Source organism: Lotus japonicus, chromosome 4, assembly GCF_012489685.1.
Source record: "Lotus japonicus ecotype B-129 chromosome 4, LjGifu_v1.2".
NCBI lineage: Eukaryota > Viridiplantae > Streptophyta > Magnoliopsida > Fabales > Fabaceae > Lotus > Lotus japonicus.
Window position 1 is genome coordinate 77758637 of NC_080044.1, and position 129884 is coordinate 77888520.

A 129884-nucleotide genomic window follows, 5' to 3' on the forward strand; every position below is an offset into this window, starting at 1 on the left:
CCAAAGACACTTATCTTCAACTAAATGCGCATTGGAACGCCATTCGGACGAGGACAAATCTCCATTAGAGGAGAGAATAGAATCAACGGAGCCGGCGGGACCGGAATCCTCGTGAGTGGAAGGCGAGGACTGTATTTCGATAACGGTGGGGGCAGAAACTTCCCCCTCCGTAGAAGGAGAAGTGAGTTCTAAAGAGGAAATGCTAAAATTTTGCGTCGACATACTGGGTAATTTCATAAAAATAAAAAAGAAGATGAACAGGTCCAAACACAAAAAAGGAAGAAGACAAACAGCGTCAAGAAAAGAGAAAGGGGAAGGACTCACCGGAGGAAGAAGTGGAGGATTGAGTAAAGAGAACGTCGGCGATGGGGGAGCACCGCGCAATGACGACGGCCGGAGTGAGCAAGGTTCACCGGAGAACAAAGAAGAGAGTGAAAGCTGCGATGAAAAAGTTTTCAGAGCAAAGGTTTTCAGAAAAGTGAAAAGTGAAAGGTGAAAGGTGAAAAGGGTATTTATAGAAGAAAAAGGAAGAGAGAGAATGAGTGGGAAAGATTGTGAAGGGTCGTGGGATCGTGGGATCGTGGGATTTGAAATTTGAAAAGGTATGAAACGAAAAGACATAACTCCTCGAGACGCACAACTGCATTTATGGCAAATGATAACAAAATCCCGGAAAAGAAGGATACGTGCGTCAGTTGAAAAGAAGTGATTGACGGGTGTGATAACGGCGATGTATCAACAAATATAAAAATGGCGACATATAAAGGAACATGAAAATGGCGAGAATTCATAAGCAAGAATGCGACGACAGGCCCATGACTACAAAGAATGGCGATATACTGTAAAGACGTTTCGACTCAACTTACTTAAGCCTCATGTCTTGGGGGCATGTGGACTGGGCGAAAGAACGGCGACACAATTATCAGAAGAACGAAGTAATGATAAAGGCAGGCGACGAAGCAACGTATAAAGACATTTCGACTCAACTTACTTAAGCCTCATGTCTTGGGGGCATGTGGACTGGACGGGATATAAGTATCCCTTATTCCCGCCCAAGTCGAGCATTTAGATGAACGAAAGCAGCCATGGCGGGGTTTGTGGAACAACGTCGAAGCCCGCCCTTCTTTTGGATGGGTCCACGCGCCAGCTGGAAGATTCCTTTAGTTTTGTCTTATATGTTAGGGCTGAGCATGGGTCGGATTCGGGCGGGCTCGGGTGAAACGTATCGGGTTTGGGCGGGCTTGAATCTAACTTATTCAAAACCAATTCCGCCCGTGGTAGATTCCGGGTGTGTCGGGTCCGGGTAATCCGGGTTGACGGGTGGCTCGGGTGGGTTGAGGCGGGTTCAGCCACCACTAAACGGAGAAGATCAACCAGAAAAATAAAACAGAGGAGAATATGTGAATTTGAAGAATGATTGAACAGAGACATTCAAATAATTACATACACGGAGATCAACTAAAATCAGAGAAGATTCCATGAAGAAAAATACTTAGAAGATCATCAACTGAAATAAAATACAAAGATAGAGCCAAATTTCATCATTGCAAGTCTTAGATGTGCAATTTTGGTCCAGATCCACAACGACACTATGTATCTACCATCGTGCATGTCCAGATTGAGTCAACATCTTAAAGATCTAAGCGACAGAACCACCACTTTCAGACTCACCACCCCTCCACAGCTTCAGGTTCATCGTGTGCGACTGTGCGTGCCCAGCTTCACCCAACAGAGAATAACAGCTTCAGGTCCATTGTCAGTTACACACGGTGCTCCTCCACTTGAATCGCCCCTGCGATGGTGGTGTCATCGTGCTATCAGTGCTTCTTTTTTGTTGTCACTTCGTAAGCTCTTTGTTCAGATGATGCGGTGATAAGGTAGTGTTTAGTTTCTTGTGAGGAAATAGAGAAACAGATTGAGATGAAATGGTCCAAGAGAAGTAGAGCAAGATGATATACCTGGAGAAGAAGGAGATTGCAGTTACGGTGGAGATGGAGAGCTTGAGGAAGATGCGCAGCCGCACTTCCCAAGCTAGAGCTGAGTGACTGAGTGTGGTGTTTTCAAATTTGTGTTACTTCAGTTACGGTGGAGATGGAGAGCTGAATGACTAATGTGAGCTTATATATCTAGGGTTTAAGGTGCTTCAGTTCACAGTTCACACACAGATTTGGGCCATGGGCCGTGGCTGCTAAAAAAATATCTGATTCTAATAATGAGCACGGGTCGGGTTGGGTTTCGACGGGTTTTAAAAATTCAACCCGAACCCGACCGTTCCTACCCAACTGGAACCTTGACAGCTTGACCCGGTATAATGTATCCGACCCGACCCGCCCGTTCATGCTGTTTTGGGCTCGGTTTAGTCGGGTTTGGGTCGGGTCAAATAAACCTGCTCAGCCCTATTATATGTATAGAGGCTTGGGCCCCGGTTGTCAGGCCCAAGTACAGTGAAAGTCCACATTATGATCATTCCCTCTATAAAAGGAGAGGTCAACCCCTTGTAAAAAGTACCTTTTGAACATTTAATGAGAATATTCCTTTTGTGATATTTTTAGTATTCTGCTAGGGTTTACTTTCTGTCAGTCTCCGACGTCAGATCTCCCTAGTACAGAACAGATGGGTTTAATCACCTTTTAAACAATACATGTAACTAATTTTGATCTTTCTCTTTCTCTTGCTTCCCTCCATTTCACCTCATTCAATCTTCTTCCCCTAATCCAGACAAAGCCTAAAGTCTAGCTTCGATCTGATGTGATGTTAGTGTTATATTAGTACACATATATGCTTATATATATATATATATAGGGCCCGTTTGGTGGACAGGATAGGATAGGACAGGATAATAATCATATCCTGTTGTTATCTGTTGTTTGTTGTGCCAGCAGGATAGGATAACACTATCATGTCTCATATCCTATCCTGTCAATCATGTGTAAAAGTTATCCTGAGGGGGAGCTAGGATAGAACAGGATAGGATACCAGTTATATATTTTCTTTCAGTATCCTAACTCCAAATTAATTTATTTTAATATTATATTATTTATAATTTATAATAATATTAATTAATAAATATAAAAATATTAATTTAACTAAAATAAATAATAAATAAAATTATTATTCATAAATAGTAAAATAGACTACTCACTTACAAATATTGATTTATTAATAATAATAGACTAATTTAATATTTTCATTCATATTATTTAAAAATTATTTATCTACTTATATAATAATTTAAAAATAAAGTATTTTTGAAATAATAATATTTTTAATTTAGTTAATTTTTATTGTTTATCATGTGTCACAACTAAGTGGAAACCATTGATTACAAATATTGATTTTTAATAGTAATAGATTAATTTTCTATTTTCATCTCCTATTATTTAAAACTACTTATCTACTTATATAATAATTTATAATTTAAATATAAAGTGCTTTTGAAATAATAATATTCTTAATTTAGTTAACTTTTTTTGTTAATTATCACGTGTCACAACTAAGTGAAAACCAATTGGTTAACTGCATAATTTTATTTAAAATATAGGCTATCTTCAAAACAATAAAATAAGCTAATTAAAAATTTAAATTAATTTTATTTATTTTAAAATATAGACTTATTCATGAAAATGTAAAGAAATTAAATTTAATAGAATGATCAATTTTAAATGTATTTTTTATTCAAATATAAAATCTGATACATTTTTCCTTATCATATCCTGTCGTTATCATGTGCACCTCAAACACAGGATATGATAAGAGTTTATCCTGCTCTTATCCTATCCTGTTGCTATCATGTTCACATATCATATCCTATCATATTCTATTCTAACCACCAAACGGGCCCATAATGTGAAGAAGGACGTTGCATGGATTGTATCCCAATGACAATGTTTAATTCCAATTTATTACTCGGCAAGAGTACTACTAGAGTAGTGGGGTATGTATAAGGAAGCAAATTAAAGCTGCAGAGAAAAAAGTGCAGAAGGGGGGCCGCGGTATGTACGCATGGCGAGACCACCATCTATCTGTGCATGTTCGAAGGGTCAACGCATAATGTATATCCACCAAAGCTAATTAGGAGCTTCCAAGATCCAACATGCAATTGCAATGTAAACATCAGTTCTACTTCTATCCAACCAGGTCTGAAAACTCTCTGTCCCTGTTGCCCTTTTTCATCATCATCGATAAATGCACCCAGCGACAGGCATTACCTCTAAAAATTAAGGAAAATGATGTTTTCACTACCCATTTTCGTCTTCAGTCCAGATAGAGATGAAAACGGACATCACCTTAGAATCCACCTCAAAGCAAACTGGTAACTGGAAGATAAAAACAATCTAGGTTTTCAATAGGTAAAGGTTGGAACAAAAGGTGAAAGTGAAAAAAGTGAATTTGGTGTCAACCATGAATGGGGAGTACTATAGTGAAATTGGTAAAAAGCTCACCGTACTAAGCAATCTAAGGCAATAGTCACTGTCGTTTCAAATCAGGAACAGAGTGATCGAGGAGTAAAGTCAAAATTAAATTTCATTGATTGAGATTTGAGAGTGAGACCATCTCTTCATCTTTTGCTTTCACCCACACCTCCTCCTCCTTTGTCATTGTGACTTTCTAATTAACGGTCCTTTTTAAAAGGAATCTTACCCTGCATTGACATGTACCATCCTGATTTTACTGCTTTTTTTAAGGTCTATCAACTATAGTCTATAGGACTGTGTCTCATCTCATCTCATGCATTGAAATATGTACAACGATATTAAATGACACATGCAACTCCACTGTTTCCATTATTATTTTTTCAAAAAAATAAGAAATAATCACTATGTTTTTTGAATAATCACTATGTTTAAAGGTACAATTTTAATGCATGAATGATTAGTATATAGTTTTTTTCTTTTTTTCTTTGAAACTTATAGTATAGAGTTAATCATGTGATAAAGAAGAATGAGTTAATGCTGTTATGAACAAATGATCAAAAACTTAAATTATTAGATAAATGAAACATGAATTATTATATTTTTAATATGGTAAATTACGTGGTATCCATAAAATATTTTCGGTATGGTACCCACATTGAGTAATTTAATAGATGATTATTATATTTTTTTAGGTAAATTTTACATTTTCGCACTTCATTTTACTATTTAATTAATTTCATCTCATGAAATTTGTTTTTTAATGAAAAATTGTTTAGTTGTAGAGATGAACGATGATGATTGAGATGCGTGCAAAATGACCATGATTGACGGATGAACAAAGCCTAAAAAAACACAACCTACAAATCTCATGTTTTTAAGAATGAAACGTTGCATCATAACGATAAAATAACATCAAAATTATAATTTGTACATGCTTCTTTATTATTGAATTATCTCATTTTAGGTATCATACCTTGATTTGGGTTAAGGTACCATAGCAAACACCTTTTAATATACATAATTCAGTGATAATACGTGAACCGGCCATCAATGGTGTTAAAATATCTATTTCTTGGCTGTTTTAAACGGTTACAAAATGAAAAATTTAAAAATAAAATAATAATAAAGCACATTTGATGACAATTTAAAACCGCCACAAATATAAGTGTCTCTGTATTTTTCATTATGCAATGGTTCATCGATCATTTTTGTATGTAATTAGTTACACATTAGATCATATGTAATGTAAGGCTAATTATGTTTTTTTTAACTAAATTAAAAGTTTGTTTTTGATATGGTCATTGGATGTACATGTAAAAAAAATTATAGGCTTAATTCCACTTTGAGCCCCTGATCTTTCAAAAATGAGCGATCGGAGCCCCCCGTGTTTAAACGTAGCGGTCAGGCACCCCAACGTTTAAAAAACGAGCGTTCCAAGCCCTTCTGTTAAGTGCCGTTAGTTTGACCAAACTGAGCAAAATACATATTTATTAATCACAACATTTAATTTATGATAATTTTAATTAAGTTAATTAAAACCTAATTCCCCATAATTTCTCATCTCTCTTCTTCATCTTCTACCTCCCAATTTTAGAAATCAAAACCTCTTCCTCCATATCTTCATCCGTGCATCTCCATCATCTTTGTCTCTGTAATTTTGCTTCTGAACAAATTGAAAATTGAGAAGCCAGAATCTAATTTTCCTCCTCCCCTTCGTCCCTAAGATGGAATTTTCCCACCAACCCACCGACAACCACCACAGAAGAACCCAGGTTTTGCATCCCTTTGGCCCTGATCTCCTCCCTCTCCTCTCTCCCCCACTTCATCTCCACGCCCCCCTATCACCACTGTCCACCATTTTGTCTCAGTCACCTAAACCCAGAACAACCTGCAACCCACCTTCTCTTTCAACTCAGATCTGATGGTGGTGTTTGTTATTCACTCCATCTTGGAAGACATTGACTTGGTTGCATGTGGGTTTTTCCTACAGGGATGTAAATATCCAATACCCAAATTATTCAAATTGGGGGAGAGGGATTGTTGAAATCCAACACATCACACATGCTTCAAATTTCACGGAGGAAATCAAACTTGCGCTTCAAACCTGGTTCAGTGATGTGGGTATATTGTGATGGGTTCGATTTGAATTGGGATTTAGGGATTTTGCTCGATGAAGAAGAGGGGTTAGGTTGTTGGTTCGTGTTTTTTTTCTCAATGTTTTTCAGATTGAGATTGGTGATTTTGGGGGATTAAAGGGTAGAGAATTAATTGTTTCTGGAAATTGATGGGTTTTTCCTTACAGATTTCTGGCAAGTGTTGGAGAGAAATGGAGGAAAGAAGAAGCCGAAGAGCAGTGGTGGCGACCATGAAGAAGAAGATGATGTTGTGTGGTTTTAGGGTTTTCAGAGAAAAATGGAGAAGAAAGTGAGAAATGGAGAGATGTCGAGATTGAAAGAGAATGGGGGGGGGTTGGGTAAAAAATAATAATATTAAAATGAAAAAAAAAATCCACGTCACTAGTTCCGTTGGTCAAACTAACGACACTTAACAGAAGGACTTGGAACGCACGTTTTTGGAACGTTGGGGTGTCTGACCGCTACGTTTAAACACGAGGGCCCCGATCGCTCATTTTTTAAAGATCAAGGGCCCAAAGTGGAATTAAACCAAAATTATACTAATAATGTACATACATCAAATTATTTCTTTTACTATTAAGTTCTTACCACCTCTTTTTTTGTGTGTTTGAAGTTCATATCACCTTTTGGCTTTTGTAGATAACAACAAATTCAGACACAATTAGCAGAGTTATGTCTCTTAAACACGCTGACAAAAATTCTAACTTGCCAAAATTTAAAAAAATTTGTTGACATAACATAACCCTCAAAATACACTTTAGTGACCTAGCTCCTATGACTTCAAATGGATTAATCACTCTCTATTGACTTGTGGATATCATTGTGCACACACCTAAAATAATAAATACACTTACGTTATTTAGACCGTTAGATAGTTTTATAAAAAAAAGACCTTTAGATAGTTAAACACCTCAGAAATGTCCTCATTTTTTGTTCTCTCTTTTTTATGGCATCATGTCACATTCATTATCTTCTCTTCTTTCCTCTCTTAAATGTGTACACTATACAAACAATTCATTGCGAAAAAAAAAAAAAGGAGGATATAATCTTTTGTAGATGAGTTTCTTGTCCATGGCACATTAATCACAACACATTAATTATCGAACGTCTCTCTCATTCTTGGTCCTTTTAAGTCAATTTCTCGAGTGAGCATATTTCAGAAGGACATTGGGTCCTGTTGAGAGCATTTGGGGTCCCTTCATTCATTCCTCAGACACAATAACAGGGAGGAATAGAATTTTGTGTTGTTGGAGGAGCAAGCATGGATCAGCATCAGGTTCGTCCACACAGATGTAGTAGCAGAGACACTAGCCCAGACCGTGCCAAAATTTGCAGGAAGGTCATCAAGCCCGCCAGAAAAGTTCAAGTTGTTTACTATCTATCCCGCAATGGCCTCTTGGAGCACCCCCATTTCATGGAACTCACCCTTTTGCCTAACCAACCTCTCCGTCTAAAAGATGTGTTCGATCGACTCATGGTGCTTAGAGGAAGTGGCATGCCTCTGCAATATTCATGGTCCAGCAAAAGGTACATTAATTTCACAAATACATGATCTTGTTTTGTTCTGTTTCCTCTGTAATCACTATGTTTCTTCTACATTCACACTTGGTGTTTATTCAATTAGAATGTCACAAATTAAGATCACAATGCCAATTTCAGGAACTATAAGAGTGGTTATGTGTGGTTCGATTTGGCACTCAAGGATGTCATATACCCCTCAGAAGGAGGAGAATATGTTCTCAAAGGATCTGAACTAGTTGAAGGATGCTCTGGTAATTAGCCTCTTCTTTTCTCTTGAAAATCATCAATATAACAATAATAATAATAATAATTGTACAAAGAGCAAACTCAGTACTATACAGCTCTTGCTATATGCGCTAGGTCTAAGGAAGTGTCAGAGATATGATATAATCAGTCTTACCTTACATTTTTGTAAGAGATTGAAGTGACCACAATGTCACATAGCAACAACCCTTATCAATTATCATTACTAATTCCTAAAGTTAAAAACACAGTCAAATTCTAAGTGATTGATCTTTTTTGTTTATATGTGGATTAATGCAGAGAGATTTCAACAACTTAATGTGAGTAACAAAAATGGCATTCATGAACCGCCAGAAACAAACTACGGTTACAATGCAAAGAGCAAGGTGCTGAGCAACAGGCAACAACAGAAGGAAGCTGAAGAATACGAAGAGTACGAAGAGCAGGAAGAAGAGAAAGAGTTCACGAGCTCCACTACCACACCGCACTCTCGTTGCTCCAGAGGTGTATCAACCGAAGAACTTGGCGAAGATGAAGACCGCCACGAAGCTCTTCAAAACAACACGAAAACAGAGAAGGTGGTTGTTACTAATAACGTTTCGTCACGTGGTAATGTAACTAATGTTCCTCCTCCGATGAAGAACCATTCTGCTGCTGCGGCGAGTCTGGCGGAGAAGCTGAACCGGAGGGTGGTGGTACCGGTACAGAGCAAGCAGCGGTTCGGTGGCGAGTTAGGGACTGAGTCGGCGACGTCAGCGGCGCCGAGTCGATACTCTGCTCTGCTGCAGTTGATAGCGTGTGGAAGCTCGGGCCCGGAGTTCAAGGCGAGGACGCAGCAGGAACCGCGGGTGAGCAGTGTGGGGACCACTGCAAGCAAGCAGAGACAGAGCGTTGACAGGAGGGATCAGAAGGCGTTTATGATGAGCTGTGAGGAGGAGGAGGAGGAAGAGGCGGTGGCGATGATGATGAACCGCGTGTCGGAGAATCCGAGGTTGATGTTGGGGAATTTGCAGAATGCAGAGGAGAAGGAGTACTTCAGTGGGAGCTTGGTGGAGATGGAGTCCATGAAAGCCAACCATCCAGTGCTCAAGAGATCCAACTCCTATAATGAAGAAAGGTTAGAAGGTTCTTTACTGAATGTTTCGACACACGGTGGAAAATCACAGTAAACATAATCAATTTACTTACGCTTTTGTGATTGTCTACCGTAATTTTGACTTTTGTTTGTGTGTTTTTCCATGTATACACAAACATGAATTTAGTCTCTATCTGAATTTTTTGGATGTATATGTGGAAATCTTTTACAGGTTATTCAGAAGTTTGAATTAATTTTGAGGAAAATTGATGTGATTATAGGATTTTGAATTAATTTTGATAAAAGAGCTTATTAATGTATAGGAGGAGCAAGCTGGGGGTGGAGGAAGTGAAGCTGAAGAAGGAAATGGAAGAAGAGAACAGGGAAAGGAAAGGAGGAGTGAAAGAGAAATGCATCCCTATCAAGAAATCTTCCAAAGAGAGCAGCAGGAGATGGTGATGTGGATACATCTGATTCTGAGCATATGAATCTAAGTTAAGACTAGTTTATTTATTGTGGAATTTAATTTGTAATTAATACACTAGTAATTAAGGGTTGTTGTTGCCTAATGCTATGGTTAGTTAGTTTGCTTTTTCATTAGTGTAGCTGCTGTTACAAATTAAATTGAAGTGCATTTGTTTGTTGTGGCTCTAGATCATTAGCCTCACTTGGGAGTCGACAGTTGTAGAAAGAATAGACAGAGAGTCCAAGTAAAACATATTAATCACTTCAATAATTTCAACAAAACAGTTGATCTATACCTGTAAGAATCTAATAATGAAGACCAAGAATATGTATTGTCTATACCTTATTTCATTCTAGGTGACCAATAATTTTGTTTATAAAAGTCAAAAAGTGAGTGTAATTCACAGTTGAACACACTGCTATACAATTAAATGGTATACCAGTCCTGACATAATAGCTGGAGTAGATGTGAAATTGAATACTTTGATAACAATTCATTTTGATTTCCATTTACAAATACTGGTGTTGCCACCATCTTTCATTTACAATAAGTATGCACAAGAATTTGAATAAATGAATGAATTAGTTGTATATACAAATGAATTTGAAGCATGGACATTTGAAGTCTTTAAACATCTGCAGATCGTCCTGAAATAACACCCTGGCATCTTGGTCATGCATATATGATATATCTTCCTTTCACTCTGCCAACTCAACAAAATGTGAGACATTTCTCTTCCCAAAGCCAAGGACTTTCTCAACGTAGAGCATTTTTTTAAATCCTTCTACCATAAGTCAGAATCAATTTTGGATAGAAGCTTTTGCATCCTGTTTTCTGAGAGCAGCTTCCATCTTATCAATTTCTTCATCACCTCAGCAGTGAATGAGAATGCTTCAATAATTGTTGTAGTGGTGGTTGCCCTTGTGCTTTACACAACAGGCCCTTCACTCTTTCTGTCACCTGTGTTTAAAGAAGTTTCATTACCAATGTTAGCAGCTGATTGATCTACACCACTTAATAATAATATATATGTTTGGAAATCCTTTTTATTGATTTTAAAGCCAAAATTAATACCGGAAATAAGCTTATGTGAGTTAATTCAAACAAATTAAGATGAATATGCTAATTAACATGCTTATACTTGAAAAACAAACATTAAATTAACCTTTGTCAAACTTCCCCTAGTATAGGGGACTGTTCTTTGAAATGCTAATGAAGTTGGGGGAGATTTTCTGCTAGTCTCTTCTTTGCAGGGTGATTTCCCATTGGTTCTGCTCCTTGTCATAACACTGGAAGAGCCGTGCCACTTGCTATGCAATGTGTTTGGTAGACTAGATTCCTGATTTACACAAAAGCCACAATAAGCGTGTGAGAATCATGCATGTCGTTGGAATCTTTGCACTCAAATTTAAGCAATCAGAATAAAATATGAAGGTAAATTGCACACCAGAAACAACACTGTTGCACAGTTCTTCAGGACCTCCAAGTTCATGCGAACATCATCTAGGCTTCTGCTTCAAAATCATTCAAATTTTGAAGCAATTAATAAACTGAAAGCACATTATCATGTCACCATCATAAACACTAGACTTAAATGTGTTTGGTTCTCCCTTAGGAAACCTTAGAGTAAAATCAATTTGGGTTACAATTAATATTAATGTATGAGAGTCATTTTAGAGTAGTTCAATGCCAAAATCATGTTTGCTTGAGGCTAGAGAGAGTAGCTTATGTGTAACAAAATCAATAATGAAATTCATGTTTGGAAAATTGAATACACAGTAGAAAATCACTGTGAGCCAAAATCATGGAGAACAAAAGCAATTACCCTTAGATATTGTTGTTGTCCACCATGATTTTGACTTTACCGTGGTTTTCCACCATGTATCCAAACATGAATTTTATTCAAAATCAATTGTGACAACGATGATCCAAAGGCGCCCTTAGTGCATGTTTGAAAATCTTTCTACAAATGATTCTAAAGCTAAAATCAATTACGAGAAGCTTTTGCCTTCAGTGAGCTTCTAGATATCAGAATCAATTATGAGGGAAGAGAAGCCGATCCAAATATGCTATTAGTAATGCTTAGCATACCTGTGCTTTTGTTGCCCCAGGCCAAAATAAGAAGCCAATGTTGCCATCTGTGCATAAGTACAATACTGGTTAAACTCAAAGAACTTGAAATCGTGAGGAACTAATTAGATTTTGCTGCTGTACAATACTGGTTAAACTCAAAGGACTTGAAATTGTGATGAACTAATCAGTTTTTGCTGCATTTGTTAACAATTAACATACCTTCATATTACCAGCTCTTCTTCCAAATTTCTCAGTTAAGACCCCCAAAGAATCAATCATTCCAACAGGCACTGGTGGGGGCCTATTGATAGCATCAAATGCTTCTCTGATCCTGACACAATCAAATCTTTGAATGTTATGCCCTGCCCACACCCTCCCATTCAAGATGCTGAAAATCCTGTCTGCAACATCCTCAAAAGATGGTGCATTTTTCACAGCTTCACGTGTTATCCCCTCCAATCTGCTAGATTTCACTGACACCACAGTAAGATCCTTTGGCCTTATCAATGTGGTGAAGCTCTCAATCTCGCTGAGTTTGTGAGGATCAACAACCATTGCACCAAATTCCAGGACACAGAACCTTTGTCCAACTTTTCTTGGCACTGTGGTTTCCAAATCAAAGAACACAATCTCAGGTGCTTGTTGTTGCTCATTGCATGAATTAGAGAACTCCATCATCACTATACTTCTTCAATTTCTTTTTGGTTTGTTTTGTTTCCTTTGTATTCAACATGGTTTCATGAGTTAACTATTTATAGATGATGTTTGGAAAGGTACGTGATCCTTTGGAACAGAAAAGCACATGTAGAAAGAAACCCAATGCTTTTGTGTCAAGGTTAATTACAAAGGTTGGCATGAAGGGGAAGAGCTACTTAGCATATTTTGACATGGATAATTAAGATTCCCTTCCTTCTTTTTTTCTTTCCTTCATTTCCACGCTCTCTCATTTTCCCTCTGTTTGTATTGCCTGTGAAACAGGAAACTTGCAATGAAACGTTAACCTTAGCAATTGGAAAACTGGTTGTCGTTGGACATGTCAAGCGGTCTCCTAGTTCAGAATTATTCCGTGCCGAAATAAGTATATGAAATGCTGGCATATGCTACAACATGTTATGTCAATTAATCCACGTCAATGTTGCCAATGGATAAAGTTCCAACTATATGGTGATTTGGATATGTACTTTTATGCCTATCTATTGCCACGTCTAAAATCTGTATACACTTGTTCATAAATAAAACATGTAATTATCAATGTTCAGAAAACCGGACCGGTCATCAAACCGGTCAAGTCACTGGTTTGAGGTTTAAAGGTTCAACCGGGGTTCAACCAAGGTTCAACCGGTAATAATTAAATAATAATTTTTTAATAATTGTGTGTATTATACTAAAAAAAATGAATATTTTGTCACTATATATAATTTCTTACGTACTCTAAAAAATTCAAATCAAGAACCACATGATGTAGCGTCAGACTAGACTAGGATAGCTAATGTCCTTGGAAATGTAAGCTAGGTACTACCTTGGTAGTTGGTATGTGTTTTGGTGAAAACCCATCACACCATCTTCTTCTTCTTTTAATTTTTTATCTACCAGCAGCGGCAGCCAATTATATTATCAGTCCCACAACCACAAAACTCCATTGAAGGCTAAGAACTAGAAAATGTTTTGATCAAACCAACTTGTTTCTTAAATGGGTCACTCCTATTTACCACTAAGGCTCCTCAAACACCACAACGTTCTTCCTCTTAGCTCTCAGTGCTTCTTTTCTTTAGTTTTACTCTCTGCAACTTCCTTATTGCGTCTGGCCGGCGGTCTTGCACCTCTACGTCAGCGACCAACGAAAGTGACACCGCGCCGTGCTGCTCACGCCTCACGCTTGCTCTCTTCCACTGTTCGAACCGCCTGCAGCCGCCGTAGAGACCACCACCGTCGTCGGAAACTGTCGTCGCAGGGAGGGAGCTTGCGTCGCTTAAGGAGAACTGGAGATTGGAGAAGGGTTTCACGTTGCGGTGTTTCTGCCTTTCTATTTTCTATTTCTTGTTTTTTTTTCAAAACTCATAATCTAAACGACGGCGTTTTGGCTTGGTTTAACTAAACCGGCCAAGCCGCGGTTTTTACCGGTTCGGCCGGTTTTCCCGGTTTGATTACGGTTCTCTCTACAGCCGGTTTTAGAGGTGTTTCGGACCGGTACTGTGCCCGGTTCCCGGTCGAACCGGTCCGACCGGCCGGTCCGGTTTTCAGAACACTGGTAATTATATTTCACAATCTTAACCTATCCTTATCAAGTTCCAGCAAATTTTTTACTCGAAATGAATTTTAACGTTCATGTGCACCGCAAACAAGCATCCAAGAAGTTGCATAAATTCCAATACTTTTCTTTCCTTTCAATTTTAGATGCAAAGGTGAAATAAAAATGCGTAAATGATGACTTATCTAAAATGTCATTTATTTTCACATGGTTGCATTTGTAAAAATATACTTTTATATAGAAACAGGTAAATTACTAACTCATTTTTACTTAAAAATATTTGCCATTTTGTAAACACACATTTTTACCTTCCTCTTTCTTTCCTTTTACTTTCTTTTCACCCACTCTTCATTTACAGCCAAACAAACCATCACTTTGCAGTTCAGACCTGAACTATTTTATTTTTAGAATTCAGACCTGATGTTGGTGTTAGGCCTGTCCATCGGTCGGGTTTGGTCGGTTTCGGGCCCAAAAAGCCCAAACCGAACGAGCCCAAGCACAAGCAAAATGGGCCCGTTTCCGACCATATACAAGTTCGGTTATGTTCGGGTGCGAGTTTGGCGAGTTACGGGTGGATCAGGTGGGTTCAAACGGGTGTTGGACCATTGACAAAAAAAGAAGTTGGACCAGAACCATTTTTAGGGTATGAATTCAAAGAAAAACTCGCAAGAAAAACAAAGAAGAGTAGATCTAGATCATACATCATACATAATACATAATACATACCCTTAATCCAGAAAATTATAACAAAACAAGAAAAATCAAAAAAATAAGGAGACAAAGGACTCAGGAAGCTCTCTTGCATGATGATTCAGGGCAGATCTGTGGCGGTGGACCATGGGTTCTTCATCCTCTTTGTCCTCCTTCAGGGTTTGTCGCCTCTGGGTTTTATCCTTGCGATTGACCGGTGGACACCCCAAGTTTTCCATTGCTTTCCTCATGCAAAAGAGATTGTTCACTTCATCCTTGCGATTTCACATCAAAATCGATGGCAATGAAGATGAACAAACTCTTTCGGATCAGAGAAGCATGGAGGTTTGAGACGTGTGAAGGAAAAAGCCATGCACTGTGGTGGTGGAGTGGCTAGGGTTTGAGAAGGGTGGTGGCAGGAGGATGAGGAGAACTGTGGAGTGTGGTGGTGGAGTGGCTAGGCCGCTAGGGTTTGAGATGTGTGAGGGCGCAGAGGATAAGGAGAAGGGTGGTGGCGGCTAGGGTTTGGAGAGAAGAAGAAGAAGGGGAGAAGGGTGGTGGTGGCGGGTTTGAGAGGTAGGGTTTGAGAGAAGAAGAAGAAGAGGAGAAGGGTGGTGGCGGCGGCGGGTTTGAGAGGTAAGGTTTTAGAGAAGAAGAAGAAGAAGAAGAAGAAGAAGAAGAAGAAGAAGAAGAAGAAGAAGAGGAGAAGGGTGGTGGCGGCGGCGGGTTTGAGAGTGAGAGGTAGGGTTTGAGAATTGAGAGAAGAAGAAGAAGAGGAAGAAGTGAAGAGAAAGAGAGAGGAGCCGGATTATTAGGTTTAGTTTAGGTTGGGTTTGGGCCTTATTGGGCCGGGTGAAATTTTTTTTTTATATTGGGTTCGGTCGGACCAGGCTCCAAACCGTAACCGACCGAACCAACCCAAATGGAGCCGGTTTTTCTCCCTTACTCAACCCGCCACCCGACCCGACCGAACCGAGAAGGCCTTTTTTGGTAGCGGGCCGGTCGGTTTCGGTCGGGCCCAAAAAAGTTGGACAGCCCTAGTTGGTGTGGGACAATTCCCTTGCACCAACCAATGCAACAAACAATAAAAAGATACAACTTTTTCACTAGAATTTCAAATAAATTATTAATGAGACAGTTGGCAACCCACTTTATTAATGGAAAAAGCCCACACAGCCTAAATAGATAACACATTGACAACCCAAAAATAAAATACAACCATTACAACAACCATTAACATTAAACAAGTGCAGCTGAGCTTAGAGGGATAAGAGCTTTCTTAATCCTCTCTACAGCAGCCTGTAGGGTAGTAAGGGATGCTGCATAAGAGATGCGAACACAAGTATCATCTCCGAAAGCACTTCCGGGCACCAGTGCTACCTGTAAGCCAAAACAGAAATACCGAAATACTCAATTATGAGACATCGAAAGTTCAACAAGTGAGCGGATTTTAATCATAATCCATAAGAGTTCGTTCACTTTTTGTCTTGAAATACGTAATAGCGTCTGTTTGCATTGGCCAAAGGATGTCTAACCATAATCATTTTTTCAGTCGTTGTTGCACTTTAAAAAGAGAAAATCATTTTTGCGAATAACAGTTGTTCTTTAATTCTTTCTTGACTTCGAACTTTTCCTGCTCATAAACTATCCCTAGAATCTTGAGTATACCTGGCCTTTATCCAGCAGATATCGACAGAGGGATTCAGAATCCTCAATTTTGCCAAATCCTTCAGCTTCTCTTCCATAGCAGAAGCTGAAATCAATGAATAGATAGAATGCTCCCTGCAAAGGGAAAGAAAGTATAAATTTATGAGTGGAAAAGCAGATGGGAAGAGGAAGAGACAAAACAAAAAGAGAATAACTATTAGGGAATAAGCAAATAAAATAAATGAATTTGCACCTGGGGTTCTGATATTTTAACACCTTCGATCTCTCCAAAACTTTTAACCAAGAAATCCCTTCGCTCCCTAAATGCTTTCACCATGGTAGAAACAGCCTCGCCGCCAGCATAGCCTAGTCCTAATGCAGCAACAGCAGCTTTCTGCGAAATGCTACTGGCTCCTGAAGTGAACTAAAATCAATAAAATGCATCAGTCAGAACATCCTGTGTAATATCAAATAGCATCAGTACACTAACTCATTTCAAATGAATGCTAAAAAGTTTCTTAAAGCTAAAGGTAATGAAGATAGGAACGATATGGAATAAGACTGGCGTGAGTGGCAAATTAAAACTGCAGCATACCTGACTTTGTATCTTTCCACATGCTGCAACAAAATGTTTTGGACCAGCGATGTATCCAAGCCGCCAACCAGTCATTGCAAAGGACTACAGTGAAATAGTTTAAAGCATCAGGAATCCAATTCAAAGGTCACAATGTCATCATTTATAACCATACTATGAAATACAGCACAGGCATTGAGTAGAAAAGAGGAACGAGGAATCAACAACACAAACACCAAAAACAAGTCAAATAAGTTATAGGAACAAGGTTTTTTTTCTGGGGTAGGGAGGATTAGTAGATACAACTCTCACAGAAAGAGAACATGACATAAAGACTAACCTTAGAAAATCCATTCACAGTTAGTGTTCTGTCCCACATTCCTGGTAGAGATGCAAAGCTAGTATGTGTTGCTGGTGCATAGATGATGTTTTCATAAATTTCATCAGAGATAACCTGCATAAATTTTTTTAAGGTTTTAAAAGCAAGGAACTGTAATCTAAGTTGCATTTGTGAACTCGTTCCGAATGTATGACTGTACCAGAAGCCTTGGGTACTTTGCTACAATCTGGGCTATCTCTTCAAGTAATTTCTTGGGGTAGACGGATCCTGTTGGGTTTGATGGTGAACAAAAAATAAGCAGTCTTGATTTCTCAGTAATTATGGATTCAAGGCGTTTGGGATCCAATAGGAAATTATCAGATATTGAGGTTGGAAGAATCACAGGTGTTGCATCAGCCATCCTTGCCATTTCTGGGTAACTAACCCAGAAAGGAGCTGGAATTATGACCTGAAATATTCACACCATAGTGAGCAAAAGGAAAAATATGCAATAATTTGTCCAAATACAAATCAAGACACATTTTTATGCATGGGAATATGTGGACAGCATGGAGTGGCTTTTTTATTTGCATAATTTTTACCCTAGTAAGCACAAGGCTCACTAGACCCATAATATCTGATAAAGTGATAAAACAGACTAACAGAGGAATAAAAGATGCAGCAAAGGCTTGAGAAAATAAAAGGCCAGAGTTGTTGAATCTTTTGAACAAACAAGGCATGTCAATAAGTTCAGGCATATTTCAGAATGATAATGCCAAAATCTACAAACATATACAAGATGGCATCCAAAGGTGAGCACAATCATCACGAGAACTTTCTAACACATCAAGGATAATGGCAAAACATAAAGAGTTTGAATAATTCAAATGACTTTGTTCCAATTAAAGTATCCCTGCACAGTTCATACCCAACCCAAATGACTTCGCATGCGGCTACGATTGGACAATCATTGGCGTCAATGGTAAAAGACATTAGCACTCACTTTGAGGCAAAAAGTGAACGGAACACTACAGATTGGGATGAAAGTTCTTTCACATTAACTCAACTGGTATTCAAACACACATTAAGTAGTATTTTCTAAAGCTTATGAGTATAAACTAAGCCCGTTTAGTCTAATGCTTATGCTTATGAGTATAAACTAGCCCACTTTACTCACCTCATCTCCTGGAGAGCAAACTGCAAGCACTGCCTGAGCAATACTCTGCTTGGCTCCATTACTAACCACAACCTGATCAGGAGTATAAGTAATCCCATTCTCCTCTGCAACAACAATTCATCTAACATATAGTCAAAACCCCATCTCTCACAATCAACAAAGAAAAGCATATACTATAATCATCATCACACTAACCCTTCAGCTTATGACAAATTGCTTGACGTAGCTCTAACGTTCCGGCATTCGGGGTGTACCTCGTGTACCCTTCACGAATTGCATTGATCCCAGCCTATCCAAAAAAGCCATTACAAAATCAACACAAAAAAAGGGGCATAAAAAACAGATTTCTACAAATGAAAAGTAGAATGCGAAGAGCGTTGACCTCAGCTACGACAGCAGGTGTGTCAAAATCAGGCTCTCCAGCCGCCAATCGAATCACGGGAACGCCAGCTTCGACGAGAGCGGTGGCTTGGTCGCTGATGGCGACGGTCTTGGACGGCTTCACAGCGTTGACTCGTGGGCTCAATGAAATGTCAATGCCCCTTTCATCAAAATCGGATTTCGCAGCCTTCACCACCGTTATTGCCCCTGAATGATTCCCCGCGTTAAACTCCATTGCTCTGCAATGAAAACCCAGAAATATTATTGATGAAAGAAGAGAGTGAGGGAGTGAAATTGGAAGAAGGACTCACTTGAGAGGAAGCGTGGTAAGGTTTGAGCAGAAGGAGAGGGATCTGGAGACGTTGCGATTTACGGCGAGACATTGGTGGTCGCCGCCGATAGGGATTCGGCATGTGGTGGCGTTGTACAGCGTGTTGGCCATGTGCGAATTGGCGAGAGAGAGAGAGAGAGTAGGTTGTGTTGTGATGAAGAAAATGGAACGCAGTGAAGTGAGACGAGAAGAAGAGGTAGATGAAGGTTGGTAGAAGGGGTTGGTGAGGGAGAGTTGGTGAATGAAGCTATGCTATTGCAGCTTCAACTTCAATTCAACTTTCTGGTAAAACATAGTCAGCTCAGCTTTGCACACATTTTTGTAGATTAAAATGGAAGGTTGGTTGTTTGCACGTTTGGTTTTGTAGTTTGCAAAAATAGCTCCTTGTATAAATGAGGGGATTAATCTTGCAAAAATAGCTCCTTGTATAAATGAGGGGATTAATCTCTTACTTTAAAAGAAAACTGACTAATCTAGGTTGTTCATTCCACCACGTATCCTTGAAACTTCGAACTCGGTGCTGCCTTGATATGATCTCTCGAGCTTTTATGTGACTGTTGAGAATTGGGTATGTGGACCTTTTCGTTTGCAACTGCTTGATTATGGGTAAGTGCTTCTAGGATGTGACGTGTTTAGACTACACATCATCTCGAGTCAGGTCCTTCCTTGGCTGCTTGCGGTAACTCTTCATAACATATACAATTTTAACTTTTCTTCTAATGACCATTCTTGCACTACCAGTTAAGATTCTTCAAACTTCGAATGATATACTGTCCAAGTGTATGCTCGAACTAGTTTGTATTCTCGGCGTAGTCTTTCCCGAATTGCATAGTTCAAATTCCATTATTTGCCTTCCTTAAGGATTGACTTCAAAATAACTCATTATGCTCGAACTAGTTTGGTGCTTCTGAAGTCATCAGATGTTACCTATTCAGAAAGTACTCGATCAGAATGCACTTAACCCACCAGTTAAACTTCTGTGGTAGACAACAATACACTTGTCACTTCTTTTGTGACATAGTTCCTTGTGTCGCGTGGTGTACCTGCTATAATGATGATAACTACTCTCCTCCACTGTGCTATTTTCTGACTAAGTATTTTACTAATCGTTGATCTTGCTTTGAGCGTTACGCTTTTTAAATCTCAACCGTTATCATTTAACCCACTATACGCACGATCTCACACACGATCTAATCCACACACTTACTCAAACGTTTTTCAAACTCTTTGTGTGCATTGCATTTCATTCACTCTTCTCCCTCCAATATTTCCTTTCTCTCTGAACCCTAAACCTCACATTCCTGAGAATCATGGGCAAATCAAGGCGGCCAATGCGGTCACCTGCGTCAAGAAGATTGAAGAACTGGTTGTGTGCAACGAGTCAAGAGTGGACTTCGACAACCTGGCTAAACACGGGTTTGACATCAGGGATCAAGTCGATTTGCAAGGTTGGTCTGGCTATTTCAATAGGCTCTGTGGTCCTATCTATTACAAATTAGTTGTGGAATTCTGGAAGAATGTTGTATGCAACGACTACTACGTCGTTTCTCATGTATTGGATAGAAAGATTATTATCTCTGAGGAATCCATTGCAAAGTTGCTGGGAATGGAGTTCCAACAGGGCAAAAGAATCAAGAATGTGGATGCTAATGTTCCTGGCATGAGGAACTTAGTCAATCGGGCTATTTATGATAAAAACACCCCAAGAACCAAAGTCCCAAAACAAGCATAAAAACAAGAGAAAAAAGATGATGCACCGACGGTGTAAAGTTTTTTTACACCGTCAACCAATCAGATTTTAAGAACGTGTCACGTCAATTAATGAAATTAAATAAAAAGAGAAATTTTCTCACATCCTGAAAATTTGATTGGTTGACGGTGTAAAAAAAACTTTACACCATGGGTGCATAGAAATTAAACTCTAAAAACAAACAACTAATAAGTTTTTTCTTCATAAAATAACAATTTAAAATGAATGAATGAAGTTGCAACTAGTCATATTATTTTGGGCTAATTACGTTTTTTGCCCCTATATAATTCACTTCAAGTATTGCCCCACTTTTACCATCACATGAGAATGAGCTTCAATAATCTTGCCATTTGTCTGTCCAAGATAATGTGACATGTTGAGATAATTAGTGGCGTGCCAATTGAGACTAAAACCATTCTTTTCTAATTTTAGAGACACAACATGTTTAATTTATTAAATTAAATTTTATTCTTCACCTAAAAATCACCAGTTACTCAATATCGTATTGGGTGCGGGAAGAGTTTAGAGTTTAGACTTTAGAATGAGACAATTATTGACAAGTATTCAAGCAAATCTAAAGAAAATTTTGAATAATTTTTACTTAGTGAATAGAAGTTTCTTTATAAGCACTGATTATGTAGCCAATATAGATAAGTATGAAAGGGCTGAAACCTGAAAGCCCTGTCGTTTGAGGTTCAACAAAAGAGGGCTGAGAAAAAGTCCATAATAAATTTGTGCATGTAATTAGTCTTCTTAATTGGTCACGGAAAAATAAGAAGAAATAATATTTTAAATCTTTTTAAATCTAATAGAAAGAAGTTGGTAATGTATTGGATAGATTAAAAAAATGTATTTTAATAAATTTTTCTTTTTCTTTGACAGAAAGAAAATAAATAACCTTCACCATGGCCTTTCTATTTTCTTTTCCATTATATTCCAAAAAGTTTTTTCCCAAATGAATCCCAAGTTATTTGCTTTTCATTTTCTTGGGTATTTTTTGGTGCATTTCCGGTGAATTTCGCGATGATGAATTATTCAGAACGGTAGCTAAGCCAAGCAAGTTTTCTTTATGACAATGATTGTCTGAAGTATTCCTTCCAACATTGGGTTCATTTAAAGCTTGTTTTAGGAGAACCTGATCAAGTCAATTTTTGTAAAATATTTTGAATATTTTAAATCAAGTTAAAAGTCAAACGAAAACAATGCAACCTGTTTTCGGTATTAACCAAATCCCTACCACCGGTAGCTGTAAAACTAATTTCCGCCTCATTATCGGTGCACTAAGTGGCAGGATGCTCGCCAATAAAAAAATGCATTTTAATACGATTTTTTTAAATATTTTAAACAACAGATGAAATATAAGAGTCTGAAATGCGTAGCAAAGTCAACAAAATGAGTTGTCTTCTAAGGCTGATCCAGATTAATAGGAACTGGTTTGACATTGACATTGGTCGTGAACATGAAAACAATATAACAAATCATAGATATAAGGAATTATCAATTTATTAAACAACAGATGAAATAGAAGAGTCCGAAATGCTAAACATAGTGGTCAAAAAGTCTTGAATTGAAACCCTTGTTTACGAAATCTCAAATACTGCAAAACATACAAGGGGATGGTTTAATAGTGGCTAATAAACAATAGTTGAGTTAATCTACAATGAACGCGATTATGCGCGTTAGTTTATAATGAACATGCTTAGTAGTGACTGAATTTTAAGTAAACTAAAGAAAATAAGGATGAAATTTAAACCAAGTAATAGAAGGCTTATATGTATGTCCCCTCGATAGTGCTGTGATAGTAATTAGCTAAGAAGTTAAATGTTTATTCATTGGAATCCAAGATGTTTGAGCTGGAGATATCACAGTACTCAATCAGGTTCAGGTGTTGGAATGAAAAAACAGCTGTGCTGGTAGAGGAGCATATGTGTGAAGGACATTTGTTAATTAAAGGAATGAACTTGAACACCATGAACTTGTTCTTAATTAAAACAGTCGGTCTTGAATGAAGGATTACATATACAATATGTCAAGTTTTTAACAATGTATGATGTCAATTTGTTGCAAGATTTTATAGAACACAATACTTCACACAGTAAACAAATGTAAATAAGAAACGTACATAATTATTCTGACAGCTATGTGGGAACAGTTAAGACTCAGATCTTCAGTGACCAGGGTCTAATTTTATTGGTACAATACATGCATGCGGTGACGGATTAAAACGGGAGAATGAATAAAGACAGTGCACTCCTTTTCTTTTTAACTGGATTGTTTGAGCAGTTTTGGGTGCTACTGCACTTTGGACAGAACCAATCCTCCTCAGTAACTTCTGGCAATGGAGGATCACAGCAATCAATATGAGTACCAATTCCACAGCTAAGGGAGCCACTTTCATCACCACAGATCAGCATTACATCTCCTCTGTCCCTGGATCCACATACTCTGGCAAGGTAAATCACCAACACTGAAAATCATAAATGGAAATTAAACACACAACTAATGAAAAACTCCGTCCACGCCAACTCACCAGGAATATAAAAGAAAGAACCAAGATACTAAAAAACAATTGAGTCCAATAAAAAGTATGAGTTTAATCAGGTGCTCCAAGAGAGTCTTTGGTACACAGTGCATGACATATTTTAACAAAGATTAAACAAAAAATAATCCAAATTGCATCTGGATACATAACCGATCTTTTCAGGTATGAAAGTTCAACCATGTGAGGTGCCATAAAATGAGTGAAAATCTAAAATTTAGTAAAATATACTGTGCAAAAACCATGAATGGAACAACATAAGAAAAAGTAGACCAGTTTTAAACACTGCAAAATTACTACTTTATATGGCCAAATCAATTATTTGAGAAGGAATTCCAGAAAATGAAAAACAGAGTGCTTAGTGGAGAAATCAGTTGAAACAAGGTAAGAGGAAATATCATACAGAGGGCTTAGTGGTCTTATACGTCCTCACTTGATCACAGCTTCAATATTTAAAAAGCCTCACTAACATTATTTAAAGCCAACAAATTAGTACTAAAGCATCTAAAAACTATTCACATATTCAACAACATTTCTATATCAATGAATTAAGACATGATTTAAGCATAAAGTAATAAATAAAATTTAATGAATACACTTACTTTTAGAGAGGTGAAACCAAACTTTCAATATAATTCTCGGCATAACAAAAGCAGACTTCATTATCAATTTTCGTTCCTTCTAATTTAGCATGTCTGAGGGTATAGAGAAATCCTTGTTCATAAAGTCCTTGGTCACTAGAAACCGACAATAACAGAAGATCACCATTATCAGATATGCACATTGCAACACAGGGCAGCTTAACAAATTTTTCAGAGCGATTAATGCTAAACAACTTAGTCCAAGATTGGTGCACTCCCAAATCCTTCAATTGCCAAACCACAATATAAGGTGTATTGTTATTTTCAGTAATACATATACAGCCTCTCAAAACCCCAAGTATTGGTATTAAAGGTCCGGCTACGTCTCTACGTGAAGAATAAAAAGGCAATGACAATTGTGTATACTTGTGTGTTCCCAAATCGAACGAAACAATTTTGTAGGGATCATCATCCATTCCAATATCATTATCTAGAACTGTTAACCAATTAATAGTGTTACTCACAGAATATGAAGGTGGATGAAAATTCATATTGATATGAGGGAAGACTTGAATTGTCCTCCAAGCATTATCACCCATGTTGTAAACACTCACCATTGCCTCGTGGGGGTTAAAACTCACCACCTTGTAAGTGTCCGTTGAAGAATCATAACCAAACCCAAAATAACAAGGGACATGGATAGGTGGGGAATCATCTGAAAGTAACCTCGTAGCTGGGTTCCAGAAATAGACCCTGTGGGAGCAATGCCTTTTATGTATCTGGATACGGCTCAAACAAATCAACCCGTGGCACGCTCCAATCAACAGGTACCCGGAGAGATCAGCAGATTCGTTTCCAATAATGAAGTCCGAGTTGAGACTGAGATATATGATATAAAATTACGGTTTGTGATAAAGCGGACATGGGAAAAATCTGCATTGATTCTAGAAGATGAACGATGAAGGTGCAGTTTAACGAATTGAGAATATGACAAGATTTCAACCACCAGTTCTTCAGGGAGCAACGGGCTGAGTTGGAGTTCAAATTTTGGTGGTGGTCGTCGTACTCCCAGGAGATAGTAAATTATCCTTCTTAGTGATTCAAACAAACTCGAATACTTCACAATTTCTACCCCCATCGTCTGTCAATCGGAGTCGGCAGCACGAGATCTGAAATCTGAATGAAGGAGAAGGCAAGATGATATATTATATGAATATGAATGAAGGAGAAGCACTTTTTTTTTAAGTTGCATCGAACCCTAATAGGCTAATATTTAATTTAGGCCCAACCCCTTTCATAAAATAAAAGACCACCCAGCTTACTTATTTTGTGTATTAAAATAAAACCATTCTATTCTAATTTTAGAGACACAACATGTTTAATTTATAAAATTAGATTTTATTCTTCACCTAAAAATCACCAGTTACTCAATATTATCGTATTGGGTGCGGGGAGAGTTTAGAGTTTAGACTTTAGAATGAGACAATTATCGACAATGATGTTTGGGAAAATTTCAAGTATTCAAGCAAATCTAAAGAAAATTTTGAATAACTTTTACTTAGTGAATAGAAGTTTCTGTAGAAGCACTGATTATGTAGCCAATATATAGATAAGTATGAAAGGGCTGAAAGCCCTGTCGTTTGAGGTTCAACAAAAGATGGCTGAGAAAAAGTCCATAATAAATTTGTGCATGTAATTAGATTTCTTAATTGGTCACGGAAAATAAGAAGAAATCATTTAGATATATTATATTAAGTTCTAAATCAATTTTATCTTTTTTAATCTAATAGAAAGAAGTTGGTAATGTATTGGATAGATTAAAAAAATGTATTTTAATAAATTTTTCTTTTTCTTTGACAGAAACAAAATAAATAACCTTCACCATTGCCTTTCTATTTTCTTTTCCATTATATTCCAAAAAGTTTTTTCCCAAATAAATATATCCCAAGTTATTTGCTTTTCGTTTTCTTGGGTATTTTTTGGTGTATTTCCGGTGGATTTCGCGATGGTGAATTATTCAGAACGGTAGCTAAGTCAAGCAAGTTCTCTTTTATGACAATGATTATCTGAAGTATTCCTTCAAACATTGGGTTCATTTAAAGCTTGTTTTAGGAATCTGATCAAGTCAATTTTTGTCAAATATTTTGAATATTTAAAATCAAGTTAAAAGTCAAACGGAAGACACTGCAACTTGTTTTTGGTATTAACCGAATCCCTACAACTGATAGCTATAAGATTAATTTCCGCATCATTATCGGTACACTAAGTGGTAGGATGCTCTCCAATTAAAAACTCTTAAATTATACAATTTTTTTTATCCTAATATATCATCAGAGCCGATAATCATGACATTAAACCGTTAAAGCTTGAATATTACATTAAGTAAGTAGAACTCTTTCAACAAATCTTTTTTATCCCCACAACTCAAAGATTGAGCTCTTAAATGTTTAAGAAGATGAGTTATTTGTGTTAATCATATAAGGAAAGATAGTGCTAATATGTGGAAAACGGCAACGCGTTAATTCGAGAAAAGGACAATCTTTATCAGGATCTCCTGTCCTTGAGAGTTGAGAGCAAAACGTACTATAGTTTTAACAATAAGACAGTGTGTCTATGTGTAACTTGCACATTTTGTTTTTAAGAATTCAACTTGATGATTAATGAAGTTAATTTTACAAGTTGCGTTAGTGGAACATTGAAGTAACCGACACTTTTATATTTTTAATTTCACAATGTGGAATAAATTAAGGGTTAATTGTGCCTTTTTTCCGAATAATGATAGAAGTCTCGTTTTAGTTAATTGCTAAAGTAAAATTCTGATTTCTTCCCATGTAAACAAAAAAAATTCTGAAAACATCGTCACATTTAGTAAAATACTCCACATTTATGGAGTGGGGTAGGAAAAGAAAAACACCAACCATCTAGATCATCATATATTTTTTTCCAAGGCCGTTGGTAATTTACCAACAAGCTTAATATCTACGATTTTTTAGATGTCGGTTTTTTTTTCTTTTCGATAAAACTATATTACAAACTGTTGCGATAATAGCGGTTTTCTTATAGTGAGTGTATGATAGTAGCTTTGAAATCAAAATGAAGGCTAATGTCTCTTTAGTCTTTACACTAATGAATGTAAACCAATATCCAATCATAATCCGAATTTGTTATCAAAGATTAAAGATTGCATTCTCAAGGGATTTGCAAGGGCCAAGGGATCCAACTAAAACATGTTTAGTGAAAGGTAATACTTTAACTCATTTTAAGGTACGTAAACTTTTTAAGAATTTTTTGAGTAACTATTTATTCACACTTTATTTTTCTTTCCATCTTATTTTCACTCATTTTTTTCTATTTTTTCTACATTTCGTTATTTCATGCACATCACATAATATATTACTCATTTATCTTTCTAATTATCACGTGTAAACAGAAAAGAAGGGTTAACAAAGCATTGACATTTTCTCCATCTATTTGTAATTCTCAACCTCATTAACGACTAATTCTTTAACTCTTACTATTAACCATGTCAAGATTGAGATGTTAAGCCCGATCCATTTAATAGATCAGTTCATGAAAGTTTCCTTCTTATGTTTACCTGCTCCATACCTTGACATTGACATGTTCAAAGCCAATCTATATATAAATCAATAAGGAAGTAAGGAAGCTCACACGCAAATAATATCCTTTGGTCAACACGCTGAGAAAGAAAAAAATAAAAATCTCAATCATATCCCAGAATTTTCTTCCATCAGTATAGTTTGACCGCAATATGATAATAATTCATCAGTGCTCAACATTATTTAAAGACAATCCAATGCCATAAATGTACACACATGAATCATCAAATTTAATGCATCGTTTTCCGTAGACTATCACTTCTTCATTACTTACCATTTATCTCTCTTGTGGCGGTCTAGAAAATATTACACATCCTTGATTATTGGTTCAATTCAACATGCTGCTTGATCTTCAACTAAGCTTAAGGGCCACACCAAAATTGTTGGTTCTGTGTTTCTTCTTCGTCTTGGCGAATTTCTTCTTAGCTGAGGCTAAAGTTAGACATTACAAATGGGAGGTGAAGTATGAGTATAAGTCCCCTGATTGCTTTAAGAAGGTGGTTATCACCATCAATGGAAGGACCCCAGGACCCACCATCCAGGCACAGGAGGGTGACACTATCATTGTTGAAGTTAACAACAGTTTACTCACAGAAAACCTTGCCATCCATTGGCATGGGATCAGACAGGTTAGAATTAGCTTCATTTTCCCCATAATCAGTTACGAGCCCCAGAAGCTATTCAGGAAGCTTTCCAAAATTAATTTTGAGTTTAGAATCAATTGTAAATAGTTTCGGAATATGCTATTAAATTGGTTCTTTTATGGTTGATTTAAACTTTTTTTTGTGTGCTAATGGATTAATCATGTGTGATTTGTACATGGCAGATTGGAACTCCTTGGTTTGATGGAACAGAAGGTGTGACTCAATGTCCCATACTGCCTGGAGACACCTTTGTTTATCAGTTTGTTGTTGACAGGGTATGTCATAAAAGTTGAACTTTAACTATATTAAATTCCTTGTTTTTTATATGGTGTATGTTTGTAAACTTGTTGAAAAACTGCAACAAATACAAAATTATGGTAGGTAGAAGAGAAACTAAGAATTTATATATGTTCAGTATGATTTTAGTATCACCTTAGTTTTTAAAATATATTTCAAGCATGCACTTGATTTTTCAATTCTAAATTCTAAAAGATGAAAGAAAACATCTATTCATGCATGTTTTCTCACTCTGAGTGTCTATCGGCGGTATCTGCCCTATGCTGATGTGCAGGAATCATTACTCATATATTGATCACAACAATGATAACATCAAAACTGTTTTATTTGATATCTAATTTACTTGCATCTTTTATGTTATTACAGCCTGGTACATATCTATACCATTCTCACTATGGAATGCAAAGGGAAGCAGGGCTATATGGTTTAATCCGAGTGGCATCTCGTGACCCTGAACCCTTCACTTATGACCTTGATCGAAGTATTATCCTGAATGATTGGTATCACCATAGCACTTATGAACAAGCTGCTGGATTGTCTTCAATTCCTTTTCAATGGGTGAATGAACCTGAGGTAAATTGGGCAACTGATCAGTACTCAGGACTATTTCAATTCAAGTTCTACCATATTTTTTGCTTTTCAATTTCTTCAACTATCTAACTGTTGGTTTTTTTTTTTTGGCATATTTGGTTCCCACAGTCACTTTTGATTCATGGAAAAGGAAGATTCAATTGCTCTGCATCTATAAGCTCAAACCCTGGCTCATGTAACACGTCAAGCCCTCAATGCTCTCCCTTTGTGCAAACTGTGATCCCAGGAAAAACATACAGACTCAGAATTGGTAGCTTGACAGCTTTATCAGCACTCAGTTTCCAAATAGAGGTAAATCATTCTCATCTCAAGTGTCATAATTCTTGAATCAGCATTGCCATAATTAATTTTATCTATAAAAATGGTAAAAATGGTTTGAAAATGGTAAAAATGGTTTGAAAATGAAGTGGTTTATGTTTAGATATATTTATGAAAAAAGTGATTTTTGTAGCATAATTTTGTGAATTCCAATTGTAAAATCTTGAATCATCAAAAAATGACTTTACTCTGTGATAATTGATCTTGTGATTACCTGATAAGGAATACACTAAGTCTATGTTTTGAAAACAAAATCATTTTTTAAGTAATCAATTCTACTTGGTAAAAATAAATTCTAACCGGTAAAATTGATCTCATGGGTCACGAATCAATTCTACTTGCCACTTGCTTCTACTTCAAATATAATTAATTATAAGATTTTACAATTGAATTTTGTAACATTACAATACAAAAATCACTTTTTAATTCACATTTAACATACACAATTTTAGCAAATCAATACTTATTAGAATTAATTCTGCTTACGCTAATCCAAACACACAAATTCTTTTTGGTTGCTTAATCTTGCTTCTATTTGTGATGATGCAGGGCCATAACATGACAGTTGTAGAAGCAGATGGCCACTATGTTGATACTTTTGTGGTTCAGAACCTCTTCATATACTCTGGTGAGACATATTCAGTTCTTGTGAAAGCTGATCAAGACCCATCAAGGAATTATTGGATCACCTCAAATGTTGTTAGCAGAAACAGAACCACACCACCAGGTTTAGCCATTTTCAACTACTACCCCAACCACCCGAGGCGTTTGCCACCAACTTCTCCACCCCCACCACCTGCTTGGGATAATGCCGAGCCGAGAATAGCTCAAAGCCTTGCAATCAAATCTCATAAAAGTTACATAAACAAACCCCCTGCAACCTCAGACAGAGTTATAGTACTCCTCAACACACAAAACACCATAAACGGTTATCGCCGTTGGTCTGTGAATAATGTCTCATTCTCACTCCCTCACACTCCTTATCTTGTTGCACTCAAACAGAACATAACCGATGCATTTGACCAAACACCTCCTCCAGAAAACTATGATTTTGTTCATTATGACATTTTCAATGTGTCAAAGAACACAAATGCCACTTCCAGCAATGGCATTTACAGGCTGAAATTCAACACAACAGTGGATGTTGTGCTTCAAAATGCCAATACTATGAATAAAAACAACAGTGAGACACATCCATGGCACCTTCATGGGCATGATTTTTGGGTGCTTGGGTATGGGAAAGGCAAGTTTGACATGAACAAGGATCCAAAAAGTTATAACTTGATGAACCCCATTATGAAGAACACTGTGCCAGTGCATCCTTTTGGTTGGACTGCTCTGAGGTTTAAGGCAAATAATCCTGGTGTGTGGGCTTTCCATTGCCATATAGAGTCTCATTTCTATATGGGAATGGGAGTGGTTTTTGAAGAAGGGATTGAGAGGGTTGGAAAGCTTCCCTTGTCCATCATGGGTTGTGGTAAAACCAAAGGTTTACATTGAACATACTACTAATGAAGAAAAAATAAAAATAATAACAATATATGCATTAGTCTTCCATATAGTTTAACTCAATTATTTTTTGTTCTAAATTCTATCATCTGTCCAAATATACAAACTGTGCCTTCAGGCTTCATCTTTGTAGGTTGCAAAATGCAAATTGTAATTGTAATCGTTACTTGAACACATTGTGTTATAGCAGTTGAGGAATTATTGTATTTGTTTTAAAATACTAACATGGACCTTTTTAATCACGTAACATATCTCTGTAAATATAACAAATGAAATTAACTTTTTTAAGAGGAAAAATAAACAACAAAACTACGGAGTTAACAGATCTCTAGCCAAAAAAAAAAAATTAAATTTGGAGGAGAGGCTAATTCCAGCAAAACGCACTGAGGCAATCTGCATAAGCAATGGCATCATGACGCACATGATGAATGCGAACCTCTTAATCACATGAGATAAGAAGATGCAGATCGATCAAAGCACTACCATGAACATGAAAGTCGAACTGGGTTCCTCTTCATCGGATTCACAAACTCCAAACAATCCGACCCACAAATAACACATATATAATACTTCGCCCACTGTAAACACCTAAATGTTGCCTTTTTTATTTAGTAGTTATTTAGTTAAAAAAATAAAAGTCTTAAAATGAAAAAAATGGTAAAAATCTAAAAAATGCAAAATAGCTTATCTCAATAAATTTAGAATTTAGTTTTTTATTTGTCAATGGCTGTTCTTTGAATAGATAATGGGCCATGAATACCAATAAACCATACAATCTGTTGCCAGCTATGGTCAGGTCTGATTGTGTACGCACTCACAGGACCACCAACTTTTATGTTTCTTAGCTAGATTACCAGTAGGGCACTAGAGATAATATTTCGTTTAAGGGCATTGCCAAAAAACTAGTAATTATACTCCAAGCTTTGCCAAAAAGCTACAAGCTAAAAGGCCCAAGAAAAAGCCCACACAAACCCTTATTCTCCTCTTTAAAAAGAAACAGAAAGTGTCACTATGCAACAAGAGAAGAGATGTCTGGATAACGGGGAGGTCAATTTGATTATAGAAATGTCAGTTGTGAATATAATTAAAAAAATTAGTGTGTAGGATTAAAATTTATAAAAGTTTAGGACAAAATTTATGTCCAGTTATTTATATCCACCATCACGGTTTTTGAGTTGGGATTTTTGCACGGTTAGGGAGGAAGGTGGGAGGAAGAGAGGGTGATGGTGGTGGGGAGAGGTATGAAGGTGTGAAAAACGACTAGAAGGGGGGGTTGAATAGAGTTTTGAATATAAAAGCTTTCCCCTTAAGATTTAAAGTAAATCTTTTGGGTTTCCCTGAGATAGAAGGTGCAGCGGATAAAGATAGAGAGAAGAGAAAAGCACACAAGTATTTTATCCTGGTTCACTTGATAAATCCCTCAAGCTAATCCAGTCCACCCGTTAAGGTGATTTCTTCCTTCTTAGAATGAAGGCAATCCACTAATCAGGTATATGTTACAACCGCACTTGAAACCTACAAGTGACTAACAATACACTGGCTTAGCTCGCACTAAGATTCACTCTCTTAGTCTACTCTAGGATCCGATCAACCTTGATCTCCTAAAGGAATCACCACTAAGATTCACTCTCTTAGTCTTCTTAAGGATACTGACCTACCCGGTCCCTTAAGGAAAATCAAACAACTGTTTGAGGTTGGTGTTTACAAAGATTTGCTTCTAAATAAGCTGGGTGTAAACTAAATAAGAACAGATGAAGAAAGTAGAGGCTTGAATCTTTTCTTGTATTGCAGCTCTTGATTTCTCTCTCTTAGCTTTCTTCTTTTCTTCAGCCTTTTATAGTCCAAGGTGCAAATGATATTTCTGTTGAGAGAATATGACCGTTGGAGGGCATTTCTGGAACTTCCAGAACCTGCTGTGGCTGAACCTTGGTAGGTAGGCTTTTCAGAATAGTACACTGCTCTTGTACTTCTTGATAGAGACATTTGCCTTTAACCAATGACTTCTGATTAGAGGAATGCTTCGTGTTGGAACTTGTGAAGCTTGGTGATCAGAGTCAGAGGGAAGCTTGGATCCTCTGACCTTCGTAACTTCTGCTTCTAGACCTTCAGAGCTTCTGGACCTTCAGAGCTTCTGGTCTTCAGATCTTCTGATCCTCAGATCTTCTGATCCTCAGATCTTCTGGTCTTCAGATCTTCTGATCTTCTGGTCTTCAGATCTTCAGAACTTCTGATCTTCAGATCTTCTGGTCTTCAGATCTTCTGATCTTCAGAACTTCTGATCTTCTGATCCTCAGATCTTCTGGTCTTCAGATCTTCTGATCTTTAGAACTTCTGATCTTCAGATCTTCTGGTCTTCAGATCTTCTGATGAATATATCTTTTGGTATCAGAATCAGAACCTGTTTGTCAAAATACTCAAGACAAACGTTAGAGTATCATAATTGTTCATCCACAAATAAATACTTGTTATCATCAAAACATAGAGTTGTACCACATGACCAAATCTTGATCTTACAAGGTAGAGGAAGATGGGGATAGAAAGATATTTTTTCAACCACATGGACTAAATTGAAGATTTAATTTCGGTCAAATCTCTTTCCTACGTGGAATTTCCAAGTGAAAAAAAATCGTGACATGTCAGCGTGTCCGTTAACGTCTGTTAAGATTTTTAACGTCATGGACTAATTTGAATGCATTTTGCCACATCCAGAGACTGTGGGATGCATTTTAGAAATTTAGGGAGCAACTTGAAGGCAGGTAACACATTCAGGGACCAACTTAGCTATTTACCAGATTATGTTCACTTGATATTAAATGGCCCACCTTAATCCCTGAATTAACTTTGGGGTTAAACATAATTGTGAAAGGAAACACTAAGACTATGTTTGGCATGTCATTTCAGCTAGCTTATAGCTTATTTGACTAGCTTAAAACTTATTTGACTAGCTTAAAAGCTCTATAAAAGTGTTTAGTGAATGAACTTATTTCAGTAGCTTAAAGCTATTAGCTATCTGAGGTAGCTTATAGCTTATTTAATTTATTGTCATTTTTATCCTTATTATTTTATTAAAATTCCACCATAAAAGTATTAATGTTTAAATAAAATAAGTAAAAATTAATATTAATTGTCCTTCAGAAAACCTATTTTTAAGATTATAAATAAATTGAGTCAAATTAAAATATTTAAAGTTATAATAATTTTAATATTAATATCCTATAGGTATTAATGTGAAAATAAAGTAATGTTAAATATAAAAATAATTATACAAGTATGTCATTTTACAATTTCAGCTTGTTCAACAGCTAGTTTTACCAAACACTTTTGTTATAATTATGTAGCTTTTCAGCTTTCAACTAGCTTATCAACTTTAAGCTAGCTAGCTTTTCAGCTATCAACCTATCAGCTAGCTTTTCAGCTATCAGCTAGCTTATAAGCTAAACGTGTCAAACATAGCCTAACTCAAAATTTGATTGTTATAATGAATAATTAACTAGCGTTTTTTTACCCGCGTGTTGCACGGGGAATATGTCTATTGTATTTGATACGTCAATTAATTTACTAGTGTTTTTTATCTTGGGTCTTTTATTTTATTTTGAGAGTATTAATTAATTTTTATGTTATTTTTATTGAATTTTCGGATTTTTATTTAATTCGGGATTTTATGAATTTTACTGTGATTTGCTAGATTTTGATAGTTTTAATCTATCTTTAATTAGTACATTTTTAAATTTTAGATTTGATTAGGATTTAAGTTGTTTATTTCTTATTTTTTTCTCTTTTATTTTATTTTAGATTTATTTTTAGAGTATTAATTAAATTTTATGGTATTTTTATTGAATTTTCGGATTTTTATTTAATTTAAAATTTTATGAGTTTTTATTGTGATTTGGTAGATTTTGATAGTTTTTATTAATTATTTTTAGAGTATTAATTAAATTTTATGTTATTTTTATTGATTTTTCGGATTTTTATGTAATTAAGGATTTTATGAATTTTTATTGTTATTTGATAGTTTTTATTAATTAATTTTTATGGTATTTTTATTGAATTTTTAGTTTTTTATTTAATCTAGGTAAATCTTAGATAATTAGAGCAAATCTTTTAAAATTTTAAAATTTTATGAAAAAAAAATCTCAGATTTTAAATTATCTTTAGAAAATCGGTTTCAAGATTTGTTTATGAAAATAAATTTTAGGTGAAGAAAAAGTTTATTTTTAGAATATTAATTAAATTTTATTAAATTTTTGGATTTTTATTTAATTCGGAATTTTATGAGTTTTTATTGTGATTTGGTAGATTTTGATAGTTTTTATTAATTAATTTTTATGGTATTTTTTTGTTTTTTACTTTATCTAGGTAAATCTTAGATAATTAGGGTAAATCTTTAAAAAAATTACATTTTATGAAAAAGTTTCTCAGATTTAAATCAAAATAGGTCAAGATTGATTTGATTTTGAAATAAAATATGTCAAGATTTTATTTAGTAATTAAGTGTGACACGTGTCAACATAAGAGAAGCTCAAATGAGAATTAATATGGAAGTGAAACCTCATCAAATTTGCCTGATGAAAGTTCTTCTTTTATAATTAATTGATATTGATGATTATAACAAGTATAGGAGTTGTGGGTATTATTTGGATTTGAAGATGTAGCTTCTTCAAGAAAGCTATAGCTAATTGAAATTGAGGGGCATAGCTTTTCTCACCATCCGTTTTTCTTCATGCACCATCAATGATATTTTCATCATTGCCTACTAACATCTTAATGAACAACAATAAAGTCTTTCAAAAAAAAAGAACAACAATAAAGTGATAATAATATGAGTTTAATGGATATGCACTGACTGTGTAAAATAGTTTTACACAGTCATCCAATTAAAGCATGCCACATAGGAGAGATAATTACATTTGACTTTAATTTTAATTAAGAGAATAAGATATTTTCTGATTTGGCGGAATTCAATTGGATGTCTGTGTAAAACTATTTTACACTGTCAGTGCATATTCATTAAACTCTAATAATATTACATTTGTGTAGTTATCAATATAACAAATATTATCTCAAACTACTTATGCCTATTTTTTTTTTTTAATTTAGGTTTCTGTGTTCTTCAAATATGGATTTCCGAAACCAATTTAAAAGTAGAATAGGTGGTGTGTTTCTCAATACCTATAAAGCATGACCATCCTCTACTTTTTACACTTGACAAGTGCAAATGGTACAAATGAATGTAGTGATCAAGAACAAATTACATATAGATTTGTTCATTAGTCACAATTTGTACAATGTTTTTAAGCAGCCTAGTTGGACACTTGATGAACCAAGATGCAATAGAGAAAAAGGAGCATGAATTTGTGTGGAAGCTTAAAACCTAAACAAGATATATATTTCAAACCCTACACTAAATACCATCCAAGTAGAAAACTAGAACAATAAAAAAGTATCACCCCAACTCAAAAATCCAATATATGAGAGGCTAATTAAAACTAGCATGATTTGTTCTGTACGAGCTCTTTGTCATGTTGTTGAAACCAAAAAAAGCTATTTGTCGCTGTTGTAGATCAATTTGTTCTGAACAGTCAAATTAAAAGTTAGCATAAGTCAAGCTGTTGTAGATCAATTTTCCATGCTGACGCCAACTGCAATAAAAGCTCATGTGGTGGTACACCTTCCCAGTCCTCATAGGTTGAAACTCCATATAAATTCAGCAAGAGATCTTTCTTCACTTCCATGAGAATGCCAAAAGTATCAGGGTCATTTTCCAATATTATCTCCAACAGCTGAAACCATGAATTCAGTATTTTAAGTCTCAGATAAAAGACATAAAGCAACAGAAGAAAAAAAAAGCAAGCATGCAAGAGTGCTGATCACATCCAGAATTCCAGATTGACCACAACTTTGCTGTGCCATCATGCTAATCCAGGCAGGTATTATAATCACAGCACAATGACTTCTAAATTGGTTCATAAATTATGGCGTTGAGAAATTGCAGTGATCTTCAACAAGGCGGGGGGGGGGGATCTATGTCATTGGGACTAAAAGTAAATTGTCTAGCTTATAATATACATAAGAAACAGGTTGTATGCAAGCCCTCCAACTAACATGACTCAACAAAACATCAATGGCTTCCACAACTTGAGACCTATTAGGAACCCAGGAGTCAGAAGTGAAAGAATATATCCCCTTACAACTAACTCGTTGCTCTGTTTTCCCAAAGTGTACAATGCAATGGCAGAATCTACATATCCAGACTTAAAAAAGGAAATTTAAACAGAGGAAAAGTCATACCTGTTGAATCCAAGACAAGCAGAGGTCATACAGGCTCGGGTCCTCTAAGGATCTCCAATGGTTTTCAAGACCTCACATGAAGCCTTATTTGAAAGTCTGTCCATTACCGGGCCCGTTTCAACCATCAGTTTTAAGAGCAAAAGATCAATTCTAAGGAGCAACACTTCTGCAAAAGCGGAATCTACATCATCTGCTTGAAGGGCATGCATTGCTTTACTCCAAGAAGTCAATACGACATTCTTATCTCTGCGAACCTTGTAACCAGCCATAGCTTCTGCAGTCATTTTAGGGATTGTTACTCTTGTTTCTCTAGATGTTCCATTGTCTTCACCAGCAATTCAAATTGCTTCCAAGGTAGCTTCATCCTTAGAAGCTTGCCAGATGGGCATTGCTGTTTTCTCCTGAGATCTCCTGCTCCCCCCTAGATCACTGTTATGGACTGACTTCCATGATCTTCCATCAGCAGAACTACCAGTAAAAGCCCATCTTGAGGAAATCTGGCCATTTCTAGAAGCACCATACCCATCCCTCATTCCGAAAGCATTTCCATCAGATTGGGCGAATCTTTCACCAAATTGGATACGATCATCGCCACCTCTTCCATACTTAGCACTGGAGTAATCATTAAAACCATTGTACTTGCTAGAAGGCCAAGACATGACTTCAACAGTTCTCTCAAGTCTCCGTACGCTGTTTTCTAGAGACACCATGCTATCACGAGATTGATCCATGAAAGCCTGCAAAATTGTAAGCATTTATCACTTACGAAGAACATATATACCAGAACTAATTTTTTTGGGCCATACTGAACATACCTGCAGCATGTTCATCAGATCAACCTGTTGCCTTTCCATCCGCATTAATCTTTGTTTGGAATCATCATTTGGGATGTTTCCAATGGAAGTTCTTCCTTCTTTTGAATCTTTTGCACTTGCCTCTGATTCTTCCTCATTGTTTGAGCTTGAAGTATTGAGGCATCTACGAGGAACAACTACTTCCACTGGTAAATCATCTGAGCCCCTTTTTTCATGTTTTTGGAAAAACTCTGGGTTTAGTTCCTTATCACTCAAGACAGGAGCTTCCTTTTTTAATATTACAACTGCCTTCTCTGAGATGCCAGCCGATTTGGCTTTAGTAGTCAAATCCGTGTTTGAAGAACTAGTTGATGGTTCCTTTACTTGGGGATCAGACTTCCTCTCTTCAAAAATTTCTTTTTTCAGGTCACTTGTTTCTGACGAAACAGCTGATTCAGGATTCCCACCATCTAAAGCATAAAAACAATCATCACTAAGATAAATCAGGACAAGGGAGTACAACAGAAAAATCAAATATGCCTAAAACAAGACAAGGGGTTTGTACCATTAGGAGATCCATCTCCTTTCCCTGCAATCTTTTTCCACAATTGCAATGCCTCTGTCAAGCTACCTCTTACGGGGTCTATCTGTAAACAGGAATACATTAACTTTTAAAAAACTTCGATGATGAAAAAGCAAAGAATCAATCGCCCAATAATGAAGTTTCAGCATATGAAAACTCAACTATCCAATTTGGTGAAAGATTTGCCCAATCTGATGGAAATGCTTTCGGAATGAGGGATGGGTATGGTGCTTCTAGAAATGCCCAGATTTCCTCAAGATGGGCTTTTACTTGTAGTTCTGCTGATGGAAGATCATGGAAGTCAATCCATGACAGTGATCAAGGGGGGAGCAGGAGATCTCAGGAGAAAACAGCAATGCCCATCTGGCAAGCTTCTAAGGATGAAGCTACCTTGGAAGCAATTCGAATTGCTGGTGAAGACAATGGAACATCTAGAGAAACAAGAGTAGCCATCCCTGAAATGATTGCAGAAGCTATGGCTGGTGACAAGGTTCGCAGAGATAAGAATGTCGTATTGACTTCTTACAGTAAAGCAATGCATGGCCTTCAAGCAGATGATGTAGATTCCGCTTTTGCAGAAGTGTTGTCCGTTAGATTTGATCTTTTGCTCTTAAAACTGATGGTTAAAACTGGCCCGGTAATGGACAGACTTTCAACTAAGTCTTCATGTGAGGTCTTGAAAACCATTGTACCATCCTTACCGGTCGAAGCTGCTTGAATGTAAAGCCAAGGAACACAATGCCTCAGCTGCTGCTTTACGTGTTTCCCAATCACTACTGGTAAGGCACTCATGAATGCTAGGTAGCAAATGTTCCAAGCTTTGGGGTGCAATTACTCCAGCCTACAACAAAATTCAATTAACTCTTAAGATTTTCTTAATGTACTTTCCATAAAAAGGTAATTTGGTGATCACTAAAGGTATTATAGTCTCAGCAGTTGCCAAAAGTGCATACCAACATCATTCTCATTCAAATGGCCCATGTTGAATTGAATTTTCCAAATTTCACTGTTCTAAGATCAACAAGCCTAACCAAATTTTCCCTCTGTAATAATCCAAATGAATAAAGTGCAACAAATGAATGCTACATTTTCAACCATCAATCCAAACACAACTTTTTTTTTGTTTTTAAATTTACAGGTTCAATATTAGTCCATTTGGTAGATGTGTTAGAAGTTAGAAAAAAAACAGGAGCAAAAAACATAGTAGTATGTTTTGGTTCCTTCATCCATTATGAGGGTGGAAGTGGAACCAAGAAGAACCTAACAATACAGTACAGAACCAGAACAAAATAACAACACAAAGCAAGCAACCCTGTGACAATCCAGCAACCACAGGGAAAAGTGCAGCCTTGGCCAACAAATTGGGGGGCAGATCACATATCCTGCCACCGGCGCAACCCCGCCGTCACCGCCATTGTCATTGTCAGAAGCGCACTCTACCACCGCCATGGAAGAAGAAACTCTAACACGCTGCCACCGGCGAAAATAGGATAGTCACTATGAAGAAACCCTATTAGTTGCTTTCTATGAAAAATGTTATGTTTTTTCAATGGTACGGTGTTGCAACATGAAAGACAACATGTTTCAGTTGAAGAGAATCAAATCAACATTAATGCAGTTGAAGGAAACAAATATTTCAGCAGCTATGGAAGAGGAAAGAATATGGAAGCGTTGGGCCTGAAGCCACAACAAGGCCCAAAAGGGACTCGAAGCAACAAATCTGGCTGAAGGATTATGTGCAGCCCAACAAGTGCAGAAAAGGACGAGAATTAGATGAGGAAAGCTAGTGAATCATTAGGAAAATATTTAAATAGTCTCATATTAAGAATGAGCCAATAGTAGTAGGTCTTAGTTACAAGAAGAGACAGAGCAGTCTAGATGGTTTCTATAATACCCACAATGTATCATACATGAATGATGTGGCCAATAAATAATTTACATTTATTCATTTTTTATTTATATTTTTGTTTTTTTCTTTTTAAATATGGAGGATGTGAATGGTTCTAATTGGTCCACAGTCTTTCGTGTATCATACTCACATTAAGTATTGTGGTATCGTAGCAAGCACAGTATAAATATGTAACTTTTATTTCAGTCAATTAATGAAAAAAGAGTTTGCTCAACATTTTCTTTTCTTTCCTTAATTTCCTTTTGGTTCTCTCTGCTATGGTTTCTTCATTCCACTTCATTTGCTTTTGAAACTAATCATTTTATTCTCTTTATTTTCTTCATATGCGAATCAATTTCTTTTCAGTTTTTCAATTTTATGACTCTTTCTTTTCTTCTATGTGGTTCGTTTCATTTCTCCAATTCCTTCTATCTTCATCTCGAATTATTCCAAGCCCTCAGTCATTTCAGCGAACTCACTCCAACATAATGGGTATGAATATGATCTCTGAAATTCATTTTGCGATTTTTCTTCTGAACCTACACGTAGCCAGTATTGTCTGTAATCATTAGGAAATACTTATTGTATTTGGTTGAAGTACCCCTTATATTTTATTTCAATATTATTCTCATTGCTTATAAAAAAAAATTAGGAAATGCTCTCATTCATTCATATTTCTAAATTGACCCTTCGCACCTCATAATAGATGTTACTTCTTCTTTTACTTAAGTTCCTAATTCTTTGTAATTTTTTTTGAAACTAATTCCTTTGTAAATTAAAGCACGGGCATGCTTTTAATTTAAATGTTCAAAAATGTCTTCTTTAATATTCATAAATATGAATTCATTAATCATGATCAAATATGGTCAACTAGCATAATAATATAAATTTTCCTTAATGGTTGGCTTTACATATATTTAGAGATTTAGGCTTAAACGTATATTTGGTCTCTCATTTAATGCAAATATATAATCGGACTCTCTAAATTTTAAAAATAAGATTTGTTGTCTTCTTTGTCAAAAAAAAAAAAAACATTTGTTGTCTCCAACATTATACTCTTTTTTTTAAGACAAGTGTCTTTCTTATGAGAAAATCTTGTTCGAGCGGGAACATTCACATCATGATGGAGCTAACCCTTCTAACAGAGTGTTTTTTCATTCATAAAACTCGAACCCAATACCTTATTTAATGAAATCAACCATGTACCACTTAAACAAAATACCCGTTGGTCTCCAACATTATACTCTATTAACAATTTTGGTTGTTATACCATTTTCCATTAAAAAAAATAACTATTCTTGAGCCAAAAGTGCAATTAAAAAAATTTGAGGCTTAAAAGCACTTTTGGTCCATTTTTGCTTTATGTGCAACTGGATACACTAAACTAAAAAAATCACATCCTTATACCCTGATGGTGGGGTTGAAAATGATAATTAAATGTTTTTTTAAATTACCCATGAGCTTCGTTGCCAAAGTATTACTCTGTTGTAACAAAAAAAAAATCTTATTCTGTTTTTTATTGCATTTTGATTGTTGTAAATGAATGTGAATCATATATTCATATGATTCGTTGTAATACCACTTTGTTGGATTCGTGGGGTAATTATATCGATCCATATAACATTAATCTTGCAATCATGAAAATGCAAGTAACATTTATTTGAACACCCTATTTTCAACACTATCTTATTTACTATCTTATTTATTAATTAAAAAAGATGTTATCACTCCTATAGCTTTGGTAATGTGTTTTTAAAATTTTCAATAAAAGATAGAAATTTGATATATGTGTATAACACACCTGAAATTAGTATCAAAAACCCTTTACAACTTCTAAATTGAAGTTATCCTAGTATTCTTAACCACCACATGGAACAGCTTCATCAGCCCTCTGATCAGGGGAAGCCTTGATCAACCTTACCCAGAAGAGGGTAGGAAGGAAGGTGAACGGTGGAGAAAACTGTGGTCGGTCAAGAGAGTTGGGGTGTCAAGAACGGTCCCAGGAAGGGTCCTGCAATGTACTCCGAAGCTTAAGTTAGTGAGGGTGAGAGGTATCAACATATTGGTTAAGTGTTAAAATGAGAATTACCTTGACTTCTTGTTATGGAAGGCCTTTTATACTAGATTAGAAACATGGGGTGGCCCCCAACTTAGGGGGTGGGTCATGAGTAGGGGTGGGAATAGGCTAGGCCTAGGTAGGCTTTGCTTAAATAGGCTTAGCCTGTTTAAAAATCTTAAGGCCTGAGCCTGGCCTATGGCCTATCAAAGGCTTTTTTTCGAGCCTGGCCTGGGCCTTCCGAAAGCCTGGCTTGGCCTGGTAGCCTGTTTAAAGACCCGTTTCACAACAAGAGTTTTACGTTTGTTAATAAATTTATCTGTAAAGAAGTTATCAAACTTATAAGCTAACGGGCTAAATTATACTAAAATAATATTTTCAACAATCAGACTTATAATATTATCAGCTAATAGGTCGTGATGAAACTAAACGAGATTATGTTGGTTTCTTAGAGTTGAAGAGCCAATTTAAAATCACACGCCATATTAAGATATTTAAATACGTCATATATTTATTTTTAAAAAGACTTATAACTTTGAATCGTTATATAAGTCAATTTGCTTAAATATACTAAAATCTCAATAAGTATATAATATCAAGATATTATTATAAATTTTTAATATATAGACATCATCAAGGGTAAAATATATTTATACTTATCATATTTACAATTTACCAAAAAATACTAATCATATTTACTTAAATAGGCTAGCCTGTAAGGCTTACAAGGCTTGTTGAATGGCCTGAGCCTGGCCTTTTTAACTAAATAGGCTTTTCAAAAAGCCTAAGCCTTGGCTATTTACCAATTTGGTCTGGCCTGGCCTGGGCCTGTGGTAGGCTAGGCCATAGGCCCCTACGAACGGTCTGGCCTATTCCCACCCCTAGTCATGAGTGCTTTGGGCTTCCGGGCGGCTCTCTACCGTAGGCTTCACATGTGGCTCCTCTCAGTCCCAGAGATCCTATGGTCCAGGGTTCCTTGTAACCCACACTCTGACCTCGAGACTTGACCCCAGCCCCCAAATACGGGGTGTGGGGTCTATGATGGGGACTGAGTTGATCTCTCTGAATGCGATGGGAACACTTATCCCTTGGTCTGTCCGTCCCGTTTGCGGAGTGATCATCAGGATGAGTCGTCCTTAGTCGTTCGTCCCTATTGGCTGATCGTCCCTTGGTTAGGTTGTCCCGTGCATGTGGTAACCGTCGGGACGTTGACCGTCCCGTAGACCGTCCTTCGGCTAGTCGTCCCTTCTGCTTGGTGGCCCCTGTTGAGTTAGTGGTTATTTTGGGATGGGTAGTCTTACTGAGGGACGGGGGTCGTTCCACCCGTACGGACGGGGAGGGGCCTCTTTGCCTGGTTCCCATAACAGTAGTCTAGGGGTTGGCATAATATCCGGTCCGATCGGAACCCGAGGAAACCGGAGTCAAACATGTGCATGCGGGCGGGTTTAGGTGGGTCAACGAGTGAAAGAAAGTGGTTAAGTGTGAGTAAATTCGGGCGGGCTCGGTTGAGAAATTATCAATCCATCAAAGCCCGAACCCGTTCGTGTAAAAGGGAAAGCACATATTATTAATACACTCAAGGTAATATCATGTGTTCAAAATTCAAACTTTAGACCCTGTGACCTATATAACGTGCAGTGCCTTGTCTTGTTATCCTAATATAATAGTATTTTTTTATCAAAAAAAGTTGACTACTCACAAGTTCTATGCTAGTCTATGACTTATAGGCCTATCAATGCCATCATGTGACTTCCATGTGAATACAAGTCCACAAAGACATAGAAACTCCAATCTCTATCTCTCCATTTTGAAACAACACCGACAAAAACAGTGTTCTTCACTTCTTCTTCTTCGCATAGCAACAATGAAGCTGCGACGATGCTTCCTTCTTCATCCAAGCTCAAAATTTTCTGAACAAAGAACCACAACTTTCACACCATGGTGCTTTGGAAGTGTGGCCATCGTTCATGTTCTTTGGCTTCACCGCCACTAAACCACCGCTGAGCCTGTCGCCAACCCCTATTCTCTTCTTTTTCTTTTTCTTGAGAAAAATTTCTGGGTAAGTCCACTAACCCTCAGATCCGATAAAACCCACCCGATCACCGGTTCACCCGACCAACCCACAAACCGACAAATCCGAGGCTCCCTTCGGATGGAAGCGGACCAGAACATTTGTGCTTCAGTTTTGGTCGGATTTAGCTTTTACGGCCCGAATCCGACCATAACCGACCGTTGCTCAGTCCTACAGTAGTCCCCTAGTTCTGGTTCAATAGGATAGTGGAGCGTGAACTGAAAGGCCACCGTAGTGTTGAAGGTTTGATGGTCTATTATGTATGTGGAAAGGGACTGCTCCGGCATAATAGACCGACTGAAGGTCGTTCTGACAGGGAAAGGGCCTCCTTGCCTGGCTCCTAGAACACCCTCCCAACCAAATAAATATACCTACAACAGCAGCTTGGAAATCAAAACCAACGCAACTAAAAAGCCCGAATTTTCCATGAAACGAATTGAGAGATTGGAGAATTAAACATGTAAAATAACGAGCGTGCGATGAAACTTCAATAAAAGATAGAAATTTGATATATGTGTAATGTGTATAACAGACCTGAAATTTGGATAAGACGAACAGGGTTGTGGGTGACAGGGTATTTTGACTATTTTCCGTTATCCAGAAAATTGGTGTGAGTATGGTAGCAATCACCCTTTTTATTCTTCTCATAACAACACACATGTGCAGTGAGTAGAGCGTTTTCTATCCTCCATAACTAACTCGGCAACTCCCACCCCTCTTCACTTTCCCGCCTAAATTGATTCTTGGCTTCTTCATTTTTCATTTGTATTTCAAAGCACCATTCTCTCTCTCTCTCTCTCTCTCTCTCTCTCTCTCTCATTCACAGTTCACATGCTTGCGAAATAAGTAATCCTTCACTTTTCATTCTTCTGCATCTCGTAGTTCAATTCGTCCTTAGTTTTTTGTCGACATTTTTTTTGTTTCTTTTCAAGATTGGAAGATTTGGTTTTCTGCGAGTTGCTGTCACAGTTCACCCACATATTTCATGTATTATCCCAAAAAAATAGTGTGTATTCTTCTCATTATAACACACATGTGCAATGCCTAAAAAAACACATACACATGTGCAGTGAGTAGAACAATCAAAAGGTATCACCCTAACTCCAAAATCCAATATATGAGAGGCTAATTATAACTATCATAATTTGTTCTATACGAGCTATTTGTCATGCTATTGTAACAAAAAAAGCTATTTGTCATGCCGTTGTAGATAAATTTGTTCCGAACAATCAAATTAAAACTTAGCCTAATTTGTTATGTCTGAGCTATTTGTCATGCTGTTGTAGATCAATTTCCCATGCTGACGCCAACTGCAATAAAAGCTCATGTGGTGGTACACCTTCCCAGTCCTCAGCTGTATATGTTGAAGCTCTACGTAAATTCAGCAAGAGATCTTTCTTCACTTTCATGAGAACGCCAAAAGTATCAGGGTAATTTTCCAATACTCTCTCCAACAGCTGAAACCATGAATTCAATATTTTAAGTCTCAGATGAAAGACATAAAGCATTGCACCAATTGCTAAGCAAATTACGTTGTGATTATTCTTTAATGTGTATCATATTATACAACCAATATCCTTATGAGCCAGATTGGCCAAATACATCTTGAAGATAAAATGTAAGATTCTATTCATCACTAGTGATGTGGTTCGGATAACAGGTATTTACACTAATCTAGCATGTTCTATTTCATCATGTAGTAAAAAAAGAAGGGGAAAACTCCTCTTTGTGAACTTTTAGTAAAGTGAACAAGGGTGATCTCACATTTGAATTTTAGCGGGTAAAAATCAGGATAGTCAAAAGAAATTGGGCACTAAAAATTAGGATGGTCAAAAGAAATTGGGCATGATAACATGTATTTACACTAATCTAGCCTATTCTATTTCATCATGTAGTAAAAGAAAGAAGGTGAAAGCTCCTCTATGTGAACTTTTAGTAAAGTGAGCAAGAGTTAACTTACGTTTTCTGTGCGTTATTTTGACCACTAAGTACTAGAATGGTCAAAAGAAATTGGGCATGATAACATGTATTTACACTAATCTAGCCTATTCTATTTCATCATGTAGTGAAAGAAAGAAGGTGAAAGCTTCTCTATGTGAACTTTTAGTAAAGTGAGCAAGGGTTAACTCACGTTTTCTGTGCGGTATTTTGACCACTAAGTACTAGGATGGTCAAAAGAAATTGGGCACTAAAGGATTTATTGGACTTCTATCCTCCATAACTAACTCGGCAACTCCCATAAATTCTTGGCTTCTTCATTTTTCATTGGTAATTCAAAACACTATTCTCTCTCTCTGTATGTTTCTCTCACATTCACAGTTCACATGCTTGCGAAGTAAGTAATCCTTCAATTTTTCATTCTTCTTCATCTCGTAGTTCAATTCGTCTTCAGTTTTTGATCGACTTTTTTTGTTTCTTTTCAAGATTTGAAGATTTAGTTTTCGGCGAGTTGTTGTCACAGTTCGCCCATGTATTTCATGTATTATACTTTCATGTATTATACCCAAAAAATTAGTGTGTATTCTTCTCCAACGACAAATCAGTATGGAATAATTCCGAACTTTGACTTGTCCAACGACAACTAAGTTTTCCAATAGGTAAGGTAAGGTTTCAACTTTGATGGCAAGTTTTCTGTTGCAAAGGAAATACAAGTACACAAACAGAAAAGATAGGAAATCAGAACGAGACTAAAGAAAAGAAAGCCCTTCCTCTTCATGCCAACCAGTTTTGCATAATACCTTGACATAAAAGCAAGCATTAGTTAGATAGGAAATTAGAACGAGACAAAAGAAAAGATGGAAGAAGCATAGTGATAATAATTGAGGTCTCTTATTACCATTCCAGCCCACAGTGCCTTAGTGGTTAAAATACCCCACAAACCTAGGGTCTAGCTTCCAATGACGATGTACTACCATATACACCTTAATAAGCAGGGAAGGAAAGATGTTTTCGAAATACTGGTAGAAAGCCACAGGAGGAGTTCCAACCAATCTCTGTAAGCCACAACAAAAAAATATACATCAATCATATATTTTGGAAAATCACATCAAACAAACTATTTAAAAGCAAAATACATTTAGTTCTCCATTCATCGTGAGCGTATTTATTTCTAATCGCCCTTATCAAATCTATTGTCAATGTGAAATTATAACGAACACCCGATTGGTTTAGGTCATTATATAACAACGTGTCCAACCTTTGACCTCAGTCCCTAACATGAATACTTGAAAAGCCACCCATAATATTCATCGGTGTTGTAAAATCGAGCCTTTCACTCACATCCCTTAAGAAGTGAAGCTTTTTTTCAGTTGGCCAGAAAAAATGATGCTCTAAAATATTCCTCACACTTGCCCTTAAATTACACAAAAAGATGAGTGTTAAGAGTGTAATTACTAACTTTGTTGACTAAGAAAATATATAAGGGTAATTTGAAAAAAATATATTTATATACCTTAATGTAGGTGTTGAGAATAACAAAGTCTGAATCATATGCTTAGCTTCAGGCATACCATTAATTTGGTGTAACTCAGATTTATTATTGCTCAATATATTTTGTTCAAACTGACCAGAATGAAGTCCAAACGGATGTCCACCACGCGTTAGGCAGTAGAACAACACTAACCCCAGACTGAAGCAATCTGAACCACGTGTTTGTGGTTCAGAATTAATTAACTCAGGAATTGACTCCGGAGCTCGTCATCCGAAAGTTCCATTGCCTGCAACATATTAAATCAGCGGTTAAGAGTTAGACATGTTACGATTCTCTCATCTTTCTATCTCTCACTTTAAATTTGATCTAAGATTTCAAACCAAAACTTACTGACCTGAAATATTTGACCTGAAATCAGCGGTGAAGATCGATATGGAGGAAACTTTTTACTGATTCTCATATCTGCTAATTTTGCACACAGTGTCGGGTCCATAATCATTAATACATTTAATGGTTTTAGATCTTTGTGCAGAACGTTCATATTGTGCAAATATGACACCCTTACCACCATATCTCTGAGTACAACATATAAATATTTAGTCATTATGTACACAATATAAACTTATAAACAACAAATAAAAAGTTTATATCTACCTCATTAGCTTTCTTAATAAAGGGGCAGGGTTTCCATTCTGCTCCCAAAGTAACGTAGCCCCAAGTCTATCCAAAAAATCTTTTACCATCTACTTGGATTGGGCTCCTTTCCACTAAAATAATGAATGAAATCTTACAGGGTACACCCACATCTTTCCAGCGCTATGTAGTAGAAGTTTTTACTTTGTCCCACAGTGTACATTCAGACAATGTTTGAATGACGGTCTGATGTGAGAAGCATATTCATTTCTCCCTTAAACAGCCTAGTGCGAGACTTATCAAGTCGTTTTACCATCAAGTCGTTTTACCGTAGAGGCCTGGGAATACAATTGAATGAGATCCAACTGCGATTTTCTGTCCAACTTGTTCAAATACTTCTAGCTTAGTATAATCAGTTACGATTCCTGGTTCTGGAACCAAAACCTCATTCACCATACTCCCTTCTGGTTCTGGAACAAAAACCTCATTCACCCTATTCCCTTATCTTTTATTCAGTATGAAGATCTTAAACAAAAAAATATGCCAACTGCGAATAGAAAAATTCAAGCCAAGGATGGGAGATGTATTGCCTATCTTCTACCCCCTTACACACGTCAAGGGAGGAGAAGAATATGAGTATGACAGCCTAAAAAGAATGAAAACAGTTAGTGAAAAGCACAGTAATCACAATTTATAAAAAGAAGAGAATTTTTAGTGCATTGCATTCCAATCAAGTAGAACCTATAATATTATGTATGACTGTATGAGGATTTAAACTTGTCAACGAGTGAAAGCAATAATTTGCATGCAATCCGCGTGGGTCATCATGGCATGATAACTGAGAATTCTCGTAGTACGCCGCCATTATCTTGTGAGGAAGTTTCGGAGGAGGTTATGGAGACTTCTCAGGCGGTGAAAAACAAAAACTTTTCAAATTCAAATGATGATGTGGTGGGTGGGTCAGCACAAGGTGAGCAGTGAGTTAGTATTAAAAAGGGGACGCACGTTTTGAAGTTTGGAAAGGGGTAAAAAAGGCTTGGAGTTTTGCCTAAATTGGAGAACCAAATATGTTAGGATTTCAGAAAAAAGAAAGTATCTCATAGAAGAAGAGAGTTATAGACAGAAAGTTAGTAATTACACTCTTAACACCAACCTTTTTGTGTAATTTCAGGTCAATTGCCAAGGAGATTTTAGAGCATCCTTTGTTTTTGGAACCATAAAAGAAAACTTCACTTTTTAAGAGATGTCAGTGAAATTTTTTTTAGGAAATTTCTGAAAACCCTCCAATAGCTTTTTTTGGTTGTTTTGTTGAGCATTAAGGATTGATTGGACTTCTTCCCGAGGGTTTCTATTCGTATTTCCAAAGCAAGTTTCATTCCCTGCTAATCGAGGTGTATAAGGTAGTATCTCCGTATTGAAAGCAAGACACGTTTTCTGTGCAGTATTTTGACCACTAAGTACTAGAATGGTCAAAAGAAATCGGGCACCGTGGGCAAAGGAATGGTAATAAGAGACCTCCATTATTATCACTATGCTTCTTCAATCTCTTCTTTTGTCTGGTTCTGTTTTCCTCTGTATCTAACTTTGGTTTCATGTGTTTACTATTTATGGATGAAGTTTCATAAAAGCACATGTAGAAAGAAACCTCAATGCTTTTGTGTCAATGTTGATTATGCGATTATAAAGGTTAGCATGAAGAGGAAGAACTACTTAGCTTTTTAAGGATGTTATATCCATGTTATCTTGTTCTTCAATCAAACTCTACTACATTATTGTTTATTTCCACCTCATTGTGTAGTTGCTAACAGAGTCCGGTTTACGTTTTCTCTTTCTTTCTCATGGTTTATCATTTTGAACTTTGTGTGTGCTTCCATGGCAGACAATCGACGCGAGCGTGTCGAAACTTCTTTCCTCACAACCATCAACTTCTTTCTCTTTTATGAATTCTATGTTATGTCATCAGAAAATTCTAACGTTTTATTTCTATCAATTCAAATATGGCAAAAGACACATGAATCCTAACTTATAGGTGACAGTTAGAGAACATATAATACCACAACTTCAAGACAGACAATATTATCATAGATGAGTGGGTATACAAAATAAGATTGGACTTGAAAATACATTTACTAGAAAGAAAATTAAAGTAGCTCTTATTATTGAAAAAATTATTTCATCTTAGGTGGTTTGAGAATAAAATAATAAGACTTATATTAGCATCCGTTAATAGAGTTGACCACATGAAGGATTGTCCTCTAGCTAAAGGTAGAAACTAGAAAGAGACAAAGAAAATCTATTATATATCTATATCATTTAGAGAGATCTAGAGGTAATTAAGTTTAAGTTTAAACTCAATAGATGACAAATTTTTTTAATGTTACTTGGTCGATATAGCTGCCCTGCGTGGTGAGAAAAGGCTTGACCTCTCTAGATGACAACTAAGTGAAACTACAAACTCTATGTTGTTGGCATTGAAAGTTTAGGTTGGCGGGCGCCTGAATTGATTTGTAGAGTAGGACGTCACACACGTTGGATTCCTTCAGTTTATGATGTGTATTACTCTTCTGTCTAACGGGTATCAGACATCCATTTGGAGCATGATCAAAATATTTTGAAAAATGATGAGAAAAATATTTACAAAGATAGGGGTTCGCCTGAAGCCAAACATTTGATTTCCAATGTGTTAAACCGTGAAGCTGATTTAAGGCATACAAAGGCAAGGCCTAGGCCAATTTGTAGAATTAGTATACAGTAATAGAAAAGAAAGACATTTTCTTGAATTAGATTACTATTCAACTCATCGAAAAATGTTACATGTGCTAGCTTTTATAGATAAGGAAAACCCGTGTAAATGGAAGAAATTGGAATACCCAATGTCAGGATTTCAAAGAACGAAAGTATCTTAGAGAAGAAGAGAATTAGAGAGAGAAAGTAAAAAATGCGAGTTTTAGGGAGAGCAATATGATCTCATAGACTAATTCTGTTACACATGTGTTAACTCACAACCCCCTCATGAGTCGTAAGACTATGAAGAGTCTAGCGTTTCGTTGCGCCACTCCAACAATGGTATCATAGCCAATGGTTCGTGGGACCATGGTAACGACTCCTTGTGTCGAAAGTCTTCCTAGAAATGTGGCTAGGCGGTGGGTTCCATTGCCAGCGAACAACGGTACAGGGGTGGATATGCTTCCGCAGAGGGGGGCCATGATAATGTGGAGGTGACTTGCACTTGAGGGGGAGATTGTTGAGAATTCAAGTGCGGAGTTGGAGTCACACATTGGTTAAGTTTGGGTGAGGAGAAGACTTTTTAAGAGATGTGACCCATAAACCTAATGCCTTAAGGTTTTGGGTTAATATGTAGCGTCAAGATCTCCTTGGTGTCTCTCATCGGCCTTGACTCATGGATCCTCGTTGTGACTCTCCCCAACGTGTTTTTGTACGAGACACTAAACTCCTCTATCTACTAATTATGTTATTAACAAATCTAGACAGAATTAACAAAACAAATATTTCTATCTATAATATATTAAATCTAAAGCGTGAAATGTGGCGTTGCCATGCACGTGTCATTTACTTTAGTCATATCACATATTTAAGTTTGTTGTCTATCCAAAGAGATTAAAGATCATTCATCTTCCACTATTCTAAATATAACTTGCATTATAATTTTTTTATAGGCAAATGTTAGTTGTTAGTAAACTAGTACATTTTATGCCTCATTAGGGTTCGAACCCTAACCCTGCACCTACAATTACCCTTAACTAAACCATGTGAGCTATCCATCCCCCAACTTGCATTATAATTAACTGACAAATATACTTGAGGGTATGTATGGAAAACATTCAGTAGCTTGCTGTCAAGAGACTTATTAGGACGCATCATGATCTAGCATTGCTAGGTGGCACGAGAAATTCATGCACACCACAATGCACGACCATGCAAAAATGTCATTCTAGTTTCTAAAATATTAAATAACAATTTAAGTGAGCAACACAAATCATCATCCAATGGTGTATATCAGTCGTGCCTCAAGGTGTGCTAACATTGTTGTATTGTTTAGCATTTTCCTATTATGAAATCAAACTGACATTGCGCGCCTGAGAATATACTAATAAGCAAGGAGCAGATGCTGACATTGCACGCAATTCCTGATAATCGGTCTTCACTAGGGCAGAATAATTCAGGTCAGTTCAAAAGTTTGGTTTTACTTATTTTTGTTGAAATCTTAGATCTAATAGAAAGTGAGAGAGAGATAGAAAGACGAGAGAATTGTAAGATTAATACAAATATGCTCAATAGACACTCTATGTAACCAAAGGAAAATTGCTACACCTAGGAGCAAAAAAATATAACCAAAAGTAGATTTTTTAAAATCTACACATCCAACATAGTGTGACCCGAGTAGTCAACCACTTCAATGTGATATGACCTTTTGTGTGTAAGCTTATAGTCATTGGTTCCTTGTAAGGGCCAAGGAATTCATTTGCATCTTTCTAGTGGTGTATTACGGGATTACTTTGATCTCGACCTAACATTCCAACATCAAAATAAATATCTGGCAGAGTGCATGTCTACACATACATTAAATTTCGAATCATTGATGGACATGATATATACTCAATTTTCTTTGGCCCCAAATTATTTTTATGACATTGTATATTACTATACTTGTCCCCTTTATGAATTGGAACTATACTCATGGAACAACTTTTCATTCTAAATCTCTCTAATAATTTATTGATATAACCTTTCTTAGACAACCCTAACACTCCTTGTGATTTATTACAAATATATTTATTTCTATCACATATGATGTCTCATCCCCATATCTTTCATTCCAAAGTTAATATAGAGATCTCTTTACACCATATAACAAACTCATATCATTAGTAGCAAGTAGAGTATCATCAACATATAAAATCAAAATAATAAAACAACTTCCACTAACCTTCATAACATAATGGTATCATTGAACTTGAGATACATGTATGTTTTTTTCTTTTCTTTCCAGAAATACAAACCGGGCCTTCATTTTTGTGGGTTGTAAAATGTAGATTGCAATTGTAGTCTTTCCTTGAACACATTGTGTCATAGAAGTTGAAAAATGATCGTATTTGTTTTAATATTACATAGACCCTTTTAACCATGTAACATATCTATATATCTATATATTGTATACAAATGTAACAAATGAAATTAACTTGAATAATACTATTAATTTTTTTAATTAATTAATATGATAAATAAAATATTATAAAAAATGTATGCTGAATTTTAACCATTACTTATTATATATAGTTTAACTTGAACAACAATGTTAACTATTAACAAAATTTCAACTGTTATATTAAATTGACTTGTAACAAAAAAGAATGACTTGGACAAGTGTGTTGCATTGTTATTTAGCTCTTCATTTATTAAATAAATTGTTAGAGATTCGATTTTGAATTATTGCAAATGAAAAAGAAGTAAAAAACTCATTTTTCCTATTGTTAAATAAGCTGATAGTGTGACGAGAGACTAATTTTACTACCACTTGCTTTGGAAAGATTAAAAGATAACATTAAATTAACTTGAACGACAACAATAAATGTTATATCTAATAAATGAGAGCTTAGAGCACGTTTTCCTCCGATGCCTAGCTGCTCGAAGCTTCTGGTTTGGATCGCCATTGGTGTTGAGGATAGAACGCTTTGCCTCCATAACAGATTTCAGGGAGGAAGTGTTGCGTGATGGAGATGAAGAGTCCATTGGACTTGTGCAGACGCTATGCTATGCTCTATGGGAAGCAATGAATAACACCAGATTCAATAGTGGTTCAACGCGCACTCATGTTGCTGCCAGGATCTCGAACATGCATGCAAAGAGACCAGCCTCATTGCAACTCATCTCAGGCGGTGTGGGGAAGGCCAATCTGAGGGATGGTTAAAGTGAATATTGACGCTTCTTTTGTTAATGGCAGACCAGCTGGGTATGGAATGGTGGCACGCGACTTTGAGGGAGAGGTTATGACGGCGGCTATAACGTTCCCAATAGCTTCTCTCTCCCCTTTGTCGGCGGAGGCCGGTTGTTTCCATTGGGTGCTTCGTTTGGCTATAGAGTTGGGCTTTTGACGTGTAGAGTTTGAGACGGACTACTTGCAATTGTTTGACCGGTGGAAGACAAGCAGGGAAAGTGCATCTTTTTTAGCTACTATTGTTAGTGAGTGTCGCTCTTTAAGTTATGCTTTTGATGTTTTTTCCTTTTCTTTTGTAAGACGATCTGGCAATGCTTTAAATGATTTGTTGGCGAGGAACGCTTTCCACTTACACTAATGCAGTGTGGGTGGAGGAAGTTCAGAATATTGCTTCACATTTGGTGGCTCAAGATATTTTGGCATTTATTCCTCTTGTAGCTTGATTTTAATAAATTCTCATTTAAAAAAAATGATAAATAAAATACTATAAAATATGTATGTTAGATTTCAACTACTGACTTGGACAATAGAATTAAATGTTATATTTAATATAACAAATAAAATACTAAAAATGTACGCTTAAGCTATTAGCTGTATTAAATTGACCTGAATAATAAAGCATGTTACACTTAATATAATAAATAAAATAGGATAAAAAAGTGCATGTTACATTTCAACTATTACTTCTATTTTTCTTTTCTTTGAATCTTAAGTATTATTCACGGAGTCAATTTTGTTTGAGTTGGGTAAAACTATTATGTTTCATCAAGTGCGGATTTATTGAACTAGATAATAGGTCAACTAACTTGAAATTGTTCTAACTTAAACAAATGTCTCAAATTTAAATTTATATGAATGTCGGCTTTGTTAATTACGAGTTATGATATATACACACCTCTACACTCTTTTCCACTTTCATTTTCTATCTATTTCTCTTTTCTCTATCAATCAAATCACATATTTACTTTTTCTCTCATTTCTTCTTATCTCTCTCTTCCTCCACCTCTCTACACCTAAAAAATGAGGTGTCAAGATATAATTATTCATTAATTACTTCTAAGTTTGTTTTTGGTCAAACAGAAGAGATTATTAAGACAAGGCCCACCAAAACCATATTTAAGCTATAAATGGCCCAAATAGTCTGAAAAAGCAAAAGAGAAAAAGGCCTATGGTTAATTTTTCTACTCCCGCGATCCTTTTTCACTCTGAAAATTCATTTCCAGAATGCAGCTATTACCGAAAAGTAATTTCCAGAAATAAAATTTAGTAGCGTGGGTCAAATAAAATATGATAAAAGCAAGGCCCTTTCATGAGAGCTGTACTATTACGGGCTTTTTTGGGGTGCATTTATCTAACGCAGAAAGGCCCAAAAGGCGCGTTTCCAAGAGTGTTGCGAGGTCAGTGAATTGCATAGGAAAAATGTTTTCATTACATTTCTTTTAAATTAGCTCTTAAAATGAGGGGAAATGTTGAGTAAATAGTGATACTAAAATTTTTCAGTTTAGAACCTAACTACCTAAAGAGTGAAAAATGAAAAGTGATATAATCATTCATCTAACCAATCAGATCGTCATGATCAAATATCACTCTATAGCAAGTAGTAACTAATTGCTCTGCAAAAGAAACAACTAATAGAGGCAAAATCCATTACACCTACTAATCAATCAGGAAATTTGTGAAATCGGAATCACAAAAAATTTATTGGAGTATTGCATTTGCTGTTTACAGTGTACAACATATCATAGGAAAATTCACATTTCATTATGAATGCAGAATGCACAAACTAACAAGAACAAAGCAATTATACTAAAATATGCAAGAAAAGAACTAAACAACAAATGTGACCAAGTTTCACTTCAGCAGAGAAAGAAGTGGACCGTCTTCATCATGATCAGAATCACATTCACAGGCCATGGTGGTCTTCAATCTCCACCATTGGTTTCACCTGAGGCATGGGTGATACAGCAGCAGCAGCGACGCCGCCACAACCAGCGCAGGCCCCTTCCATCGCCTGACCAACAGAATCTGGAATATCATCAGCCATTCCTTCCGCCGCTGCTCCTCCACCGGCGCCTAAGAAAGTATCATAAGCCGCTGCCACGGGATTAATGTGCGGAAACGGCAAGTACACGCTGTGCACCACAATCTTGATGTTGCGCATGACATCCGGCACCTTCACCCTCACATAGTTAATCCTCATCGGCGCCGACGTAGCTCCTCCGCCGGAGGTTGTGATGAGCAGCGGTTGGCCTCTTTCCAATGTCGGCAGAGCAGTCCCTACATGAAGCTTCTCCAGATCTGCAATCGTCAAGTAACGGTTCGGCACGATGTGGAACCTGACATTGCTGATGTACGAGTGTGAACCGGAGAAGATGGAAAGATCGTCGACGGCGAACACCGTCATGTTGCTGAGAGTCACGAGCTCTGCGTACTTGACCTTCATCGCGAGTGCGAGGATGCTGAATCCGTTGTTACGGAGCCTGAGCATGGCGTCTTTGAGCATGAGACGCATGAATGTAGGCTGCATCGGAGGAGCGCCGTGAGTGTGGTGGAGATGATGACCGGAACGGTGATCTGGATGGTACGGGAAGGAGAGCGAGGTCATCCTCTCGACATCGCAAGAGAACGGAGACAGCGGAGAAACGAAGCCTTGAAGGCCATGAACCACGACCATGCCGTTGTTGAACAGATCCGGCTGCGTGATCTCCACGCCTCCGATGAAGACCTTCGGAGCGACGGCGGCGCTGGTGTTGTGATTGACCGATTCGGCGGTAACGGTGATGCATCGTCCCGGACTCAAGGTCTCGATCTTGGTGCCAAAAGAAAGTTTCCTCAGATAATCGATGGGGAAGAGACCTGGAACGATGTGCTCGCGGAGGAGATTAGGCACGGAGCAAGAAAAGCAAGTCCGGAGCGAGGAATCCGACGGAGCGAAGATAGTGGAAGGACCATTCCAGGCAGAGGAAGCTGCAGTTACAGTTGCAGCAGCGTCAGAGAGCGACGGCGCCGCCGTCGCAAGGTCGTGGAAACCGAGATGTGACAAGATCGGAGGAAGAAGCGCAGTGTGGGAGAAGAACGAGTGTTCTTGAAGATCGTGCGGAGGAGGCGGTGGCGTTGAATGAGCGAAAGCAGCTTCCATTCCTTCAGTGGCGGTGACCTTGGGGCAGCAGAGCACGGCGGCGAAGAAGACGGTGCAGAACAAAGCGAATCGAACTGAGAAATTTTCCATTGCGGAAACAGAGAAAATCAGATTCAAGAGTGAATGCGGTTGCGAAATGAAGCGAGTGAAGAGTTGCAGGGTATTTATGTGTGTATGTAAAGCACGCGCCAGTGAGAGAGCGAGGGAAAGAAACGGTTATGAGAACGGTGAAGGCGGTTATTGGAATCTTGGAAAGCGCGCTTGTTAGTTAGATTTGAAACTGATTCAGTTAGAGGCGTTGAGTCACGCGTTCCTCGCCGGTGAATGGAAAATAAAAGGAGGGAAAACTTTTATTTATTTATGAGATTAAAAAAAAGAAATAAGAAATTAAAGGAGAAAAGATATTTTATATTTATTTAAAAAATGAAACGTTATCCTTCGAGAGCCATACGAAGAAGAGAGAAACAGATAGGTGAAGAAGAAGAAGAAGAAGAAAATGGCACTCTCACTCTCCTCTTGTTTAACAGTTCCTAATCGTTCTTCTTCTTCTTGTGTTCGGAATTGCAAGGTGAAGAGTAAGGTGGTGTGTTGTTCGGCGCGTGGCGGGAACGATAGGAATCGAATTTGGGGGATTGGGGTTGGGGTTGTGGCGGCTTGTGTGGTGGGTTTAACGGCGTTGGAGGCGGATGCGACGAGGATAGAGTACTACGCCACCGTGGGAGAGCCGTTGTGTGAGCTTAATTACGTGAAGTCTGGCCTCGGTTACTGCGATATTGTTGAGGGTTTCGGTGATGAAGCTCCTCGCGCGGAGCTTATCAATGTCACTGAGTCTCACTCACTCAATTTCTATATGATGAACAGTTTACTTTGTTGATTACTCATTGTTTGTCTCTGAATGATTGATGTATACGTACACTGCAGGTTCACTACACTGCAAGATTTGGCGATGGGACAGTGTTTGATAGCACCTATAAACGTGGAAGACCTCTCACCATGCGCATTGGTGTTGGCAAGGTAAATAAGTTCTCCTCTCCTCACTGTTAAATTGTTTGTAAATTGAATTGTTGCATACTTTTCCTGAGAGTTTGTCAAATTCAGGTAATCAGGGGACTGGATCAGGGGATTTTTGGGGGAGATGGAGTAACTCCAATGCGAATAGGTATCGAATTTAATCGATGCGTTTAAGTTTCTTAGGTATCGAATTTAATTGATACGTTTAAGTTTCTTAGGTCACGGTGGTTAATGTTATTTGCTAATTAATCTACCATTTTGACCCAGGTGGGAAACGCAAACTGAAGATTCCTCCAATGTTAGCATATGGCCCTGAACCTGCAGGCTGCTTCTCAGGTTTCATTTGAGCTTTAATTGCAGCAATTACCTAATTTGTTCATAAACATGGAAAATTCCCTTTTAGCTTAACCTGCAACTGAGATCATTATTCATTGGCTAGTTGTGCATTTAGTATAGCATATTTGTGTGTGCTTTTACCTCCAATGAAAACTAAGGCCATTGTTTTGATTTTTATAAAATTCATGCCTGCTTGTTTTAGGATATGCTACCGCAGATAGAGTGTATGATAATTATCAGAAGATGAAGCGAGTTGTTAAATATGTTAGATTCTGACATTTTTGTTACTGATTCAATAGGTGATTGTAATATACCGGGCAATGCCACTCTTCTGTATGATATTAATTTTGTTGGAATTTATAACGGCAATGCAAAGTGAAGGAAGCCGAAATTGATCTGATGTATATATGCGTATGAACCACACTGGATCAAGTGAGTTTCCTGGTCTCCTGAGAATAAATACCTAGATTAGATTGTTGAAATGGTACCCAAGCACACAGATTGCTGTGTGCAGCTTATTTTCTATGTGCACGGCACCTAAACATGTTGCTTTTATGTCCATGTTATCAAAATAGTAGCCATCACCTTCCAATCTTGCTCATATAACAAGCTTGTATGCATTTGTAGGTGTATGCAGCACCTTCATGATTTAACATTGATCAACTGCTTTAGTGGTTTAACTAGTTGGTTTTGATTACATCTAACAAGCAACATTAAAATTAGCTGACCCTAGTGATCATAGTTAAAGCATAGGCTGCTTTATATTTCTCCTCTTGTAAAATACAGGGTTGTTTGTGAAATTTACATCACCCTGCCGAGTGATTTTATGATAAATATGTTGTTTGTTTGCTGTGTAATCGATCTTGTAGCAAGTAGTGTCAGGTAGATATAGACCCATATTTATGAACTAATATATCTTCCTAAGGTATAGAGGAAAAAAACCCTTAAAACTATAAATGACATTCTGGTATGCTTTCTTTGCTTCTCCATGTATAATTACAATTTCCAGTAGCTTAGAGCAATGAACTTGACTTTTTTACTAGTGAATGTGGATCAACTTGTTTGGCAGAATCTCCTCCCTGAGTCCAGCTATCTCAAGTTACTGTTCCTGGTTAGTACAGTTGGACATGATTGACCTGAATACCTTTTGAGAGCAAAAGGAACTATTTCTGGTGTAGTGATATAGACTAGACAAATCAGGTGTATCTCTCTGCACACGGCATGCAATGTAATTTTTGTATCTTTAGTGTAAAAGTAATTTTCAATTATGCTCTCTAATGATGAATCCAATAATTCTTAGTATGATAAATGTCATTGTCATCCCTATTGCTTTATATGCTTTACCCTTTTGAATATGATCTTGTTCTGTATATGCTCAGAATAATGAAATGCATTGGGAGAATCGTAGTTTCAAATTATTTACTAAACTAGTTAAAAATATTCAAAGATAGTTAGCCTTGATTAAGTTTTCTTTGAGTTTAATTCATCTAAAATTGGAAATATTTTCCTAAAGATATCCTCAATTGTAATTCTCTGAAAAACAAATTTTGCACACTTGAAGAACTGCAATTTTTTGAATCATCTGTAGTGGTCCTGAGTTACATGTGCCTTTACACTTTGTTAGGAAGGGACAGGGAAAACACAAAAGGGCAAAGCAGAAAAATTAAAGTTGATTCCTACTTCACGTTGTTTGAGAGAAAAGGATATGCCTTGCTTGAATATTGTTACTCCTGTTAACTCCAGCTTCTTCTGGGAAATATGCATTTGGAATTCAATTATGTTTTTAAAATTTTAGTCCCAATTCAGGCGCTCAAAAAGTTTCTTTTTAGGTAAATAGAGGGGCCAAATGCTCCAGAACTAGGGAGCAAGCAACCATCCAGGTTAGGCAAAAGGCAACGTCAAACACTATTAATGTTTATACTGTTGGAAAAGGATCAGAATTCAGAGCCTGTACCTCTGCTAGCAATTTTGAATTTATAACAGTTACTTGCTGCTTCCTTTTCGTGAAAGTATTGCTGATGATTTGCTGTTGCTTTTTTCACCCTCCTCTGATGATAAAACTTTGCTATTTTTCTCTTCCAACTCCAAGGACAAACAAAAACATATATACCAGTATGATTTTCTTAAATCTCATTTCTTTATCATCACTTTGCCATCATATTCCTTTTCTCTTCACTTTGTATCTCTCTTCTCTATTTTCTAGTGAAAGAATATGTATAGACACACACATTGTAGTTTTATTTACCATTTCAACCCTGCCTGCACTCTTCATTTGCAATTCACATGATTGGTTAATTGTTAAGCAGTGAACACCAAATCCAGGTTGATTTCTGGGAGAAAGAAAGAGAGCCATTTTTTGTTTGGTCAATAAGAAAGAGAGCCATAACAACAACAATTTCCTATCTCAAGGTCAAGGCCCACCCAGACTAATTACTGCAAAACTGCAACCAGGTACACAATGCACAGTCCCAAAAGCTGAAGCTAAAATTAGGAAAACAATGATAACAGCAACACAGGTCTCTTCTCATCCTTTTCTATGCAAAGAAAAGTCTACACAGACTACACTCTGGGAAAACCAAAAGGTTGGAAATTGACCAGAAAAAGAGACAGGAAAAACAAAATAACATAATTAACATACTACGCTGAAAATTTAAAATTTACATAAAAAAAAAACATCGTTGTCTACATGATAGAGCAGGCGTTAGGGTTCTCATCACTGAACATGTTGCTGTAAGGGTCTTCATATCTTGTCACTGTTCCAGTTGCAGCAGTGGTTTCAACTCTCCTCACATAACCAGCAGGAGCCTTCTTGTCATAAGCTGGAGCAGCGTATGGATGAGCCACCAAGTTGTAAGGCACATAAGGCCAAATCTCAGCTCTCTTCCCTGTTGACTTAGCCTTCTTTAGCACCTTGTTTGGCTCAACATAACCAGTTACTGTCACTTTTTGCTGTTTACGGTTTATCTCCACTGACTTTACCCCTGAAATCACCATTTCATTCCATCAGGTTCATGTTAAATGCCACTGATAGATAAAAGATAGATGATGAGAAGGATTTAACTTACCACTTAGTGAAGAGAGGGTTTTCTTGACCTTAAGCTCACAGCCATCACAGTCCATCCTCACTTTTAGCTCTACTGTCTGTAACTGCTTCTTCTTCTTCATCTTGTGGTGGTGGTGGTAACCACTTCCCATTAGATCAGACAAGTACTCCAGAGTACCAGAAATCCCCATTTTCTGTATATTCAGAAGTAAATTGGCCTTTAAACAAAATAATGAACAAGACTTGACAGTGAGTATATATGATATGAAAATAGGATCACAATTTCTAGCTGAACTTCTTAATGTGTAACAAAAAATACAGGAGTTAGACTTGAGTGAAAAGGGTGTTTGATGAGTGATATGCAGGGGAGCATAGCATATATATAGCAGATAGCTTGATCATGACTTGAATGTAGAGATGGATTAATGTTTAAAAAGAGGGAAGAAAGCGGTCCAAGAAAAGAAAGAAGTTGCAAGGAACTTTCTTTCTGAAAAAATGGATTCCTTCCTTACCTTCAAATAATCAATAAACAATGCTGCTCTGCTCTATGAAGAACTTCTTTTGCTTCGTTTGAGATATTTCACACAAGCCTACTTATAGAGGCGTTTAATCAGATTCAAACAGAGGAAAGGTTGTGGGCCCCCACCTACACCAGTAAACAAAGGCCTTTTTCGTACCCCTGCTTTTGCCTTAGAGTTAGAGATGTCCTTGATTGTAATTTATATAATGGGTTCTAGGATTAGGATTAAGTGTATATTATGATACACGGTGAAAAACCACGGTAAACAGAAATAATTTTTCTTAACTTTTTTGATTGTGTCCAAACATGCACTAAGGTAAGGTATGGGAACATTCTCAGCCTCTGGATTGTTTATCCGCCTTATGTTTCTGTGGGGAGTGTGTTTGTGTGATTTTTTTGTTACACTTGGCTTGGGTTAGAACTCAAAATATGACTAACTTAATGATTAGTTAATTTAATTTTAAACACTTTCTCAGTGGTTGAGAAAATAATTAGAGACATGGTATTGTTCTTAAACACTTTCACATTGGGAACTTTACCTAAGTTTTTTCCTATCCATAGTTGCAATTTAAAATCATGCTTAGATCTTTTACTACAATTCATTCCAAAACATGCCATTGCCAAAACACATTTCGTTTTCCTCGTGAATTCTCTAGCTAGCTAGCGCACACTGGATGTATAAATGGAATACAGAATACCACTCACATGCATATATAGTGCTGTTCCTGATATAAATGATTATAGGTTGGAAATCAGTAATTAATAATTAAGCAGTAAGAGTGAAAGTGATTTCAGGTTTTTGGTGGGCACCCCTACTTGCCAACAGTTCCCCATACTTAGCTTTACAAAGAAAGTATAAAAGATACACTTCTTTCCCAAGTGCATCACCATAAACAGTCCAAAATTTTTACAATAAAAGAGGTCATGATCCCCCCCCCCCCCCCCCCCAAGAAATTCTTGGCTTTACAAATTTGTTTATAGATGTAGCAAATTTGGTCAAATGACAGAAGCCACCAACGTGTTTGGTTGGAACATTTACACAGCACAGCTAGCTGTTACAAGGAGTTGGTGCATAATGATGAATTCCAAAATGAGTATTTATTTTGTTTTAATCAAAGAATCTAGGACTATGGTTGTTTGGAAGCTTCTTTGCTCCCCCACTCAAAGGCAAAATTTATATTTTTTATGGAGAAAGAATTTGTTTCCTTAACTACTTAATATTTTTCTGTTTCGTATCATCTATATGATACCCCAGCAATAAGACATCTCATAACACCGTATTTTTCTTTTTATTTATCTATTCCTATGACATTATGTTCCGGTACCCGGTAACACACGCCTTTTACCGGGTGTCGATACCCATTACTCGACCAAAGCTAGCATATTCTTTTCGGGCATCCATCCAAAAATATTGGTAAGAGACACTTTTTTCGTAATTGATACTTGGTACATACGAACCATATCGGTGACGATAACCTTGACAAGTAGTTCATGTATTCGATACACAACCATAAGAATAAAGGTCATAGAGCCATGACAGAGTCTTGAATAAATTAGACCTAGGAACCCAACTAACGCTTGATAACCATTCTCCCAATCAACATAGTTTTGCTTTGAGAATTTGCCGTTAGACATCCAACTACAAACATTGATTACCCTAAGTCACTTTTGACTTCTACAAAGATCATATCGATCTAACCCTTCCACGATCGGTTGCACATCCATGACCGATTGCATATACACGACTACTCTATATCGAGTGCATAGCTTGATGTGCCTCGGCTTACCACATCTTTTCCGAAGTCAACGCAGTTCTCTACTTGAGGTATAGGTGCGACACTCAAAGAATTCATACACTATGCAAGTTGACCCCTACCCTCAGTTAAACGACGTCTTGGTAGATCAACGCCCTCTCATCATCCTTGTTCCTCATACACATCACATTATGACATTCAAACTCGGAATTACAAACCTCATAGCCTTAAAAAAGGCAGGTTCCACAAGGAGGTATACACATCTTCATCTCTTTCCCGCTTCTCACCCAGATTCTAACTTGAGCGTGAGAGTACTTGCAAACCTCGGAGCCCTAAAAAAGGCGGGTTCCACAAGGCATAAGGTATACACATCTTCATCTCTTTCCCGCTTCTCATCCACATTCTAACTTGAGCGTGAGAGTATTTTTACAGGTTCCCATTTATGTATCATAAGTCATAACAATAGAGAAGTATTTTCCAAGCCCAAAAAAGCACCCACAACTGTTTCCTTATTATTTATTTAGTCATGTCAGCTGGACTCACAACAAGGTCCCAGAGCATAAAACTTTAAAATTGATTTCAAACATAGATAACAAATGGATATAAAGGCCATAATACATGTACGTGTCGTTTTCTCTGTTCGGGTTCGTCCTCTTACACCTATTATCATGGCCTCTCTATATATAGATTTGAATGCATGTGATAAACAATGCCCCACTCTTTTCACCAACCCCATGAGAATGGCTTTTCTACTCAATCATGCACGTCCATGCATATATATAACCATAGTGCTAGGCTCTTGTATGTGGTGGCCACTACTCTATTTTTTCATCGAACTATCTACCTAAAATAACCAGTTCTTCAAATTAAAGGTGCAGATGCACTAAAGAAATTGAAATTGTTGCCTCCACCTAAAAGATGACCAATAAGTGTGGACGCGTATCGACAAAGCCATCAATATCATCTCTTTGGAGTTTATAGTTACTTGCTTAATATTAATGCAATAATTAACATATGGTGTTTGTTAATTAATTACACTTTTGTTTTAAAACAGGGACAAAATGTTATATAGGTAAGTAGGATCATGCATCATCCTTATTATTCTTTCTCCAAATTGCTGCAATGAAGCACAATAATTTGAGAATTGAATTGAATGTTGCAAGTTTAATTTAAGTATAGCTGTGACTTGTGATAACATTTTTTTCTGTTAATTATATGGGAAAAAGGTTTAAAAATTATGTGTTATGCAAGTTTCAACTATATGACTAGCAACATGAAGTCATGAAAGCTTTCCGGATGTAAAAGAGTGAATGATCAGTTGAAAATGTGGTTATCTACACAGAATAATAAGGATATTTCATGATTAATTGTGTAAATGGTAAGTGATTTCTTCTGATTCATTAAGAAGTTTAAGCTGCATGTTTGAAAATGTTTCTAAACTTTACTCTAAAGGTAGAAATCCTGTGTAGAAGTTTTTGTAAGTAGTTTCTGAGTTCCAAAGTTGATTTTGAAGAAATGGATATTAATCCTATGTAGATGCATGTTAATCATGTTCTGTACAATTTTATCATAGAAAGCTGATTCAAATATCTCTGTTTTAATTAAAAATCTTCTACTCTTGAATGGATAACTTTTGGATCTTTGATTATACTTCCTCAACAAAAGAGAGAGCACAACAACAGCTTCCATTTCTGAATACTTTTGAGACCCAAATGAAGCAAGATAATAATTCAACAAGCCTGCATGAGCCTTTTCAATTAACATTCAGCAACACCACTTCACAGAAAGTTCTCACTTTTAGAAAAAGCAGGGGTCTAAAAAAGAAAGACTTGAAGAAATGGACCAAACGTGCATCATAATACCAAATATCAATGTAAGCTTTAGTAGTGCCTGAGAGCATCTTCATGCTTATGCTTATGTTCTTAATTTTTAGTTCTTAGCACTATTTATATTGGCCCGTACTATCATATATACTCTAAGCAACTCTCAAACAAATTTTGCATATTTCGCTCTAATCATAAATTCTTAACTTCGAGTTTTAACACTATTCATCTTGTACACTATACTACATTATTTATACTTTTTATTTTCATAAAATAATAAAATAAAACTCATAAAATAATAAAGTAATTTAGAAAAATGAAAAAAAAAATATTTTTTTATGTTAAGAACTCATAAAGAAGAACATTTCTATTACTGTGACACTTTTAATTAGAAGAGTGTTGTCCTCTTTTTATACTAGTGCTAGAGTGGTAGGCTATCAAATATAATTGCACCATTATATGCATTGTTTGTTATAGCAGAAATTGGAAAGAGAGAGGCAATGTCATTGCGTTTAGTTTGTGAAGAGTCAAGTGAGAGAGGGAAGTCAGAGGTGTGTCATGTGACTTTTTGCAATCTCTTCATTCAATGTAAAGGTAAATGGAAGCACAAAACTATTAATGTGACCCCACACTATTCATGTCCTCACCAATGAGTGCGGATAAAATTTTAGTATGCCACACTTTAAAGTAAGGTATAAAAAAATAAAAATGCATATCGTACTTTAAAGTGCGGTACACATGAGAATGATATGAATAAGTGTAAGCTCATATAATAGTTTTACCTCTTTCTCAAATTATATTCTCTCTTTCTCTCCTCTCAACAAAACTAAATGTAAATGGTTAGTGAGAATCAAATATCATGCTCTAGTTTATAAATGATAAATAACAATCACCTTTCACATAAAAAAAAAAACACTTTGATAACTTATACACACGTTATTCTTTTTAACAAATAAGCATGTATTTCATATTATCCAAAACTTCTTTCTTATTTCTGATTTTATTAAGTCGAATATTTGTACATTTGTTAGAGGGGAGGCCAAAAGCATTCAAGTAAGGGTAGAAATAGGCCAGACGGCTCGTTAGGGACCTACATCTTAGCCTACTAAAGGTCAGACCTAGGCCATGCTTATTTATTAAAAATGTTAAGTTTAGGCCTTTTAAAAAGCTTGATTAGCTAAAAAGATTAGATCAGACTTACAAAAAAACCTATTAGACATGATAGGCCGGCCTATTTTCCTTCTTTTTTTATATATTAATAAATTAATTGTAACAAAAAATATTAATAAATTTAATATTATGTCTAAAAAGTACAAAAAAATAAAAAAATAAAAGAGAAGAAATACTAAGATGAAAATCTAATTTAAAAACATTTTCTCCTGAGAAGAAATCATTTTAGTATTGTTCAGGATGAGTTTTTTAACTGAATTCTCCAATATTATATTCAAAATAGAAATTCAATGATAGGTGTGAAGGTTTATAAGTCCATTGACCTATTACCTCGCAATCTATTAGACCCAAAGTCTATTAGCCTCTTTAAGAGATTATTTTTAGGTAAGTAGACTTTCGAACAGGCTCGTAGACTAGGTTAGGCCTCCTAGAAGGCCAGGCCGAGCCTTAAAATTTGGCCTATGAAAGGCCACAGGCCAAAGCCTAACCCAGCCCAACTCATTTCCACCCCTACATTCAATATAAATAGTGAAAGCATGGTTCTCTCAAATATTAAGAAGGTATTTAAAATTATGTATGAAATAAAGACATAGGAGATAGGAAATAGTAGCATTTTAATTATAAGCCCAATTCATTTCTTTTGTAATATTTCAGATATCCTGGCCTTTTTGCCTTTCTCTTTCACCATACATACATTATATAAAATAACATTACTGCCATTAATGTGCTTTTCACTTCTATTCTTTTTAGTTTCCAATATCTTAGCGGACTTTCACTCTATCATTCTTCATTGGCTTCTGCAAAGGGCAAGATGAGCCGTTTCCATTCTACAATAGGCAAGTTTCATTGCAACTGTTTGGTGTTGTGGCAGTATCCATTATAATAGCTGCGGTGATTTTTGTGATCATGTGGTACAAAGGAAGGCTTCAAGGAATTGCACAAGAAAGTAGATTCGTTGCTGTGAAGAAGCTTATTAATGCGCATCACAAACTAGCCATTGAAGAAATGAAGACTTCAATGAAATCGGATAGACATCCGAACATCATTAGGATCTATGATATGATCATGGATGCAAACTTCCACTACATTGTGTTGGAGACTGCAATATTGGAGAACTTTATTCGGTACTTTTCACCCGCTTTACCAAGTTCTTCCAGCTATCAAGGTTCTAATGATTTTCTGAATAAAGTTCGAAGAGAATTAAGTCCAGTTCTAGAAATTACAATTGAGAGCCTCTCGTATTGAAGTTCTCAGGTACGTATAAACATTTTATGATTATGTTCCTTCCAATTTGTTTAAACTTTGCTCAAATGACTTAATGTTATATAATGTACAAATAAATAGTAGTTTTTGTTCTAACTTTACTCAAATTAATGTTATATGATGTACAAAGAAATAGTGGCAGCGTTGAGACATTTGCACGAGCTGAACATCATACACAGAGATATCAAACCAGAAAATATCTTAATAATTAATGAGCGGAACACATTGTGTATTAGATTAGCTGATATGGGCTTCAGCAGAACACTTCCGGGTGGTCGATCTTCACTGGGTCAATGAAAATTCAGGTAAGTTCTTAGATATAATAGAAAGATTGGTTGAACTATTATTTCTTGTGAATGGCATTTCTTGCAAACTGTGGTCCTGTTTTGCTCTTCCCCTTGGTTTTTCTAAAACTTGAGGAATCTAATCTGAGTTCATTAATCTTGTACTCTATGTCGCAGGCATCGGAAGTGTTGGCTGGCGGGCACCGGAAGTCATTTATGGATTACGTCAGACACTTGTTGTTGACTCGTTTAGCTTGGGTTGCCTATTTTTTTCCTGTTTAACTAGTGGGAGACACCCCTTTGGTCCATGGTCGGAACGAGAACAAAATATCTTGTCTGATAACAAAAATCTTTCTGAAGTTGAGGAATCGCCGGAAGCCTTTCATTTAATTCAAAGTTTATTACATCTTAAAGCTGAATTAAGGTAGTGTTACATTTGAATTACACTTAACCCCCGAATTTGAGTTTTTAATTTATTTTGTGTAATTTCATACTCATCCTCCAAGATGTTCCAAATCATATAGGAGCAGAACACAATGAGGGTAAGATTGACCGACATGGACATTAGTAAAACACTTTCTAATAGTCGATACTAATAGGTAATAATTATAAACTTACGTAGAAATAGAACTAAAAAATAAATCATACAATTAACTTTATTAATCATACTAACTAAATGTAAATTCTTTTAAAGAAACTCAATTCATTAATTAGAATTTGTAGAAATAAAATATTTTATTTTATTTTTTCATATTATTAATTTTAACAAATATATCAATACAAAATATAAATTTCATAAAATATTGTGAATATTTGTATATGTATAACATATACACATATATATAGCTTCATATTTTTTTGGAAACAGAATTAATATATTGAAAGAAACCATTCATGAAAGCACCCCTCTCACGAATAAGCCAAAAAAACAGGCAAAGTATGGCATCAAGTTTAAGGATTGTGTCTGGTCAAAATCATATATATAGCTAGTAAACATGTATTTTATATTTAACATGTATTCTAATGTGTTATCTAAACATGCATTTTTTGTTTCTTGAATGAAAAGACATAGACTCTATGAGATAATCTAGAAGTTTCTAGTTATGTTTTAAATTTATATTTATGAATATGATAAATATATATAAAATAATTTACATGATATAAATATATTTTTATCGAATAATTAGTAATAATTAATTTTTTTTATTAAATCGATCGTTTAAATGTTCAATATTTCATTTTTTATTTTTTAATAAAATATTGCAAATTCAATTTCCATATCATGCTCTACGAATAAATGATAAATAAGAATCACCTTTCACATAACAAACACTTTGGTGATTAGCTTATACAAGTTATATTTCTAATTAATTCCAACTGAACACCTACACCACACCATTTTAGACTTTCATCATTGATATATAATTAAGAATAAGCAATTACTTGCTCATTCTGCTTTTAGAACTTTGTTTGTGCAGGACATGGCCCATGGAGTTTCTGTCTTCTGAAGCTAATGCCTGAACGAGGGAAAGCTGCATCAATATCTTTCTGTGCTTACTTTCTTCCTTTACGAATTCTAGATTCTTATCAAGAAAGGGAACCACTTTAGGAAATGGGGAAGGAAGGTGGAGCAAAAGGTTCAACAGACCCTCTCTTTTCTCTTCCCATTCCCTTTTAATGAGCGGCCTCTTCTACAAATGGGTAGGAAAATTATACTACCTCCGGTGCTATTTATAAGCAACAACAAAAAATTCGCATAGTTTAAGAAATGTAGTTAAACTAGATAAAATGTATTAAATATGTCTTGAATCAAAATAAACTTCCAAAATTATCCTTTGTTATTAGTGTTGGAAAGTGGGAAAAATAGAGAATAATTAATGAGACACATTTAACAAGTTAGAATTAATAAGGGCATCATGGGAAAAAAATAATTAATATAGCTCAAACTTTCATTTGATTCTTATAAAAAGTACCAAAAATTTTCTTCTCTTTCATGCTTATAAATAGGAGCGGGGGTAGTATTTGTTTATAGTAACATGTAAAGAGAAAATTACTAGTGAGATTTAATATAACACGAGTTTAAATGTTTAGACTTGTGAGTTGTGACACTTGTACAACTTAATTTCAATTAATAATTTTGTAATTAAATTTTAGAATCTTAAATTTAGTTATGATCTAATTTAACATTCATTGTTATTACTTTCTAATTTGCAAAACAATATATATATATATATATATAATGAGATTAATTTTTATGCACCGACGGTGTAAAAAGTTTTACACCACCATTTAATCACAACCTTTTATTTTCTATTTTATATATTATTAAATTCAAAATTAATTGTGAGCTAACGAAATTGAGGGATGTGATTAAATGATGGTGTAACATTTATTTACACCGTCGGTGTATAGAAATTAATCTCATATATAATTATATTGTTTGTTGATGTCGAATCTCTTGAAGGGCTATTGAGATTTGGGAATATCATTTACCATGATTATTTTCAATATAGAATAAGTTGAACTGATGCAGTTGTTTACTCAATTGATTCCTTCAATTTTACCAACTCATCCTTTATCCTCCTTCTGCGTTGTGTTTGGTACACCCTCAGAGTCATTATAAATACAATTAGTTATTAGTGCAAAAAGTAATTTTATTTCAACTGATAAGAAACAAAGTTAGAACTTAGAAGCAACCCTTGACATATACCAATGGGTTCACATACCCGTTGTTTTTTTCACGTCGGTATGAGAGCGAGAAATTACTTGAGGAGACTTACTAAATGCTACTCCATCCCCATCTGTTCCTATTTATAAGTCAATTTTACCAAATTCTCTTAGATTAAAAAAAATAGTTACAAGCAATAAATTTGTAAAAGAATTTATTCACTTTCCTAGATTACCCTTATTTAATTTCTTATAAATTTCTCTCTCCAAGTTATTATTTCAAAATCTCATTGTCTCTTTCATATTAAATATGAGGATAGTTTTAGGAAAAAATAATTAATGCTCCATTAATATTGTAAATGGACTTATATTTAGGAACAAGAAAAATACTAAAAAAATGATCTTATAATAAGGAACGGAGGGAGGAAGTACATATTAATCCCTAATAAGGTAAACTATTGAGAAGTTGAGAAACAATAATGCAAAACATGATGAACTTGACTTAATGTTGTAGTATCACAATGACACTCAAATTTTCTGTAGTTGGTGCATCGGATGACAATGCTCCGGCAGATTTCTTGACTATGTTATGTGCCGATGCACCTCTTTGTTTTTTACGGATGTTGTCATCCATTTAGGAAACATCTCTCCAACAAATGTATTTTCCGAAATTTAAATTTATGTTTTCATCCTTACAAAGGTCTAGCTTGCTTACCATTAGACCAACACCTTATTTTTTCCATTAGACCATCTTCACTATTTATTATAACTTTCTTAAGGGGAAAAAAAAGACACTCAAATTTATAATTTCTTTCACATTCAAAATTAATGAAAAAATAGGAAGTTAATTAGTAAAATGATATCTTAAACCAAACTTTTGACACTCGCCCTTAATTTATTTCTTCCATTGCTGTCACCTTCAGCAACATCATCTTTATATAATAAATAGTGAAGATGGAGTACTATATTTTTTTTGGTCAATAAGATGGAGTACTATAAGTCAACATCACATATCTGACTGACGTACATGTGTAGAGAGAGTCCAAAATCTCAAGTCATCACATTGCGCAACGCATTCAAGTTGATTCAATATGGCATTGTTAAACCAGTGAGTGATCCAACGAATCATTCTGTTGTTGAAGCGCAATAATGAATAAGATTAGGTGAGAGCATAATGCAATGCTCATGGATTCACCAACAGTTACTAGGACCATTTGCCCCTGAACTACTACTATGCATTATTCACTTGTCCTATGTCATGTTTCATGCTTTTGTCAAAAACTAAAAAAGAAAGAATGCTGCTAGTGGCTACACCAACTCTCAACATGGGTTGACATACATGACTGTCAGACTCGAGTTTGAGCCTGACCCTACTGACCTATATTTCAAGTTGGTGGACATTCCTACTCAGAGAGATCCCTATCGCTCTAGCATGCTATTGGAGTTCTTACTCAGGGAGATTATGTCTCGCTCTAGCATGCTATTGGAGTGGGCATGTGCTGGTCTCCGTGAGGTTAAAGAGGAAACAATCCTCACCCGCCAGAGCTTGGCACCCTACTCGGTAAGTCTGAAGTGTCTCTCCAGACCCTGTCATTTTATTTAACTAAAAAAAACCATGGATTGGAAATGTTTTCCAATCACTAAATTGGAATTTCATACTCTTCATAACCACATCTAAGATCAGGCACTCCAATAAGAATATTTTTCACTCCAACCAAACACATTGGCAAGTTTAAGATACTTCAACGATGAACAAAGATGTTAGTCTCTTTTGAAGAAAAAAATTAATCAGAAATATCATATGTAAACACACGACAATCTTTTATCTCATTGTTATTTTACATTCAAAGTCTCAGATACAAAGTTGTACTTGTACAGTCCCAAAAGCATATATAGAACAGACTCGCTACTTTACTTTAAATTGACGACACGCAAAGAATCAAACAACTGATACAAGAAACCAAAACAAGCCTGGTCTCAGTGCCCCTAGTGTTTATCCTAGGAAATGAAGGAACAAGTTACAAAAGAATATGATGACAAAAGAATCTGTTTGGAACTATAGACCCAAAAAAAAAACAGCTATATACACATGATATCTCTTTTTTCAAAAATCCAAAATTTCCATTCCCAGCTAAACTGTATCATTTGTTTTGTTAGACCACTGAAATTCTATTTCTAGATTCCTTGGAGGGCCACTTTTACTTGCAGGCAACAGAGTGTACTCGCCAGCTACTGCTCCAAGCATTACCACACGATCAATCTGGATTGTTACTTTCCCAAATTTACTCTGTCATTCATCAAACACAATACAAGGGTTTAGTGGAAGTGTAGAAACAAAATAATTGAAGAAAAAATGAATATATTTCATTTATTGGTCTATGTCTTAGTATAGTAATGTAGGTAAGTCTTGTCCTTTTTTTATTTACCTTTCCCACTTTGCTCTTATTTTTGCAGGAAATCTGTAGCTTCTGGCCTTTTGGAGGACTCTCAAATGACCATGAAAAGCTCTCATCCCACTCCGGATTAGGCCCGGTAGAGACCACCTGATCAGCATTTCATAATGGATGTTAGCAATTTTGTGATTCAACTTTCCAGGAAAAGAGTATACAGCAAAAGTTGTGTTAACAAAAAATGAAGTTACCCCGGGAAAACAAATCAACAAAGTACAATGTTACTTGCCATCAACATATTCAAGCTATAAATGTAGGAAAATTCATAATTATAATGGCATAAGCTATTAGATCACATTTCTATATGCTATTATAAATAATGGCTACACATTTTAATAATTACATGTGTGACCCTATATGTTGAATTTTAATCCAACAATAAATTCTTGATTGTTCATCTTCTAACTAAGAGGGTCAAACTAGAGATGAGGGAGGGACAAGGACTCCACAAAGAAGACACTTTCAGATCAATAAAATTGCAAATCTACTATTAAGCCAAAGCTAAAGTGGACGGAAACAAAATCATTTCTATTGAGAGAATCTAATTGAAGTCTAAATATGCAACAGAATAAGTAAATGGTCAACAGTAATTCTTTCTTGGAAGTTATCCAAGCATGCATATCCTGATTGAACATTTTTGTATTGGCACGATCTTCATCAAGAAATAGTAAATAACATTAAGCCAACCATGAAACAGCACTCATAAGTTGAATTTGTCGATGATTGAATAAAAAGACAATCTCAATTTACTTTTACCATGTCAGTTAATCCAATAACAACAGTTCAAAGATTCGAAGATAATATAGATAAGATAAATATATATTCATTAAACAAAAATAATGACCTTAGTTAGCCTTGGTGGAGTGTTGCCGAGTGTAAGCTTGCAGTAAACACTTGGGTTTCCAACAGACTGCTTCATATTGTTACCACGCTTGATGATCACCACCAGTGTCCCTGGCAAACACTGCAATAAATGTTCTGCCTTCTCTTGAAACCGAGGTGGACCAGACTGGATTAAATACTGCAGCAACGGAATAGCATCGGCAGCTGCAATTGACTGAGCTCTTGAAACTTCAGCTGGGCATGCTGACCAAGCTTGTCTGAGCAGAAACAGCGCATCCAATGCCGCTTCCTGACAAGCCTCTGAACCTGTCTTTAAGGATGTAACCAGGTGGGGAATGCTAAGAGTTGCTGGTTCAGTTGCTCTCAGCCGTGGAAAGTTGCTAAATAGAGAATTCAAGGCTTTCAGATACTCCTCATTCACAGTTCCACTGGCCCATAAATCTTTTTCAATAGTGGCTGCAAGAACACAACTTTGTCAGACCATGTTTACGCACATCAAATCAAGAGACACATAAATATAAATTGGGGATCGAAAGAGGTGCTCCGGTTTCCGTGATGAAGCAACTTAACAGAATCATCATTGTTCATTAATCAATTCCTAGGAAAAACAGCAACTTCATACATGTAATTGAGACTTTAAAATGCCAACTGCAATGTCTAATGTAAGAGGGTGTCTACTTTTGCTACAAGAGGTTATGCAAGCACAACTAGATCAAGTTGTTTAAATGTTGAAACAATCGGTTGAAGTTCATAAACCACAAGTTATGTTTATATGTTCCTTCTCTAGATTTTTGGTACACAACAAATATAAATCAGCTCTCTATTATTATTATTATTATTATTATTATTATTATTATCTTATTATAATTCTTATTATTATTATTATTATTGTCATTGTTATTTTATTATTATAAAAATCAATTTCCTTTCATCTTTTAAAATCTAACATCATTTAAATAAAGTCATGCTTTCTCTTTAAACCTGCATATAGGGTTCCTCTCCAAGAGGGTAAAATGAGGATATGCTACTATCCAGTTTTTTTAGAATTTTGAAAAAAAAATGCAGTAGTGTAAAGGTGCTCCATTAGACAAGCAGTAAAAACTGAAAAGTGCATGATAAGCAAAGAAAAACTCACCAGTGATCGCTCTGACTGTTTCGCTAGAAGCATACTCTTGAATAGTATTATTTGAGAAGAGAAGTTTAATAAACATTGCAGCTTGAACAGATGTTTCTGGTTCACTTGAACCTATCAGATCCAATACGACCTGAACACCACCAGCCTCTGCAACTGCTCTTTTATTTGATCGACTGTACATCACAAGGTTTTGCAAAGCACATATGGCTACAACTTTCATTTCTTCTGTCGGGTTGTCTTCAAGCACATTTACTAATGCACGGCAAGCTGAAACTGCATCACCTGTTCGAGTAAGACCCTCATTCTGGAACAGATCCCCAAGAGCCAAAGTTGCCAATAACCTTGCTTGCTGTGCTTGGGTTTGTGGGTCCAAGAGGTACTGGGATAATGGTAAGATAGCTGATTTAGTAACTTTTGTTTCTCGGATCTTTACATTGTTCAGCAATACTTCTAAGAGTCTTGCCGCAGTTTCCTCGCACTGATGAGATCTTAGCAGCTCCAAGAGAGCCTCTACAGCACCACTTTCAGCCATCGCTTCTGCACTAAATCGATCATCACTTTCCAACACCAGAAGAGCATTTAATGCACCAATAACTGTGCTCTCCGAGCCAGATCGAAGCAACCTTACCAACACAGCTATAGGAACTTCCAAGTAGAATTCAGAGCTGAATTGCAAAATGCTTGACAAAACAGAGGCAGCAGACTCCCATAAAGCATGAGGAAGAGAAGGATCGGCTTGCAATATCACTTTGGAAATTTCAATTACACCGCCCTCTTTGGCAATTTCATTTGGCCATGTCAGTGCAATACTTACTAGGGCCTTTACAGCTCTCTGCTGCAATATGTGTATACCAGAACCAAGAACTCGTATAAGTGGGCCAATTACTTGCTGTGTCACAGGATCCTTCTGAAGGTGTTCTTCTAGAAGTAGATGTGAAAGAAGCTCAGCAACCAACTGTTGCACTGCTGGTATTGGAGAATCAAGTAAAGGGATAAGTGGTTCAATAACTTGGCGAGAAGTCAATGAATAGTCAGAACGACACTGTGGATGTTCTAAGATATTAACCAAAACCTGTAGTGCACTGTGCTGTCCATCAGGCCCAAAGTCATCTCTTTTCAGTAACAAAAACAAGGGTTCAACAACTTTAGCAGCCGATGGTCCCTTAGCTATGGTAGCGTTATTGGTCAATATACGCAACAGTTCTGCAAAAGCTGCAATTAGGTAATCAGGTGCATCAGTTAAGATATCAAGTATGCTTTCAATAACTCCAGCTTTCACCATTTCCATTTTACAAGCAGGTCTATCTTTTCCTAACTTGACCAAAGCTCTAGAAGTGGCCTCGTGAAGTATATAGTTACTACCAGACAGCAGGCTCACAAGAGGAACAACTGCACCATGTGCGGCAACTAATTCAGCCAGTTGCTCATCATCAACAAGCCTATCCAATGCCCGAACAACTGAATGCTGAGCAGGACTAAACTCAGTTGCAAGGAGAGAGACTAGAGGTTCAACGCAGCGTGCAGCACCCATAGTGGACCGAATCCTTGTGTTGCCAAAGAGAGCACAGCATAGTTCAGCAGCATCTCCTTTGAGGTCCATTGAACAGTTTGATGAAAGGATCCTACAAAGAACATCCACTGCATTCATCTCAACATCTGCAACAGCAAGTGCTCTTGATGGGTTTTCACTCAGTAATCCAATCAATGCAGCAATAGCAGCATGCTGCTCCCTTTCTGAACCAGTATTAAGAATCTCCACCAAGGGTTGAAAAGCTTGTCGAGCGATCTCTGCATTTCTAATGTGGTCAGCAGAAAATAAGCTTTCCAAGGCTTTAGCAGCACTATACCTTGCACTTCTTCCTCCTAAACGTAAGACAGCCACAAGTTGAGCAACAGCACCAAATGCTGACTCATGTTTCCGTATCTCAACGCTGCTAAATAGAATTCCTAAAAGATCGGTTGCAGCTTCTTCAGTTGCATCTTGAGGACTCAGGGAAAGATACTTATTAAGTGCCTCTAAGGCCCCAGACTCTACCATTATAATCTTATTTGACAGACAATCTCTACCAAGGTGAGTCAAAATCCCAAGTGCCAAAAATGGTGCACCTGGGCGATCTGGAATCGGTTTGAGCAAATCAACCAGGGCAGGTATTGCCTTCCGAGAAGTCGCACCAACTCTTATGTCATCAACTCGAAACAACCTCTCTAGAGCCACTTGATCAGGATAACGCACCAAAGAAAATTCCTCTGACAATTCCAAAAGATCCTGTATATCAGTATCAGCACAACCAAGCAAAGAAATTAGTCCACCTGCTGCCCCAGAATTTGCTACAGACAGAAGTGTTCCCCTGCTACCATTGCAGACAAGGCTAGATATTGCTTGTGCAGCGAAATATTTGTTTGCCGATTCCTCTGACTTCAATAAACTGGCAAGTGCTGGTACAGATTTCGTGGTTGGATGTGCCCGGATGACATCTCTATCTTGAAACAATATTGCCAACAACAAAGCACAGATCCACATGCTGTTATCTTCTTTGTTGTCAATCTGCATGTTCACCATAAAGAAGCAAAAAGGATTTATATACAGAAATAATTGTCATATTGTAATATGTTATCTAGTTATTAATGCACAAGGGGTGAAGGATTAAGAACAATGTTTCAGTTTACAGCAAAGGATGCCTATAAGAGCAAATAAGTGATTTACTAAGGAAAATTACTGTTTACCTCCATGAAATTTTAATCTAAATCAAATTTAAAAAACAAATAACCTTCCTTGTGTTTCTGAAACATACACTTGACCCCCCCCCCCCCCAAGTGAAGTTGCAGTAGATAACTTAAACACTGTAGTGGTTAATAATTCAGTTGAAACTTACGATGGACAGGTAACTGGCCAACTTTGTCAAAAGCACACCAGAAATGTACATAGCATCTCTCAATGCTCTGTTTTTTATGGTTTACAACAAAAGTTCTTATTGTTTTGAGCTGTTTTTCAGTATAACAGAACTCAGTGTCTCTCCAACTAGTATGTCTCAGGGGGGAAAACGCATCTTGGTAAATTCTAAGCAATTTAACTGAGAAAATGCTCACATGTAATGTTTCTTACAAGGGCATGTAACGTGAAGATTTTGAAACTTGGTAGCTGTAAGTTGTCAGATTTTAAATTTGGTGCACTATATTGATTTTGAACAAAACTTTAAGGGGGGGGGGGGGGGGTTAGAGCATAATGTTCCCTTTTAACTATTACAAGAGTCAAATGGTCTGTCAATTACTTTCTTCTCGATTGACTGAAAATAAGGCACTTGAATACCTGAGAATATTGTGAGAAACAACTTGAGATCCTGTCAGTGAGAACATCAATTGCTCCAGCCTCCATAATTGCCATTTTATTTTTCTCATCATGACAAGCAAGGATGGACAGTAACCATATAGCTAAGTCAGCACCACATATAATGGAGGTACCAGTGTTGGATTCACTACTGTTGGACTCTTCTTTTGTGTGCCGGTATATGCTGATGAATTCCTTGTCGCCGTCACCCTGATTATCCGAAGAAGTCTGTACAGAAATAAGAATATCCACTAGAGACTGAATAAGGTTAGTAGACAAGTTTGAAAAATTGAGATCCTCCACAAGTCTCTGATGATTTGATTTTGCAGCACAAGTAAGAAGTGCAACCCCCCCAATTTTGACCTTCACATTTGTGGAAGAAATTATCCTCTTAGCTATCAAAGATATACATCCAGAGGAAGAAGCAACAGTGTCTCCCAAAACAACAGGCTGATCCTTACATAATTGGGATAATATCTCAATAGTTTTATCTTGCAACATTGGTGTTGAATCAACAATACATAGAACTATTGGGATTATGCTTTTAGGGAATTCAGCTAAAACTGCACAAGCTGGCTTAATGTGTGCACTGGTCTCACCCGACCGGGACAGAATGACAAGTGCTTCAAGAGCTTCTGATGTGGCAACAGATCCATTAACAGAAGAATCTAAAAAGGAGACTAATGCAAGAACAGTGTCAGCACGATTCACACAATCAGTAACAGCATAATCAACTTTACGAGAATGTAAGAGGCGAGCAATTGCTGCTGCAGCATGGGTTTTTCCAGAAATTGTGCCTTCACGTAACACTCGAGTAGCAGGCAAGATAACTTCCTCTACAGCAGCTTTCTCTGCAATTTCACCATCCAAAATAAGATTTGCTACAGCACATGTTGCCATCTCTGCAACTTCCAGAAGTGGAGAGTTAGCCAAAGCAACTAGGGGGGATAATGCATCTCTAGCAACAGCAGCTACATCCCTGTTTTCTTTGATGGAAAGAAATATTGCAGCCAGGCAGTGTGAGGACTCCATTAGGATACTATCAGATTCAACATTAAGCAATTTCAAGGCTGACAAAAGAGTTTTAACAGCAATGCTACTTTCACGCACATCTTTTCTCGTTTCAAAAATTCCAGCAAGTGCTGATGCAGACTTTGCCTGGGTTTCTTCCTTGGTAGAGCTCAATAACATTATCATGGTATCAAATGCATCACTGGCAGCACTACCTTCACGTAGAATGTCACTGAGAGGAGCAACAGAAAGAACACTTCTCAAAGCATCGAAAATATAGACTTTAGAATCAGGAAGATCACTAGTCAATAATGCTGTAAGCTGACTAATAGTTGTAGTATCAGATTTATGAATTAGATGATTTAAGGTCTTTGCTGCAATATCCTTCCCATTAGGGCTTCCATTCTTCAATAACCACAACAAAGCAGGAACAGCATCAGCACTTTCGACACAAGCACGTATATCTTCGCTGTGATTGCACAGGTTCTTAAGGATTGTTGCTGAATCTTCCTTTGCTTTTGCAGATCCAGTCTCCAAAATTTGAACAAGTGGAGGGATACCACCAGCAGCAGTAATTGCCCATTTACTTTCATCATTTTCATAAGATAGAAGGCAAAGCAGGGCAACTGCACATTCTTGCTGCTGTTCCGAGGAGAGCCCCAAAAGAGATATCAAAAGCTGAACTCCTTCACGGCCTTGAAGTGCATGCCATAGACTGCCTTCACTTTTGCTTAGTGTCAAGAGAGCCTTTATAAGCTCATCTTGCACTTCATTGGCAGCCATTGTTATTAAACCAACAAGCAAATGTTTAGCATCAGAATTTTTCAGTTTAGTTGAGAGTACGGGATTACCATACAAAGTAGCTAGAGCTTCAATGGTCCGTTCCTGAACAAGGAAGGGTAGGCTTTGTTTAAATTGTTTGAGTAATGTCTGCTCAACTACCAAAGGATCTGATGCTCTGGTAGATTCTGCCTTGTTATCATATATCATAAGAGCAGATGCCAAAGCTCCTAGTGTGTCAGCAACTTGAGTAGGTGAGGTGCATGAATCAAGACTTTGACCGAGGCTAGATATGACATAAGACAAACCACCAGAGATGTTTGCTAAAGCACACATAGCATTCTCTTGTAAAGCTTGAGCACACTCACCCTGCATGAATTCTTTGGAAGGAGCTATGGTAGCATTGATCAAAGCAGGAATACCACTGGAATTGGCTATCTCTCGCCTTGCCTCTTTGCATTGGGCAGATAGAGATTTAAGAGCACCAGCTGCTTCAGCTCTAACAGGGTCATCGTTACCGGAGCCTAATAGTTTCAAGAGTTGTTTTGTCACCTCTGCAGTCAACACCTTCGAACAAACAGATGCATCCTCCATCATTACAGCAGCAAGTAAAAAGCACACATCAGCTAAAGTGCTCGGTTGCCCTGCTGCCAGTAACTTCACTAATATGTCGACCCCACCAGCTTGTATTGTTGCACTCCAAAATCCCTCAGTATTGCTGGACAGATTTTTCAATGCTCCAGTCAATAAACTTTCAACTACATTTCCTTTCTTGAGGCCAGTTTGCAGCTGCTCCCAGAGCACCGGTACAACTCCTTCAGTTGAAAATATTTTTGAACCAACATGATCCTTTGCACCACCTTGAGAGACAGCATAAATAGTTTTTGCAGCAGCAATTTGCCCTTCAGTAGAATTGGACTTTAGTAGACCAAGTAATGGAGGAATGCATCCTCCAAGCAAGACTTTCACCCTCAGTTCATTTTCTTTACAAAGGGAGCCCAAGACAGTTGCTGCCTGTATCTTCACATTCAACGAACCTGATCGGAGAAGGGAAACAAGTACTGGAACTGCCTGAGAGTGAGATCCAACAGCACTAAAAGCATTTTCTCGCGTATCTATAAGCTCCAATAACTGCCTTAATGAATACTCTTTCTCTTGCATAGAAGATGAGCTCTGACGCAGCTGCTCAATGCATTGGGCAACACTAGCTAATGTCCCATCTGGATCCTCCATATTGCTGCTACGTTCTCTGCAAGTGCAAATGTGCAATCAGTTAAAAATGTAAGATAACAATTACCAATATTTGGTGCACGAAGATTTAAGTCCCTAAATTGAAGCATCAATTCACATGGTTCTTAATTCAGATAGCATATATCAAATTATCAGAGACCATGACAACCTTATTTTCTCTATTATATGAGATTTATTAAAATATATATATATATATATATATATATATATATATTACTTTTGACAATAACACTACCACAAGAGGGGTCCTGCATGTATTAAGACTGTTAGCTAACTTGGTTCCAGGCAGAAGGATAAACACCAATGCACAAAATGTACCAAGCAAAAGAAACTACAGCCATTGATTTGTGGCAGCATTGCCAGCAATTGATCACCGGCTTTATTCGGTTGCAAATTACTCCAAGATAAAAAAATAAAATTGGGTATGTTTGAAGCTGTAACCAACCTCAATCCCATCTTCAGAATAGAATGGGGAGTTGGGGGCTCTGAATCTTGAGCCTTCCCGTCACCATTTCTTTCCTGCAATAAAAAGGAACAGGTAGAATGTTAAATGGTATCTCTTTATATCTCTGAGTACTTCAACTGAAATATTTGAAACAACAAAACTAAATGCAAGCATCAAACATGGGAATAATATAACAAGGATCAGCCTAGGTGCATTTGTTGCTTCTCTCTTTTTTTCTTTTTCATATTCATTAAGTCATTGAAGGATGGAAATTAAGTAATATGTTATATAAGAAAGACAAGATGAAATGGAATATCAAGTTCTAGTGGAACATACGAGAACCAATACATATCATTATTTGGTTATACTGCTAATCAAGAAAAAAATAAATCTGAGTACTAGACAAATAAACTGTTGCTTCTGTTAAACTAGATTTTTAACCATTTACGATTGCATCTTTTTGCGAAAAGCAGGAAGGAAATCAATCTGATATGAATTAAAAGTCGTACAGAAATGTAAAGTGTCAGCAAAGTGTTCTTTTGCGGTGCAAATATCTTAACGAACCCATGAAGACAAACAGTCATGAAAATTAAGTTAAATGCACAAGCAGGCACGGTCTATCAAATGATATCCATCTTTTCTCAGATAACAATCCCTGCTATTTAGAATAAATGCATCTTACCAATTTCATCATATTTATAATACTGTTACAGATATGTTTCTAGGGGGGCGTTTGCCCTCACAATTAGCAAAAATAAAAAAGATATGTTCCTAGGGAAAATTTTAAGACAAGAAACAGGTAGCAGAAGAAAGGAAAAAAAAAAAGGAAGGAAACTCTTCATATTGCAGAATCAAATCTCAGAGTTTCTTTGAACTTTCTAGAATTCTCTAAGATTAGTATAGGAGGAGAGCAAAGCAATCCAAATTTGGCAGCAAATATCCAGATGCAACCAGCTAGAAATAAGATCCATAAATTGCACTACATGCATACACTGACCAGAATGATTTTCAAGTTATTAACTTTGGCTAAATGCATGCTTGGAAATCATTCTACAATTGATTTTGAAGCCAGAATCAATTCTGCAGATAAGCTTCTGTGAATAGCTTCAGGGTTTCAAAATCAATTCCGGTGAAAGATGAACTGATCCAAAAATGCTACAACACTTCTAATCGTAATGGGTCATAGAAAAATGTGAACTTTTTAAGGAAGAAGGTACCAGATCATTGGAACCATGGCTGCTGCCATTGTTGGCAGAAGGCCTCCAAGTCAGTGTAGTCGCCAGTTTTGCTTCACTTCACTTTTCAGTCCAAGCAGATGAAGACCCTCTTCAGATCTACACTAAGATGCCAAATTCAAAGGCTCCTCCTGTAGAGAATGCAAATCACAAGCACAATCTCAAATCTAAACCAATGCTAAAACGTTTTTCTGTGTGAAATATGCTGAAACATATATACATACAAGAATCTAGTACAATCAAATCCTAATTACATGCTAATTTACAGGAATCACAATCATTCCATAAATATCCAAGATATTAGAGATTGACTGAGATTCAGGATCCATGGTGACAGATCAGCAACAAGAGACCCGTGACAGAAAGTGCAACATGAGATAGATGAATGAATGGCAATGGTGTATTGAATTGGGAAAAGGGTACCTTGAGAGAGCGAGAAGTGGATGATGCAGATGCATGTGTTTCAGTGTCTCTGAGTACTTTGGATTTGGTTTGAGGAAGAAGATGAAGGAGCAAATATAGTTGAACCTTTTTAATATTTTAATGGACTTTTGCTTTTTTGATTTTTACTTTGTTTGATTGTGTCTTACGTTTTCATTTTCATGGATGGATGTACATGAGATTACAGTACAGAGTGAAGTGTGAAAGGAAGATACTTTTGTTTTGACAGTGTCGCTCTTCACTAGAGCTGCCACCGACAACTGCCAGCTTGAAGCTATCTTCCATCAGTGAAAGACTTCCCAACTGGGAATTGAAAAAAGATAAATAAATCCAAGTAAATACTTTTTTTTTATGACTGATTCGGTTGGTGAAATTGGTAGCTTTGCGGCAAGATCATCCTTATAAGAATGAAATACCTCGTAGTTTCTAATTATGTAAAGCGCTAGTCGAACTTGATCGATGTTTTATCTGATTATAGAGATTAATTTGATCAATATTTTATATAATCAAAAATCACGAGAGTATTTTTTGAGTATAAGAACGAACTTGTTAGTGCATAATAACTTTTATGGACTAATATGATTATTTACTTTTTTTTTTCCTTCAAATCTTCTATTATTATCATTCAATATTAGAGGTGTATGGCTTCAACATGCATTAAGGATATGTTAAACCAACAAAATGTCGATCTAGTGGTAAGCTAATTAGATTCTCGTAATGATGAGGTCACATGATTAAAGCTTGAAAAAATGAGTTTTTGAGAGGCAAACTAAACATAATATAAATGTATTATTACAAAATTGGCTAGAGTCCGTGTGTACCTCTGGGTAATTAAGACTTGAGAACACGACTCGACCCTCTCCGAAGATTGTATTCTAAGGTTTTTGTTTAGTATGGTAGCTCAAAGTGAGTGATCTAGAGCATCACTTAGAACAATCATCAGAAAAACCACTTTCTTAAATAGGTCAAATACAAAAAAAGGGAAACTATTGATGTCATCCCCTTCACCCTCCCTCGGAGAAAATCAAGCAACCTTTCAAATAACTAACTCGCAAAATGTGGAGATAGATAAAAAAAAATCATTTGCCCCAAAATAGAGAAAATTCAGTAATATAATGTTCTCTCATATATGTCAAAAATGATTTATTTACCACGAGTATTTTCATTTTTCATTAAGGTAAACTTGTTCGAGTAAGTTATGATCACTATATGTGGCAAAACTTTTTCTATCAAATATTTAACACAATTATATTCACATTAACTATAACTCAATCCCTTCATTTAAGCCAGAAGGAAAATGATCCCTTGATAAAATTCGATAGCTAACTCACAAAAGATGGAGATTGAGAAAAAAAGTTCAGCCTCAAAACAAAAAACAAAAAAAGGCAATCATACAATGCTCTCTCGTTAAAAAAGATTTTTTTTAATCAAAAGTATTTACATATTAGAACCCGATATCTCAATTTAAGTTAGAAGGAAAATGATATCTCTTGATAAAATTTCAATTGTATCTTAGGATTTTCGTAAACGATAATACACTCCCTCAACACATAGTAGGACAGTGTGGTGGTAACAAATTAGTACAATAATGACATCATAAAAAAGGGTCTTATTGTTATTATGACTATTTAATTTGGACAAGCTGGGATAGCAATTAGCAACTGAGTTAGTTAGAAATATATATTATGCAATCAAATCATGCAAGAAGCAAGTAACGAGTCATGTTATTAGCAGCTGACCCTGTAAGCATTTGCTGTTAATATTCCTCTGATAATTGACGCTATACCATATCAATCTCACTAAAATAGCCATTACTTGTTTATTTTATACTCTTCAACTAAAATGCGACAGAATATGCATAGTTGGAACTCGGAACTGTATTTCATAAATAATTTTTTATTTTATTTTGCATCTCAAGAACATGGCCTATGTTTTTTTTCCAGTCCCCAAAGTAATTCACAGAAGTTGATATGTCACCAATAGTGATTGAGATTGTGGACTCGTTGCTCTTGTTGGAGCTGGAGATAATAATAAAAAATGAGATTTTATTTATTTATTTATTTTGGGAGGGAATTTGAGTGGCATAAAATGATAGAGACCAAACAACCACTGTTTTTCAGTTTTATATTAAAAAATAGAAGGGGGTGGGGGGGGAATAAAGCAATCAGCAGGGCTCTGTTCATAAGTTGGATGCTATGTTTTTTTTTTTTGAACGTGATGCTATGTTTAATCCATGTGCAATGTATTTCTAAATAAAAAATTTGATGAATTGAATTTGCAGTTTGCTTTCTTTTCTTGTTGGTTCTCAATTATTCTTTTTAATTTTTAACGTCTGACAAATAATTGAATACTATTTCAAAAAGAAACATTAACGTGTTTACACTTTTGATATGTGAAAATTATATACTACATAAGGGGTAAAGTTTTATTTAAACTAATAACTAATTTGCTTGACCTTTTATTATGTGAAAAATAATTTATAATCATTTTTAATGATTTGATTCAAAAACATAGGTTTGACCCACGTTGGCAATTGTACATACTAAATTAATTTTAATCAACATTAGCAAGTATCTCATGATCTCATGCTCATCTAAACACATGAGCATTCTGAATTTACTATATTATTATATAATGGTAGGTTAAATAAACAACTTCTATTCCGACAAAATCATTTTCTTGAAAATTCTGAATAAATCAAAGAGTTTATAAATCACTTCCAACTAAATTCAAAGTTTACCAAAACCATGTTCACTTCACCAGACATGGTTAATTTTGCACACTCAATGAATTCAACCAGTTAGACCAGAAGAAAAGAAAGTCCAACCAGCATATTTCACCTAAGCATGCCATGTTACAAGTATACATGGATAGTTGTGACTAATCTTTCGCACCATTATCAACACATTAAACGGTAGGAGATTGGCCAAAGAGTTTTTTACATTAGCAAGATGGCAAAACATTGAAGGCAAAGATGTCTGCAAGCATACAATTTATATATCTAGTGAACTATTCTATGAATTAAGAACAGTGGTAAACATTTGACTTCCAGTCGCCTGGGGTATATTATTGAAATTTCCATAGTGAGCAATGCAACATTTTTGGCATTCGTGACAAAAAAATAAAATTATACAGAGCCTGATATCGCTTCAATCCAAACTCCAAAACCATTGGAGTTACTTAGATTTCACAAATCAATAAATTTCAGCTGCTATGAAACAAAAAGGAGGCTAACTTGTTTTTCTTCTAGGATCAATAGTTCAGGCAATTCCCGTTGGCATCCATGGCGGAACCAGACAACCTCTGCAATCTTAGGTATTAAAATCGACACGGTTTCGTAATTATTCAAAATTTGATTATCATGTATGGCTAAGGGAATTAGCATAAGATTGAAGAAGAACTACAGCTTGCTCAGAAATAGCCCTGTTTCTTGCTTGCTTCACCCAAGCTGCAACAATCTCTGCAGCTTCGGTGCCTCTCACACTTTCTTCTAGGAATGCTGCTGCATCAGCAAGTTTTCCTTCAGCCAAGTAACTCTCAACTTTGTTAATGACAGATTCAATCCCATCACCTGATTGGTCAGCTTCCCTAACCTGGATACCAGCCAAAGTCAAACATGAAAATATACATAGGAGGAAGTGGAACATCTTGTATTTGAGGGCGTGCTAGATAGAAGCAAAAATGGGAGTTAGGAAGAGAAATAAAAGTACTGAGTCGAAACGGCCAATTATCACTGCACCCCAAAAATTCTACTCACACATAAAGCACAGCCTTAAATATAAATGGCACGTTGGTCAGTTATCCACATACCTTTAACCAGGATGCTACATGTGCCACCGAATGTGCCAATATACCTCTCCCTCCTGGTGGGAAGAAGATGAAGTGTCGTAGTGTACCCTTTAAGGAGTCAAACTGCATCACAATAAGCACAATTTAGAAACCATCACCACTGAAAATGGAAATCCAAAATTATATGATCCATGTCAGAATTGACGAAGCGACAAACAAGTGCTTTTCAGGGAACTGCAGATATTGTTCAATAATTCCAAAAATTGCTTCACTAGTCAATTCTAATGTTCTGTATAAATTTATCACCAAGGCAGATTCACAAGATAGGATCCCTACTACATGTCAAAGACAACCTATGGGATTGGTCACTGACAGAAAGTAAAGAAATCATTTGAAAGAGACTCATATTCATGCTATATAAGTATCCAGAGTTTATAACGTGTGGCAGCTCATCAAATAAAAATCTCACATGTTTACAAAATAATAACAATTTACAGAAGAAACGTAGCAATTTTATATAGAACAAGTAACCCCAAAAATCCAAGTGAAGTCAATAAACAAGAATACAGCTTACCTTTTGCTTTAACTGCAGTTGCGTGTCAGTGCCTTTGTTTAGTGTCTCTTCAGGAAGGGATGCTAGCACCAAATCCAAAACTGAATCTTTATCTATTCCTTCAAGATTAGACTGCAAGGATGCTATTTCAGTCTGAATTGGCAATCCTTTTGACAGTGCATCTTCAAGTGCAAGTGCTCTCTGCAGGATTCATCACAAGTAACAAGAAACTGGTGACTGTTAACTAGTAAGCGGGAGGGAAAAAATAATAAAATACTATGAACTCATGATTCTGCATTAAGGTCCTCCATGGACGAAAGATAGATTAAAAAAGCATGATGAAACCAGAGAGGGAGGGGGGGGGGAGATTACCAGAGCAAAACTTTGTGCAGCATGACTTTGTCGAGCTTCTTCAGATCGAGCATAAAATGCCATGCACAAGGCATTAATCTAGAGAATTGGAGGAAATAAATTTTGAATCAAGTCAAATTTCATTAATGCCACATGAAAGATATAGATAATGGAGAAAATTTCAACAAGTGTGTCCATTACTAAAATTCCAAATCAAGTCTCTCAAGCTAAACTAAGATGTAAACTTTGCAGCTATAAAGAGTCTACCCAGTATTTTGTTCTTTTTAACATGCATGTTCCTTGATCAATACTTAGAAGTTAGAAAACTATGTTTGTATAACCAAACAGTTACTCAATAATGTCAAAGACACCATGGTTTAGTTGTCCAGCAACAAATAATGATGTAAAGAAAACAATGCTTTCCATTGACAAAATAATAAGCAGTTCAATCCAGCACAACCATATGGAAAGTTACAGTGGTCTGATTCTTCTTTTGAAGAGGCAAACCAAGTCCACATACAAAAAAATTGAGGATAAGAAATTCACATTTTTACATTTTACATTTTCAAATCAGGTTGAACCCACCAGCCTTAATGTCACTGTACTGAAAGTTGTGTATAAATAATTTACTCAATACTTGTTTTGGATGTACAGAAAGGTCTGTCACAAGCCAGAGGAGATTCAAACAATGATACTTTTTTCTATTTTGGTACTCTGCATGTAAAGCATTAAAGGCATCTCTAGAATCACAAGTACATAAAGGAACTCCATTACTTTGCTGTATGTAATTTGACTAAAACTCCTCCACAATGAACCTACCATGTAAATGAGCACCGAGCACTCTGTTTGCTAAGAATAACGGGAAGTTCATTTCATAATATACCAAAAAGTTTACAGTGATGAACAAACTTTCCTCTGTTTAGAAATCTGTATCAAGTAATGACTAAGAACACAATTGCCTACTATGCAGAGTTTTGCTGGGTGTAAACTGATAAAACTGCATAAGAAAGCTAAAGCCACAATTGGATTTGTTTTTAGAATGATTTGTTAGTTGTTAATAAAATTTGGACCTTTATGGCAAAGTTACTCTTGGTAGATATTCCAAAAATTTCTCATACTCAAAAAGACTATAACAGCTATTTTATTCTTATATAAGTCACATATTGAAAATTATATCCTTTTCATAAAGTAATTAAGTTCATTGGCACACTAATTAAATCTGGGTGTATCTACCCATCCTTTATTTTAGCAGAAGTCTCACATTAATATTTGCTTCAGCCATTTTTTCAATTTGGGCTGCCTTCTCATTTGCTAAGGCTGCATTTAACTCTGCCTTGGCCAATTCCTGAACATTTTGCAATTTCAATTCTGCTTCAGTTTCCTGCAATTATGAAAGATGTACTTAAACTTAACAACGATTATATAATATAAACTAAGAAAAGTAACAGTAGCCATACGGAGAAAGAGCGAAATGCTAGTTTATACTAGTATACTACCAATAAAAACTAAATGTGCACCTTTTGATCAAGTTCTATCTTCAGTTTCTGTTCCATCTTTTCTTGAAGTGACTTCAGAGCAAGGGCTGCTTTTGCTCTTTCTCTTTTTAGCTCCTGAAAAGTATTAAAATTAAAATTTAAAAAGGAGGAAGGATACGGATAGTAACTTTTTAGACTTGAACTCAGGTCATCTGGGCAGAAACAGCTAGACAAAGGCAAACAGCACATATAAAAAAACATTCAACTTGATCAGAGAAACATCACAATTACAGAACAAACCTGACAGGCTGAAAGTTCTGATTATTTTTTGTGTGACAATTATTGAGTCAAACTCAATCTAGGTATAGGCTCAATATCAATATGAACTGTCCTGCTCAATCATAGACTAAGCAACTATAATTGAGTTAAATGTATATCCACTGAGCAACAAACCCTTAGTCCCACTCCCACATACAGGAATTATATCTGTTCATAAAACTGAGGTGGCCTTTGTCAATGTCTTCTGTACTCTTATTATTTTGACCCATGCATTTATGACAAAAATGAGCCCGCAAAAATCATGTTGAATAAAAAAGAGAAGATAAAAAACCTTTCTACCTTGTCCATCATTGCAGCTTCTTCAGCAAGCATAAGTTCTCTAGCAGCTGCATCTTTTAACTTCATTTCATATTTTTCCTAGCTTGGACAAAGTTGTAAAGAATTTCAAAGCTCATCAAGTAAACAAAAAGAAAAGCTACAAATACAAAGTAGACTTGCATAGATTAGAGAATAGATAGTAAGTAACAAAGGTTATTAATAATTAATGTTATAGGTCAAACCTTTAACATTTTCTTCTCTTCATTAAAAACATGTGCATCTAAATCAGCCTGTCTTTTCTCTGCAGCATGGATGGCTTGTAAGAAATCAAGAACCAGTTTTCCATCCTTAGACACATAACCATCTTTCAACTCCTCCATTGCACCAGTAAGTGCCTAATGTTTCAACAAGTTAGCTTTCATCCATGATCAAGATCACAAACAAATGCCCAACCAAAAAAATAAAGAAATAGATAAGTCAAACTGTTAAATAACCTCTTTCTCTTCAGTGCTGTTCTCAATGAAGCCATGACCATGTAAATAAGTTGCAGGGCTTCCTTCTGACTTATTCCTTAAGTGATATTCCTCAAGGAGGTTAGGTTGTTCTATGTCATTATCTAATACATTCTGCAATGGAGTAACAGAGGAAATATAATTAAAAGCAATGAATGTCAAAAAATAGTTTAAAAATTGTCAGGAAAGAAGTCGCTGGTGAATGCAGGGGAATAAGTGAATTATTTGATAAGGTCAAATTCTACTGTAAAATTTAAACCAGCAAAATAACCAAAAAGACTGCAGCTGATATTAATGATCATTAACCTGTAAATCAAGTCATGAGAAACTCATAATACCTCTCTGATCTCCTCTATTTCCTGATGATTTGGTTGAATATTTTTTATCCCATTCTCATCTGGAACTGCACTGGCCTGTGTAGATGTGGATCTATGTTGAGTTCCTACTTCCTCTTCCAATCTTGGGGAAATGTCACTTTCTGTACTTTTTATGCCAACAATGCCATCAGATTGCACCACAAACTCTTTACTTGGATCTGTTTCTGTACTTTTTATGGCCACAAAGCCATCAGATTGCACCATAGACTCTTTACTTAGATCTATTTCTGTACTCTTTATGCCATCAGATTGCACCATAGACTCTTTACTTGGATCTGTTTCTGTACTTTTTATGCCAACAATGCCATCAGATTGCACCACAGACTCTTTACTTGGATCGTCAGATGTTAGATTTCTTTGAGGATATTCAGGCAACTGATCCTTCTCAGAAGCAGCACCACCATCTTCAGAGATATCATATTTGTCTTGCACATGAATTGGCTTATCACCTTGATCTTCTATGACAATCTCTGGCTGAGAAAAATGGGTATCAGTCTTCTGCTCTGCATGATCAAAAACAATATTTCCATTGTTCAATGTCTCAACACTAGGTGAAACTGACTCATCTTTTGAATGTTGCACACTCTTCAAGTCTCCAGTGGTAGCATTGGCATGAGCTTTCTGGGAAACACTTTGCGGCTCTTTCTTAAGATATTTATCTAAATAACCAGTTTGGTAAGTTGCTAGAAAAGCAGCTCCTAGAGCACAACTTCCAATGAGAAACCTTGGTAGAGAACTATTAGACTCAGGTGCCTTGCCGGTAGAACCAGGAGGAGAGGCACCATCTGGTTTTGATGCATTTGAGAAATTCTTTCGTGAAGATAGATGTGAAGGTATCTTCTGAATTATTTAAAGGAAGGTACTAAATTAGAAAAGAGTGACATATGATACTGATTAAAAATTGGAAATGAGTACTACAAAACCAGCAATCTAGGTAGTTCTGGAGCACAAATATCAGTGCAGTAAATAACAGAAACTGAGTTTTTTATAGCAAGAACAAGTATTTCGACATTAAAACCTCTCCTGCCCTACATTCTAATAATCAAATTAGTACAATAACGATGAGACATGGTAGCACTAGCACAAGGATTGAGTATAAATTCATTGATCAAAGTGTTATATAAACAAGAGAAATATGCAGTTAAATTACAGAATTGCTACTACAATGTTACTTAGTTAGAAACAATAATTCAGTGCATAGTATAAGGACATCAAATATGCAGATGCTAAGTGCACAACACTTTGACACTCCGCACAACACAGTAACAATTGGCATAAATATAGCCAATTGACAGTCCGTTATAATGGTATGAAATAATCTTCCTGTTTCAAATATTCTAAGATTGTCAAGGTTCTCGTACTCTTGTGCTATGTATTTCTTTTTCTGTTAGCTGCTACCTACTACATGCTTTGCATAGTGCATTTTTCATACTGTAAAGCATAAATATTTAAATTTGAGCATAAAATTGGTGAAATCCAACCAGCTACTGAGTATCTATACTCTAAGCAGAACAAGCCTTTCATTTTTCATATGTTTGGTTCTAACTAGTACTATACGGTAAGAACTAACAAGTTTGTTAACAAATTTCTCTGAAAATGCCAAGAGAATATATGATACAGCATTTGGCTCCAGTATTGAATGAATAATTGCAATAATGGAATATGAAACTACACATTACTAGATTAATTTCCATCAATTGCAGTGAAAACAAATTTGAAAATGAGGCACCTGATTGACGAAATATCTGGGGTCCCTTCTAACCGTTCGGCGAGACGATATTTCCAGAATGGACCTGCAATTGGCACAACAATGCGTCAATCCACCCAAAAAAGTAAATATTCGATTCCGCGGCCTCACGACCTCAGAACTAAACTCAGAATACATAAGGAGAAGAAAATTGATGCAAACGTTAGGTGTACCTGCGCAACATGGCAGCAAGTGAGCCGCAGAGAGATTGGGGACAAGGTGTTTGATGGAAAGACTGAACTACAAAAAAAGGGGAATTGAAGAGTTAAGTGGGTTAGGATTTTGATTTTGTGAAGGATTCGATAGGTGAGGGTGGATCGTGATGAGAATTGTAATAAGGTGAATGCGCCGATTGCAGTAGTGGGAGTGAGCGAGTACAGCCCCTGCTACAACCAACCGAAACGTCAGGCAGGATGCAATTTTGCTGGGAATTTTAGTATTGAAAAATGTAATAAGAAGCTCAATCACCAGCTTTTTTTTAATTAATTAATGTAATCATTTTTTTTATTTTTAAAACTCATGTAACTTGTGAGTTTATTATTATTTGATGTTAACACTGTATTGTATAAATTTATCCGTCAATTCACTCCTATATATTATTCACGTCATATATGATGGATAAAGCCGTATTTAAAATTATTAATCCACAACCAGAATCAATGTCACCATTATCACCCTCCACCACCGATGTCGTCATTGTTATTGCCACCACCAACACTACCACTACCGTCGTTGCCACCATCGTTACTACGGCCACTAACTCCACATCATCACCACCACCCACCGCTACTATCATTATTTCTCTACAACACTATGACCACCACATTCTCCACTAGCACCGCCACCATTCACCATTACTGTCATTGCCACCACCACCACTATATCCAAACCACCACCTTGCGCCACTACTATCATTGTTGTCGCCACCACCACCATTCATCACTACTATTGGTGCCACCACTGCCCTGCAACACTACCATCACCACCCCTACCGCCACCACCACACTCACAACCAACCTGACAATACCATGAATATCGGTGTAAAATCTTATTGAAAATTGCTAGCAATATTTCATTTCCAACCCTCTATTATTAATTTGTTAAAATTCGTGTGAGATCATCAACAATGATAAAGTTGTAAACCCAAAAGCTAAGAGAAGTCATAGCAAATAGTAAAGGTTTACATTGTAAAAAGTTAATTGAACATTACAAAGACACTGATACTTATACACAAGACTAACTCTTCTAACTAACTAGGAAGTATTTGAAGATTTGGTCCTTGCACTCTAGCTATATTCTAATAGGATGTAATAGCTGGTTCACTATTCAATTGACGATCCCTTCTCAATTTTGACTCCTCGCCGCCGCTGATCGTCGATCACCACCACCACCACCACTTGCAGCGTGGTTGGCCGCCACCGCCTCAGGTTTTGATTTCTCATCCTCCATCGCATAGCGTGTGTGTTCTTACGATGCTAAATATTTCCCTTTTGCATTTGATTATGTTCTGTTTGAGTAACAACAAACGAGGTTGTAACCCTATTGTTTTACATTACAGCTTTTGATCCATGGTAGATAGTGATGATGATGAGGTTTATTTGGAAACTGCAAATTAAGGTGGTGTTACATTTGAATTACACTTTAACCCCAAATTTTGAGTTTTTAATTTGTTTTGTGTCATTTCAGGCTCACCCTCCAGGATGTTTCAAATCATATAGGAGCGGAACACACTGCGGATAAGATTGACTGACATGGACATTAGTAAAACACTTTCGAAGGGTCGATACTAATAATATTTGGTAATAATTACAAACTTACGTAGAAATAGAACTAACAATAAATCATACAATTAACTTTATTACTCATACTAAATAAATGTAAATTCTTTTAAACAAACTCAATTCTTTAATTAGAATTTTTAGAAATACAAAATTTAATTTTTTCATATTATTAATTTTAATAAATATATCAACACAAAATATAAATTTCTTGAATGAAAATAGTGAATATTTGTAATGTGTTGTAGACTAATGAAGAATGATATCAACACATATATATAGCTAGTAAACATGTATTATAATGTGTTATCTAAACATGCATTTTTTGTTTCTTAAATGAAAAGATATAGACTCTATGAGATAATCTAGATTCCAGAAGTTTCTAGATATGTTTTAAATTTAAATTTATGAATATGATAAATATATATATATATATATAAAATAATTTACATGATATAAATATATTTTTATCAAATAATTAGTAATAATTAATTTTTTTATTAAATCATTTTAATGTTCAATATTTCATTTTTTTATTTTATTTAGTACTCCTAGTTATATATATTTTATTAATTTAAAATGACTAAATATGAAAATTGAATTTAAGGTTTTATATTTAAATGATATATTTAACAATATGGATAATTTTTGTCAAACTATAAATGTGTTATATTATATTGTCACGAAGAGGGCAATATATTAATTTTTTTCTACAATGAAATACTTTCATTCGTAATAAAAGTTTTTTTTTCCCGTTCAAATCGGCGTCAGTAACTTCCAATGGCTATGGTTGTTTCTAAGCAGTGCTCTCAACTATTATCTTTAAATAATACATTTATTATGCTCTTTGCTATCATAGCCACTTCCACATTAAACTTGCAACCTTAATCCTAAGAAGACGTTACCAATAACTTTTGAAAATAATTTGTAAATATTACCGAGGAGCTTGCTAATGATTGATCTTTCATCGTCAATAATTTCTTTTTATTGACGACTATTAGGTCTTACGACAATTTTTAACTATCGTTAATTCGTGTTTTTCTTATAGTGAATATCATATTGTAAATTGTAGTTTAACTTTATATATTATAATATATTAAAGTGATTTTAAAGGTGTGAAAAATGTATTTTAAGGAAAAGTGATATGAAAGGTTATACTATATTCATTCCAACATATCTTAAAAAAATTATTATTTGATGCTCATGTCTTGGATGTTGATGAAGATAAAAATGTTCCTGAAACATAGGAGAGTTTTCCAATTGTTTAAAATTGCATATGTGACATGATATGTAGGGTGAGATTTTAATTAATGTGGTAGCTTCACATCTCAACTTTAGATTTAATATATTATTATTAAAGTAAGACACGCAAAATGCTTAAACATATAATTATTTTGTAAGATTGTTGACGGATTAGTAATAATTATGATAATACTAATACATAAATAAATGATGGATAAAATTGGGTGCTGACATCTAGTCTCTTCCAACTTCCAAATGACAACTAAGTTAAATATGTGATGTGGTTGAAGTAAATGACACGTGAAAACACTACATTTCACACTTCAAATTTATTATATTATAATAGATAGATTGCTCCACTATATGCATAGTTTATTATAGTAGAAATTGGAAAAGAGATTTATGAGAGATAAAGATATGAGAGAAAGACAATGTTACCGCGTTTGGTTTGTGAAGAGTTAAGTCGGGGACATAAGTCAGGTGTGTCACGCGACATTTTACAATCTCTTCAATTTATAGATAAATGGACTAATGGAGGCATAAAACTATTAATACCACCCCACACCTTTTCATGTCGTGCGGATAAAATTTGAGTATAACACACTTTTATTTTAAGTGAAGTACTAGTGTTTTTTTACCCGCGCGTTGCACGGGGAATATGTCTATTGTATTTGATACATCGATTCATATTTTAAACTATAAATATTTAAGATGCTAAGAATATAAGAATAATCATAATAAAGATGTAGATATTTAAAGGGCACAAATTTTGAAAAACACAGAAGTTAATAAACCAAAAGCTTTAATTTTTGCATATGTGAGGTATAACTGAATTTTGTTTGTGAAGATGTATACTCGTGTTGCATAAAGGGTAATGCTTTTGTGCTTTAGATATATAACGTACAATACATAAATATATAATTATTTTTTAAATTATTAAAAATACACTTAAGTTATAGAAAATGAATTTTATTTTTTTTAACTCGTACAAATTTTCATTTTCATGTAAAATGTTTCTCCCCGTGAGATCTCGTAACTCTAATTTGTTAGCACTAATAAATTCAGGTCATAATTTTATAGTACATATGTATTAATATTTTGTATTCCTCGTACTTTTCTTACTATCAAATTATTATAGTTATATACTTATATAAATATACACTCTTAAAATTTTGAAAATAATACTAAAGTTAATTATATTAAATTTATTCTCTTAAAATAATATCAATTAATTAGTTTAGAATATAATAATTGTATAAAAAAAAAGTATAATGATACTTTTTATAAAAGATCCAAGCTAAAATCAAGAAATAAATAACTTAAATCTTAATCAAATCTAAAATTTAAAAAGGTACTAATTAAAGATAGATAAAAACTACCAAAGTCTAGCAAATCTCAATAAAAACTCATAAAACCCTGAATTAAATAAAAATCCGAAAATTCAATAAAAATACGATAAAAATTAATTAACACTCTTAAGGGAATATGTAACTATATGGTTTAGAACTTATGAAAGGTGCTGGTAGACTGGCGGTATGTTTTTCACGGGAATTGAAAACCTTTTACCATGTACATTATGAGAGGGAAGGTAACGTTTGGCACAAAGAAAACTTATATAAGAACAGAGAGGGAAATATTGAATGGTAACATATTAACCATGTAATCAATATTTTAATTGTAAACATAAACGGGATGCCAATCATAAATAGATAAATATTTTTAATTTAAATTCACTTTAAATCTTTTGAAATATTAATAAAATATACAACAAAAAGTTCATATGCAAACAAATAAATGTTCTCAAGATTTAGCTTAAGCAAATAAGGGACCATAAAATTCTAAAGAAAATTCACCATTCCAGAAAAAAAAATGCAACCTAGCAATAGGATTTGGCAATTCCAAATTAACACTAACCTATAGGTATTTAGTTGTAGAAGAATCCCACCAAAACTATGAACAAATCTAAATTGCAAGGTGAAATGAATCACACTACTTTTTCGCCTACCTCGGTTAATTAAAAAATATATATTTTCTATTGTTTTATATGCACAATATTTTTTTTATTGATCTCAGGTTAATTATATTCTCATAAAAAATACATTTTTAAATTTTAGATTTGATTAGGATTTAGATTGTTTATTTCTTGATTTTATCTTAATTTATTTTTGATTTATTTATAGAGTATTAATTAAATTTTATGGTATTTTTAGTGAATTTTCTGATTTTTATTTTATATGCACAATATTTTTTTTATTGATCTCACCTTGCTTATGTTAGTCAATAAGACTATGTTTGTATAAATGTTCACATACATTCAAATGCACCTATATCTCAATCTTTATTAGTAGTACATGCCTCAAATTAAAGTACGTACTTTTGGCCATTAACCTTAAGATTTGGATAACACACAGCAGTAAGATCTGGTTAGCCTAATTCATAAGCTTACAACATCAAAGAAACTTTTAATCCCCCCTTAAAAAAGTGAGAACAGATGGAAAACAATTCACCTTTCATGACCAGTGAGAACATATAAATGTTGAAATAACATACATAACAATGAAAAAAAATAAATGGGATGTTCATCTATCAATGTTAATTTTTTTTATCAACAAACACATTAATACATGAACATTACAAAACAATAATAATGAAACATAGAATGGGTTAAAACATGCTTTGGCGAACAAAAGACACTTCTAGAACTACATGAAAGAATCATTAAAATTGAAGAAGAAGGACTACCAGAGATATGAGGAAAATGATATGCCTTTGACTTTTGAGTGATAACAATTCTTAGTCTACAAAGCCACAAAGCATTGTTTTTTACATACCTGGAACAAAGAGGCTGAAGCAAGAAGTGAGAAACTCGTTTTTGAGTTTGAAGAACATGCACTCTCAAATCTCAATTGTGATTTCCCTCTGTAACCATAAAAAAAATTCTCAATTGTGATGGGGATAAATTTATAATGAAAAATTTAATTGAAGTGAAGGTCCATGTTGTTTTTGAAGCATATATGATATGAGGTTTGCCATGGTTGAGATGAAGAAGGGAGAAATAGAGAAAATTGTGTGAGAATTTTGGAGATAGAGAACGTATGAAGGTTTTTTTTGCTCTTCTAACCCTTTTTATTTTCTAATATAGATTGATATTGATACTCTATATAAAAAACAATATTTTTTAGGAAGATTTTTTTAACAGAAACTATCTAACAAAGATACATAAAAACAAATAACCTAAATCCTAATCAAATCTAAAATTTAAAAAGGTATTAAATAAATTTAGATAAAAACTATCAAAATCTAGCAAATCACAATAAAAACTCATAAAATTCTGAAATAATTAAAAATCCGAAAATTCAATAAAAAATACCATAAAAATTAATTAATGCTCTAAAAATAAATTAAAAATAAATTAAGATTAAATTAAGAAATAAACAACCTAAATCCTAATCAAATCTAAAATTTAATGTGGCAAATAGAGCCAAGGTGGAAAAGCTGATGTGTAAATTATTAAATGCGAATTAATAGGTGGAAAAGCTGACGTGTAAATAATTAAGTGAGAATTAATCTCGAAACGACACGTCACTAACTTGACCTGTGAGAGCGACACGTCATGCTAGAAGTTGTTCTTTTCTAATATTTTTTTTATCAACAAACACATTAATACATGAACATTACAAAACAATAATAATGAAACATAGAATGGGTTAAAACATGCTTTGGCGAACAAAAGACACTTCTAGAACTACATGAAAGAATCATTAAAATTGAAGAAGAAGGACTACCAGAGATATGAGGAAAATGATATGCCTTTGACTTTTGAGTGATAACAATTCTTAGTCTACAAAGCCACAAAACATTGTTTTTTACATACCTGGAACAAAGAGGCTGAAGCAAGAAGTGAGAAACTCGTTTTTGAGTTTGAAGAACATGCACTCTCAAATCTCAATTGTGATTTCCCTCTGTAACCATAAAAAAAATTTCTCAATTGTGATGGGGATAAATTTATAATGAAAAATTTAATTGAAGTGAAGGTCCATGTTGTTTTTGAAGCATATATGATATGAGATTTGCCATGGTTGAGATGAAGAAGGGAGAAATAGAGAAAATTGTGTGAGAATTTTGGAGATAGAGAACGTAAGAAGGTTTTTTTTGCTCTTCTAACCCTTTTTATTTTCTAATATAGATTGATATTGATACTCTATATAAAAAACAATATTTTTTAGGAAGATTTTTTTAACAGAAACTATCTAACAAAGATACATAAAAACAAACAACCTAAATCCTAATCAAATCTAAAATTTAAAAAGGTACTAAATAAATTTAGATAAAAACTATCAAAATCTAGCAAATCACAATAAAAACTCATAAAATTCTGAATTAATTAAAAATCCGAAAATTCAATAAAAAATACCATAAAAATTAATTAATGCTCTAAAAATAAATTAAAAATAAATTAAGATTAAATTAAGAAATAAACAACCTAAATCCTAATCAAATCTAAAATTTAATGTGGCAAATAGAGTCAAGGTGGAAAAGCTGATGTGTAAATTATTAAATGAGAATTAATAGGTGGAAAAGCTGACGTGTAAATAATTAAGTGAGAATTAATCTCGGAACGACACGTCACTAACTTGGCCTGTGAGAGCGACACGTCATGCTAGAAGTTGTTCTTTTCTAATATATATAGATAGATATAAATATAGATGAAAAGAATACAAAATACATAGAGTACGGTGCACATAAGAATAAGAATGATATGAATAAGTGTGAGATGGTATTAGTAATTTTACCCTAAACCTAGCTTTAGGTTGCAGCCATCACCATTCACCAACACACTTGAGCAGAATCACACCTTCACACCACACAAATGGGCAATAACAAACAACAAAGATTCAGAACTCACCGCCAAAATCACGCTCAATCAAGTCGACACCAACAACAACAACAACTCTCACTGTAACTTCTTTCCCAATTCTTCTTCTTCTTCTCAATTTCGTTTTTTGCTTGTTTACATCTATCTATCTAACTACCTTTCTTCTTCAGTGAGGATGATTCTCAAACCTCTCTTCCAGGTTCTATTCGATTCCTCTTGTTTTCCCCAAATCCCAAAACATGTTTTACTTGTTTTTTCTTCTAACTGCAGAGTCTGGTGAGCATCAAGAGGAGCTCACAACACCCAAAATAAAGCTTGCAATGTGGGTATGCATGCATATTAACGTTTTGCTAATTCTCAATATAACTAACTAAGCTTTTTTATTTTTCATCATCAATTTTTATTAGTTTTTGTTGCATTAAACCTTGGAAGATTCTATTGTGCCAAACTAAACACTTCAATGCTTGTTTCTGTTTGAAATCGAGTGATGATGCATTTTATGATTTTACACCTCTGATGGTGATTCTGTGATATTGATGATTGATTTTAAGCTACTAACTTCAATTTATTTATTTTTTTGTGGGTTGATTTTTATCCAAATTTGAAGTAAATAATCAGTTGGAATTAGAAAAAATTAGCGAGAAACTCTATGAGCAAAAGTTCCTTTGGTTCTGTGTAGTATTACTAATATATGCCATCACTGAATTTAGGTCTGACATTTGACATGCATGGTGTTGTTTCAGGATTTTGGGCAATGCGATGCCAAAAAGTGCACAGGACGCAAGCTTTCAAGATTTGGCATGCTAAAAGCAAGTATTTGTTATCTACTTTCTTCATTCTCTGATTACTTTTTACATATAATTAGGTGTACAAATATGTTGGTATAAGCATGAGTGTATAAATACATAAGTATGCATGCATTGCATATATATATATTGTATCTGGGTTAATTGGATTCTAAGTGCCATTTCAGTTCACGATCAGGTTATTGCTTTCCTATATCATGTAAAAGAATAACTATTTGTGAATGTTAATTCTCAAATCAAAATACAAAATGGTTTTGACTGCTAGGGGTAACAACAAATTCATTGGTTAAAGTTAGTTGCATAATACTGGAAGACCATATTTGATATCGAAGCATCTAATTCAAGTTCTTCATAGGAGTCATCTAAGGCCTCTTAAACTGCATATGTAACAGTAATACTAAACAATAAATTATTGGAAAGATAAGAGTTAATACAGTGAAAAGGAAGAGCATTTCGTAATTGAAATATAAAGAGGCATTTCCAAGAAAAACAACTTCAATAAGATGAATGATCCTTTTAAATTCTAATTTTTTTAAATAGGGAGGAAAGCTTTTGATGGCAAGGAAGCATAAAATAGAAGCCTTTGCTTAAACTAATAAATGAGTAAGCATCTAGAGTTTTTGTAATGCCACAAGTGCTTTTGTCTGTGGTAATTACTTGCTGCTGTGACCCATCAAGATACTGTAATATCTGTATATGGTACTTTAATAGCTTGGGTTGTATTACAAACTCTTGGGACAAAATCTAGTGATGTTATATCACAAAAAATGATGCTATAGTATAAAAGGTTGGTTAATGTTTGTCTGTTTGTGTATGTGTGCTTAGAAAGCAGAAGAAATACTTAATTTGTTCCTCTTTGTTATTGTTGATTCTGCACTCTATGAAAGCCTACTCGCACTATTTAAAAAATGCTTAACATGTTCGTAATCCGGATTTTGATCAATTTTGTGCAGGAATTACGCGTGAGTAATGGATTTGGGGGAATTGTTTTAAGGTACTTGGTCATAAACTATCTTTCTTTTCACTATATGTTGAAACAATGTATATTTTTTTTCCTGAGAAACCCGTTATCTCGATATTGTAGTATAAAATGTCAAGAAGTTATTGTATTGTTATTATTTACTGTAACTCTTTTTTGACAGTCCTGTTGGAAAGTCATGTGTCTCAAGAGAAGATTACTCTTTAATCCAGAACAAAGGACTGGCTGTAGTGGATTGCTCATGGGCACGCTTAGATGACGTACCTTTTGTGAGGCTGCGGTGCAGTGCTCCTCGTCTGTGTATGAACTTAGCCACCAACAAGAATATATTCAAATTTCATTTTATATTCTTGAATTACATGCTTATTAAATTATGTTCTTTTTAAACTTTAGTGTATGAGAACATCATGCTTGATGTAGACGTCCATGCTTGAGTCTTTTTGCTCTGTTTAGAGGTTGCCTCATTTGACGTGGAATGCGATTATTAGATTTTTTGTTAATATTTTCTGTTTACTGCAGTGCCATGGCTTGTTGCAGCAAATCCAATAAATTATGGCCGGCCATGTCAGCTATCTTGTGTAGAGGCCTTATCTGCTGCTTTGATAATATGGTACCAAAATAGCATTATCTGTAGACTAGATGATTTCTTTGTTTTTGGTGTGTTTCTATCCATGCATGCGCCTCACCCCCCAAAAAATTGTAACTGTAATTTGGTGTCTGGTTTGTTTTATGTTTGCTGCTGCTAGTCTACCACCGCTAGGAATGTGCTTGTCAGATCAGGCTATCACCTAAGGTCTTTATAGATGGAACATTTGACTGAAAAATTTAAGTCCAGACTTAATAATTGATTTTGCAGTTTGCAGCATGTGTATTTAATCATTTTTCTGTGATGGTTGGTTATTGAAACCTTACACCACTGTTATATTTATTTGGATAAATATCTATTAGAAAAGGTTATCAAAGTTCATTAATGGAATAAACATTTGAATGAAATATATTTCTCTGTTCTCCATTGTTAAAGTTCTTTGCTATGGTCTTGCAGTGGAGAAGAAGAAACAGCAAATCTATTGCTTAGCAAGTTCAACTGGGGTCATGCCTTTACGTCTCTGAATAGGTATGATTTGATTCATTCATGTAATTTTGGTATTTTCTTCCTCCGGTAGTTGATTGTATTCCATCTATAATTAAGAGATCAAGTGTGTAACCTAGCACAAAATTTCATTTTATTTTCTTCTGTAAATTTTTTTGTATCCATGAGATACTTAACTAAAATGGGATTCAATTAATTTTGATTTGCAATTGCATTTACATACGGCATAAACTTTTCTAGATTCAAAACTTTCTGTTAATCAAAGCAGGGAATTATTGAAGGCCTACTCCAAATGTGAAAATAGTGCTGATATTATATCTGTTCAAAATGCTTGGCTATCACAAGAGAGGCAGGTCCCAAGGGCTCCCGCTGATACTGAGGGTATGTTTAGGTTGTATTGTATTTTTTTCCACAATGAAAGCCGTATATAAATAATCTCAATAGAGGGCGACCAATGGCGCAATAGTAGCTTTGCTGCCTTATGACCTGGGTTGAAGATTTTTACCTACAAATACCTCTAATATATTGGGAATTATTCTCTAATGTGCTTTGTATTTTCTCATTTTGCATGGACAGTTGCGGTGACGGATGAAAATGAGGATAATATTGAAAACTCTTCAGATTCTGAAGATGGGCTTCCACCTCTTGAAAAGAATATGAATCATTTGAGCATTGACAATAGTGATGAAGAGAGCGAGTAGATTCATTCTAAATCTCTAACACAAGACATTTCTGTAACCATTGCTGCGATAGTGGAAGTATGAGGAAGATGTGTGCAATGCAGCATTGCATTGGAGCAAAGCTTTTTGGCTAACAAAGAAATGTATTATTATCATGAGTGGCGGATAGTTCCTGTGTTTTCTTTTGTTTCTATTTATTCATAAAATAGTTAAATATATGAACATATGAAAGAGTGTCGGCAAGTAGTAAGCTATGCACCACTTTCCCTCTCCAGGTTTTCAATGTGTGGTTTATTTATTAGCTTGGATTTTAGCTTACAATAGTCTGGCCTCAAAAGTCAAAATGGAACTTTTTTTATTTTTAATGTGAAAAGAAATTAAAATTATGTGTCAGAATACACCATAGCGAGAAAACATCATGCCATGCTGTTGGGGGGGCATAGATTGACATAAGAATACATTGGTTGTTTCCAAACTTGGGCAAGAAGCCAATCATGTAATTAGAAATGAAATAATGGAAGTGCAAAAGGGGGAAGAAACAATTGCGAATGAATCTATACAGTAAAATTGGGCTGATCGTGTCCACATTGGGCCATTAAACGAAGGCCCACTAAGGAAATTGGAGCCCGACTCTTTGCTGTGTTGTAAGTTAGGGTGTTTTGGGTACTGCGCTTAGATAAATTTTAACATCACTGTGACGAAGAAAAAGCAGAGCTTAATAAAAAAATCTCATACTTCCAACTTTCATCGTTTTCTCTTGCTTTTGGACAAAAAAATCGTTGACGTTGAATATAATTTAGCGTGTGTTCGTTTTGGATTTTTGTTTTGTATTGTTTCGCTGGTTTTCAGGAATGAACGGAGTAGAGAGAGTTACATGAACGAAAACATTCGTTCTGGTTTCGTGAATCTAATCCTATCGTAGCTAGCAACAGCGTTTCTCTCACTCACTCACTCACTCACTCACCATGTGTATGTGGATTTCTTCTCAACATTTGCTTCTCTGATACTCTTCTTCGGAAATTGAAATTAGGGTTTCAAAACCTCCTACAGTGCTTCCCATTGTGAGTAATGCCTCCACCCTCTTTCTATCAAATGCCCCTGTGATGAGTTTATTTTGATAATTATATGTTCTTACGCAATGCGTGTGTTTATGTGCAATTTTAACACTTCAATTTTTCGATTCATTAGCATGCTTAAATAATAATGCAGTTTGAATAACTAGTGCAAATGTTGTTGAGTAGACTTTAGATTGCTGATTTTTTAGTTTCCAAAACCCTTCCCATAGTTGGCTATATGTTCTTTTGATTAATGAATTGATTGTCTTTCTCTTGTTGGTTGTGTGTGGAGTTTAATTACTGGCTTTAGGTCAGGGAAGCTGACTTGATTTGGATATAATGTCGTCACCGTATCCGATTCTCGACGATAAACCCATCGATCAGTGGAGGGTTACGGAGCTAAAAGAGGAGTTAAAGAGAAGGAAACTAACCACCAAAGGTTTAAAGGATGATTTGATCAAGCGTTTGGATCAAGCTCTTCGCCTTGAAAGGGATGGTGCTGATGGTTCTGGTTCTCAGAAGGATGAGGTTAATGGTTTGGATGGTGATATAGCTGAGCTGAACGATTCACATATGAAGACTGCAGTTGGTCTTGAAGTAGTTGATACAGCTGGAAAGGGAAGTGCAGCTGTAGTTGAACCAATGGAAAAAGAAAATGCAGGAATGAGTCCTGAGGTTGTGCATGATGACAGCAAAAAGAGTGACGATGTCGTCCCGGTTGACATTGACGGTGGTGTCTTGCGGGCGGTGGACCAAGCAGTGCGATATACGGACTTTCCAGCTGGTGTAGATTCTACAAATGGGAGAGAGGAGCTAACTACCCACACTTCTACGACAGAGACCACCGTTACGGTCACTGAAAGTGTCTTAACAGAAGAAGTAGTCAGTGGTCAGGATTCTGTTAGTGCTGAACCACAAAGCATTCATGATCAGGATTCTGTTACAATGCAGGAGAATGAGGAGTCCAAGGCTGGGATGGATGAAGACTCAAAGCCTCAGCTGGATTGTGACCTAAAGCCCTTGTGCGAGGATCTCACACCCAACTCTTCTCTTCCTGAAAATCAGGTATCTGAGGTCAACCCTAGTTTAGGGTCTCACCTAAAATCTGATTCTATTTCTAGTAATTCTGTGTCAATTAATCAAAAGAATGAACTAAAGGATACTATAATTGCTGATAATGTTAAATTAGAGGAAGATATTGTTAGGCCAGAGATGGTGGAAGAACCATCATCAAATAATGATATCCCAGGTCATGATGTATCACATTCGATGGATGTTGGAGAGCCACATAAGAAAAAGACACCTGTTGAGGAAAATAGCTATAATAATAAAAGTCCAAACCTGAACAAGCCCAATAGCAGTGAAGATGTTGAGTATCCAGAAAAGTTAAACTTGGATAGAAGTTCTGGTGATGATTCCATGGAAGAGGATTTGCCTGAGAGCAAGCAATATGATTCTAAGTTTAATGTTGATGAACTTAGAGACAAGGGGGAGAGTGTTGAAGTGTCTATATTGAAGGAAGAAGGTCGTACTGCAGTTGTCGGAGATGGTCTATCTCCAGACAGAGGTGATACTCACCATGATAATGAAATTCCTCCTGTTTCCCTTGTTGAGAAACGAAAGTCTCATGGTAAGCTTTAATTTGTAATTTCTTTGTTCACTCAGCACCTTTAATCTTGTTCTTTACTTTATATTGCATCTTTGTCTGTTTTGTATTATTAGTGCCTATCTTCTGTCAGGCATGTGCTTCTGGCGCCCCAAGGCTGACTTAGAAGCCCTTAGCTCCTTTGGAGTGCCTTTGCCTTGAACTATCTTGTGGTTTCATGCTTAGTTTTAGGTAGCTAAGAATTGTTGAACCAGCATCCTGCATATTTTGTTAACTGCTATATTTTGTGATGATTATGATGTTGACAGTGTTTATATTTCCATATGCTGCTGTGCATTAGTTAGTTGAATTCTATTTACCATTCCTCTTGGACTTTCTTCTTTTGGGATCTCTTTAGGAGAAGCAAGCAAGAAATCATCATGCAACCTATGCTGATCTTCTTCCATACTGTTTTTCTTACATCTTAAATCATAAACAAGCTTATTTGTGTAATTTTTTAGTTCTCCTGAATCATTTGAAAATTCTTACACAGATCAAGCTTCTGCTGGGAACAATGAGCCTGCAAAACGGCAACGAAGGTGGAACTCTGAAACAGTTAAAGGTTCAGATCAACAAGTTCCGAGCCTCAGACCTGCTACTACAAGAAAGGATGAGCCAATTGCTTCAAAAGGCAAGTTCTCTAGGTTGGATTCCTCAACAATTGATGATGCACCCAAAGAACGCATTGGTAAGTTCACATTTATCCTGGTTGGTTGAAAACCTTCATGAATTGATTCTCTTATTTGAATTCCTGTCTTTTAGTCCAACATAAGAAATTTGGAGCAATTTGGAGCGAATCCAAATACACTTTCAAAATTTTACTGGGGGTCCTTCTCAAAGCAATTTGGAGCGAATCCAAATACATTTGAAAAAGTGCATTTCTGGAATATTTTATTTGCACATAAATAGTTGCATATCATACTTGTAAACATTTACATAACAACATTGTCCGTCTTCATGTTTTCTGGTGTCCTTATGTTACAGATTTTTCTTTTTTGCCTTATTAGCATGTCTTGTGCCCCCTGCCTCTCTTCCTTTCAGTCTAACTCTGTTGTTGTTTTTACCTTTGGTAGTTCCACCATCACAAAGGGCCCCGACATGTTCCCTCAGGATTGATCGTTTCCTCCGTCCATTTACCTTAAAAGCAGTACAAGAGCTTCTTGGTAAAACTGGAAATGTCATCAGTTTCTGGATGGACCAAATAAAGACCCATTGCTATGTAACTGTAAGACTCAATTCTTATAACTCCCTTCCTGCTAGTGAGGTTTCCCTGTTATGTTACTGCAATCATGATGTACACTTCTAAGTAATCTTCTGTTGATGTGATGTAGTACTCATCTGTCGAGGAAGCCATTGAAACACGAAATGCTGTGTATAATCTGCAATGGCCTCGAAATGGCGGACACCTTTTAGTTGCTGAGTATGTGGATCCTCAAGAAGTGAAAATGAAGCTAGAACCTACTCCTGCTGTGGTTATCCCTGTCAGCAACGATTTAACAGCTCATCCTGCAACACCTTCCTCTAAGCCAGAGCCTCCCCCCCTTCAGCACAGTGAAGAGCCTTCGTTTCCAGCTATGCTCCTCCCTCCTCCACCACCGCTTTCAAAGCTACCACCAGCAGCAAGAGAACGTCTTCCCCCGCCTCCACCCCCAGAGAAAGTTGACCGACCTATTGTCACACTTGATGATCTCTTTCGTAAAACCAGTGCAGCTCCTCGAATTTACTATTTACCTTTATCTGAAGAGCAAGTTGCAGCAAAACTTGCAGTACAGGGAAAGAGCATCATTAAGCAGTAGGCCATGAGTGTAACGATTCTTCCCTGGCTACTTTTGGGATTTTCTTAATTTTTTGGCTTTGTAAATGCACTTATTGTTGTTGCCAGTGGTTACTTTCTGGTTCTTGATATTGTTACATGGTACCTGCCTTTTAGTGTTAGAACGGCACAAACTAAGAGCTGCTTGAGTGATAATTTTTGCATGCTGTTTGAACTAATTGAAGTGAACCTTTCCCCAGACATCTCCAACTTTGAAACAATTGATGCTAGATCATGTTTTTTTCTCTGCCCATGGTGCCTAATTGTGGGGAATAATCACGTTAATAATCTTTCATTCTATTATTTTTTTCACGACCAACTCAAAAATATTCTCATTTCCTCTTTACTTTTGTTTCATTTCCTTTTATTTTTCGTCTCATTTCCAATTCGCTTCAAGATGAAGTAAAAAATGTGCTCGTTGTTTTTGTCCCTGCCATTCGAGCTAAAACCATGTTTCTGTTAACCATTTGTTAAACCTAAAAAATATATTATTACCATAGCAAAGAGTACATCCAGCATGCTTTATAACAATTTCTGCAGCCATGTTTTAAAACTATTCCGCTCATTCATCTTTTCATTGTGTTATTTTTGTCATCGTGACTCTAATTCCATCGTCTACATACTTCCATTTCAACTTTCTATTCATTTGTATTCCATCATGTTAGCTCAATGAACAATTTGAGTGTCATTTTGAATTGGGTCCGATGATGCAGGCTTATAAGATTATATGAAAAATGAATGGGGGCGTTTGTTAGAGATGTATCTCAAAACATTTTCGGGAATGTGAGGTTGGGAATGGGTATGGAGAATTCTCAAAAGTTACACATGATTTTTAAAATTTCATTCTCAACTCAAAGAGGGGGAGGAGAATCTTACATTCCCACGAGAATTTAAGTTATTTCCATCAACCTTTCTTTCCACTATATTTTCTAATTTTCAAAAACATTCCTCGGAATAATATATGCAAACTAAACATGTTTTTTATTTCCTCAGGAATGACGGTGTTGGTAATGTTATTCTTAGGAAACAATATTTCTGTGAATATTTTTGTAAAACTTGTAACAAACGCCCCCGTAAGCGTTTGTTGTGGATTTTATTAGAAACAAAAGGCAAAACCCGAGACTTATCTTCTGTTGAGGATTTTAAAATGTTTTCTTTTTCAATTTCAAAGATATTCAAGAATCTTCGAGAAAATAGTTATATTTAAGTGTTTGGATTGATAAATACTAAATTCTATTTGAAGTTATTAACAATGTAGCTATCGTTTCAGTTCATTGATAATTAATATTACTATAAGTTATTTTAATATTCATCATTTTAAAAATTAAAATCTTTAACTTTAACTATAGAATTGTCCTTAAAGGTTTTAATTGTTTTATATGATTAAAATTTTTAATTATTAAAACAAATAACATAAATAATTTTTATGATAATATTTATCACTAAGAATAAATTGATTCATTACTAAATGTAGTGAAATGTGAATGTGGCATTACCAAGTGTGTGAGTGTGACTAGATTAGATGATTCATCCTGATCCTCATGAGACAATGTTGCTGACTTTGCGCCAAATTCCGGAAACGTAAACTTTCCAAGGACTCTTTTTCAAAGTCTTTAACTCACTTTCCCCCTCTTCTTCTTCTTCTTCTTCTTCTTCTTCTTCACTCTCTCAATTCCCTCTCAGATTTTCCCCAAAACGCTGTCGTTCTCAACAACACCCTTTCCTTTCTGCATTTCCATGAATTCTCCTTCTTCCTTCACTTTCAGCTCGATTTGAATCTCTTCGCTTCTGCTTCACCACCACCTTCAGGTACTTCTTTTTTTTTCTAGGGTTTTAGTTTCACTGAATTCCCAATTTCATTCTCACTCACGTTTTCTTTTTGATCAATCAGCTCAATTGGGGTGCTAGGGTTTCGCCCTAGTGCCCGACCAGGGACTTGACTATGAGTGTCACTAGCACCTTCAATGAGCAGATTCTTGCGGACAAGATGTCCAAGATCAACAGCACCCAGCAATGCGTTGAGAGTATCCTTTTTAATTTAATTGAATCTGCTTTTCAATTCTCTGCATGGCTTAACTGAATTGGGATGTGGGTTTTAGGGATTCTCAAGTGTTTGATTGCATGTGTGCATTGATGTTGTTATTCATTGAATCTGAATTACTATCTGTCTGTGTGGAAATTGTTTCGAATTGGGTTGGTTGGTACTTGGCAGTGGAAGCCTTTAGAATGTGGTTTTTTTCTGCACGGCTTAACCTGATTAGAATGTCGGTTTTGGGGATATGGAAGCCTTTCCTTGCATGTATGCATTGATGTTGTAATTGATTGAATCTGAATTACTGTCTATGTGGGAGGGAAGTGTTTTGAATTAGATTGGTATTTTGCAGTAGGGGGAATGCAATCTAATGAATGTGGTTTGGTTGTGTAGATTTGGGAATTGAATAAATGGCATTGCTTTTAATTGGACTACCATATTCGTGTTGTAATTTGGTTTTGCTGCTTATGTCTAGATTCGATTACATTTTATGGTGCCAGGAAATTGTGACCTTGTCGGTCTTTTCGATTAGTGTTTGATTTCTGAATAGGGAATTAGTGAAGAACTATTAAAGCGGCAGCTTTTGATTGCTAGATTAGGTAATTTTTCTGTGAAATACACGTGTATTCTTGCCTACGTGTTTGAATGACTTGAACAGGCTCTTATGTTATTGTTGTTTCTTGTTACTTCTCTTCTGGAGGACAAGTGAAGTAGGAAGATAGACAAATTCTTGTGGGGTTTGGAAGTGGAACTAGAATGGCTAGGCAACCATAGTAGGAAGCTTTTATTTCCAGAGCTACATATGGTACTAAACCGGAATGAAATGGGCTATCCTATTTTGAAGTCATGGCAGATAGTTATGGACTATGGAGTATTGTTTAAAATATGCATAGGAAATGTAGTAGTTAATGACCACTTGTATTTCATTTTATGCAATGAGTCTAATCTTGTATAGTTGTTTCTTGCATTTTATATTAGTAAAACACGTGGTTTTGCTACTGCTTTGTGAAGTTCAAGTCAGTCCATCCTGCATTTGGATCTACAAATAATTAGATCTTATAACTTCTTATTTGCATTTCTGGCATGTATTTGTTATGCATGATCCTTATTGGGACTTGCAGTGACTGCTTCTGTTAATCAGAACCTCAACTTGAAAACGGTTTGTCTTAGACCATTTGCAGCTCTAGCTTTTGGTTAACTTATGTACCTTTATACTGCTATAAACAAGACAATAGCTTAACCTAGTGAGATAAATTTTGTTGTCTTTTCAGTTTTAAGATAACTTGGTAGTGCTTGATCAATGTAATATGGGATGCAAGTTTCTGAATTAGTCTTTTTGCATGAATTTTGCTACTGCATATTAAGTTGATTTCGTGAAGCACTTGTATTGTTTTTTTGATGCTCTATAATTTGTTATCTTAACTTTTGTATAGCTTTATCACATTGGTGTATATTCCACCAAAGCAAAGCAGAACTAGTTGTTGGAACATGGGATAAACAATTTCACAATTCAGAGAAGGGTAAGCGGGTCCCCCTTCTGTATCTTGCAAATGACATCTTGCAGAACAGCAAACGTAAAGGAAATGAATTTGTGACTGAGTTTTGGAAGGTTCTTCCTAATTCACTTAAAGATGTTCTTGACAAGGGTGAGGATCACGAAAAGCGTGTGGCATCTAGACTGGTAAGCCTCTTTTCCAGGGTTTCGAGTAAGTACAAGTGAATGCAGCCATTCCAATCAATCCTTAGAAAAGTGGGAAAAGGGGGATGTGGAAGATTTTGATATGAAGTTGCAGAATTCTTGGCTGAAACTTCAGATATGGCACATAAATGTTGAAAATGATTTGCATAGTCTGATATTGATTTCACTATGGGCAATTTGATCTATTTAACTTATTTACATAACTTTAGGTGGATATATGGGAGGAAAGGAAAGTGTTTGGATCTATGGCACAGAACCTTAAGAATGTAATTCTTGGAGTAGAAGCACCTCCACCGTTGGAGTTCAACAAAAAGCGATCCCGTACGGGATCTGTACGAATTGTGAAAAAGGATTCTCGCTCCATTAGAACGGTAAGACTGAGGATCTTCATGGCTCCCCCTTCCCCAATTTTTTGCTGAAACATTTTTATGCTTTTAATATCCGTCAAACTAATTAGCATTTCTTCTTGCATGGATCACTGTTGTACATTTTATGGAATCCAGAAATTGACCATTGGAGGTCCGGCGGAAAAAATAGTCTCAGCCTTTCATGCAGTGCTTAGCGAACATCCCAATGAAGATGCAGAGATGAGTAAATGCAAGTCTTCTGTACACCGTGTGAGGAAGATGGAAAAAGATGTTGATATTGCATGCAATATCGGTAAGCTATCAACATATCAGAGCTAACCCCTGATTTTTCGATGCTAGGATTCTTATATTGCTTTTCCATTTCCAGTAAAGGACCCTAAGCGAAAAACTTTGGCCAAGGAATTAGTGGAGGAAGAAAGTATTATGAAACGATGTATTGAAAATCTTAAATTAGTTGAAGCAAGTAGAGCAGCACTTGTATCTCAGTTAAAAGAAGCTTTGCATGAACAGGCAAGTTTTTGTGTCCATGTGCTCAATATGGTTATTTGCATTCTAAACTTATTAGGTTTCTGATTGATATTTTGAGTTCCTGATGCCTTGTAATCCTTTGTGGATACTTCTACCAGGAATCTGAATTGGAGAATGTTCGTACTCAGATTCAGGTATGAATTATCATAATTCTTTTCATGAGAAGAGTGTTCTATTTTGAGTAGTTTCTCATCATATGTGATGTGATATTTATTTATCATATGTCTAGGTATCTTATCATTTAATTACTTCTCTCTTATGTGTCTCTTCTACATATATCTGTTAGATGTAACTGAGCAATTATTATGAAGTCAACAAAGAGATCATAATTAGTATGGGAAGCTGTAAAACATTTAATACAAATAAATTACACTGGCCTTTCTTGAAATTTATGTCACCTGCATGGACACACCTGCATCTTTGAAAAATACTAAATAAACTTATAAAGGCTATCTAATCGATTCTTGAGGGAGTATGTATCTGGAATAAATTTAAACTGGGAGAATAGGGAAATTTAATTTTTGACCTAGATCATGTGTGTATAATTTTCATAAACCAAAAGAAGTTGGTTTCAGTTGAAAATTACTCAGTGAAAGCATCATTACTCAAATATGAATGAACTAAGTTCCTGTTAAGCATTGGATACGGGGTATTTTTTGTCATTAATGATACTAGCAAGTTTGAACTTTATGGTGATATATCTCGTTAATGATATGTAGGTAGCACAAGCACAAGCAGAAGAGTCTAGCTTCATGAGGAAACGACTTGAAAATGAAGAAATTTCATATAAACCATCATCCTCAACAACTTCAGTTATTGATACAAATGCAAAATCAGAAGCAGCAACTAAGAAGTCGGCTTCAACAATTGCAGCAGAGGTTGCAGATAAACTAGCAGCTTCTTCATCATCTCAATTCATCATGACTTCTGTTCTCGAAACGTTTGCAGCTGAGGAGGCTAAAAATGCTGGTCTAGCTTCTGAGTCCATGTCAAAACCTGAGCAGCCAATACACCTGCCAGATCAATATGCTTTTTTGTCCGCACCGCAGTTGTTCGCCACACCAAATCATTCATACCCTTCAGCTTTGGTACACCCACCAACAATGCAGAATCCAGCCGCCGCACCACAAGGTCAATATATCATGATGGGTAATTCATCCTCCCAGCAGTTTTTGGAGTCATCAGGAGGGATTATATCTCCTTATGGTTATGGTAGCATTCCACCATTACCGCCAGGACCACCCCTACCTATGGAGAATCCAATGATGCCTCTGACAAACCAGACATTACAAATACCGCCGCAGCCGCAGCAGCAAGCTCATGTAACTCAACATCCACCAATAACAATGACACAGCAAGCTCCAGCAGCACCTAGTTTCCTACCAATTCAACCCCCAGGAAATGTATACTATGGTAATCATGTGCCATTCTAAATGAGTCCTGCAATAGTTAGCTTTAAACTAAGTATTGATGAAGAGAGAGAGAGGGAGGGAGACAGAGAGATTTTGATAGATTTTTCTTTATTTTTTATGGTAATGTACTTGTATAGCCAATTGCAATTAGATCATTATTGGGTCTTATTTATGCAGTCAAAGACTGATTTTGAAACCAATAATACATAAGGCTCTGTTTGGATTTTGGCCTCAATTGGGATTCAAGATGCGACCTGAAACGTGAAAGGGACTATTGCCTTCCGTTCAGTTGGCAACTGAACGTAAAACCACCCGAGGTAAAAGCACTGTTCTGTTGGCGGGACGTAAAAGCAAACAGACCCTAAGCCTTCTTTTTTACCATCCATCTCGTTTAGTTAGTGATCTTGATGGACGTGGATTAGAGGAAGACAATCACGTTGCATAATTATGGTAGGACAATTTGTGTGTACAGTGTACACACGAGGTTGACCACACATCCCGTTTTGGTCCCTGTTTGTCTCACACAGGACATAGTTATCTTCTGAATGAATAGATTAATCATGCACTTTGCTGGCCTCCCGGGTACTGACCCCCCTTGTTGTTATATCCCTTTTCATTACTACTAGGTTATTGGGGGCAAAGGACTCAGCAAAAGTGTTTCATGGATGCCCAAAGTGGGTTTGTTTTGGTACAAAGAGCCAAAAGAAATTAAACAACCAAAAAATTGCTGCTGCCTTAGGAAAGCAGTCCTTAAGCAGAGTTAGCTAACAACATAGGAGCAAGACCCTGAGGTTTAGACACTCGTATTAGGAAGAGTGACAAATGGATAGAATAAACTATAAAGAGTAATTTGAAAGTAGTTATCATGCCTACTAGGAGGGTATCGTGTATAAATCATCTCAGTGATTTTGGTCATGGTAAACCTCTTGTTTACCAGGTCCTAATTGAGTATTTTTTATATGCAACAACAATTATTTTAAAAGTTTAAAATAACACAAAAGTAGTTTTAATAATTATATAATTTTCTTATGTGTTAAAATATGTATTCATTTTTATTTAATCATACTTGTAGATTGTTATTAACGTGTTTAGGTAAGAATGACTCAGATATTTGTCCCCACGCCTAATTTCCCTTAAAGAAAACATGAAGAGTCACTCTCTTGTAATTTAGTATTTTTTCTACCCGGTTTAAAGTGAAAACTGAAAAGAAGTACAGAACAACAATACAATATGGTCTCCACTTTACATTTAGGAAGAGGGAAGATGGTTCATTTTAAGTTAAAATATTTTGCTTTGATTTCGATGTTATCATCATGGGATAATGTCAAGTAAAATATTTTATTTAACTTTTTTTATAAATATTTAATGCATATGAAGAGAGAGATAGACACAACTTCAACATGAGGAAACATGAACATGAGAGCGTTTTTACATGAGAGAAGTTTATGATCAATTTTACTTATAATTATAAAAATCATTTAAATTTATTATATTTTCAAAGATTTAGGAAGAAAAAATAAATAATAATAATAATAATATCTCTAAAAGGTATTTTACTATTTCTTTTATAAAGTCTTAAAAATGTAAGATACTTTCACAATCATAAGTAAAATTACTTTGACCATATGAATTAGAGTAATGATATACACACACCTCATTTTTTAAACACTTCATTTCCACATCATTTTATTTCTATCTCTCTCATCTTATCATCTATCACATCTCATATTTTCTCTCTCTTACTTTTTTTTTTCTTCCTATCTTTCTCATCATTCCACCTCTCCAATCATTATTGTTAATTCATAGTTTTGTATGTATATAAACAGAAAACAATCATTGCGCATTTGAGAATCCAACACTACCAACAAGGAAGCCATGAAGGCTCTCTCTGAGCTCTTCTATCAGCTCTACACCAAGATGATAGTCCTTCTGACATACATGCTAATAGATCTTATCCTCATCATCAGGTACCTGAAATCAGATACACCTCCAATTACCACCACCCAATTCCTCAATTTCATTGAAGAGAAGAACCCCACAACTAGCTACACCACAAGGCTGAAGAAGGAGGTAGAACAAAATGTAGACCTCGATTCCGGGACACAACGGCAACTGCAACCGCGACCGCAATTTAAAACCCTGGACTGTAGGGTGTGCTTATCTGAGTTTGTGGAAGGGGAAAAGGTGAGGAGCTTGAACTGTGACCACACATTTCACAAGGATTGCTTAGACAATTGGTTCTTGCAGGAGCAGTTTTGTGCTGCAACATGCCCTCTTTGCAGGAACAAAGTGTTGCCAGATGATGTTGTGGCTAAGTACCACCACCACCTGGTCCAGAATCAGGTGGAATATGATGAGAATGATGACCAGCTCTTTGTTTTGTTATCAGTGATAAGAGGTGGCAGCACTTTGCACAGATATCTGTGAGTCAGATCATTCTTCAGGATAATAAATGTGAGGCTTAGAGCAAGTTTCTTAGTTGTACAGAGGGATTTGTTCTTCCCTTTTGGGATCCCTCAAAAGTATATTCTTAGATTTGTGTACCTATTAGTCTTTCGAATTCAGTGTTAACACCATGCTAGTCTTCTTTTTTACTTATCTCGCAATTCCGAGCTCGGTGTGATATCAAAAATCTTCTCCAAAAGTGTGATTCCTAAAAATCGAACTTTTGACATAGGAGTATGACAACAGCATTAGTTGAGTACCATGGTAGTCTATGAAATGCATATAAAATGGAATGGGACAATTTTATTTTCTACTTTTAAGATATGATTAAATCGTCTCTCGCTCTTTTTTTTATACTCCTTCCGTTCCAAAATTATTGTAGTTTTAGCTTTTTTGTTTTGTTGCAAAACCATTGTTGTTTTACATATCCAAAGCACTTTATCTCATTCTCTTCCATTCATGCCCTCATTTAATATTGTATCCCTCACCTATATGTATTCAATAGGTGAGATTATCTGAATATTAATAAATAAAAAGATAAACAAAGTGTTTTAGACCATGTTCAATTTATTTTACCATCTATATTTCGTTTTGCAACATTTCAATGTGCGGGAATTGGAAATCACATTTTCCAACGGGCTTTATGTCAAAGCAAGAAACTAGTCCCATTTTTTTTTGGTTACATAAGGAAAGAAAAGGAAAAACTACGCTATAGCATCTTGCATCAGTAAAGCACTAACACCAACAGGTGGATGTCGCCAGTAGCATCTAGGAGAAGCTTCCCGGGAAGCTTGTCGTGCTAACGAGTCTGCTGCAGAATTCTTCTCACGAGGAATGAGCTGCATAACCACCCGCCAATCTCGACGGAGCAAACCTTGAACACGGCGAATAACATCGCGAGCCCAAAACTGACCAACGCTGGCATCAACCTGCATGACTTCCACCACCATAGAGCAATCTGTGCAGCACATGACTTGTCGCAGTCCCATATCCCAACAAGCCTGTAAACCAAGTTCCACTGCTAACAGCTCTGCAAGGAAAGCATCACCCGCACCATGGCTTTCAGAAGCTCCCAATAACCACCGGTCCGCAACATCAAACACGTACATGCTACAGCCCATACGCGAAGTCTCTGGATTCCAGCTTCCATCGACAGTAACGCGAGCCATACCTTGAGGCCGAGGTGCATCAGTCAGGAAGGACGGTAAATCACTCACGCCAGGCCAGCGTTTCCAGCTGCGGACATCTCCTATGACTTGCCGCGAGACATAGCTGATGTTCCAAGGAGTATCCCCAAACACACGATTGTTCCTCCACTTCCAATCCCACCATAACACTGCCGTTGCCAAAACATGCTCATTACAGACAAGGAGCCTACGAAACCAGACCTGGAAGGGTTCGTGGTTAGCCAGTGACGGGAGACTATTCCGGAACAACCGCCATAAATCTCGCGACTCTGTACAACATCGGAAGAGGTGATCCACATCCTCAACATCTGCGTCACACCGTGGGCAAGAGGAGGAAGCTGCAAGATGGTTGTATCTTCGCTTGGAGTTTGTTGGGAGCGCCTCGCGCGCAATCTGCCACAAGAAGAATCTAACTCGTTCCGGCACCTTGGCACGCCAGATATGCTTCCACCATGGGTGAGTCGTAGCTGTACCTTCCCCGGTGAGAAACGCATAAGATGTTTGCGTAGAAAATCTTCCATCCGCAGCATTACACCACTGAATAGTGTCACTATCCGCCAGGCTTGCAGGGACAGGTATGGAGCAAATTTCGGTTTTTAAGCTATCAGGGAGGGGAGTGTACAACTGATGCAGATTCCAGGCCCCATGAATCCAGAGGTCAGCAACCGTGAGAGTTGTATCAGAGATATGAACATAGGGAACACGGTGGTAGAGCTTGCCGGTACCTAGCCAATCATCATACCAAAGGGATGATTTGCCATCTCCAAGGAGCGGTTTAAAGCCATCTTTGAGTGCATTCTTTGCTCGAACAATCCCTTGCCAAATATAAGAATCACCATGCTTGTACTCGCCGCTCAAGACTAGCTTATTATGCAAATACTTCTCCCCTAACGCACGCACCCATGCTTTACCATGGTCATGTAGAAGGTTATCAACTAGCTTCCCCAAGAGCGCAGTGTTGTTGAAGCGGGCACTTCTCAAACCGAGCCCCCCGGCATCCTTGGGGCAGCTCACATCACGCCATGGGACTAGGTTCCATCCTCGCGCTTGGCCACCCTTGGCCCAAATACAACTCCGAATCTTCTTATCAATATAGTCACAAGTAGCTTCAGGGAGCCAAAGCGCTTGCATGGTGTAAACTGGGAGAGAGGACAACACTGATTTAGCTAGGCACAAGCGTCCTGCCCTATTAAGGAGCTTTTGTTTCCAAGAAGCCAACCGTGTATTCACCTTGTCAATGATGGGAGCAAAATTTTCTCTTGTGACCCTACCTTTGAGGAGAGGTATACCAAGGTATTTACCCAAATTGCTAGCGCGTGAGATACCCATGATGTCAGAGAGCTCTCGTTGAAGGCGATCCTCCACACTGGTTGAGCAGAACATTCTAGATTTTTCCAAGTTCACCTTCATGCCAGCCACTTGACAGAAATCATTCAAGGTTTTGGCTATCAAACGCATTTGATCCTTGTTGGCCCTGCTAAAGAGCAACACGTCATCCGCAAAGAAGAGATGAGATATGCCAATGCCTTCCTTCGTGATTCTTATTGGTTCCCACGCGCCCATATCAACTAATTTCTGTATCTGGATGGCAAGGCGTTCCATACAAAGCACAAAGAGATAAGGAGATAATGGGTCACCTTGACGAAGCCCTCTTTGAGGAGTGAATGAGGGTAATTTTGCACCATTCCATAGGATGGAAATACTAGCATCCTGAACACCCTACATAATCAAACTAACAAGAGTCGGAGGGAAGCCAAAATCTTGGAGAGTTGCTCGCAAAAAATCCCAACTCACCCTATCATAGGCTTTCTCCAAGTCCACCTTCAACGCCACAAGCCCCCCACACTTTTTATAAGTGTGGATTGTATGCATGACTTCCTGAGCTAGGATGATATTGTCTTTGGGACCCCTTCCAGGAATGAAACTACCTTGCAAAGGGCCCACCAAATCAGTAAGCAAAGGTCGAAATCTGTTCACCAAGACCTTTGTTATAACTTTATAAGCCACGTTGCACAAGCTGATCGGTCGCAAGTCCTTGAAGCGGAGGGGGTCCTCCACTTTAGGAATAAGAACAAGCAAGGTTTCAAGAAGTTTGGGATCAGCTTTGCCCACCCGAAATGCTTCCGCTACCATTTGATGCAGGTCATGCCCTATGATGTGCCAATACTGTTTGTAAAATAGTGCCTGGAACCCATCCACGCCTGGTGCTTTATAAGAGTGCATTGCCATGACCGCTTGGCGAACCTCATCAAACGAGACAGGAAGAACAAGATCTTCTCTACTCTCTAGAGAGATGACCGGTGTAGCATTCTCCAAAATATAATTCCTGCTGACCTGGACATCAATAGAGAAAAGGTTAGTGAAAAAGCGTTCGCACTCCACTTTCAAGACCTCCTGATCAGTTGACCATGTGTCTGGCCTAACAAATAAGCCATGTATTTTGTTCCTCTTGCGCCTGACAATTGTCTGAGTATGGAAGAACTTTGTGTTCCGGTCACCAAATTTCCCCCAGTTCTCCCTGGATTTCTGAAACCACATGAGCTCTTCCTGTAGTAAGATTTGCTCATACTCCTCCCGTAGAGCTTTCTCAAGCCGGAGAAGGGATTCTTTAAAAAAAAAAAGGCTTATTAGCACTTTTGGTCCCCCAGGTTTGACATTTGTGCAAACGAGGTCCCTTAAGTTTTAATATAGCATTTCAGTACCTCCACGTTTATCTCCGTCAACAGTTTTAGTCCCCCAGCACCTTTCCGTCCAAAAGTTAACGATTCTGAGGGTAAATATGTAATTAAGCACGAAAAAATTAATTAAAAAATAAACATAAAAATTTTAAACCCAGAAAAATATCTCCTCTTCATCTCCCTTATCATCTTCATCACCTTGCCCAGAAAAAAAAAATCTTCCTCTTCCAAACGCAGAGCCCCAAGCTGAGCACAATCCACATCCTCCTTCTACCTCTCGACCTCTCCATCTTCTGTTCCCTATCCCTCAAACCCCATAATGTTAGAGAGACAAGAAGCAGAAAACTAACCGCCAACAACTCCTTCAATCGTAGAGAGAGGGAAAGAGCGAAGTGCAGATTGAAGGAGGAGGGTGGAAGCTGTGGCGGTGTCATGGTGGCTCCATGGTGGCGCCGGCGGCTCTAATTTGGTGAATAGAACATGGATCCCGTGATTCCATTCTCCATTACTGTTAGGGTTTCCCGATTCCGCTAATAACACAAGTCTTGATCCGCGATCAATAAAACGACACCATATTCGCTTGATTTTCTTGTTTTCGTTGATGCGAGTTTTTTTTTTGTCAGATTTGGAATGAATTGGTTGTTTTGAGTTGCAGATTGTGAATTGAATGGAAGGAACTGGAGGCAGCAGTGCCTCTGCTTCTGCACCCGTGAACCAATGGTGGCAGGAATTTTTGCGTCGATCTATGTTTCAAGGGCAAGTACAATTGGAGTTTGAATTCGAAGGAGGACCTCGTGAACCATGGATTACTTGCAGTTCTTAGAATACAGATGATGTCTTATTATAACCTTGCATACTACAATGTGAAGAATTCCTAATTACTTTTATTCCCTGATATTGTACAGATACGAAGAGCTAAGTATTGTTTGCCCTGATGAATGATGTTGCATACATATTTTTACTTCCAAAGATGGACTCTTTTTGCTTCTAGTGGATTTGTTTTGTTTTCCATATTTGGATTTTAATAATTTTCTGGTTTTTTGACATATGTTGATGAGGTTTGGGGAAAAATTATTTTTCTGGGTTTGTTCTCCATTTTGATGAGGTTTGGGGAAAAGTTATTTTTCTGGGTTTGTTCTCCATTTTGTGGGTTTCAGGTGGTGGTGGCTGAGGAGGTAGGAGGAGTGGTGGTTGAGGAGAGAAAGTTTCATGAGAGAATATGTTTTGTGTCAATTTCAGTTTTGGGTTTGAAGATAATAGAGGAAGAAGATGAAGATCAAGGGTTTTAATTTTTTTCTATTTTTAAAATTAATTTTTGGGTTCAATTGTAATTTTAGTCCCTAAAACCGTTAACTTTTGGACGGAAAGGTGCTGGGGGACTAAAACTGTTGACGGAGATAAACATGGAGGTACTGAAATGCTATATTTAAATTTAAGGGACCTCGTTTGCACAAATGTCAAACCTGGGGGACCAAAAGTGCTAATAAACTAAAAAAAAATTAAAAGACATAAACCAACTTTCAAAATGGGACTAGTTATTTTATATAACTAGTCCCATTTTGAAAGTTGGTTTATGTCTTTTAATTTTTTTATAAACACATTTTTATTTGACATCGTATTGTAAAATGAGAGGGATCATAATCCTAGTTTTCTTACTTATATTCTAGTATGGTGCTAATATGTGCAAGTTTAATTCTTTTTGTCCACCACAAAATATCCCACTATCTTGATATTTTTGGTGAGAAACATAAAAAGATTGCCATGGAGTAAATCAGCAAAACCCAACTTCCTTCTCAAAGGGGTGACTAGTCCAACTGCAAGTAGTCAATAGACACTGAAATTCCACAAAAAGCCTCCTTAGTACACTAATAAATAGGTAGTTGAAGAAGTTACAAGATTTTATGCTTGAAAAAGGGACTCCTCATTTCATTTATTACACCAATCTCAGAGGCCAGAGAAACTTTTTAATGTGACTAGAGCCCACAAAGCCAGGGTCACATGCAAAGAGCAGAACATAAGAATTAGTTGTATTCATTAACTTATACAAATTTTAACCGTGTAAACAAGGACTATAAAGTACAGCATTTGCAGGATTAAGAAGAAACAATTCGGACCCGTAAATTACAGAAATAGAATTGATTCAGAGCTTCTCTGAACTCAGACAAAAGCAGGTAGTGTTTGTATTGTTGGCTCATAAATGCTGCTTTTCAATGCAAAACTTGTAATTATCTTCTAATTTTCCATGCAGGACCACACTCATTTTCAGTAGTATACTAATTTGCTGTTATTCCAACTAAAAATTTATGAGTGCCCTAAATCTAGGTGTACAGATAGGAACACAGGAGCGGAGTACTTTGTCTCTTCCTTTTCAAATGGCCACCTGAGTGCCTGATTGTTGAAGGGAAAGTTGCCTATGCCGTTGTTAAGTGCAAATTCTAACCCTTCAAAATAAAGCAACATACATCAAAATAAAGCACCCCTCATAATGGAAATCTTTTTACAATTGATAAACATTTGTGTTTAGCTTCTGAATAACATAATTAATTTCAAGTAAATAAAACTAAAAAAGGAAAACGCTTTTGGGCATATAGCTACAGAGGGATGTGCAAATATATACCCTCCAGATATAGCACAATAGTTCTCAAGTGAGTAGAATCACTATTAGACATGAGTTCAAGTATTGCATGAGTTAACCACTTGAAGGAAGTTTATTATTAACGGTGAGAGTTAGTAACCTCAACTTATCCTACGTATCTTGATTTATAATCCTGCTTTCACTGTCATTTGCTATGTGCAGGAATTGAACAACAAGAGCAAACTTACAAATCACGTGTTGCGTGGCGGTGTAATGGTTACTCCGCTCGTCCCTTAATGAATTTTTTAATTTTTTACATTAATAGTATAGTTTTAACCGTTATTTACTATGGCATATTTTTTTTTAATTACCAAACAAGTGTAAATGGCCACTCTCAAAATTTCATCGCTAAGTCTTTTCTATCAATCAGTAGGATTTTGTGACGGGTTAAACATCCGTCGCAAATAGTATTCCGTCGCTAATTTCTTCTTTACTATAACTAGGATTTTGTGACGAATAAGTTTCCGTCACAATAAAGAAAAAAAGAATTTGCAATGCCACTTGCCGGGGCGATTTTGTTGGAAAAAAAAATTAAAAAATGAGTATAGCCCCTTGGAGCGTCGATTTACACTTAAAAAAACTTACATAAATAACTTTTAAAACCATACTATAAATGTGAAAAGTCTTCCTTAACCATGAGGTTGGAGATTCAAATTGAATGATCATCACTTATAAGAACAAAAATAAAAACTTAAAATTTGAGAGAATATGCACATACCTAATTAAATTCACCTCGGAACAACTTCACGAATAAATTATTCTGGGCACATGTTATGGGGGGGGGGGGATTACCACCTCAAATTAGGCATGTTGATGCAGGTTGAACTAACTGTAATTAGACAGTAAAAATTGTGCAAAAATGTAGTGACATGTGCCCGTGAAAGTAGACAATAATTATTTTTTGCATTATTTGGCCAACATTATGTTGAAGGACAAATGTTCAAGAGATGTTAGTGGATAGTGTAACATCATCGCTTATAAATTTCTTATTAACCAAAGAAATAAAGCAAAATTCTGAACATTGAGGGAAAAAAAATGATGTGAGCACAACTTTGTAAGTTCATTATTTAAGAAATTGTGCTAGCCGTTTCCTAGATATGATTTTTCTAGAATTTAAACTTGTGTTTCATTACTCTAGATTTTTATAAGGATCTTTTTTTTTTTTCATAAGAAAAGAGCTCACATTCATGCAACAGCGGAAGAACTTATGTTAGAGGCAATGATCCTCTCCAAGCCAGTGAGACAATCATCAATCCAAACAAAATAACGCGTAGAGAAAGTAAATTTAGCCGTAAAGTAAATTGTTAAATTAATTTTACGGCGCACTAGCAAAAATTGAAAAGAATAACAAATACAATATGACAAACAACATAAGCTAAATAAGACATTGCATTTCGAGTGCGGCTGAACTCCAACATAACACTATCCGTCTCAAACATGACATCCTAAAAGCCAAGTTCAAAGACAACGAAATAGCCCAATTTAACGCTAAGGCTTCGAGCATTACCACCGACAAGGTTGCTAGTAATTTAGAAGCCAAAATTTCACACAAAGAGTGGCGAGCCACCATCTCAAAATTCACAGATTCACCAACCCTAAACGCAGAGCATCCATGTTAACTTTGATTAAAAAATGATCTAGCTTGTTTATCACATGACAAAGTTGGGGACTTTGTATAATATGAATGAAGAGGAGTGGAGGTTGAGGAGCGAATTAAATTCAATACGGTAGGACAAAAGGCCACTCATATAAATCTTCATCCAAGGTCATAGCTGTAAATGGGGCACTTCTGCTGCTACTGGCTTCTAAGTGTTTGGACTTTGGACCACCCTAGTCCCTAGGGATCGATGGAGATTTTATTTTTAATGAATTATCTTATAAATAATTTTCATGTTAACTTTTCTTTTAATGACAAGCCCAATCTGAATGTATGAAAAGCCCAATCTGTAAACGAAAGTGCAAAAAACCTTGTAGACATGTCTTCCTCTGCTAGGGTTTTGGGTGCTGACGGCGACAGCGAGACTTCGCCGGAGGAGATTGACAACCTCCGCCGGAGCACTTTCAAGGCCAAGGTGGCTTCTGCGGGTGGTGGGCACAAACGGACCCCTGTTTCTTATAAGGATATTGTTACCGGGATTAATGGTGGCGATGACGGCTCTGATGAAGGTGACTGGGTTGATAACTCGGGCTCAGAGATGGAAGACGACACAGAGGATGAGGTTATCGCCTCTGATGAGGAGGGTGGGCAGAAGGAAGTCGATCCCCTGTGTCCCGTTATTCCAGTAACGAAACAGGAACTGAAAGAAGCTCGTGACCAGTGGAAGCAATCGGTGATTGTCAAGCTTGTGGGTAAGAAAGTGGGGTTGGGGTTCCTTAAGGGACGTCTAGCACGACTATGGCAGCCAGCAGGAGAGATGGAAGTTATTGATCTCAACCATGATTTTTTTGTGGTCAGATTTAGCAATGCTTCTGATTATAACCATGTTTTTGATGGAGGTCCTTGGGTTATTCTCGGCCACTACCTGGTAGTTCAGCAATGGAAGCCAGAGTTTAAACCTGCTAATGGGGAGCTTGGGAAGGTGGCTGTTTGGGTTAGGATCCCAGATCTCCCGATTGAGTACTATGGCAAACACTTCCTTTGGAGGATTGGGAAATCCTTAGGTCGTATGGTGAAAATAGATGAACTCACTTTGAAAAGATCTAAGGAGGATGTTTTGTCTGCAAAGGGGACTGAGAGAGGTCAGTTTGCACGGCTGTGTGTGGAAGTGGATCTCCGGAAATCCCTGGTGGCGAAGTTCTCCTTCAATGATCAAGTTTATGGAGTTGAGTATGAGGGACTGAGCCAAATTTTCTTCCATTGTGGGAGGTTTGGTCATAAGTTGGCTGCTTGTCCTCTACTTGCCTCACCTGAAGTGGATTTGCCCCGGCAAGAGACGATGATGGCCCACCAACAACCCCCGGCGATGGAGAAGGAACCTTTCGGCGAGTGGATGATTGCTAAGCGTCGGCGGCGGCCGGGGAAATCTCAGGTGGCGACGCAAGGTGCTTCAGTGGGCAAGGATAGAAACCCTAGCGGGAACTCCGGAACGAGGGGTAATCATGCAGTTACAGGTACGCCGGGATTGGAGGCACCTTCTGGTTCTGGAACGAAAAATCATGGTTTGATTGTGACGGTTGGTCATGTGGAGGAATCTAGGGGTACCGTTCCTATTATTGAGGAGTTGCCAATTGTGGCGCACGTGGGTGTTAATCAGAACACGGAAACCGCAGATATTATTAATCCTAGTAAGGACCCTGTTGGGATTCTCACTAATGATTGTGGCCAGGCCTCGGAGTCCATGACCATTATTACGCCTGTTAACCATCATGGGGCCATAATGACTGGTGTTGCTGACCATGTGACCCAGGGGCCCCACAATAAGGTGGGTGGGCAACGTAGCACCTCATCAACCAATGAGAAGTCAAGAAACCTGCATGGAGCAAAGAAAGTAGCTCGTGAGAAAGGCATCCCAAACTCTCCCTCAAAACCTAAATCCCATGGCCATAGTCCAGTGAGTTCACATGGTAAAGGCACCAACGAGAAAAATAAGAAAGGAGGGTTTCTGACACGTGGGTCACCTACTTTGGGTGCTGTTGATTTTGTCACGAGAGAGAGGGAAAGGAGTTTATCTCCTGGAGCCTCTTCTAGAAAAGCTTGATGCTTATGGTACTGTTCACCTTTATCCCTTTTTGTTTTATGATGAATTTTATCAGCTGGAATATAAGGGGTGCTGGTGCTAGAGGAGTGTCTCTCATGGTTAGAGATCTGGTAAACAGGCATCAAGTGTCTTGTATTGCGATTCTGGAGCCTAGAGTGAGTGGAGCGAGGGCGAGGTCCATCATTCGTAGCATGGGGTTCCAAGGTTTTCATGTGGAGGAGGCTGTGGGTTTCTCTGGAGGAATTTGGATTCTGTGGGACACCTCTGTGCTTGATATTCAGATTCTGTCATCTCATAGACAATTTGTTCATACCAAAGTGCGCGCCATTGGGAATTCTCAAGAAGCTTTGGTTTCTTTTGTGTATGGTAGCCCTCAGGCGACTCAGAGAGCGGTTTTATGGGAGAGCCTTGCTTCTTTAGTCCCTGAGGATCATGTTCCGTGGATGGTCCTTGGTGATTTGAACGCTTATCTTGAGGCTGCAGATAAAGCGGGGGGTGGTCAATTGAACATCTCGAGCATGCATCAGTTTCATAATTGTATGGTTAGATGTGGCCTCTCTGACATGGGCTTTAAAGGCCCTCCTTTCACTTGGGAAGGGAGAGGGGTGAAAGAGAGGATTGATAGGAGTGTCTGTAATGCCAGATGGTTACTTTGTTATCCAGATAGTGTCCTTCTGCACTTACCTCAGCTAAAGTCCGACCATAAGCCCATTCTCATGGTCGTTGCTGGTATTGTGGAGAATAGGCACTCTGCCCGTCCTTTTCGTTTCTTAGCAAGCTGGTTAACGCATGAGGATTTTCCTCGTGTGATGGCTAACGCTTGGAGGGGTGATGGGGATTGGATTACGGCTTCAAAGGAGTTTCAAGATGTGATCAGCACTTGGAATCAAGAGGTTTTTGGTGACATCATGAGGAGGAAGAGGAGACTCATCAAGAGGCTGGAGGGAATTAATTTGAGGCTTAGCATGGCCTTTGATAGTGGTCTTGATCGCCTTCAGAGGCAGCTTTGGAAGGAGTATAACGCTGTTCTGATTCAGGAGGAGCTTCTTTGGTTGCAGAAGTCTAGATGTC

General features: G+C 36.4%; 13 protein-coding genes, 1 long non-coding RNA gene and 1 pseudogene across 18 annotated transcripts; 7 read left to right on the top strand and 8 right to left on the bottom strand.

Moving 5' to 3' along the window:
• Positions 1 to 7567: 7567 nt before the first annotated feature.
• On the top strand, positions 7568 to 10114 carry LOC130713723 (protein SOSEKI 2). Its single transcript, XM_057563520.1, has 4 exons — positions 7568 to 8077; positions 8210 to 8322; positions 8615 to 9431; positions 9713 to 10114. The coding sequence occupies exons 1-4, from the start codon at positions 7812 to 7814 to the stop codon at positions 9846 to 9848; spliced, it is 1332 nt and encodes a 443-aa protein (XP_057419503.1). The 5' UTR covers positions 7568 to 7811; the 3' UTR covers positions 9849 to 10114.
• A 219-nt stretch (positions 10115 to 10333) lies between these two features.
• Positions 10334 to 12664, bottom strand: LOC130712776 (protein NEN4). Its single transcript, XM_057562593.1, has 5 exons — positions 12148 to 12664; positions 11947 to 11993; positions 11303 to 11366; positions 11021 to 11194; positions 10334 to 10815 (listed from the first exon to the last, which is right to left on the bottom strand). The coding sequence occupies exons 1-5, from the start codon at positions 12604 to 12606 to the stop codon at positions 10723 to 10725; spliced, it is 837 nt and encodes a 278-aa protein (XP_057418576.1). The 5' UTR covers positions 12607 to 12664; the 3' UTR covers positions 10334 to 10722.
• Positions 12665 to 15965: 3301 nt separating this feature from the next.
• LOC130713316 (bifunctional aspartate aminotransferase and glutamate/aspartate-prephenate aminotransferase-like) lies at positions 15966 to 19795 on the bottom strand. The gene is made up of 10 exons (XM_057563090.1): positions 19276 to 19795; positions 18966 to 19203; positions 18779 to 18872; positions 18584 to 18687; positions 17627 to 17875; positions 17428 to 17541; positions 17109 to 17192; positions 16767 to 16937; positions 16535 to 16648; positions 15966 to 16246 (listed from the first exon to the last, which is right to left on the bottom strand). The coding sequence occupies exons 1-10, from the start codon at positions 19404 to 19406 to the stop codon at positions 16106 to 16108; spliced, it is 1440 nt and encodes a 479-aa protein (XP_057419073.1). The 5' UTR covers positions 19407 to 19795; the 3' UTR covers positions 15966 to 16105.
• Positions 19796 to 23091: 3296 nt separating this feature from the next.
• Positions 23092 to 25416, bottom strand: LOC130715629 (uncharacterized). The gene is made up of 2 exons (XR_009011716.1): positions 24187 to 25416; positions 23092 to 23512 (listed from the first exon to the last, which is right to left on the bottom strand). It is a non-coding gene; the product is annotated as an uncharacterized LOC130715629 (long non-coding RNA).
• A 2566-nt stretch (positions 25417 to 27982) lies between these two features.
• On the top strand, positions 27983 to 31347 carry LOC130715047 (L-ascorbate oxidase). The gene is made up of 5 exons (XM_057565039.1): positions 27983 to 28411; positions 28609 to 28701; positions 29090 to 29296; positions 29423 to 29605; positions 30182 to 31347. Exons 1-5 carry the CDS (start codon positions 28121 to 28123, stop codon positions 31130 to 31132), a joined length of 1725 nt encoding a protein of 574 aa, XP_057421022.1. The 5' UTR covers positions 27983 to 28120; the 3' UTR covers positions 31133 to 31347.
• A 5385-nt stretch (positions 31348 to 36732) lies between these two features.
• LOC130713402 (microtubule-associated protein TORTIFOLIA1-like) lies at positions 36733 to 38888 on the bottom strand (annotated as a pseudogene).
• Positions 38889 to 56502: 17614 nt separating this feature from the next.
• LOC130714396 (uncharacterized) lies at positions 56503 to 58281 on the bottom strand. Its single transcript, XM_057564297.1, has one exon. It carries the CDS (start codon positions 58067 to 58069, stop codon positions 56744 to 56746), a length of 1326 nt encoding a protein of 441 aa, XP_057420280.1. The 5' UTR covers positions 58070 to 58281; the 3' UTR covers positions 56503 to 56743.
• Positions 58282 to 58400: 119 nt separating this feature from the next.
• On the top strand, positions 58401 to 60660 carry LOC130714397 (photosynthetic NDH subunit of lumenal location 4, chloroplastic). Of its 3 annotated transcripts, none has more exons than XM_057564299.1 (6): positions 58404 to 58799; positions 58901 to 58993; positions 59078 to 59138; positions 59258 to 59326; positions 59626 to 59758; positions 60370 to 60660. In XM_057564299.1, exons 1-5 carry the CDS (start codon positions 58476 to 58478, stop codon positions 59703 to 59705), a joined length of 627 nt encoding a protein of 208 aa, XP_057420282.1. In that variant the 5' UTR covers positions 58404 to 58475; the 3' UTR covers positions 59706 to 59758; positions 60370 to 60660. The 3 variants fall into 3 exon arrangements, with proteins under 3 accessions (XP_057420283.1, XP_057420282.1, XP_057420281.1); XM_057564298.1 differs by having other exon boundaries at positions 58405 to 58799; positions 60396 to 60660; XM_057564300.1 differs by lacking the exon at positions 60370 to 60660 and having other exon boundaries at positions 58401 to 58799; positions 59078 to 59173; positions 59626 to 59694.
• A 1131-nt stretch (positions 60661 to 61791) lies between these two features.
• On the bottom strand, positions 61792 to 63006 carry LOC130715781 (heavy metal-associated isoprenylated plant protein 23). 2 transcript variants are annotated; one of them, XM_057565900.1, is made up of 3 exons: positions 62882 to 63006; positions 62392 to 62563; positions 61792 to 62307 (listed from the first exon to the last, which is right to left on the bottom strand). In XM_057565900.1, the coding sequence occupies exons 2-3, from the start codon at positions 62558 to 62560 to the stop codon at positions 62009 to 62011; spliced, it is 468 nt and encodes a 155-aa protein (XP_057421883.1). In that variant the 5' UTR covers positions 62561 to 62563; positions 62882 to 63006; the 3' UTR covers positions 61792 to 62008. The 2 variants fall into 2 exon arrangements, with proteins under 2 accessions (XP_057421883.1, XP_057421882.1); XM_057565899.1 differs by lacking the exon at positions 62882 to 63006 and having other exon boundaries at positions 62392 to 62855.
• Positions 63007 to 73652: 10646 nt separating this feature from the next.
• LOC130711490 (protein CELLULOSE SYNTHASE INTERACTIVE 1-like) lies at positions 73653 to 84949 on the bottom strand. Its single transcript, XM_057561141.1, has 8 exons — positions 84749 to 84949; positions 84308 to 84456; positions 83091 to 83164; positions 79586 to 82643; positions 76279 to 78823; positions 75145 to 75599; positions 74277 to 74393; positions 73653 to 74137 (listed from the first exon to the last, which is right to left on the bottom strand). The coding sequence occupies exons 3-8, from the start codon at positions 83099 to 83101 to the stop codon at positions 73982 to 73984; spliced, it is 6342 nt and encodes a 2113-aa protein (XP_057417124.1). The 5' UTR covers positions 83102 to 83164; positions 84308 to 84456; positions 84749 to 84949; the 3' UTR covers positions 73653 to 73981.
• A 2851-nt stretch (positions 84950 to 87800) lies between these two features.
• On the bottom strand, positions 87801 to 94598 carry LOC130711491 (MICOS complex subunit MIC60, mitochondrial). The gene is made up of 12 exons (XM_057561142.1): positions 94341 to 94598; positions 94150 to 94213; positions 92382 to 93260; positions 92026 to 92157; positions 91774 to 91926; positions 91553 to 91630; positions 90977 to 91069; positions 90721 to 90840; positions 89481 to 89558; positions 89130 to 89309; positions 88577 to 88678; positions 87801 to 88359 (listed from the first exon to the last, which is right to left on the bottom strand). Exons 1-12 carry the CDS (start codon positions 94349 to 94351, stop codon positions 88126 to 88128), a joined length of 2124 nt encoding a protein of 707 aa, XP_057417125.1. The 5' UTR covers positions 94352 to 94598; the 3' UTR covers positions 87801 to 88125.
• A 7359-nt stretch (positions 94599 to 101957) lies between these two features.
• On the top strand, positions 101958 to 105892 carry LOC130710294 (uncharacterized). Its single transcript, XM_057559507.1, has 10 exons — positions 101958 to 102146; positions 102234 to 102262; positions 102334 to 102389; positions 102807 to 102872; positions 103823 to 103863; positions 104012 to 104148; positions 104368 to 104458; positions 104891 to 104962; positions 105207 to 105319; positions 105515 to 105892. Exons 1-10 carry the CDS (start codon positions 102058 to 102060, stop codon positions 105637 to 105639), a joined length of 819 nt encoding a protein of 272 aa, XP_057415490.1. The 5' UTR covers positions 101958 to 102057; the 3' UTR covers positions 105640 to 105892.
• Positions 105893 to 106345: 453 nt separating this feature from the next.
• Positions 106346 to 110332, top strand: LOC130710293 (uncharacterized). Of its 2 annotated transcripts, none has more exons than XM_057559505.1 (5): positions 106346 to 106679; positions 106966 to 108303; positions 108812 to 109006; positions 109392 to 109543; positions 109650 to 110332. In XM_057559505.1, exons 2-5 carry the CDS (start codon positions 107013 to 107015, stop codon positions 110112 to 110114), a joined length of 2103 nt encoding a protein of 700 aa, XP_057415488.1. In that variant the 5' UTR covers positions 106346 to 106679; positions 106966 to 107012; the 3' UTR covers positions 110115 to 110332. The 2 variants fall into 2 exon arrangements, with proteins under 2 accessions (XP_057415488.1, XP_057415489.1); XM_057559506.1 differs by having other exon boundaries at positions 106984 to 108303.
• A 1335-nt stretch (positions 110333 to 111667) lies between these two features.
• LOC130714659 (uncharacterized) lies at positions 111668 to 116401 on the top strand. Its single transcript, XM_057564582.1, has 8 exons — positions 111668 to 111940; positions 112023 to 112155; positions 113597 to 113844; positions 114072 to 114233; positions 114366 to 114522; positions 114598 to 114740; positions 114857 to 114892; positions 115478 to 116401. The coding sequence occupies exons 2-8, from the start codon at positions 112074 to 112076 to the stop codon at positions 116189 to 116191; spliced, it is 1542 nt and encodes a 513-aa protein (XP_057420565.1). The 5' UTR covers positions 111668 to 111940; positions 112023 to 112073; the 3' UTR covers positions 116192 to 116401.
• A 1596-nt stretch (positions 116402 to 117997) lies between these two features.
• On the top strand, positions 117998 to 118768 carry LOC130712222 (brassinosteroid-responsive RING protein 1-like). The gene has a single exon (XM_057562063.1). It carries the CDS (start codon positions 118046 to 118048, stop codon positions 118595 to 118597), a length of 552 nt encoding a protein of 183 aa, XP_057418046.1. The 5' UTR covers positions 117998 to 118045; the 3' UTR covers positions 118598 to 118768.
• The last annotated feature ends 11116 nt before the right edge of the window (positions 118769 to 129884 follow it).

Excerpts from the sequence above, each read along its gene's own strand:
- LOC130713723 (XM_057563520.1), top strand. The coding sequence starts at position 7,812 with ATGGATCAGCATCAGGTTCGTCCACACAGATGTAGTAGCAGAGACACT. Across the intron at positions 8,078-8,209 it reads TATTCATGGTCCAGCAAAAG|GAACTATAAGAGTGGTTATG; the intron begins GTACATTAATTT and ends TGCCAATTTCAG. Across the intron at positions 9,432-9,712 it reads AACTCCTATAATGAAGAAAG|GAGGAGCAAGCTGGGGGTGG; the intron begins GTTAGAAGGTTC and ends ATTAATGTATAG.
- LOC130714659 (XM_057564582.1), top strand. The coding sequence starts at position 112,074 with ATGAGTGTCACTAGCACCTTCAATGAGCAGATTCTTGCGGACAAGATG. Across the intron at positions 114,523-114,597 it reads TGATATTGCATGCAATATCG|TAAAGGACCCTAAGCGAAAA; the intron begins GTAAGCTATCAA and ends TTCCATTTCCAG. Across the intron at positions 114,893-115,477 it reads ATGTTCGTACTCAGATTCAG|GTAGCACAAGCACAAGCAGA; the intron begins GTATGAATTATC and ends AATGATATGTAG.
- LOC130712776 (XM_057562593.1), bottom strand. The coding sequence starts at position 12,606 with ATGATGGAGTTCTCTAATTCATGCAATGAGCAACAACAAGCACCTGAG. Across the intron at positions 11,367-11,946 it reads CTGGGGCAACAAAAGCACAG|AAGCCTAGATGATGTTCGCA; the intron begins GTATGCTAAGCA and ends ATTTTGAAGCAG. Across the intron at positions 11,195-11,302 it reads GTGCAACAGTGTTGTTTCTG|GAATCTAGTCTACCAAACAC; the intron begins GTGTGCAATTTA and ends TGTGTAAATCAG.
- LOC130710294 (XM_057559507.1), top strand. The coding sequence starts at position 102,058 with ATGGGCAATAACAAACAACAAAGATTCAGAACTCACCGCCAAAATCAC. Across the intron at positions 102,147-102,233 it reads CAACAACAACAACTCTCACT|TGAGGATGATTCTCAAACCT; the intron begins GTAACTTCTTTC and ends TTTCTTCTTCAG. Across the intron at positions 105,320-105,514 it reads GGCTCCCGCTGATACTGAGG|TTGCGGTGACGGATGAAAAT; the intron begins GTATGTTTAGGT and ends TTGCATGGACAG.
- LOC130712222 (XM_057562063.1), top strand. The coding sequence starts at position 118,046 with ATGAAGGCTCTCTCTGAGCTCTTCTATCAGCTCTACACCAAGATGATA.
- LOC130713316 (XM_057563090.1), bottom strand. The coding sequence starts at position 19,406 with ATGGCCAACACGCTGTACAACGCCACCACATGCCGAATCCCTATCGGC. Across the intron at positions 17,542-17,626 it reads CAAAGTACCCAAGGCTTCTG|GTTATCTCTGATGAAATTTA; the intron begins GTACAGTCATAC and ends AAATTTATGCAG. Across the intron at positions 16,938-17,108 it reads GTGGAAAGATACAAAGTCAG|TTCACTTCAGGAGCCAGTAG; the intron begins GTATGCTGCAGT and ends TATTGATTTTAG.
- LOC130711491 (XM_057561142.1), bottom strand. Across the intron at positions 91,927-92,025 it reads ACAGCACTGAAGAGAAAGAG|GCACTTACTGGTGCAATGGA; the intron begins GTTATTTAACAG and ends TTGAAACATTAG. Across the intron at positions 88,360-88,576 it reads ATGTAGCATCCTGGTTAAAG|GTTAGGGAAGCTGACCAATC; the intron begins GTATGTGGATAA and ends GCTGGTATCCAG.
- LOC130710293 (XM_057559505.1), top strand. The coding sequence starts at position 107,013 with ATGTCGTCACCGTATCCGATTCTCGACGATAAACCCATCGATCAGTGG. Across the intron at positions 109,007-109,391 it reads TGCACCCAAAGAACGCATTG|TTCCACCATCACAAAGGGCC; the intron begins GTAAGTTCACAT and ends TACCTTTGGTAG. Across the intron at positions 109,544-109,649 it reads AGACCCATTGCTATGTAACT|TACTCATCTGTCGAGGAAGC; the intron begins GTAAGACTCAAT and ends GATGTGATGTAG.
- LOC130715781 (XM_057565900.1), bottom strand. The coding sequence starts at position 62,560 with ATGGGGATTTCTGGTACTCTGGAGTACTTGTCTGATCTAATGGGAAGT. Across the intron at positions 62,308-62,391 it reads AACCCTCTCTTCACTAAGTG|GGGTAAAGTCAGTGGAGATA; the intron begins GTAAGTTAAATC and ends TGGTGATTTCAG.
- LOC130715047 (XM_057565039.1), top strand. The coding sequence starts at position 28,121 with ATGCTGCTTGATCTTCAACTAAGCTTAAGGGCCACACCAAAATTGTTG. Across the intron at positions 28,412-28,608 it reads ATTGGCATGGGATCAGACAG|ATTGGAACTCCTTGGTTTGA; the intron begins GTTAGAATTAGC and ends TGTACATGGCAG. Across the intron at positions 29,606-30,181 it reads CACTCAGTTTCCAAATAGAG|GGCCATAACATGACAGTTGT; the intron begins GTAAATCATTCT and ends GTGATGATGCAG.
- LOC130711490 (XM_057561141.1), bottom strand. Across the intron at positions 78,824-79,585 it reads GTTTCTCACAATATTCTCAG|ATTGACAACAAAGAAGATAA; the intron begins GTATTCAAGTGC and ends GTGAACATGCAG. Across the intron at positions 75,600-76,278 it reads AACAGTCAGAGCGATCACTG|CCACTATTGAAAAAGATTTA; the intron begins GTGAGTTTTTCT and ends GTGTTCTTGCAG.
- LOC130714397 (XM_057564299.1), top strand. The coding sequence starts at position 58,476 with ATGGCACTCTCACTCTCCTCTTGTTTAACAGTTCCTAATCGTTCTTCT. Across the intron at positions 58,994-59,077 it reads TGCGCATTGGTGTTGGCAAG|GTAATCAGGGGACTGGATCA; the intron begins GTAAATAAGTTC and ends TGTCAAATTCAG. Across the intron at positions 59,327-59,625 it reads ACCTGCAGGCTGCTTCTCAG|GTGATTGTAATATACCGGGC; the intron begins GTTTCATTTGAG and ends CTGATTCAATAG.
- LOC130714396 (XM_057564297.1), bottom strand. The coding sequence starts at position 58,069 with ATGGAAAATTTCTCAGTTCGATTCGCTTTGTTCTGCACCGTCTTCTTC.